A 144,179-nucleotide genomic window follows, 5' to 3' on the forward strand; every position below is an offset into this window, starting at 1 on the left:
GATCTATATTTTATTCAATATAATGAAACTTCAAAAGTTATCTAACCATTTTAAACGTCCGAGAACTCAGATTGCCTTCTCTTTAAGTGTTATAGATCACGGCCGACACTCGGCTAACCGAGAGATTGGTCGGTTAATCTATATTGAGTATGCGGCTATATGGGAGATTGGTCTGTTAATCGGGTTGGTTATACGTCTGTTAAGAGTAAAACGCACAATTTAATGTTAAACTGTATCAAATATACAGATTTTTGGCATATTATAAGAACCAAATCAAAAAAAGAAAAGTGTCTGACAAAATGATATCTATCATAGAACATTTTCCACTTGTAAAAACATTTCATAGTCTACGCAGTTTTCAGTAAAATTAAAAGGCGTCGCGCAAGTATGTAGTATGTATGCTTATACGCATAGGAATTTTTTAATAAAAGTCGAAACAAACAATTTTAGATATCATTTTAAGGACACAAAATAGTACTTTGGGTCTAAAAAATAAATTTGCATTGGTGAATATTTCATATTGTAATATAACGTGAATATTACCACGTTTTAGTGAAAATTATGGGAATAAAGTCTGTTAATGGGTTGGACAATTGAAATTGTGTCAGTTAAGAGTTATTTAGCCACAGTTATTTTTGCTACCTTTATATTTTCCCATAGAAAAAGTTAAGAATGAGATGTTCCTAAGTAATAAAAAAAAAATGATAATACGGTGCAACAGTATCCTACGGAAGCGAATTAGCGCCACACATTTTTTTTTATATTTTTCTTCCTATATTTGCGTTTAACGCAAACCTCAAATATCTTGATTGCAATTGTTCATTAAGTTTTGTAAAAAATGTCCGTCTGTCATTCATTTCGGTTGTGATTTACTAGTAAGAGCATTTTTATTTTGACTTTCTTTGCATTTTATTGAAGGGTGTCACTTCAATATAGCGTGATATAAATTGGCCGCTGGAATATGCATGAATTTATTATTAATGTTTTCAATCAGCCTCAATTTTTGTGTCTGTTCAAAGTAGCACGTTCTCAAATCCGACTGAAAGTGTCTTTCTAATACAACACAGGGTACCGGTAAAATAAATATAAACTGTACATCTGTCCAGTGCATATAACGTGTTGTCATTCTCATATGTACATGATATTTGTCACTGGACGAAAAACCCAAATTCGTTAGCATCCTCCAATTGGTTCTTTATTTCTATTACTTAATCATATGTTGTTTACAAAAAAAAGTAAAATCACAAAAATACTGAACTTAGAGGAAAATCAATTCGGAAAGTCCATAATCACATGACAAAATCAAATAACAAAACGTATCAAAAAACATATTCCTGACTTGGTACAGGCATTTTCAAATGTAGAAAATTGTGGATTAAACCTGGTTCTATAGCGCTAACCCTCTCACTTTAATGACAGTCTCATAAAATTCCGTTATATTTACATTGATGGCGTTAAATAAACAGACACAATAAATAAAATAGTCAAAATATGGGTACATCAGTCATCATCGTATAACAATTTTAAAAGGAACAATTTAACAGAACACAAAAACATCTACTATCTACGAACACATTCATTGATTTGAGTGTCTGACATCAGAAAATTTTATACGTCACATAAATTTGTCGTTCAATGTGCATACAAACGATTTTAAAATTTTACATCGGCAATGTTAGTCATTCTCAAGAAGTAAATGGAATGGAGCGAATTCAGCTACATTTGGCCATCTTATGTTTTAATACATTTTATTCCGTTTAGTTCCTTTCTTCATAAGTGTAGAGGAGAACGACAGTTGTCCGCATGTAAACTTCTAGCATTTGTCACCAATATGAGTACATCGCAATTCGTTACTGTTTCAACACCCAGGGGTGTTACATGTGTGTATTCTTAAACAATTGTTATTTTTTCTCTCTTTTTTAGCAATGCATCACTCTCTACTGTCCTTATCTATTATTCTATATTCTGCTACTCCATCCAGATAATCGTGTATACCATGAGGGTTCGGATTGGGGGTGTTGTTTATTTCTGTATTCTTTAAATTGTTATGTCACGTTTCTTCCGTGACGTTTTTTCCTTTTATCTTTTATTTGTCTTACTCATTATTCTTTCTCTATTCTTTATATGTTAGCATCCCAATATTTTTTACTTACTGATGTTTAGTTACATTACGACGTTTATCTCTGATTTATATACTGGTTACCAATGTAGATGACAAGTTGGTGTCATGCATGACAATTAAACAGAATCCACATGACATATGCGACCATTCTTGGATGAAATTAACATTACTTTAATATTACACTTTTTGAAACCGTTTTTATCAATTTTCTATTTCCATTGTTTAAATTGTTCATTGTTCACAGTGGCGGATCCAGCCATTTTAAAAAAGGGGGGGGGGGGGGTCCCAACCCAGAGTAAAAAGGGGGGTGTTTCCAACTATATGCTCCCATTTAAATGCATTGATCGGCAAAAAAAAGGGGGGTTCCAACCACCAGAACCCCCCCCCCCCCCCCCCCTCGCCCTGGATCCGCCACTGGTTCATGTGTTGTTTCCGTATATTTTAAGTTTCATTGCTCATGTGTTGTTTCCGTATATTTTAGCCGCTCGTCTTGAGCCTACCCATTTGATCCGATAACACCCCATATAGCAATAAAATTATACTTTTATTGCCATTCATAACTCTTAACAGACCAATTAACAGACCGGGTTTTATACATCCGACCCATTAACAGACCAGGTTTTGATTAAGATTGATTTATGTCACCAAAATACAGATTTTCGTGAAGATTTTTCACACAATGATTTCAGTATGGTTAACAAACATAATGCCTGTCTTTTTTCGATGTTTAAAATATTGCATGCACGTAAATTCAACCAACGTGTCATTTTGTGTACAGTTTGTGTGTGTAAAATGTGTATAAATTTATTGATGAGTAACCCGCCTTTTCATTTTATAGATCGTACATTGAAGCTAGAAAAATAATAATTACACCACTGGATTCAGTACATTGAATTGTTTTGTTAGACATGAATATTTTTTATGATAAACATATATTTAAAAAGTTATACAGTGAAACATGCTGAACTTTAAATGATTTTCTCGATAACACCTGATTAACAGACTTTAGCCAACCCGATTAACAGACCAACCGCCGATATAGCCGCATACTCAATATAGATTAACCGACCAAACTCTCGGTTAGCCGAGTGTCGGCCGTGTAGATGTAATACCTATAGATGAAGCTCAACCCTGACTTCAAAGGTTCTATGTGCATTGCAAAGGCTTTCACACTTATCTGATAATGACATGAACCAGTTGGTCATTGAGATGCAGATTGACAATCAGGACAATAGAAAACTGACAATTAAAACCTACTTTAAATAGCAATTAAACATGCTAAAAATCAGAACTTCCGTTTTCATCATAATTAAATTTTTAAATTTTATATAAAAACTAAAATCTTTAAAATGTACGCTAACTATTGTAAGCAAGTTTATTGAACATATAATTGTTTAAACATTGGACAAGTTAAAAATATGTATGCTCCAAAAAGTATGTTCCATGTCTTGTATGTTTTGTTATTTCACTAAATTCTTAAAAGTCTTTACTTATAAATACATATTTCATAAACGTCATAAATGAAATCATTATATAACTTTTGTAATTATCCATAAAATATATAAAATACATCTATGATCGAATAATTTAAAAGATTTTTATGACGGACTGTACTCTAGAAATGTTATACATAGAAAAACGATAAACTGTTGACCCGAGCAGTCAGGCGAGTAATATTCGTGTGAACGTTTAGACCAAGCCTTATACAAATGCTATTGGGAATGTCAAATGAAATAGCTTCTGTTAAACTTAATATTTTCATATTCCCATGGAAAATTAGATTTTATATTCCCATGAAAAACTAGACTTTATATTCATAAGATCTCATAAGGGCACTTTGTCAGTATACCGCAAACCATCAATAGCGGAGGATGGAGCTAAAACCACAAGTTGTTTAAGTTACATTAGATAACCACAAAATCTTGTTATACCATTGTCATCAGAGATATTAACAAGAATAGAAGTCCAGTAAATAATATCTATGTCATGTTATCATTTAAATATTTGGGTGGTATACTGACACAGTTTTCTGTGGTAAATTAAATTCAAATTTTCGTGAGACTATGAATCTATTACACATCCCCCCAAAAAAAGTAATAAAAAAATATTATTAAAATTCTAACGTTTATATAGTTAAAAATTTAATAAGAAAAATACTATTTTAATTAAATAAAAAAATCATAAAACATTTTTAACTTGTTTTGAACTGTCAAATTCGCAAAATTCAAAATTTAAAACACATTTGAAAGAAAAAGAGACGGTTAATTGAACATGGCTTGATTTTTTTTATATATGAAACAGTATAAACAACGTACAGTTTTGACGTTACAAAATTCCTTCCGTATGTCCATAAAATGATATCTTCAGAAAAAAACAGGTATACATTTCAATTTATGTTTACTGTCGCCGTTTACAAGTTATACATAACTCAATGCGTTTCTGTTAAAAAAGTTAAGAATTCGATACACGTACGTATATGTTTATGTACTGAAAAGTTCTCACATTCGACTTAAATACCTGATAAAGATCTCGATAGATTAAATTTCACTTTCCAAGTGGCTGGGAACTTGGAAAAAACTTGAAATAATTTAATGCTGTCCACTTGAAAAATGTTATTCACATTAAACTTTAAGTAGCACATAATATAAACAATACAAAATAAACAAAATAAGGCGATACGCTGAAAAAATGTCAATTTATTGGATGACACTTCAAGTTTGTTTTTGATCCAGGTAATGCTGATATAGCGAATTATTTTTTTCAAGGAAATAAATGGAAAAAATATTTTATGTTTTGCCGTGGTATAATGGCCCTTTCCGATTCTGACACATATCAAGTTTTATTCAAAACCTCAAACAAAATAACAAATAAGAGCGAACTATACATGCATTCATATCTTCGTAAATTCACGATCACCTAAGAAGATATTTGGGTTGTTAAAGTCGCCCTTCCCTTCAAAACAATGATTTTGCGCGAACAGTATATTAACGAGTTATCTCCCTCCGTCTGGACTGGTTCAAGACCTGCCTACATAACAATGACCTCCCGCGGACGGTGTATTAATTACGAGTTTTCTCCCTACTTCTTGGCTGGTTAAAATCCTTGCCGATATAACAATGATATCGCTCTGACGGTATATTAATTATGAGGTTTTCTCCCTCATTCCCGCTTGGTTTTCGTCCATGGCTACATAACAATAATCTCGCGTGGACGATATATAACGAGTTTTGTCCCTACTTCTGGGCTGGTTAAAGTCCTAAGCTAGATAGCAATGATCTGGCGCAGAGGATTATGTTTTAAGGATACGAATGCCCCCCTCATCATAAGTCAAACTAAAGTGCGGAAACAGAAATAGGGCGATCGGTGACGCAATAAGGGTAAGACGGGAAATTAAATATCACGCCCAGTAAAATGACCGGTGGTGAAGGGCGCCTGTTTGTATGAAATGCATAAATTCTTATAAAGCTTGGAATGAGGACTTTAGTTTCAAAGGTCTGTGGTGTGAATGTCACGCTTTTGAGGTATCCGAAGGACACTTTAACGAGACTAAATTTTGGATCCTACACAATTTACACCACATTTTCATAGGTAATTACAATAACAAGTTTCTTTATCCCGTATTTTTTTTAAAGATGTAAAGAATATATAAGATTGCCACTTCGTTCTTATGATATATATTATTCAAAGTAGCTATATCAGAGACATATTATTATATTTACTTATTTTGTATGTCACAAATTTAATGTTTAAAGTTTATATGGCAATAAATATTTGTGAATTTCAAAAAATATATTTATGTCTCTGGCAATATATAGTGTTCAGGTAAAACAAATGGGAAATGTGTCACAGATGATGCACCCGCTCCATATTAGATACATTTATAAAGGAAATAAAAGAGGGACGAAAGATACCAAAGGGACAGTCAAACTCATAAATCTAAAACAAACTGACAACGCCATGGCTAAAAATGAAAAAGACAAACAAACAACAGCACACGTGACACAACATAGAAAACTAAAGAATAAACAACACGAACCCCACCAAAAAACTATAGGGGTGATCTCAGGTGCTCCGGAAGGGTAAGCAGATCCTGCTCCACATGTGGTACCCGTCGTGTTGCTTATGTGATAACAAATCCGGTAAATAGTCTAATCCACATAGTCACCAAATTTTGAATTATTTAGTGAAAGAACATCATCTATATTGCGGAAAGTAGAGTTAAAGGATATTGCTAACTTCTTATCTTTCTTCCTAAGAAGTTCCTGCATACTGGCGAGCGGTAAAAGCGACTTAAACCTGTACTTGATCTGAGTTTTTTAGTACTATGTTCGGTGTAGAAGTTTCTTTAACATTTGGTTTTCGGCAAACTTAAGTTAGAGAACGGAAAGTCAAACGAAATTCAGCAAGTATTTCATTTGTAACTCTAAAACAGTAACCAGATGCTCCACAGGGCGTAGCTTTATACGACCGCAGAGGTTGAACCCTGAACGGTTGGGGCAAGTATGGACACAACATTCAAGCTGGATTCAGCTCTAAATTTGGATTGTGATTAAATAGTTGACACATCATAGGTTTCTGACACAGAATGAATGTGTTCTAATGAACTTAAAATTTTTGTTTTCTCTTAGAGCAATTCACTATGATGTTGAATATTAATCCTCTCAAAAAAATGTTTGAAGAAATTTTCTTTTTTATTTATGAAATTTCAAATGAGAAAAATTGAACCCAATTTTTTTAATCACATCCCCCTTTCCCATATTCCAAAACTAATCTCAATTAAAATTTCTAATGGAGTTTGCAACAATAACTACTCATTTAAATACATCATAAAATATTAAGATGTAAATCAAAGCGCTGTAAGCGCTGAAGGCAGTTAACCAAAAACCAGGCAAACGTAATTATGTGCAGTGGCGGATCCAGAAATTTTCATAAGTCGGGGCCCACTGCCTGCCTAACAGGGGACCTGCTCCAGTCATGCTTCAGTGATTCCCTATATAATCAACCAATTTTTTTCTCAAAAATGGAAAGGGGGGGGGGGGACACTGAAAAACCCTCTAAATCCGCCTCTGATGTGGCATTAAACATTCATATATTGTACATTTATGTTTATCTAATGAATTAATTATTAAGGCAAATAATTTATATGTTATCAAGGTTTCAATAGCAATGAATATATAAATGTATATTTTTTATGGTGAGTCTGCAGTGGTACAAGTTCGCAATGATTGTAGTTGTTCTAGTTGGTAGTTACATGTAACGTTGGTTTTAGTTGACTGTTAGTAGTACGTGTTGACTTAGTACGAACATGTAATAGTATGAATGGACTGGTTTCCCTGTAAAGAAAACTGAGTATGTGTTCTATAGTACAATAGTTATGCGACACAAATCAGACAAATGTTCACTACTGCAAGGATCAAAGGTGAGGTCTGACTGACCTGCCCATAGTAAATGTAAATGATTTGTTATATTGTCCCATACATGAATATATATATGGTTTAGGGGTGGGGATCTCGAGGGTTTTCAAGTTCTCAAACAGGAAGGGGTAGGGTGACCCCAGGGACTTCCCCTATATTTCATTTGATTTGTTATATTGTTCCATATATGAATATATATGGTTTAGGGGTGGGGATCTCGAGGGTTTTCAAGTTCTCAAACAGGAAAGGCTAGGATGAACCCAGGGACTTCCCCTATATTTCATTTGATTTGTTATATTGTCCCAAACATGAATATATATGGTTTAGGGGTGGGAATCTCATCGGTTTCCAAGTTCTTAAACAAGAGGGGGTAGGGGGACTCCCCCTATATTTCATTTAATTAGTTATATTTACCCATACATGAATATATATGGTTTAGGGGTGGGAATCTCATCGGTTTCCAAGTTCTTAAACAAGAGGGGGTAGGGGGACTCCCCCTATATTTCATTTAATTAGTTATATTGACCCATACATGAATATATATTGTTTAGGGGTGGGGATCTCGGCCGTTTCGTAAGTTCCCAAACAGGAGGGGGTAGGTCACCCCATAGACTCCCCTTATATTTCATTTGATTAGTTATATATATAGTCCCATACAGGAATGTATATGGTTGAGAGGTCTGGTGGGGATCTCATCCGTTTCAAAGTTATCAAACAGGAGGCGGTAGAGTGGCACAAAGGACGCCACTTATATATCATATGATTTGCCTACATTCAGGTAGTTATTTGTGAAAATAAAGTAAGAATCTTCCAGCTACTTTAACTGACCCTTCAAAATTGAGAAAAAAAATACCCCTTCAAAATTGCAGTAATATGTTTACCCTTTAAAAGCCTCTTACATGCATTATCAACATTTATCACTGATAAAGAAAATTTATACTGTGACCAGGAACATATACAATGTTAGATATACTGTTCCCAGCTGTCACATTGTATTGGATTTTGACATTAAAATTTGTCAAAAGTAATTTTGAGTTGCTGTTTAAAATATTTTCTGCCTTTTCTTTCTTTTACATATATCTTTTGGTTTTCAATTCTAGTGTTTATATTCATTTACCATGCATAGATGTATTTTGTCACCTGCCTGGATTCGCCAAAAACCCGGAATTACCCTTATCCGCTTCCGGAATCGGATCCGAAATTGTAATCTTTTCACGGCAGCCATTGCCATTGTGTTCCAATGTTGTATATGTCAGTCAGATACGATTTTACTCGTATCAACACATTTTTTGTCGGCGATTTTCTGTATATAGCTGGCGATTGAACAAAATTGACATCGCTGTCATGAATAATAATGATTAAAATAAGTTTTGAGATCGTTAATTTTATTATTTGGAGACTTTGGCTAAAAGGTTTGCAAAGCTATTTTTATTTTCTTTCAAGTGGAACTGAGACTACTATAACTGTGATATAGTTGTCTCAGAGTGGAAGGCCCGTCCGGCGTGGCTAGTAACCAAGTCGAAAGTGGAAGGTCGCGGATCTCGGACCACCGCTAATTTGAACCCCTGCCTCCAAATTGAAAAGATACGAATTTCGTCTTCTAATTTGAAATTGCCGCCAACAGCATGAACAGTTGAACTTATTATATAATAGACTACTGACGTAGTTGTACTACGTATTGACGACAAACAATATTCCTACGACTTTTGCCATTTGAGAAATCTAAACTACTTGTCCTAAAAGATTTTCGGCGATTAAATATTTCGTACAATTGTTTTTTGACATCTTAGCAAAAAGCACAGGCGATAATAAACTACATAAGAATTCCTAATGAGCACTACTTCATATGTGCAACTTCAAAAGTTTTGGGTGATTCGACGATCATTTAAGGTTTTTCTAGTCATATTTTTTGTAATCCAGAATTAAAAGTATTAAAAAAGTGTTCAATTAGTTATATATAACATAGTAGCCAGCTAGATAATAACAATGGCCAGTATTTTAGCATTTATTGGGTAGACCACAAATCTAGGGTGCTCGCATAATGCAGATTAACTGCATAAAAAACTGCTTGTTATCACTGAATGGTAAAGATTATTTTAATTTATCAGTTGGTAGTAAAAAGTGAATATACATTGTATATTGTATATAACAAAGATTTAAGTTGATTCTGGACAAAGAAAGATAACTCCAATTAAAAAAAAATCTTGCTATTGCACAATATTTTGCAATTAGATATTTCTTGCTTACTATTCTGGACAAAGAAAGATAACTCTAGTTAAAAAAAAATTTGCTATTTCACAATATTGTGCAATTAGATATTTCTTGCCATTGCGCAATACTGTGCAATTGAAAAGACTTGCTATTGCACAATACTTAATATAATAATTTTAGATCCTGATTTGGACCAACTTGAAAACTGGGCCCATAATAAAAAATCTAAGTACATTTTTGGATTCAGCATATCAAAGAACCCCAAGATTTCAATTTTTGTTAAAATCAGATTAAGTTTAATTTTGGACCCTTTGGACTTTAGTGTAGACCAATTTGAAAACAGGACCAAAAATGAAGAATCTACATACACAGTTAGATTTGGTATATCAAAGAACCCCATTTATTCAATTTTTGATGAAATCAAACAAAGTTTAATTTTGGACCCCGATTTAAACCAACTTGAAAACTGGGCCAATAATCAAGAATCTAAGTACATTTTTAGATTCAGCATATCAAAGAACCTAACTGATTCATTTTTTGTCAAAATCAAACTAAGTTTAATTTTTGACCCAATGGACCTTAATGTAGACCAATTTGAAAACGGGACCAAAAGTTAAGAATCTACATACACAGTCATGACAGTTAGATTCGGCATATCAAAGAACCCCAATTATTCAATTTTGATGAAATCAAACAAAGTTTAATTTTGGACCCTTTGGGCCCCTTATTCTGTTGGGACCAAAACTCCCAAAATCAATACCAACTTCCTTTTATGGTCATAAACCTTGTGTTTAAATTACATAGATTTCTATTTACTTATACTAACGTTATGGTGCGAAAACCAAGAAAAATGCTTATTTGGGTCCCTTTTTGGCCCCTAATTCCTAAACTGTTGGGACCTAAACTCCCAAAATCAATACCAACCTTCCTTTTGTAGTCATTAACATTGTGTTTAAATTTCATTGATTTCTATTTACTTAAACTAAAGTTATTGTGCGAAAACCAAGAATAATGCTTATTTGGGCCCTTTTTTGGCCCCTAATTCCTAAACTGCTGAAACCAAAACTCCCAAAATCAATCCCAACCGTTCTTTTGTGGTCATAAACCTTGTGTCAAAATTTCATAGATTTCTATTAACTTAAACTAAAGTTATAGTGCGAAAACCAAGAAAATGCTTATTTGGCCCCTAATTCCTAAAATGTTGGGACCAAAACTCCCAAAATCAATACCAACCTTCCTTTTGTGGTCATAAACCTTGTGTTAAATTTTCATAGATTTCCATTCACTTTTACTAAAGTTAGAGTGCGAAAACTAAAAGTATTCGGACGACGACGACGACGACGACGTGATAGCAATATACGACGAAATTTTTTTCAAATTTTGCGGTCGTATAAAAATGACACAACCAAAATTTAAACTTGATCTGTATTTTGTGGTGATAAGCATTGTGTACAAGTGTCATAATATATGGTTGAGGTAAACTTTAGTTGGAGAATGGGAATGATTTTTTCCATTTCACGGTAAACGGGGCAAAACTATGGAACTGTTATAATGACACTACCAAAATTAAAGTAAGATCTTCATTTTATAGCCATAAGCATCGTGTATAAGTCTCAATACATTTGGTTAAGGCAAACTAAAGTTAGAGAACGGAAACGAAAAATTCAGCTGTTTTGTCTTTTTTAAAGGGCATAAATATAAAACGATTAAAGTGACGCCGCTAAAATTCAAAATTGATCTGTGTTTTGCGCATTTAAGCATTGTGTATTAGTTCCATAACAATTGAACGAGGCACACCAAAGTTAGAGAACAGAAACCAACTTTTGGAAGTACGTAACGGTACGGACGGACAAACGGACAAGGGCAAAACTTAATGCCCCTTCTCTACGGATTTGCATAATATGTACAAAATATAGAAATAAGTATAATCGATGTTCACGCTTTTCCCTACCAACTAGGTAACAGATGGGTAACGTGTGCGCCAAAAAAACGATGTAGGTGGCCATGTAATTATTTTATATTGTTAAAACGGAAATCAACAACATATACTTTTTCAAGAAAAATCTATAGATTTGAAATTATATTTGATTATCCAAAGACAAAAAAGGAACGATTCTCACATGGTTTATGTGCCTTATAAACAAAATTTAATGTTCACCTTTTTGAAAGAATTCAATCAATTATATTTAAAAAATAAACAATAATGTGTCCAAAGTACACGGATGCCCCACTTGCACTATCCTTTTCCATGTTCCATGGACTGTAAAAATTGGGTAATAATCTAATTTGGCATTAAAATTAGAAAGATTATACTATAGGGAACATCTGTACTAAGTTTCAAGTTGATTGGACTTCAATTTCATAAAAAACTACCTTGACCAAAAACTTTAACCTGAAACTCCCACTTTCATTTTCTATGTTTAGTGAACTGTGAAATTGGGGTCAAAAGTCTAATTTGGCTTTAAAATTAGAAAGATCATATCATAAGCAACAAGTGTACTAAGTTTCAAGTTGATTGGACTTCAGCTTCATCAAAAACTACCTTGACCAAAAACTTTAACCTGAACGGACGAACGGACGGAGGCACATACCAGAAAACATAATGCCCCTCTACTATCGTAGGTGGGGCATAAAAAGAAGAAATAGATGCATAATTTTTTTTCCGAATTTTAGTTATAATAGTTCAAACTATCCAAAGTTGTATGCAAAAAATGTGTCCATTTGTTAATTGTATTTTGAAGAATTACTAGCATATATCCCCAAATGAACATTATTAACAATCAAAAGTGTATTCAATGAACCTTCAAAGTGGTATTGATGTCTTCTGCTATCTTGGATTCGAAAAAGACGGAACATTATAGGTCTAAAACTTTAATTGGGCCAGCAAATTTCCACGCAGGAGGAATGTAACTTATTATTTTCATCTGAATGATGAACAAATCATTGTAATCTTAAATAATCGTTCATATGTTTACAGAAGTAGAATTATTTTGCTTGGTTTGAATTTTTAAAATTTTGCTTAAGAAGGGAAGGGAACTCTATTCTAATAATGTTTTCGAAGGAAATAAAATGCTCCGCTGGGCACAGCTTGATACGACCACAGAAGTCTTACCATAAACATTTGGGGCAAGTATGGGCACTACATTCAAGCTTGATACAGCTCTTCATTTTGATCGTGATTAAACATTTAACAAAACATAGGTTTCATAAATATGGTCAAAGAACTGAAAAATTTGTAATTGGACTATTGCCTTTTATGGTCCAATATTCAAAATTTAAAAACACGCTTTCTAATTGTAAGCTTGATTTTACTTCTTTAAGTAGCTCTTACTTGACCAAGTAACAGGATGTTCTACCACAGAGAAGGTAACCTGTTTAAAAGTATAAATTCTGGAGTCAAAAGTCATATGAAAAAAGTCTATTTCATAAAGATAGACTTCTTCTCAAGTGTAAGTCTATAAACAAGAAAATTCTAGTTTTTTTGGCTTCTAATTCCTGAACAATTTGGACCATAACCCTTAAAATCAATCCCAACCTTCATTTTGTGATTGTAATGTATAATTGTTATCCTCTTGTAGCATCATACATGTGCCCAAGTTGTAATTAAATGTCTTGTCTTTTTTTTTTTGTATGGAACCTTTTTAAACAAATGCATACACTTATACACATGTTAATGTCCTGAAACAAGAAAAAATGCTTGTTTGTGATCCCTTTTTTGCAAGTAATTCCTAAACAGTTATGAAAACAAACCCCAAAATCCCATCCATTTATTTGTGATATGGAACTATGTGATACAGTTTCATAGAGATCCATACACTTTTAGGTCAAACCTCTGAATGTAAACAAGATGGGAAAAAATCCTGAAATTAGAGAGTGAGTGTCATTTTTTTTCATAAACAATAAAAAAATCATTTAGGACAAACCATGCTTATTTACTTTTCCCCCTCACTTTTACTGTACATGTAGGTAAGATAGTTTGATAGATTGCCAGATAATATTACAAGTGTGTTTTTGTTTTCTCACTCTTTATTGTTTTTTTAAGGAAGCCTGCAATATTGTTACAATATAGCACCAATTTAAAAGTCCCTGAAAATTTGATGGGTTTGATTTTTTAAGGTGGTACCTAACACTACAGGGAGATAACTCTTTAAAATCAGCTAAACGTTTTAATTACGTTGTGTTGTTAAGGGAATATTAAACTTCTCAATGATCAAAATAAGTGTTTGTCAAACTGCTATATAACCAGTGTAATTTTTCTGATAAAATGGTTGGTTCAAAGTTTTTGAAATTTTTATATTTTTGTCAAAGGGTCAAAGTAAATACATTTTTTGTACTTTGTCCATATTTTATGAAAATTAAACGAGCCAAATTAATTTTAGTGAAAGCTATTAAATTAGGCTGGGTAGAATTCTAACATGAAAATTATTGTTGACAACACAAACTTCATATTGTAGTATATTTTATAACCTATGTGCATACATGTGTCTCATAAAATAGAGACTTTATTCTTTAATTCATATAAAATATAGCTACAGGGATTGTTTTTATTTTTTTATAATCCAATTTTACTTCCCTTTTATTCTTTCATTATTTAAATTAACATATAAACATGATAATGTGATAATTTAAAATTAAACAAATATGGAGAAATAATCCCACAAGACATGTTCAGGGGAGATAACTCTCAAAATAAAATGAATATGAAACTTAAGGATCTATTATTACTCTGAAAACAAAAGTATCTCAAATTTCAGCTTAATACATGTAGATAGAATTAATGCTCGAAATAGGAGAGAAACTTATTTTCAATTTTTAAGTAGAAATAAAACATATTTTAGTTAAAATAGGTCAATTTAAATGACATTCATGAGTATACTCTAAATCATATATTATTATAACAAAATAACAGCTTTATTTGTACAGGGATTGTCATAAAGAAAATGCCATTTTGCCTATAAAATATATTATCTAACTGCTTTTTATGTTTGTTCTGTATAATAAGGGATGACATCAAAAGATCGATGTAGGAAAAAAAACTTAAATCAAATAGTTTGGGGGTGGGTGGGGGTGGGGGGGGGGGGGGAGTCAACATTGCTGCAAGTTTTGTTAATCTAAAATCAAATCGATTGTACATATATCCCTATTGGTCAATCAATTTGTCTCAAATTAAGTTAAGAGGGGGGGGGGGGGGGGGGTCAGTGAAAAAACTATGTGAATTAACTTTTTTATCCTTCCTTGAACTTTTGATGTCGTCCCTAAGTCATCTCAAGTGAGTTTAAAAAAATGATCATTGTCCACATAAACTATATTGACAAGCCTCAATACCCTTACAAATGATGTCTTAAACATCTAAACATGTGTTAAAAACAATAATTATAAAATTTACTTAATAAATCAATATAAATAATAAAAAAAAACAACATTTAATTGGTCCAATGAAAACTTCAAAATTCAATGAATTTTCAGTATTTTATTCATATTCAATTAAAATGTTCACAAAAAAATTATAATTTGTAAGTTGACATACAAAACAAAATAAAACAAAAAAATACTTTTTATGTCAATCAATCAATATAAATATTGCTGTCTTCATGTCTATGTCAATTAGTATAGCTCTGTTCATGCTAAAACATATACATATGAAAAAAAAATCTTTAAAAAAATGTACAATAAAGAAGTGTTTTCTAACATAACCATGATAACAAAATGATTAAATATAACTTACAACTGTTTATTATACTGGTGCCTGGTGGACATAACCAAAGTTCCTCTAACATACAATAGGGGTCATTGTTACTGAAAGGTGTTGATTTGTTTTTATTAATACATGTACATATTGAATTAAGGTTACTATCCTGTTTTTTTCTTTTTCAAAATTGAACAAAGAGAGACAACTGCTGTATAATTTCAATATCAAAATTAAATTGATCATCAAATTTAAAATAGAATAATTCAATTTTTGTAATAAAGGTATGATATTGAAGTCTATTAAAAATTTAATTTCTTTGTTTCTCTATCTACAGCATGGAATTAGTATCACATATATGTATTTGTTAAATGCCAGATAAGAATACACATTACATGTACATGTACAGCAGTTAAAGTATGTTATTTTCCCTTATATCTCCCCAAGTTATAATTCAGAACATTTAAGATCTCTGTTGTTCACACAAAAACATATAGAAATATATTAATCTGTGGCAGTGCTGCTATTGTTTTCATCCAACTATCCCCCTTTTTTGCACCATCAGCTAATTTTTTTCCTCCTGCTAAATGTCTCAAACTTATCTTCTAAGTCTGTTATTATATTTCTTGGTAGGTCTAATTCTTCTATGTTCTCCTGTTTGACTATCTGTGACAAATATTGCAGACATCTTTCCTTTAGAGGATACACTAAAAATAGAAAACAGTTAATATACAAATGTGATAAGACATAAAGAGATGTGGGGGTTAAATGTTCTATGAATCATAACGTCTAAAAGGATATCTGATGGTCTACATGCATTGACATACAGACTTCAATATCAATATAATGTGTCCATACAACATTTTAAGCACTAAACTGTCTGATATACATTTGTACATATAGTTTTAAATGAATGCAACAGATGATGTACTGCTATCAAAACCAAATTCTTAAATAGACATGATAAAAATATTAGACATTACATTTGCAGATGTTTTTGGGTTTTTTTTCTTTCGTTTTTTAAGGTTTTCATATTTTTTCAGGAGTTTTCAATGTAAACATGATATTAATTTAATTATCATAAATTGCTATTGATTTTCTGTGTGTGTTTTCTATTGTATTTATTTTTTATTTTTTTATTACATGTTACATACAAAAATGTACCTACAAAATGTATTGTCTATATACATGTATTGCATATGTTATTGTTTATAATAATATGGTTTGTATGCTATATGCCCTCCTGGGGCCCAAATTTGGTGAATAAAAAAGTTTGATTCTATTCTTTACTTACAAGGGATAGTAATGTTGTAAACTTTTCTTTGAGGTTGAACATTGTCTTCAGGTTTCCAACCTTCAGTTGGTTCAAAAACTTCTTTCATCTGAACGACCATACGATTTCCTGTGTCAGAGTCTATAAATATCCATGGATGTCCAACATAAGTGTTCACATCAACAAATTCATTAGATCTTAATGTTTTGTAACGCGCCCTATGACCTTCATAGTTTATCCAAACAATATCAACATTATACGAAGTTTTGTTTACAAATCGTAAAAATGAGCACACCATTGAAGATTTAGATTTGAGCCGTTTAGGTTGTTGGTCTGGTTCTGTTTCTTCCTCGGTCATATCACATACTCAGAACTAGTAAAAAGTGTTTTGGGTAAAGACACGTCTGAAAAAGAAAAGACAGTTCTTTGTTTAGTTTTTATATGTGACTTTTCTGTAATCTTCTTAATTTTGTAAAATCCTGTACATGTACAAGTATGTCTTTGCTGCCAGAATGAGACACATACTTTTAACTTTTAAGGAAGACTGCATCATGTCTGCAAAATAAGTGCACTGCAAAATGAATCATACTACTAGAATACATATTTGTTTAGGGGTCAGCTGAAGGATGCCTCTGGTTGCGGGAGTTTCTCCCTACATTGAAGACCCATTGGTGGCCTTCAGCTGTTGTCTGCTATATGGTCGGTTTGTTGTCGCTTTGACACATTCACCATTTCCTTTCTCAATTTTATTTACATTGTACATACATGTACATTGTACTTGTACATGTACATAAGCATCAGACTGTTTTCTCATTCAACATGTTCAATTTGTTTCACATTTTGTCAAAACTACATTAAATGTATGTTTCATTATGATACATAATTTAGATTGGCTAACAGCGATCTCACATAATTCTGAAATCAACCTTAACTTCAAATGAAATGTACATGTATGTAACTATCATGATGACACAAGCTTTCACAATAAAGTGCATAGTAGTTATTTTATATGGTTGTAAAAGCATTGACTGTGTGCACATTTTTAGAAAGAAGGGCTTCCACACTTGATACAAAATGTACATCAGTCAACTCTTTTACACCCTAATAAATTTACAAAAAGAAGTATTCAATAATTAATTTATAAATGAATGCCTTGGGAATGAGATACCTGATATGGATTGATCTGTTGGTATGATTTTTTTTTCTAGACAAGTGATCTACAGTTGTTAATATTCTTATATTTTTTTATGCAGGGATATGAATTAAAAAAAGATGTTTAATGAGCTCATTTCTCACACAATATATACCCCATTGATTAAAAGTCCAAAGTAATCAAGTTTTTAAAATCTGACAGTGGCGGATCCAGGTGGGGGTTCGACCCCCCTTTTTTGGACGATAAATGCATTTAATTGGGGACATGTAGTTGGAACCCCACCGCGTTTATAAAATGGCTTGATCCGCCCCTGATCTGACTTCATAATATAATTATAGATTCACTCACTCAGGAATAAATCAGATGTATGGTGAAATCACTGATATAACAGTTTTAAATTCTATTTCTTGTACACTACTCAGAAAAATAGACATGAATATAATTGTCACCGTAACAAATTATCAGCTGAATAAAGAAAGAGAAATACTATACTGATTTCGATTTACTATGATTTACTATCATTTACGCATTCATTCATTCATTCATTCATTCATTCATTGACAGACTATGACAATAGACTTTCACTATACTTTCTGCACGATAATTTAATGCATGTAATCCCGCCACAAATTGTCTGTACTATATATACTGTCTACCCGTAAAAATACGGGTATTCACACTTACTCAGCACATTAGAGCTGCGGGATCTATAACTTTTTCCCTATTTTCAGGTAAGCACATTTTCACTTTTAAAGGCCTTTTATTGCATGTTTTGCCTGTCAAATTCACGGTCCAAATTATAAGGAAACTTTTAATTACATAATTGTAATTCATTTATTAATGTATTTTCAGTGTGAATAAAATATTGGAAAGCTTATACTAGTCACTTATCAGCCCAAATAGAATAAAACCATGTGGCCAAATGACCCTGTGACAAAATGGAGGTTCCACCGAGATTAAAGCAATCCATTTTCACGTTGTACACCAAACCATTACAATAACAGTCCGTTGTCAGAAATTATAGAGAGCCATAAAGAAAACTGGTTATCTGGTTATAGCCTGTCAACGACAAATTTCCTCCAAATTCCTGTTAGCAGTTTTAGGCAGTTTATATACGAAAACTACGAAAACCGTTTGACGGAGAATTATTAATGCCGGCTTGAACATATATTTTATGGAGGGTAATATTTCAAACATGCTTCGTGTGACAAGGTACGCCAACGTCTAATTTCTTAAGTGTTTAGCGCATACCTTTAGAGAAAGATTTTGTGAATCGTTCAATTAGTTTGAAATGAATGTTAGTCTCATGTGAAAATGTTTAAATCTAGCAACACAAGTTTTGTGAATCGTTCAATTAGTTTGAAGTGAATGTTAGTTTCATGTGAAAATGTTTCAATCTAACAAAGCAAGTTTGTGAATACTACATATGATGTGCTTATTAGTATATCCGTTATTATGTATTGATTATGAAGTGAACTTCATTTATTAGTTCGTTTGTACTACGAATCTACTCAACCGTAGGATTGATTTCGACTACTTACTATACACCTTGATGAGGATCAACCCGAAATTGACATAGCACGTGATAAAGTTAAATGTAAACTGAAGTTAGAACTGTGTGTTTTCTTTGATACAGACAATTGAAATATATTTATTTATTTACATGAACAGTAAAGTAAATACATTGATTTGAAAATGAAAATATTTTAATTCATATATATGTGTTGAAATTGAATTGTGAACATGTTTCCTTATTGTTTAATTCCTCAAATATATTTTTTCAGAATATAACTACTATAGCACAGCACTCAGAAAATACCTGCACGATCGTAAAATTCTTTTGCACTTTGACCTTTGACATGTAAAGGGTGAGTAGTCATTTCATTATTCATGCTCATTTCATCATTATCATTATTCGTTGTTTTGTCCTTGTATTTGTGTATATGTTTGTATTGTCCCAGTACCGTTACATTTTTGTGGTATAGAACTGAGAGTTCTATTCAAATACAGCCAGTACAGTTTGAGTATAATATAGTTAACATCATGGCTAGTGAAAAAGACTTAGAAAAAGAGATCGAAGATGATTTATCTGAGAGTATGTCTAAAGCACAAATAGATAAGATGATTAAGTTCTTACATACACACACTGATTATAAAGTTATAAAGGGTCATGAACTTAGACATAGTACCCCTAAGGTTAAAATTGAGAGTGAACCACCCCCAAGGCCCCCTCCCCCTCCACCGATTAGAAAGTCTAGTTTTTTACATACTAGTGGTGTCCGGGGAAAGTCATTTTTTGGCGATGTGTCGACTAGTTATAGTGCTTTTCAGAGGCCCAAGTTTCCTATTTTTTCGGGAGAAGCTAAGAGTGAAGCGACATTTGATGTTTGGATGTTTGAGGTGAAATGCGTTTTACGAGAGGGAAATTTTTCTGACCCGGTCATATTACAGTCTGTTAGGGGTTCATTGAAGGGTAAAGCTCGGAGTTTGTTGTTGTCATTACCTGAGGATGCTTCTCCTCAGCAGATACTTGAAAAGTTAGAGGGTGTGTATGGTAATGTTTATACCAGTGAGGCTTTACTTGAGAAGTTTTATAAGGAGACTCAACAACCTTCTCAATCAGTAGCTGATTTTGGTATGACTTTAGAGTCAATAATTCAGCCTGCTGTTGAGAAAGGTGATATTAGTTTCGATACTAAGAATGAGATGCTCCGATCTAAGTTTTGGTCAGGAATAAGAGACCCACTTCTTAAAAATTCAAGTAGGTATAAATTTGATACAGTTAAGGATTTTGATCAGCTTAGGAAGGAAATCAGAGCTATAGAGCTTGAATTGGCAAATTCTGAAAAAGCTGTTAGCACTGTGCAACATCAGCCTATTTCTACCGACTCGGTCAAGCTTGACGATATATTGAAAAAAATTGACCGTATGGGTAAGAGATTAGAAACTTTAGAAAACAAAACACCAAAAGAGACAAATAAGGTAACAGATAATCATGGTCAGTCTAACCCGGGATATTCCACTGGTTCTGGACGTGGAAATTATTCGCGGAGTTATGGTCGAGGTCGAGGATATCAGAATCAGAGAGGTCGCGGTGGTAATAGGAATACTTACAATAATCAGTCTGGAAATTCACGACAAAATGCTAATGGCGATTTAAACGAATAGGAGTCTCCAATGAAGGACGAATTGGAGATTCTAAACTCGTTGCTGCCAAGCATAGTCCTACGTTAGTTAAATCTACAGATGATATTGTAAGTAAGCCTAAAACTACTTTGTTAGATAGAATGGTCGGTAAGGCAAATGAAACACATGTTTATGTGAACGGAAAAAAATGTAAGTCTTTGATAGATAGTGGATCTATGGTGTCTACTATTAGTGAACCTACATTAAGATCGTTCCACACAGTCCCCACGATAAAGACTTTAGATGAGTTTATTCTCTCAGTACGAGTAGCTGAGGGTTCACAGTTGCCATACCTTGGGTATGTTGAGGTAAATATAAAGGCACCATTTCATACTGAACCTATGATGGTCCCATTATTAGTTGTACCCGAGACAGATTATAATAGATCTGTTCCTATTATAATAGGTACAAACGTATTAAGGCCTATGAAGTCCACTTTAACAAGTGATTCTGAGGTAAATATACCACGTGAATGGGATACAGCATTTTCAGCTATGGACTCTAGTATTGTGAGTCTTGTAAAGTCCACAAATAAACGACCTATTAAGGTAAGCCCCATGTCCAGCATGACTGTTACAGGGTTGTGTAAGGCAAAGTCTAGTATACAGACGGCAGTTACCGAATGTGTTGATGATAATCAGAGTAGTTTAGGGGTATGTCCAAGAGTAGTTAACCTGAAGTCTACTGGTACAAACAGGATACCAGTTAAGATATTTAATATGTCAACCAAGGTAATATATGTGAGGCCTAAAAGTGTTCTTTGTGGATTGAATGAGGTAAAGATTGTACGTCATGCTGCTTTAGATAGTTCAGTTGAAGAAACAGGTGAAAAGGCGAGTGATGAATGTGATAAAGGTAAGATATTAAAGAATATAGGTGTTGAGTTGACAGAGGTGACACCAGAAACAAAAAGTAAGTTGGAAAATCTTATCTGTGATTGGAAGTCCGTATTTTCGACTGGTCCTACTGACTTAGGTTTTACCACCCTAGTTGAGCACGAGATACATCTCACAGATGAGAAGGCATTTAGAGAACCATATAGGAGGATACCACCTTCAATGTTTGAAGAGGTAAGAGAGCACATTAGAGAGATGTTAGAAGCAGGGGCTATACGAGAGTCATGTAGTCCATACTCTAGTAATGTGGTATTAGTACGTAAGCCTGATGGTTCACTTCGTTTTTGCATTGACTTTAGGAGGGTCAATAAAAAGACTATAAAAGACGAAAGAGGTTTGCCAAGGATAGATGACACGTTAGATTGCCTAGCAGGGGCAAGGTATTATTCTAAATTAGACCTTCGTTCAGCCTACTGGCAGTGCGGGGTTAAAGAATCAGACAAACAGAAAACAGCATTCAATTTAGGCCCGTTAGGGTTCTATGAATGCAACAGATTACCATTTGGTCTCACCAATGCATGTTCTACCTTCCAAAGGCTTATGGAACGATGTATGGGTGAGCTACATTTAAGAGAATGTCTGATTTATTTAGATGATATTATCATTTATTCGAAGACAGAAGAAGAGCATTTCAGGAGGTTAGAATCCGTTTTCTCTAAGCTGAAGGAGCACAACCTGAAGTTAAAAGGTAAGAAGTGTGAGTTTTTCAAGAGAGAGATCAAATATCTGGGTTTTATTGTATCCAATGAGGGTATCAAAACAGATCCAGAAAAGACCTCTGTCGTGAAAAACTGGCCCACTATTAGGAATGTGAAGGATCTGAGAAAGTTTCTCGGATTTACTTCATATTATAGACGTTTCATTCAGGATTATGCAAAGATCGTTAAACCTTTAAATGATCTATTGATTGGTCATTCGACACAGAAGAAGAAGGTAAGTACGGTAAGACGGAAAAAGGCACCAACCAGGTGGTTCTGGAACGAGGCTCAACAGGAAGCTATGGATAAGGTAATTGATAAGTTAACCTCACCTCCTATATTAGCTTACGCTGATTATAAACTTCCGTTTACTGTGCATATTGACGCCAGTAACGATGGTTTAGGAGCGGTTCTTTATCAGACACAGGAGGGCATTGACAGAGTAATTGCCTATGCCAGCCGTAGCCTACGTGGAGCAGAGAGACTTTACCCGACCCATAAAAGAGAATTTCTAGCTCTTAAATGGGCGGTGACCGATAAGTTCCACGAGTATCTGTATGGCAGTAAATTTGAAGTCAAAACGGATAATAATCCATTGACATACGTTTTTGATCGAGCTAAGTTAGACGCCGTCGGACATAGATGGGTCGCTTCTCTTTCAAATTACGATTTCAAATTAACATACAGAACGGGTAAGTCTAATGTAGACGCTGACGCCTTGTCTAGAATACAACCAGAGACTAAGCAGATGTTTAGTGATGCGATTAAAGCGGTATGTACTTCTTGTATTGTTTCTCCTGGTCCATTTATTGAGACCGTTTTATTGACTGAGAGTGTTGCCACTGAAGATTTACATGAGGTAAGTATTAGTAAGATTGACTGGCATGAGGAGCAGAACGCAGACCCGTCTATTCGGAGAATTATTGCTTTAGTTCAGGGTAAACATAAACCAACCAAAAGGAAGATATCATTAGAGACAGAGGAAGTTCGTAGGTATTTACGTGATTGGGATAAGTTTACATTAAAGGATGGGATATTGTACAGAAACAGTAGTCTGTATAATGAAAAGGTAACACAGTTAGTTTTGCCATCAGTACTCAGAGATATTGTACTACAGGGTTTACACGATGATGTAGGACATCAGGGTAGAGACCGGACATTATTCCTTGTGAAATCTAGGTTCTTTTGGCCAGGAGTGGACAGGGATGTAGAAACTAAGGTAATGTCTTGTGAGAATTGTATTCTGAGGAAGTCAAAGACGTGTAAAAAGTCGGCCGAAATGGTAAGTATACATACATCGTATCCTCTTGAGCTAGTTTGCATTGACTTTCTCACTTTAGAACAGTCAAAAGGTGGGTATGAGAATATATTGGTCATTACGGACCATTTCACTCGCTACGCTCAAGCAATACCTACACGTAACCAGACGGCTAAGACTACAGCTAAGTGTTTATGGGAGAACTTTATTCAGCATTACTCATTTCCGACTAGATTACACAGTGATCAAGGACGAAATTTTGAGTCGAGGATTATAAGCGAATTATGTAAGTTAGCTGATATTAAGAAGTCGAGGACGACCCCTTACCACCCCCAGGGAAATGGACAGTGTGAGCGGTTTAACCAGACACTGTTAAACATGTTAGGTACGTTAGACGAAGATAAGAAATCAGATTGGAAAACCTATGTAGCGCCTCTTGTCCACTCTTATAATGCTTCGAGACATGAAAGTACAGGATATAGTCCTCACTTTTTGATGTTCGGTTGGCATCCGAGACTGGCTATAGATGCGTTTTTAGGTATTTCATCTGGTTTACCTGCTAAAGATCACAAGACATATGTAAGTAATCTAGAAAAGAGGCTACAGTTCGCATATAAAACAGCAGCCAAGGTAGCGGATAAGGCAGGTAAACGTCATAAGACCAGGTATGATTTGAAAGTAAGACATTCTAATCTACAGAAAGGGGACAGAGTTTTGCTCAAGAAAGTAGGATTTAAAGGTAAGCACAAACTACAGAACAAATGGAATAGAGATCCATATATTGTCGAGTCTCAGCCAGATACTAGTATACCTGTATACGTACTTAAACCTGAACATGGTCGTTCAAGGAAGGTAACTGTACATAGAAATATGCTACTACCCATTTTTTCACTACCTACAGATGAGATAGTACGACAACAAATTCCGTCTAGTTGTAAAAAGGGTAAAACCTTTACTAGACCACAGAATTTGCAAAAAGACGATACTGTTGATAGTGATAAAAATGAGCTAATGCTCACAGAGGTACGTAGTAACTCTAGCGATGAGGATGATGATGATATATGTATAGTTGCTACTCGGTCTCCTAGGGTAATAGATCCTGACCGAAGTTCACAGTTGGTACTTAATCCTCAGGCCCCAGAGTTTTTACCGTCATCGTCTAGTAGTTCTTTACCAGTTTCAGATTTAAGTAGTTCTCGTTCAGATTTTAGTGGAGATTTGCTAAGTGATACGTCAGGTCAGTCTAGTGTACATTCTGGTGTTAATGATAGCTCTACATTAAGTGGTATGTCTGCTAGTGGTCATACGGAAAATAACTCCGTTGTCTTTGAGACTACAGACACACAACCTGTCTTACGTCGGACGACTAGACAGTGTAGAGCCCCACAGCGTTACCAGGATTTTATTTTGTATCGTTGATTATTTTATAAAATTTACAGTTAGTTTTCAGTAGGATTTTTTGTCATATCTTTGATTAAGTGTTATTTTAGATATGTTTATTTGGTGTAAATATGGTTTTAGTATATATTTTTGTTGTTTATAGATGGCATTATATCCTCATTCGTATCTGTTTGCATCCAGTAGAGGGAAGTGTTTCTCTGGTATGGCTTGCAAAGATATTATTATCAAATCCGGTGGTAAATTGCAAGATTTGTGCCGAATAGCTATTTCTAGACTTAAGGGTGATACGTGTGTTCATAGTATTGTATACTTTGTTATCGGAATTCCCGATATTTGTACTTTGACAAGGAAAAAAGATGGAGTTTCTTATTATGAAGAGTCATGGTTAAATCTCGACGTAGATCATGTGTCTAATATGAAAAATTTGATTTTGGATACTGAGAGTAAAATCAAGAAGCATGGAGGAAAAGTTGTGTTTTCAACTATTGCTGCATCTAGTTTCCGGGATTGGAATAATCATAGGCTTATGATTCATAAAACCAAATATTTGGTATATGAGGAAAATTATCCGGAAATGCAAGAAAAATTACATGAGATTTTACGGGAGACAAATAAGTTCATAACTGAGCTTAATTGTAGAAACCATATGATCACTCCGTTTTTACACACATATGTTCAGAAGAAGAAGGGTGATAAGATTAAGTATATGTTTTCTAAGTTAGTGGATGGTGTACACCCATCGAAGAATTTAAGTCGTACATGGTTTTTGTATATGGAAAGGATTATTTCGGAGAATGAGAAAAATTTGTCTAGTGTCACTTAGAAATGAGACTTGTTAGGTTGCTGTCATATATGTTTGTGTCATTCATGAATAAATTTTGTTTTGTTGTATAATTGTGTTTTATTTTTTGTATTAGGATTTGATATAATGATTAGGATTATGGTTCATTAGTTCATGTCATTTCCACTCTGCATTCTGGGTAGAGTGGCACTTGCTGCCTATTTAACTTTGTATGATGGATTTTTTACATGATTTTGTTGTTGTTGTCCTTTATCCTAGATTTTGAACTTGTATTTCACTTTTGTATATAACGTGTGTGTGTGTATAGAATTTGTCATTTCTATGTTATATTGCAAAAGACTATAATCTCGTTAAGTTTTTCTTGATGGACTTATTGTGATTTGGAGATAAAATTTCAGGGACGAAATTTTCTCCTTGGGCCGAGAATGTGTCACCGTAACAAATTATCAGCTGAATAAAGAAAGAGAAATACTATACTGATTTCGATTTACTATGATTTACTATCATTTACGCATTCATTCATTCATTCATTCATTCATTCATTGACAGACTATGACAATAGACTTTCACTATACTTTCTGCACGATAATTTAATGCATGTAATCCCGCCACAAATTGTCTGTACTATATATACTGTCTACCCGTAAAAATACGGGTATTCACACTTACTCAGCACATTAGAGCTGCGGGATCTATAACTTTTTCCCTATTTTCAGGTAAGCACATTTTCACTTTTAAAGGCCTTTTATTGCATGTTTTGCCTGTCAAATTCACGGTCCAAATTATAAGGAAACTTTTAATTACATAATTGTAATTCATTTATTAATGTATTTTCAGTGTGAATAAAATATTGGAAAGCTTATACTAGTCACTTATCAGCCCAAATAGAATAAAACCATGTGGCCAAATGACCCTGTGACATAATATTTGGTATGGACCAAATATTCTCTCAGCGACCCCCCTTTTTGTCGTGAAATTTGTAGCAAAACACTGTTAATTAACTGATTGAGGGAAATGGTTCTTATAATCTATCAATTGTATCATATGAATCAAATGTGCATACTGATTAGCTGGTTGTTCCGTTACATAGATGTCATGAGCTAGAAAGTATATATTTAAACAAAACATAAAACAATCGATCGCTTTCATTTCTGTTTACCAAATTCGCACGTAAACCAATCAAAATCAATGTAACAAATTTCACAACAAATTTACTTGTTTGACAAAAAACGGCGTACTTTGTATAATTACAGACCAGTTATATTCCTCCTATTTTCGGAGAAACACTAATTCATTATCATTCGATAAGAAACTGTCAATATGAAATGTTATTATAACGATTTAACCTTGTGCTTTTATTTTCAAAATTGAGAGAAAAAATACTCACACAAACAGGCGATAAAAGATGCATATACTGTATAACGTCACAGTAACCGTTGTAACATCAAGTTACATTTTGACAGTTGCTATTTTCCCAGCCCCCATTAAATATCTTAATTCAAGCCGGCGAAGTAGCAACTTTCTATAGAAATTGCTATTTTACCAGCACTGGCTAAATAGCCACTGTATGTTGACACTCTGACTGTTATGTATATATGTGGCTTACATTTGAATGATCTAATCCTGTAACTTCTAAATTGCATTTACTTTATCAGTATCCCGTTTGCAAGTTATTATGTCTTTCGAAACCAAAGAACTTTATGTTCTGGGAACAGTATATGTTCCTGTTATGATCATGGAAACGTTAATTAAGACCCCAGACATTGAATATAATAATTGTGCAACGGAACTGCTATCACATTGTGGGTAATAGTTGTTTCAAATACGTAATATAAACCCAAATTAAGATACAATGCTAATTTACACTTACTTGTACAACCTGAGTTTACTACTTCTAATAAAATGTTTTAAATCACTGTCAGAAATCCGTTACTATGAAAAGGGTTAGCTGTATACTAATATATCTGGGCGATCACAATTGTCCCTGCTATCCCCAAATTTCGTTTTCAATTATGGAATCATGGATAGAAATATTATAGTCAAACACTTAGCTGTTAATCAGTCAATGGAGATTTCAGTAAGTCTCCATGAGCTACTAATTAGTTTCCATGAGCTATTAATTAGTCTCATTGAGCTTTTTTAATTATAATCGTTAAAAATGAAGTGAGTCAACTTATATATATACATGTATGTTCCCGTTTGAATGGTTTTACACTAGTAATTTTGGGGCCCTTTATAGCTTGTTGTTCGGTGTGAGCTAAGGCTCCGTGTTGAAGGCCGTACTTTAACCTATAATGGTTTACTTTTTAAATTGTTATTTGTATGGAGAGTTGTCTCATTGGCACTCACACCACATCTTCCTATATCTATATGACAGTATCAGAATTCTTTATTGCCAATTATTACAATCTTCATTATCAACATTTTAAAATGACACCAAATTTTACGAAAGTATTATACATTAGAAGACTCGGCCAAAGCCACCAGATACAATGTAACTATTAAATTGTATCAAATATGTAGTTACTAAAAATGTGCTATCTTTTTTATTGATGACATATATATACTCCATTATTTAAATGCAGGTTGGAAAATAAGTATTGTCTGCTGTCTTTTTTCCCCATAAATTTTCGTTTACAATAGCATGTTTATGCTTCTTGCAAAATTATTCATTCATTCATTAATGTTTATCAAATAAAGTCATAATTGCTCCTCTTTTTAAATACAGCCAATGTTGTGTTGTTGACGAATTTTTCCTCGGATATTTACGGCCTCGACATGATAAATGGAGCTACGTTTTCCTGCATCTACAGAAACACATCTTTAAAAAAATACCCTTTTTGTTGGTACAAATGTCATCATAACAATTTCGGATTTCTTTAGTCTTCTCATTTGATTTATTTTAAAGTCAGGGAACTCTGCGTACTTTACTCTTGTCTATCTGTCATTGATTTCTCAAAAAGTTGTCACAACGGTTATTTAACAAACAGTGAGCAAGTCATTTACACTGTATACCAGAATTTTCAACCCGCGACAGATGTGAATATAAGAAGATTTGGTATGAGTGACAATGAGACAACTCTCCATCCAAGTCACAATTTGTAAAAGAAAAACTATTATAGGCCAAAGTACGGTCTTTTACATGAAGTCTTTGCTCACATCGAAGGTAAGCCATAAAGGGCCCCACAAATGACTATAGTGTAAAATCATTGTGCTAATTTATCGTGATACCCACGCTTTAACAAGGGTTTTATTGTCAGAGAACCGGAGATATCATAGCCAGGATGACCATGATTCTTTACCCAACTTAACTCTACAGGTATAAGTTGTTTAACTATAAGACTGTTTTTCACATTTCAATACTTACTGAAAATATTATATAGACATAAGAAGGTGTGGAATGAGTGCCAATAAGACAACTCTACCTCCAAGACACAATTTGTAAAAGTAAACCATTATAGGTCAAAGTACGGCCACCGACACGTTAACAAAGATATATATAGACACGCAGCATTGGCTCACACCGAACGCCAAGCTATAAAGGGCCCAGCCCCAAAATGATTAGTGTAAAACAATTCAAACAAGAAAACCAACGATATGATCAAGTGCTATTACTATTACCAGTTAAAAATATTGGCTTGATGACATTGCATGAAGGTTTTTAAATTAGGTTATCTCCGAAACATTTTCTAAAACGGGTTAACATTAGTTTTTACCAATTAAACTAGTTTACAAACCTGAGAGACGGATACATTTGTCTCAAATCTTATCTATTATAGGTATCGGACCAGTCAGTCTAACCCTAATGGTAGTATTCAAAGGCCAGGGAGCACTATCTGCATCATCTTCGCTAACCAAGGGTTACAATCCACTCCCATTCTCTCCATGGGAGCCGATCGTAACCCTTGGCTAGCGAAGATGTATCTGCTTTAACACAAGACGTGTGACGGCCACGAAGTAAATAAACGGCTTTATACGATACGACAAGGGACAAAAGAGATGAAAGACTTGCATGCACTCATTTTCCCATTAAGTCACAAAATTATCACAGTTTCGGATAATGACAAAAAGTGTTATAAACGTGACATGACAAAATGGACATGTTTTAAGCACGAAATGACACGGAGTTGCAAAATGAAATATTATACAGAGGTTTTCAATTTACCGACTTTATTCTCAAACTAATCAAATGTTAATTTAATCGCGCACTGAGCTAAATCGTCTGCTTCTGTTGATGGGTGTATGCAAGGGTTTAGTCATATGTGGGCGACGACTAGGGTTGTTTTTAACGACGTTGACTACCCATGAGGGTCTTGCACGATTGGAATTTATGTGGGTGGTAGCATATGTATACCGTTTAATTTATAGAATATAAATCAATGTATAATTGCAATCACCGAAAAACAACAGGGACAAATTTTCTACGTGTAGACAACAAAACTAACATTTTCGAGACTTCTCAATTCAAATTATGTAAACACTTAAATGCGAAGGTGACAAGAGAATGTCAAGATAAATCAGAAAAATGAAGAATACTACCGTAAAAGTTAGATCTTACCATAACTGACTATCTATGAAATTAACACATATACCACTCTTGAAGGGTGAAGAATAGGTAAATATTTTACTGTACGCATGGTTATACCATTGTCCGGAATATTTATTTACAGCCAATCAAGTAGCCCATTTATAATGTTTACATCAGCCGTACACGTGTTGAAATGTCAAAATACATTTAAATGATTACCTATTTGTCACTAACAGTGAATAATCTTATCATTTTTTCTTTTCTGACATTTTCATTCTGGTTGAATTATTTTCCGACCAAAACAGCTGAAGTATTGTATACACCTTATAATTTAGCTACTTCAGGATTTCCGGTCTCGCTGAAACTCTCAGATACTTGTTCTGTAAATACTGGCATGTCAACACCAAACACATACAATGACAAAACAGTGCATGCAGCTCATATTGAGGAAGTTCACAATGTACCATTAAATGTTATCATCCGGCCAATACCGTCCATCTTAGAAGAGGAGAAGGTTGACTCTCTTATGCATACGATACAGGTATATCAAAATGGGTGGTGGCTCACATGCAGGCACTTGTCTAAGAAAAAAATTCATGTATAATACCATTAAAATAATATAACACTTTAAAAGTTAAATAGGAAAAACAAATATGATTTAGACAAGTGCCTGTGTGTCACGTGGCACGAGTGTGGGAAAGAAATTTGAAGACCTATTTCAGTTTGTAATTTTCGGCTTTTTTCTTGTTTATAACTTGACTTTCGAATGGTATCTTTTGAATAATTACAAGAATGAGCACCATATAAAATTTTCTACTAAATCTCAACGAACAACATATCTGAGTACTACTACACTTTGATAAGAAAACGAAGAGGATAACGCCTTATCGCTATTTGGTCTTTTCCGGGAAAAAAATTATTCACAATTAGAAATTTCCTGTTTGGGTCAAGTGTCGCAAAAACAAAGGTCACGAGTGAGGAACTGAGGGTGGGAAAAGTTTAGTAAGTAAACAATTTGAAAGTTGTTTTATACATTTTAATAGCATTTCAAACATTTTCAAAATATATTTTAGGAGAATGAAGAGAAAGTTCCACCAATCGACGTTCTGTGGATAGAGGGAAGAAACGGAGGCAATTATTTTTATTCTTTTGGAGGGTGTCATAGATTTGAGGCATATAAGAGGCTTCAGAGAGAAACAGTTCCTTGTAAATTGTTCAGGTCAACTATAAATGACCTTCGGACGTATCTCGGAGGATCTACTCCTGATCTGTTATAGAGTAATTGGGACGTGTTTTGGATGACCCCTCCAAATCTCTTATCATGAGTATGAGTAACTTAATTAAATTACTATCTATTTGAGTTGGATGCATTTTTATCTGTGATATTCAATGTATTAAATAATATTTATGTATGCTTTTATAACATTTGTTTGTTATCTATGTTTGTCAGGGGCCCATACGTTCAAGGGGTCATCATTGTTATAGTAACAATTTATATTCACGAACATTTGAATGATTTGTAAATGCTACAATTTACAAAGACCGGCTCGAGTTAAGACAAGTCATGAATGAATTAATTTAACGGACAATATAGTGACAAGCCACCGATATCATTTACATAATAAACATAAGGATATAAACGCCACAATAATAGGCAGATTGTTTATTTACGTGGAGCAATCAATTTAAACATGTGACGATCATGTTGGCGCGTTTTCTTAATGTTCGCTAGCTTGATGCATCTTATTGCTCACTGGCTTATTGTTCGGTAGCTTTAGTCTGGTGATAGGGATTATGAATTTTAATACAGCACAGAATTTTAGCCTTTTATTTTCGAGATCACTTAACACTGGTGGTAAGCGGATGTCGTAACTTAAAGTCCGAAAATGGGAGACAACTCTAGGGATAAATTTGTCTTTTCCGATTTTCGTGCAGTCAAAGATTTATTTGAGCCAAACTGAGGAGCCAAACCGCTTGTCTCATACATACTAATCGTTAGTGCGTTGATATTGAAACAAAATTTGATACATAAAAACATTCTAATTTTCATAAAATAGTCATTTAATATTTCGAGCATGATGGTCGTAACTAAAACAACAAAAATGTTCAGGATGGTCGTAACTTAAAATTGTGATGGTCGTAAAATTGAAACGAATCGAGAAAAAAACCCAATACAAAATTAAATTACTAGTCACTGTTACTTAAATATAATGTATAAAATTAACCAAGAGGCAAATAGTTATAAGCGGTTAAATCCAATAACAATATAAATTTCTCAAAAGCGGAGACTTCATTTTAAAACAAGAAACACAGCTCTGGTTATGATCATTCTTAGTTACGAATTAAGAAAAGGCGTTTTTAACAAATTTGACATCACTTGAAATAACAGCATCCTGATTTATTTTCTTTATATATTTTGCATCTATTGAAAAGAAAAACTTTTTAAAAACTATTAGAATGAAATTCAAAACAGTGTGGCTGTGGCCATTGATTGACACATTAAATTCATCCATTGACTGGGACAATTTAGGTGAACGTTTGTATGTAACGACCAATGCTCACTATGTACTTTTTAAAGACACTTAAACTATGGGGTCACCAAAGGTTCTCAACACCTTAATAAAGTAATTCGAAAAATTAATCAGAAATAACACGATGTTTGATTCATACCAATTATATAAATCAAAACATAAAGGTTATTCCTGATTAATTTTTCGAATTATTTTATAATTAAAGGCGTTAAGAAACCTTTGGTGACCCCACAGTTTAAATGTCTATCGTAGGTACGTCGTTAACAGTGGTCGTTACAGACAAACGTTCACGTAAATTGTCCCAGTCAATGGATGAATTTAATGTGTAAATCAATGGCCACAGCCACACTGTTTTGAATTTGATTCTATGTACCTATTCGGTTGAATTTAAAAGAAAAATCTACAATTTAAATTTGATACTTTAAGTCGAAAGAGCATAAGTAAGGAATGAAAATAATGTTATTGGGGTCGTTATCAAGACTTGACCATACCCGCGAATTCGCAGGTCCGTACTAGAATTAAAGAACATACGCCTTATTCTTAGCCTGGATTTTGAGAAGTCGTATTGTCATTTTGTAGTCAAGCTGATTATAAAGTGCAATGTCGAAGTTCAGGTATAATTATTACCCGTGGATTTAGAATATTCTGAATACGCCTATTGGTATCATGCTATCCGCTATACATCTTTGTCTTTCTTATGGAAAATACCAGAAACCCTGCACCACAGGTTTTTATTCCCAATTCATAAAGGGAAAGAAGATTTATCCGATCTTAATAACTTTCGAGGAATTACAATAACTGATTCATTGGGGAAGCTTTTTAATAAGATACTTGATACACGTCTTTGTAAATTCTAAGATAAATACCATATCATTGATGATAGCGAAATTGGGTTTACAAAAAAACCCAAAAAAACACGATCATCTGACCATATGTTCATTCTGAAAACTATTATTATTCTAAGTTTTGTAATACAAAAGTAGGTAGAGTGTTTGCCTGCTTTGTTGATTTCCAGAAGGCTTTTGATACTGTCCTTCTCCCAGGAATAAAACTTAAGCTATTGGATATAGTTAAAAATTATGATAACAGATCTCTTTAGAACTAAAGTTGGAGTAACAGGGTTATAGTTAAAGAATACGGTAACAGATCTATTTGGAACTAAAGTTGGAGTAAAACAGGGAGACCATTTGTGTCCAAATTTGTTTAAAATTTTCATAAATGAACTTCCAGATTGTTTTAAAAGTTCCCCTGATCCAGCTGTTGTTAATTCACGACCAGTCCATTCTTTACTATATATGCTGATGATATTGTCATTTTTTAAACTTCAGCAAAAGGACTTCAGAGTAAATTTGATGGATGAAGTACTTATTGTAAAGTTTGGTGTTTGAAAATTAATCCCATTAAAACCAAGGTGCTTATATTTAACAAGACAGGAAAACATGTCAAACATGATTTTTATTTTAATAACAGACTTATTGATTGAGCTCAACATTGTAAATATTTAGCAATTTTTTTTAGTGAATCTGGAACTTTTTCCTTGGCTCAGAGAGAATTGTATAATAAGGCGTTAAAAGCCTACAATAAGCTACGCAAGGACTTTCTGATTGGCTAACTGCACATCATTGTTATTCCGTAAGCAATTGCATTGCTCAATAAAACTTTTCATTCATGATAACACGTGGTCCCACAATAAAGTGCACAGGTGAATTAACTAAAACAATAATAAAATTAGTGTTTTCATAATCTACATTGCTAAAAAATTATAAGTATTGAATGGTTCTTTTTGTAACTTCATAGAGTTGTAAATGCGTTGACCGTGCGCACATTTTTAGTATGAAGCAATGTACTTCGGTCAACGCTTTTACAACCCCGAATGAAGTTACAAAAAGAAGCATTCAATTCTTAAATAACATAAACATTATTTTCAACCTGCATATAAATGTGATAGTTGCCGCAGTACATTTGGTTCTACCTTGTAATATATCCTGGGTACACGCCTGCCGGCTACAAATTACTAATATTTGATCTTACTCTTAAATTCAACGCGTGTAGCATTGTAAAATATATATCAACAATATTCATACTTTCTAGGTTCATTGCGACAACATGGATTAAGTTTTTATTCCGTACATAGAACAAATATCAATGATGTACCGCAAGATCGTCATGCAATCTAAAAAAAAAAGACAACACGTTAAAAACTACGGAAGCGTATTAGCGCCACACATTTTTTTTAAATTTTTCTTCCTGGCCAAGTTCGGATGGATATCTGGAGTAGATGGAATTGACATGGTCATATATAACACCTGTTATGATTGGATATAGCTTTCCCGCCATTAACACTCGAGGAACCCTGGGTTGTGGCAGGGTTTTTAGAGATCGACTCGATATCCCGGATGTTATGAAGTGACATGTTCAAAATTGTACGTTCAATAATGTCATCTGCCGACGTGATTGCAGGTTATAAAGTCGTAAATAAAAAAAAATCTAAAAGATAATATGAGGGAATACACGTGTATTCAACAATTTGATGCCTTAACGTACAGTAAAACATATATATTAATACTCAACCCTAGCATACAATTTGGCTTAATGCGAGTTGATTGGTTTTCAATGTTACTCCTAAATGATGGTCGTTTGGAATATATCAAAATTGTATGTTTGATAATTCTTTAACTTAATTTCTGCATACCATTATCAGAGTAACAAATAAAATAATATTGTTTATAGTAAACTTTATATATCAATTGAGTTTATTAACACGGTCATCTTTCAAAGTTACGACCATCTTTTGTAAAGTATTATAAGTATTGAATGGTTCTTTTTGTAACTTCATAGAGTTGTAAATGCGTTGACCGTGCGCACATTTTTAGTATGAAGCAATGTACTTCGGTCAACGCTTTTACAACCCCGAATAAAGTTACAAAAAGAAGCATTCAATTCTTAAATAACATAAACATTATTTTCAACCTGCATATAAATGTGATAGTTGCCGCAGTACATTTGGTTCTACCTTGTAATATATCCTGGGTACACGCCTGCCGGCTACAAATTACTAATATTTTTGTCGGTTACGACCATCATCCAAACTACTATAGTTGACATTACGACCATCACAATTTAAAGTTACGACCATCATGCTCGAATTTTTGAATGGCTATTTTACGCGAAATTGAAATTATTTTATGTGTCAAATTTGATTTCAATAACCACACTCATGATAAGTATGTATGAGACAAGCGGTTTGGCTCAAATAAATCTTTTACTGGACGAAAATCGGAAAAGAAAAATTTATCCCTAGAGTTGTCTCCCATTTTCGGTAAAGTTACGAACATCCGCTTACCATCAGGGCTTAAGGCTGGCCATATAGCCAAAGACCAATGCATTTATTCTATTTGGATTTTTTTTAATATAAAACCAAGTAAGAAAGGAACCACACTGACAGATCATTCTTCTGTGAATTCATTATGTCCAAGATTCTCTCTATCTATTATTGTTTTCATGATAATAGTCAATAATGGAGAGAAAAAAATGATAAAAAAATGCCATTTATTTAAGGGCAACAAGTCCTATTCAAAGTCATCTCACAGTTTTGTCGTATTAAGATAACTGGTAGAGCTGATCATTAAAAAAAAAAATATTTCTCAAATTAAGATTTTCTCTATTTATAACGGTATTCAAAATAATAGACAAGACATTCATTTCACCCCATGTTCTATTGCTTCGAACGCCATTTCAGCTATCTTAATTTGCAGGCATGGTCACGTCTTGACACATTTTAAAACCCCAATGATGATAGAACTTGGTAAAGTTTTTGTTAAATTTAGTCTAGTAGTTCAAAGGAGAAGATTTTTGTAAAAGTTGGTGAACGACGACGACGGACGCCAATTGATAAGAAAAGCTCACTTGGCCCATTGTACCAGGTGAGCTAAAATAAAGTGGATCGTTCGAATAGAAGCCCGTTATCAATGTTTGATTATTTTATTCCAACGAAAAACTAAGTGAAATATGTACATAAAAGTTATCAAATGCTAACATAACTACTGATCCATGATCTGAATGACGTCAGTCTGGCATAAACACTTGGGAAATCCCCGGAGCACGTGCTTATACCCCACGAAGTAGCCCCAGCGAGGTAAGGGGTATTCTCTGAGTAGCATGTCATCGGTCCACCACTGTCACCCTGAAATAAAAAAAAAAATACCAACATATTCTCTAAAAAAATAACACCTAAATATGTCATTAATGTAGTCGTAATCAGTTATAACGTTAAAAACCTGTATAATATGATGAAACGCTGAAACAGACATTCTTTTTATAGGACCGCAAACAATTTTTTTGCGTCGTATAATGCTATCATGTCGTCGCCTGCGTCGTCTGAAGACACATTTTGTTTCCGGACAATAACTTTAGTTTCGGTGAATAGGTCTCTATAATTTTTTACCAGAATTTCAATACCACTAGAGGAAGGTTAGGATTGATTTTGGGTGTTATGGTCCTAATCGTTTAGGAATAAGGGGTCAAAAAAGGGGCCCAAAATAATCATTTTTTGTAGTTTTCAAACAATAACTTGTGTTTAAGTGTATGAATCTCTCTGAAATTAAATTCAAGTTTCCATACCATGAAGGGATGGTTAATATTGACTTTGGCTCAAAATGTTTTGGAATTAGGGGCGAAAAAGGGTGAAACTAGTTTTTTTTGGTCAAGGAACAATTAAGACAATTGAACAGCAGTGTAAGGGAGGTAATTCTAAAACATTTAACATACAATGTTGGGTATGTTCGGATTTATCTCCCTTACACTACTTGTAAATCATTTATAAAGAAATGACAGGTTTTGGATTAATTTCGAAAAAAAAGGTGGGGGTAGTAGTTTTCATTTTTTTCCCTCCAAATTTCTCAAATTCCAAATTTTTGAAAAGGTTGAAGAATAAATCTTTAATTGCACAATATCGCGCAATAGATTTGTAAGATCTTGACATTTGTTTTGTGTCAGAAACTCATATTATGTAAAAAATTTGATCGCAATCCAAATTCAGAGCTGTATCAAGCTTGAATGATGTGTCCATACATGCCCCAACTGTTCAGGGTTCGGCTTCTGCGGTCGTATAGAGCTACGCCTTGCGGAGCACTTGGTTTTTATTTGACATATGGGCTCTACATCCAAAGATAGGCAGGTTAGTAACCGTTAGTTTATTGTCTTTTCTACCAATAATTTTCAGCGGAGTTATTACTAAATAAACATTGGATGAGACGTATAGACAATTATGTGTTGTAATTTATAAGAGATATGAGGTCGGCAATACAAACTAGACTAATATACACCATAGACTAATTGACACCAAACGTACGCAGCTATATGGCTTTTACGGAATCTAACAATAATTTCTTATGTCTAATTTATCAAGAACTCATTGTAGACTTGCAGACGATTTAGAACAGACAATGTGTATAGACACGGGTATATTTTTGGAGCCTTCAGAGAGTTTTATGTTATATTTGTTAGGTTGCTATCTTATTGACCTATACCAAAATCTCATTTATGGTTTTTTTTCTCTCTAGGTCTATTTTCAAAAGTTAATTAGATTTGTGGTCAATATTCTTATTAAATAATACATATGAATGACTTACACTACAGGCTGATTTACCAGATTCTAATATACAAATGTGTCCGTCATTAATAGTAGCACCACTAACAGGTGCCCATCTTGTAGAACATTCGGAATTGCGGATGATCGTCATCTGAACATCTTTTAAATTGTCAGGACTGCTTCCACCTTACAAATGAAAGGTTTATTATTTCGTCGTTATTTATTTAAGAAGTGTATATTTATGATTATACGTCGAGGGGTAGAAGGCATGTGCATAAAACAAATATATACACAATGCAAAAAATATAAAATATAATCATATACAGGATGAACAGAAAGTCACTATACTATATCTATGCAGTTGTGGTGTCCACTCTTCTCAGTGCAAATAAACTCATAAAAGATACCAGGATTGAAATTTTATATTTGAACCAGACACTCGTTTCGTCTACGTACAAAAGACTCATCAGTGACGCTCGAATAAAAAGATGTTAGAAAGGCGATATAAAGTACGAAGTTGAAGAGCATTGCGGACCAAACATGCCTAAAAGTTTTGCTAAATACAGCTAAGAATCTTAATGACTGTTTAATGAATGAAAAAGTAAGCTGCATAATTAAATGATGATATTAGTTATATCAATCAACTTCTTTTTACAAGGGGTACAATCAAAATCACGTGATGGATATACACACACCGGAAGTAACAGTCGAGCAGACCGCTTGCAAGGTAAGTAGTCGTATTTACTTGTTTACATCAATAAAATTTAATAAATAAGGTAGTTCACCGAATGTCGGATACTATCTAGTTTTGAAATACACAATTATCCTTGCTGGAAAGCGTGCAGTTAATGCTAACACTTCGACACAGTTCCAAAATTTCACCAGATAACACACACACCTCATATGTTTTTATAACAAAATTTCTGAAAAGTCAATGTTATGGGAGTTTTTAGTGGAAAAAGAATGCATTTTTTAATTTATCATCTTTAATTTTGATTTAATCAATCAAATAATTACGATAAATGGTCGTTTGACAGGATAATAACCGATTTTCACAAATGATACCACACACATCCCATTTATTTAACGGATAACACACACACACACACAAACCGAAACTGAAGGTATGTACAAAGTTTCAAGCAAAGTCAAATGGCCCGAGACCACAATTATTTCGTAGTGCATTTCTTTTAGAACATAAATGAAAATTAAAAAAAAATCCCACCTGCGCTTTCTCAAAGAAACTTTTACAGTGTGTTGTACTACTTTTGGGACAAATCATATAAAAATTATAGAAAACTTCATCGCCTCTAACTCAAAATATGGACAATTTTATCTTTAGGGCGTCTTGAAATCTTTTGACAGCTTCCGAAGTACTATTTTTCAACCTTTTTCACCTGGACCAAATCACTACTTTCCTTTAAAATTCTGGACTCAAATTTTTTTACAGTGTAATTTCACCCCCTACTTGTAATTTGAGGCATTAAACATGGAGAAATAGATTTGGAAGGGTTATAAAAATTAATGGCAAGTAACCCACTGTCAACACTAGGGACTATATTTGTCAATCAAGGGACGACAATTGTGGTCTCGGACCAAATGATGTATTTTACTACATTATACTAAAAACATAAGAACAATTTAATATAAGCCTTAACCTATATAACATTTTAATTGAAAAGCAATCTCTCATCGCTTTAATTTTCTTATATGTCGCGTGGTGTATCTTACAAAACCTGGTAAGAGGTCTTAAAAATTTATACAAGTGAACTCGGAATGTTGTTCTGTTCGACAAATCATTTTGCAGCTTTCACGACCTTGATTGTTTATCGAATGTTAATCGAAGGGACTTAACGCATTTGTATAACGAAGGGCGAACAGGTTTGATTAACATACATAACATAACGAACTGCATGTCATGATGATTGTTTGTTTTAACGTTCTTTGCGATTAGCTTAAATAATGTGTGTGTGTTATCCGTTGTTTGTTTCAGTGTGTGTGGTATCATTTTTGAAAATTGGATTTTCGACAATAAACCAAGCGTTTATCGTAAAAATGTTTATTGTATAAATCAATAGTAGCGGTGTTGAATTGAGACATGCATTTATTTTGCCAAACAAATCATAAAGAAAACTATTTTATGAAATTTTGATTAAAAATATTCAAAGTGTGTGGTTATCCGTTGAAAAAATATTGAGTGTGTGTGTTATCCGTCGAAAATTTGGAACTGTGTCGAAGTGTTTGCAATAACTGCACGCTTTCTAGCAAAAACAATTGTTTATTTTAAAACTACATACTATCCGACATTCGGTGTGCCAACTTATTAATCAAAATTTAATTGATATAAACAAGAAAATGCAACTACTAACCTTTCAAGCGGCGAGTTCGACTGTAACTTCCGGTGTGTGTATATCCATCACGTGATTTTGATTGTAACCCTTGTTTTAGTATGATTACAAAATCATGGATGCATATTATTAATACCCTTTTCAAGCTGTTTACGTGAAGATTTATTCTCCGGCTTGTGGATGCGGTCTGCGATCTATGTTTTTTTGCATGCAGATACATTTCTCGTTTCACACTGCGCGAGAAAATGATTTTTCGTTAATTTGATTGGCTTATCCGGCATCGAGGGACGATATTACGACAATGGTTATTTGTAAGGTTGTTGCTGACTGGCAAAGATTAACATGATGCATATTTCTTTCATTGCAACGGGCGTGCAATTCCTGGAATAAAAAACACAGTCACACTGTTCACATAAAAATGTTTTTTTCTTTTTTTTTTTTAAATTTTATTATATTTGAAGCTTAGGAAGCAACTTTTTAATTTCAAAAAGGGGAGGGGTGGGGTTGTTATTGTTTAAGCAACTATTTTTTTTACAACAAAGGGGGTGTCGGACCCTTTGCACCCCAAATTCCTTTCTGTGAACATATAACTTACTTCCGGATAGTCTTCCCCATCCGGAAAGACTGCAGATGGATCCAGTAAAATCCTGAGTCGTTGGAACAGCGATCTTATTTATTTTTACACCATAAGTCAATGACTCTGACAATTCTAATAAAGCAATGTCGTTTGGGTATCCACCGCTACTTGAACTATAACTTGGGTGCTGCAACGAAAAAGAGAACGTTTATAAATAGAAATATCAGTATGTTCATAATTGAAGTCAAATTTTTATTTCGCATTAACAAAAGTAATTGAATTTTCAGCGTTGAAATGTTGTTTGTGAATCTGGAAATCATTCTTAAGTTGATTCAACAGGTTGAATCGTTATTATATAGAAAAAAGAAGATGTGTCTAATTGCATCTATTTGGAAAATGGTTCTTAACTTGAAATAATGTTATTGTCTCTCGACAAACAAACACCACTGCGTCTTTTAAAAATATAATAACTTAGCTTCGAATGTTTTGAAAATAAAAACAAAGCATTATTATGATTAAGTTACAAGATTATATGTCATGTAAAATAAAGTTTCAAACGAAACAAATTACCATGATAATTCTGGCGAGCGAGCGAACTGTTCTAGAAGTATCTGATAACTTTGTCATTCCAGCTGCAATCCGTAGAGTGTTGGCTCTACAAACAAAATATAAGATATAAAATACTACATGTACAGTAGACTTGTTTTCACTCAACCCGACCGTGCGAGGGCTGTATAGCCAGTCAAGGTCGTTTAAAACTTCCACAATCTTTTCACTCAACACTTGAAATGGTAATAAAAATGTCAGTGAAAAATATGTGTTCCCGCAAACTTTTAAACGATGCAATCATCAACAGAAATGTTCCATCATCGCAGATTTAGTCTCCTCTCATAGGTCCGGATGGGCTTTACAGGATAGAGAATAATGGGCAAAAAATAGAGACAAAGACGGTCGTAAAAAGGAGAAAAATAGAGACAAAGACGGTCGTAAAAAGGAGAAAAATAGAGACAAAGACGGTCGTAAAAAGGAGAAAAATAAGCAAACAAATAAAGAATAGAGAAATTCATAACTAGAATCTCTATTTCGTTGATCTCTTTCTATTGTTCATTTTGCCAAAAAAACACAAAAAAAGCGCGGTAACATCATTATTTAAGGGTAGTGACTCTTAAAAGTAGCGGACTAACAATTTTGGCCTTGTTGACCTATTTGTTGATTGAGTCTTACTAATCATTCTCACTGTTTACAGTTTTTTTTTCTAAATCCTGTAAAGTTTATGCCAAAAAACGCAAAACTAGGTAAAAAAAATAGTGACAATAATTCCTATAAGGTCAACTGACAATTATATTGACTTTTTGAAGATCTTGTCCTGCTGATTAATTTTGAATCTTTTCGACAAAGTTCTTTTTTGTTTAATTTTTCCTGCTGATAATAATTTCTGTTTCAGTATATCTCTATAGACTACTATAAGTGTTGCCAAAATTCCCCAAAAATAAGGGTAAAAATATTATTTAATATTATTCAAGGGCAATAACTTTCATAAAAAGCGAACTTTCAATTACGACTTTGTTGACCATTTTTTTGCTGTTAACAGTTTCTCTTTATCTTCTATTGCTTTTCTCAGCACACATGAATGATAAATAGTTATCAAAGGTACCAGGATTATAATTTAGTACGCCAGACGCGCGTTTCGTCTACATAAGACTCATCAGTGACGCTCATATCAAAATATTTATAAAGCCAAACAAGTACAAAATTGAAGAGCAAACATTTAAAGGGCCACTGAATTTGACGCGGGTTTAAGATATATTTCATTTTTAATGTCTGAAAGATCACTGAGTTAAAAATGAAAAAGATGACTTACGAACTTCCATCAACACAATGAGCAGCTGTTACAATCCATCGGTTGTCTATTATAGACCCGCCACAGATATGATACCAACTTCCGCCACTTCTCATCTGCAGTGATATTTGCCAGGGGTAGGTTTCGATTTCTGCGTTACTCCCTCCAACGATTTTACTACTTAAACCATCAACATCCGGTATCCCATTCTAAATATGAAAGCTTAAAACTAAATTTAACGAAGTATTCAGGGAGACTTTCCTAAAATGTTTATCAACATTCCATACATCCCTTTATTTTGTTTTAAAAGCGGTTTTGCTACCTCAATTTTCCAAAACGAGTTGGAAATACTTGATAAAATTGCATGCATATATTGGTGATTTTGAATCTGTTCAAAGTTTAGATTTTTCTACCCTTTATACCACTTTACCTCATATTCTAATTAAGAAAAAAATCATATCCCTTATTAACTGGGCATTTCAGAATGCGATTATATATGTTCAAACTCTTTTAGGTCTTTTTTAGTAGCAATAAACAAAAGAACTATGTCAATTGGACATGCTTTGATACTATATATGCGCTTGAATTTTTACTTGATAACATTTTTGTTCGCTTTGGAGATTCCGTATATCGTCAAGTTATTGGAACTCCAATGGGGACTAACTGTGCACCACTTATTGCGGACCTGTTATATATATTGTATTGTTATGAGTTACAATTTATGACTGAAATTAACAAAGACCCATCGAAACAACATTTGATACAAAAATTTAACAATACTTTTAGATATTTGGATGATATATTGGCTCTCAATAATGACGACTTCAGTATGTATACTAAAGAAATATATCCTGTTGAACTTACTTTAAATAAAGCTAATACTAACAATGACCACTGCCCTTTCCTCGATCTTGATATCTATATCATTAACGGGAAGCTTAATACAAAAAATTATGATAAAAGAGATGATTTTTCATTTCCTATCGTTAATTATCCATTTTTAGATGGTGACGTTCCCTTGTCACCATCTTATGGTGTTTATATATCTCAACTTGTACGATTCGCTCGTGTATGTAACAACGTATTAGATTTTAGCGAGAGAAATTTATGTATTACTGAAAAATTATTACACCAGGGTTTTCGATATCACAAACTGGTCAAAACATTTACTAAATTTTATCACCGGTATAAGGAAATAATTCGTAAATATAACTCAACATGCAGACATCTTATACGCTCAGGTATTTCGCATCCAATCTTTTATGGTAATATTCTTTACAAAGCACAAAAATGTCAGTATTCATCTCAAAAGCTTACAAAACCTTTAAACAGACTTATTAAGAAGGGATATAGTTACGATACTGTTGTCATTAAAGATTGCATATTTTGGCTTTAATATTGATTCACTTATAGGGTCTTTGCATCCGAACTAAACACATTTATTTAAAAAAAAACAGTTATTGGCATGACACGGGTTATGTTCTTCTCATATATCTTATGATAGTATGATACTAAACCCCTAACGGGAGGAATGGTGCCTGATATTCAAATGATGAAGACATAATCTTTCAATCAGTTTAATTGAGGTCTGGAGCTGGCATGTCAGTTAACTGCTAGTAGTCTGTTGTTATTTATGTATTATTGTCATTTTATTTATTTTCTTTTGTTACATCTTTTGACATCGGACTCGGACTTCTCTTGAACTTAATTTTAATGTGCGTATTGTTATGCGTTTACTTTTCTACATTGGCTAGAGGTACATTGTATAGGGGGAGAGTTGAGATCTCATAAACATTAACTCCGCCGCAATTTTGCGCCTGTCTCAAGTCAGGAGCCTCTGGCCTTTGTTCGTCTTGTATGATTTTCAATTTTAGTTTCTTGTGTAAAAGTTATAGTTATTGACCAAGCAAGTCGGTATATGCCATTTAATCTGCACAGCACCAGATGACCCAATAACCCGAACGACGTAGGAGTTCGGGTTATTGGGTCATCTCGTGCTGTGCAGATTAAATTACATATACCGATTTGATTGGCCAGTAACTGTTTTAACACATGACGCAATCAATTTACGTGAACGTTTTAGAAATGTGGACGTTATTCCGCAATCCACTGATCCTATTTAGACTCATTCTAAAATTGCGATTTAATGGTGTATTAATTTTTAACGTTTCCGTTAAATTTATTCCCAATTTTTATTTAATTGGTGACGATTAAGACTTTGACAATCTTAATCGTCACCAATTATATTACCTAAATTTTGAATGTTAAAAAAAACAGAAAATACATTTCTCTTTTAAAACATTTACCCCCCCCCCCCCCCCCCCCCCAACCAATTTCCTTTTTATTTACACAGGCAAATTTCACTCCCATCAATTTCACGTGAATTTAAATTCATGTGAATCTCACGTGAAATTCACATCAATTTCACCTCAAACGAGCTTATACGTGAAACTCACGTGAAAACAATTTTTGTGAGTTTCACATGATTCTCACGTGAAACTCATGTGAATTTCACATGAAAATCACAAATTATAATGAAAAATATCAAATTTTTTTGTTGTAAATTTCACGTGAAATTCATGTGAAAAATTTCACATCAGAATTATGTGAATCTCAATTCACGTGAAATTCACATGGAAATTTTCACGTGAGTTTCATGTATAAGTTCGATTGAGGTGAATCTCACGTGAATTTTTTCATGTGAATTTCACGTGAGATTGATGTGAAATTCATGTGAGCACATTTTGCCTGTGTACTGTATTACTTTTTAAGACACGTCCATCTAAATAAAGTCTGATTGATCTCCAGCTAACCAGCTAATCCCCGTTTTGAAACTAACTTAAATATGATCCTCATTAAATTCGATCCAAAAATAGTCCTTTTATAGGAATAGCTATCCAAATAGTCGTTATAATTCCATTGAGTCTGAAACTAATCCAAATCAGATTTCTTTTATTCGGATATTTTCTAAGATACATTTCTTTTTTGGCAGAAATTACCAAAAATTGTTTTAACTATCTTTCTAACTTTGAAACACTGATTTAGATTTACGTTGTACACAAAATATAATAAAATAGTTTATGTCCCAACTTAGATAAAAAAAAAAAGGAATGAGAAACCTTTCGTTATCCTATTTTGAAACTACGATGTTTGTACGAAGTTCAACTTTGTCGTAATTTCAAGGCAGATAGCGGATTCGGGGGTGGGGCGAACAGGTCTTTAACTCTTGGATTGGACAAAGTATCGTGTTTTAGCTTAAAATCGTCAATTTTTTGTCTTTAGTCTCGCTACACTCGGTGATATTTTTTTTAATTTGATAGAATAACGCCCCTTTTAAAATCCAGGAACCGCCCCTTAAGATAAAAATAGATTTAAACTGTGCAGTATATCTGAGGTAGTTAATGTACACCTTTGCTGTGCATTATCCAGATTATAACACAGTAAGAACAAATAGATTTAACTCTTGCCATGTGTTAATTCGGAGTTAATTATGACGTCCATTATCACTGTACTAGTATACATATTTTTAGGGGCCAGCTGAAGGACACCTACGGGTGCGGGAATTATCGCTACATTGAAGACCCATTGGTGGCCTTCGGCTGTTGTCTGCTCTATGGTCGGGTTGTTGTCGCTTTGACACATTCCCGATTTCCTTTCTCAATTTTATTCAGTCATTGGAATTACATTTCAACTTACCGAAAATGAAAATATTTCTTTAATTAGTTCTCGTCCTGGTTGTACTATTTTCTGTGTACACACTGAAAATAAATCAATGTAATTTAAAACAGGCATATAGTGTCTTGATTGTTGGTATTAAATATATAATAAATACATGGTAATTTCTATTTAGGAGCATATGAGCCAGAAATTGCAACATCCTTACCCTGAAAAGTGGAGAAAGATTTTTCTAACACGTTTGTCTCACAAAAGACGACGTTTGACCCATTCCCTTTTTCTTGCTTTTTAGTCTTGCTTTTTGAATTACTTTACAATAAATTGTAATTCAAGTTAAATATTGTAAATCAGACAGTTTAAACAAATTAATATTTTTTGCTGAACAAAAATCACTGTAAAGATTAAGTTTGGCTCCCCTACCCCCCCCCCCCCCCCCCCTTCCCCCCAAAAAAAAGTCAGTCTATTCCTACGTCACCTTTGAGTTACTGTACAATTATAAGTAAACTATAATTCATGAAAATATATTAAAAATCGGACAACTTGAAGAATTGTTTTGGAAATTTTCCAAAAAAAAGTCCACTCTAGTTTACGATATATTTAATAATCAATTTTCACCCCAAAAAAATGTAACTAACGTACATAACTATGTATATAAACGTTGTGCATAAAACATACCATAGGCGTCTTATTTACGACTGTATTACTAGATATTCCATTAGAAGAGATGCAACTTTAAATCACAGTAAACTTTATAACACACTTTAAATCATAATTCGTTTTGTGTGTTTTTTCAAACATTTTTTTAAAATACTAACCTGCAAAGCCAAATGTCAGAAAAAGAACAAAAGTCTTCATTACTGGCGTTTTTAGGTGGTAATACAACGGTATCCGACGTCGTCTACTACTAGTTGAACCTCAGTCCATTTTCAATTTATACCTTAGTCCATTACTGACCATATGTGTTATTCCAGCAATAAACGTGATAATTCAGAAACAAACGGTCACTGAAAAGTGCTTTAACAAGGTCAAAATTTGTCAAATTCGTGACCTTTACCCAAATTTACTATGTCAAGTACTGGTTCTGTTCACGTTATAAAACAAACGTATGTTTAGTTTTGGGAATAATTCAATTTACACTGCTAGTCAATTTTTATAGCATCTGATAAGTTCAGGAGATTATTCATTCGAAGGACTACGACCAGTTTATCGTGTGAATATAAAAGTGAAGCAAATCACTGTCGTTTACGATTTCGGTACAGTTTAAACACAAACGAACTCTTATTGGGTGTATATATGTTGTTTATACGCGCATTGGAACAGCTGTAGGAATTCTATTCAGATATTTGTGTAGAAATTAAATTAAAGCTGGGAGAGACAAATATTTATTCGAAGCAACAATTCCTTAAGCTGCTTCAACTTTTGCTACGTGACCGTGAAGCAGTTCAAATGCTCTCAATAACTGCATGATGGTTAGAGGTTTCTTTCATGTTAAGTCAAATGGAGTGTAACACTTCTAAATGTTAATATAAATGTAAAAAAGAAGAATTTCCGATGCCATAATTTACTCACATCCAGCTGTCAGTACCTTAGTGGTGACATGAAATGGTCATAATTATGAATTAACTGTTTACAACACTTTGATTGTTGTCGAAGTACAGCGGAATATTTCAGCTAAATGCTTTGTTAGGATAATTGTTTCGGACGTTTTAGATCTTAAATGCTCTTCAACTTCGTACTTTAATTGACCTGTTTTTGCTATTTTGATCCGAGCTTAATTGATGAGACTTTAGCAGACGAAACGCGCGTCTGACGTAAACGATTCTTTGATGAACTTATTAGTGTATTTATGTTGAAACACAATATAAACACAAAACAATTACAATGTGTTAATGCTGTATTTACATATTTAAAAAAAAACATAATTCAGTTGTATACATACTGTTGTATGTCACATCTAATAAATTGCAAGCACATATATGCATATGTGTGAACAGATCAAACATTTCTGCACCCAGACACAGACTGTTTACATGGATCAATTAAAGTTCACTGTATGCAATCCACACCGGTAAACACATGTGTGGTCAATCAAACATATCAAAACCCATGCAAGCATGCAGTATCGATCGAAACATACGTTTGCCTTTGTCGATTACATACACACTAGACTAGTAAACACAATTTGAATTTGATCTGAAATGTTCATTTTGATTTGAAAAAAAATTATATTACTTCAATCTATCTGTAAATGTTTCAGACTTATCCGTTTCCAATAGATTCAGTACTGTTCAGCAAATATGCTTGGAGTAATTTATTTTAAGATCTGTTCAGCTTACGAGATGAAATTTTAAGGGACTGAATTTTCGGTTGTCCCCTGACACCGTTTGCGAATATGGTCTTGAGGAAACGATGATAGTCTTGAGGAAGGGGACGATAAATGGCTGACCCGTGTTAAGAGAGAGCCATATCTCTTGCACGTTAAAGACACCCTTGTAGGTTTCGAAAAAGAGCAGGCTAATGTCGCTACAAGGCAGCACTCACACCCGCAAAGTGGAAAGAGATTAATATAAATTGCAAAAACTTGTTTCCCAATCCCTATAAATAAATGTGTTTAAACTAAACTACGGTGAACTCAATCTAGCTGTTTGATTATTTCGAAGAGATCATATAAAACCTTTTATTGCGTAAACCCTCAGGTTTACGCAGTATATATTGGACGAGTGATGTAGTCTTTCGGAACACCGGATGTTATTCGGTATTCGGAACGCTTCTGTTTCTTTCTATGACCACCTTTCAAATACATGCGCAATAGCTATGACCACCTTTTAAATGCATGCGCAATAGCTTACTAATCTGTTGAATATGCATTAGCATCTTAAGTTGCTATAGAGATATTTTACGTATGATCTGAAATTTATTATGATATAATATTTTGTTGCACACGACTACAAGCTGCTAATATTAACCTACATGCGTAGTATTTTAATCAAACGATGTAACCAGCTGTGTTAAGATATGAGATAAGATTTCATGTAAACAATGCGCTTTATATTCTGAACGAAAATAATTAAAAATAAAATGTTTAGAAAGAGTTTTAGTAGCATTTATTTTAGATTTTACGTTTAGTGAAGATGTACATGTTGTAAAAAGCAATTAAAGCTATTTATTTTTTTATACTGAAATTAAAGGGAAGTCTTTCTTGCATATGATTAAATAACAGTTATTTTTTTTTTGGTTAAATATTGCAACTTTAATTAAAAAAAATGGTTATTAAAAATAAAATTAAATAGATATTGAACATGAAAAAATAAAATATTTTGAACGAGAACAATTAAAACTAAAATCTTTAAAAAAAAGTATTAGCACTTTTTGAAATTTTACGTCTAGGATAGACCAAGGACATGGAAATATAATCATAAATACGTGCCTCAAATAGGTGTAAAAACGAGGATTTTTCAAAAAAGAGGATTTTTCAAAAAAAAAAAATCGTTTATAGTAAATAACGTTAAAATTAATTATGAAAGTTATGTCCGTATTTATTTTCATTAATATTGCAAATTTAAAGTTATTTTTTTGTTTAAATATTGCAACATTATTTACTTTTTTTTAAAACAAAGAGGTCACATAATAACCTCTGAATCCTTTTCGTCATTAAAATGCGACTGATAAGTATAGATATTCAATATGAAGGGGGAAAAAATAACCGTGACTGAAATCTAAATCTAAAATTTATTTAAAAAAAATACACATTTGACCATGCAGATGTAAGAAATGATACTTCAATGAAACAACGAATTAAATGTGCCACTTTAACTACGACTGATAACCTAAAAATGCATGCATGATTCATTTTTAGCAGACTTAACCAGGTCGGCGATAAGATATCGAATATAAAAAAGAAGATATGGGTTGGCGTCAATGAGACAACTATCTACAAGAAACCAAAATAACACTGATATACAAACTATGGGTCACCGAACGGCCTTCAACAACAAGCAAAGCACGTACCGCATAGTCGGCTATAAAAGGCCCCGAAATGACAATGTGAAACAATCAGTCAAAAAAGAAAATTAACAAAGTCCGTATCATCGTATGCGTAACTTAGTTGCTCACCAAAGGAACGCTACGCAAGCGTTTAAACCCGCGTTCCATAAGTTTGAAGTACGTCGAAATGCAAAGGTATACGCTTGGTGAACGCTTTTACTTCAGGAAAATTTTAATGGAACATAAAAACTTTCATTCAGCTCAAGCGTTTGTCAAGCGTATACCTGTAAACTGCACGCACATAATATACACGCTACACGAGCGTTGAAAACGCTACAGATAAGTTTGAGACACGTTAAGGGCACATTGCATATACAAATACTCGTCGCCTTAAAGCTTTCATTCAGGAGAAGAAGTCCGATACGGGTGAAACTTCATCAAACCTACAGAAGATATTACACCCTCTCCAACCATGCAACATGGGACTAGACATAGAAGTACATGAACTACTATTAGTTTGAGCTGTACAAGATCTACAAAAATATCCCGCCTGCCTCAAAGGTGCATAGGATCGACCTTGGTCCAGCACTAATGATACAAGTACCAACCAGAGTTACAATGACGTGGTAGTAAGTCTTTAAAGGCCACCGAGCGGCCTCCAAAAATGAAAAAAACACTATTTAGTCGGCTATTAAATGCCCCGACCATTAAGATTTAAAAACAAAAATCAAACAAAACTAAACAGCATTACTGATAACAAAATAATTTACGAAAAAAACTTGACCGACATGAATTATGAACAACAACCACTGTACTACATGTTCCTGGCTTTAGAATGGACATTGGCACATAAACAATGTGGTGGCCATAAACCCAACCCTCCCAAATGAACCAATTTGAAACCCTAAGGACAATATATCGCAAGAAAAAACTGTAAATTATCAGTTGCAATTCGCGTCCCTAAAAATATGGGTACGGTGCACAATAATCATTTACATAAAAACAATAGACACAAATCACTGAAATAATCTCACTTACCGAAAGCTATTTCAAAGCTAGTGAACATGCAGACGAACCAGTGGACATAGACGGACTGGTAAACATGTAAACAGACGGGCGAATGTGACAGACTTATTGACAAACATTCACATATAGACAGACCTGCAGTTGGGAATGTAGAAAGACTAGGAGAAACCCCTAGGTACGCTTTACGCACACACAATACACGCTTTAAGCTCGTGCACACGATACAGATATGATTGACAGGTCGAATGCATCAAAATTACTAGCGTATTGGTAGCGTGCATGATTTTTTTACCACGGCCGACGTACGTCGGATCTATACGTTGATGTGTGAAGCCGGTATTACATCAAGTAAACAGGCAATGTCAGTTTCTAATTATTATGCACAACAAAAGTAATATAAGACAATACATCTTTATTAAACAATTATCTAATATATATATACTAGTAATGCCAAACAAGCATTTGGGTTTACGATTGCATTTCTTTTTTTAAAGAAAGCAACTTGTTATATTAATTGGATTGTCTATTAAAATTGTCTTGCCAAGTGCCAACAAAGGCTAAGATTGTGGACCTGAAAATAATACAGGAGCGGATAAGGTGTGTGTGTGATTTCTTTCTGCCCCTTTGTTTTGAAGCCCATCTTTTAAAAACTCAAATGTCCCCCACTGTGATATATATAACAAAAACAAGTCTTAAGAACTATAAAAGAATTAAACAAAGACAGCCGGAAAAAGATAGAAAATTAATGGCTGCATAATAAACCTGTAAAAATATTTACCTTGATGTACCTTTTTCCCACGAAATCATCCAAAAATTGTATCCACGATAATGTTGAATCTTCAGTATCTCAATTATATTGACAACGATGTGCGAACAAAATAAACATACTTAATTAGTAAAAATGTCAAAAATAAGGGACAGTAGTCAAGATTGTGTTATAATACTGATCACTATAAAACAAGCTAATACGTAACAACGAAGCAGTAAAAAGGCATAGAGACAAAGCACAAAGCAAAAATGAAGGACAAGAATACAAAAAAAAAATACCATATCTGAATAACACAATGACGGAATGAACAGAGCCTTGTCATATGTATCAAAGGAACACAAAAAGGCAATCAAAAAAGAATATTATCAAAAATGAAGGACAAGAATACGAAAATTATCTTAGAACAATAGCACGAAAATTATCTTAGAACAATAGCACGATAACGGGATGTAGAAATACAGAGCCGCGTCAAATGGATATCACAAAAAAACAGACTAAACAGTCGAAGTAATATTCATAAAGACAAGTAAAAGAATGCTTCTATAACACGCTAGTAAGATGATAAATAACGTCAGTACCCAGAATCTATACTTCAAGATCTAAACCATCGTTTATTATTGGTTCCAAACCACAACTTTTGTTTTATCTTGATTTGACTTTTGAACTCGTCATCAGATTAAGGCAGTAAAGTTTTATTACCTTAATTCTACTTGAAGTAAAAATATGTATATGATGGTTACATGACAATGTATTATTTTTATAATTCAAATATTACGTAAAAATTAAATATTGATGCCATAGTTAGTTTTCGTCGCTAATTACATTCTTTCATGTATGTTTGGGGTGACATTTACTTCCACATAGTGTCATAGCTTTTTTGAATTTGCAAGTATTGGTTGTGCACGATCCTTTTCATTTTCACCTTTTTTTGTGAGTGAAACGCTAGCTTTTTTGTAGCTGCGTACAGTGATACCGATGTCTTGGGCCATTCTGATAATATGTCTACGGTGTTTTTAAGAAGCTCTGGATCTCAAATATCGTAACATGACTGCAATATACCATATTCACAAGACAACTTAAATAAACTATGATACTTTCTAATGACTTCTTGTGTAACAGTTCATTAAGAATTGTTTGGAATTTATTTTTTAAAGTCGACATATTGCCATTCCCTCGTAATAACAAATCGGTATGACCATCGGTAATGACCATCGGTATAAAATGTGTTTATTATACTTTTGACAAGTAAGTAAAATTAACTATGTGAAACTTCTTATTTTTATTTAGCTAATACTTTTATTATGTTAATAATAAAATTACCTATATGACGTCTTTTTAATGAACGGTCATACCATATGAAGAGTTTAGAAGTATCAAAAGTAAACTGTAACATAGTGTTAATTACCCGACCATATGAGTATATACCTATATGGTCATGACCATACGCGTATGGTTCAAATACTCATATGGTCCGGAACATATATACATATTGTCTCTGTTTTTCAAATGCAATTTATTTGTTAAATTCGTCCTTATGTGCTTAATTTTATCGAACCCTTTAAAGTTTGTAGTTTAGTTGCTCATACTACATTCTCCATAAATTATAGAAGTAGAAAATAGTATATTATGAAAGTAAAGCAGAAAAGATCGTGGAACAAATAGAAACATAATAAAATTTCATATAATATAACGAAAAATAAATTAACAAACATAACAAACTCCAAAGAGATTTCAATAAAGGCAACAGTAGTATACCGCTGTTCAAACTCATAAATCCATGGACAAAAAACAAAATCGGGGTAACAAACTAAAACTGAGGAAAACGCATAAATATAAGAGGAGAACAACGACACAACACTTCAGTGTAACACACACAGAAACGGACCAAGCATCAGACAAAATCCCACGAGAATAACAAATATAACATCTTAAACATATTTCAAAACGGAAAGCCTTAAAAAAAGTGGCACAATCAAAAGCTAAAACACATCTAACGAATGAAAAACAATTGCCATATTTTGACTTGGTACATGAATTTCCTTATGTAGAAAATTGGGAATGAAATCTGGTTTTATAGCTATCTAAACCTCTTCCTTGTTTGCCAGTCTAATAAAATTCCATTATATTGACAACAATATGCTAGCAAAACAAACAGACATAATAAGTAAACATGTCAGTCAAAGATAAGAACACACCATTATAGTGTACTGTCAATCACTATAACACACATAACTGTTTCAACAAAAAAAACAAAGTACATATAGAATGAAATTCAAAACAGTGTGGCTGTGGCCATTGATTGACACATTAAATTCATCCATTGACTGGGACAATTTACGTGAACGTTTGTCTGTAACGACCACTGTTCACGACGACCTACGATAGACATATAAACTGTGGGGTCACCAAAGGTTTCTTAACGCCTTTAATTATAAAATAATTCGAAAAAATAATCAGGAATAACCTTTATGTTTTGATTTATATAATTGATATAAATCAAAACATCGAGTTATTTCTGATTAATTTTTTCGAATTACTTTATTAAGGTGTTGAGAACCTTTGGTGACCCCATAGTTTAAGTGTCTTTAAAAAGTACATAGTGAGCAGTGATCGTTACATACAAACGTTCACCTAAATTGTCCCAGTCAATTGATGAATTTAATGTGTCAATCAATGGCCACAGCCACACTGTTTTGAATTTCATTCTATATATATTAAAGCAAAAATGAAAGAATAGAACTCAAAATTGACCATAAGGGCGGGAGGTAATATTACCAATCAGTAAAGGTAAAAATTAAACAAGTACAAAAATAGATTATAACACGTAATTATGATAGTAAACAACGTAAGTACCTAGAATACTTCAAGACCATTTTGCATTATTTGTGAACATGGTGAAGTTGATACGGAATAATTATCAATACAGTCTTGGTATCTTCAAAAGTATTTTGTAAGTAACAGGAGAAGACGTCTTTGACATCACATTGGCTCGTCAATTTTTTGTTCAAACAGGTCGGTAAACACAATTATAAGAGTTGAGACTTGAATGAAACATAAGAATAAATTATTTGCCGTAAAATCTTCGAACATCATTCACACTTCCAAAGTTAAATTCAGTAGCACGTGTTTCACTGTTACTAATAACATGGTGTATAAAATTGTGCCTTTTAAAATCTTTGTTGAGTTTAAACACATATCCACTCTCTTTAAAACACTATTCATTTATTATATATTATTTTAATCTTTTCCATATCCATTGCTGATACACAGATCCTACGCACTGCTGTAAATTGACTTTTGTTTCACTTATTATTGTTAAACAAAGCTTACTAATCCGGTGTCGAATTGTATTATCCTGAAAAATAAAAAAAACCGGGTTTTGACATTACTTCTAAAGTGCTTGTTACTGACTCATATTTTGAATTCTTTCTGTATCTAATTAAAAATTGAATCGTAATGTTTTTTAAAAGTTTTCGTTCCATTAAAAAAGTTTACTGCTAACGGAACTAACGGTAAAAATATGGTTCAATTCAAAAGAGAGTCGGATCCTTCTGCTTCATAATGTTTTGAACCTTCTTTTAATGTTTTTTTTTTACCTTATAAAAATAAAAGACAATTATATAACTTAAAAAGAAAGGCATTCTCCATTTTCCAAGTGCGAAGTCAGATTTTTCTGCTTCATAACGTTTTGAACCCTCTTTTCATGCCTTTTTACCTTATAAAAGACAGTTATATAACTTAAACAGAAGGGCATTTTTCATTTTCCAAGTGCAAAGACAGATCTTTCTGCCTCATAACGTTTTGAACCATCTTTTAATGTTGGTTTACCTTATAAAAGACAATTTTATATAACTTAAAAAGAAGGGCATTTTCCTTTATTTCTCAAATCAGAAGATACTGTTTTTTACTTCAGGGAAGCAGTGCGTTCTTAATTTGAATTAACGATATGGTACATTTGTTTTTGCACACATTGAATATTTAACTTGCATCACATATTTCGAAGAGATTGTTGAAGAATTTGCATGGTTTCTGACTTAGTCGTGATTGCACTCGTGTACAACTGTTAAAGTTACTTTCGGACATGTGCCAATAACTGTTTTCTAGTATTCTTAGTCGATTTATTCTGTTCCTGACCTAATAATTATTTCTATTTTATCAACGTGTGGTTCTTTTCTGTTCCTATTGGTCAAAAATCGATAATGACATTAAATTTTTTGACGTAATGAAAAAACCGCCTAATAGTTAGTACAAATCTTTTTGCAGATCAATCGAAATCGGTGAAAAAGTCTGTCTGCATATCTTCTAAAAATCATTAGAGAAACAAATACCCCACACAATCTCGTGCAATTCGGTATAACTACTTTCGACAGTAAAATTTACCTTCAAGCTCCCGTTTAAGATTTGAAAATTTAACTGTCTCAAGTGGTTGAATACCGTACCACACTCGATGCAGTGATAGACACAACTGGGGTTGATGTAACGTGTTTGAATATGAAACAGTTGCAAAGAGACGAATATATATAAAGAATTATTTACACTATGGTTAAACATTTTGTATTATAGTTTTGCAATATTTAAAAGATGCTTGATTGACAAGCCATATCGTATACGTACCGACATGTAATCCCATTTGCTGTGCTTTTCAAAGTCACATTCTTTTATTAATAAATGATTTGCACTGTCAACAGCAAGACAGAAAACCGCGTGACGGATTTCAAAATCAGCAGACAATTCCCAATACTGAAAAAAATCGTTTTGAGCATTTCTTAGTGTAATTGAAAAAAAAAACATCAAAATAAGGTGACCATTAACACAAGCTGGACAAACACTCTTGTGTCCTATTTCCACTTATTCTATGCGGACTGGATTATGATAATTTGAATAGCTGGCTTTTGTTTATGACTATATACCAGTATAAAAAAATTATGTATTATGTGGTAAATATCGGAAATTCACCGTTAAAAACTAGGGGGTTGGGGGTAATTTCAGGTTTCCGAATAAGTAGTTAGATCCTGCTCCACATAGTGTACATATCATTTAACTCATGTAAGAGCCACATGTGGAGCAGGATCTGCTTACCCTTCCGCAGCACCTGAGATCACCCCTAGTTTTTGGTGGGGTTCGTGTTGTTTATTCTTTAGTTTTCTATGTTGTGTCATGTGTACTATTGTTTGTCTGTTTGTCTTTTTCATTTTTAGCCATGGCGTTGTCAGTTTATTTTAGATTTATGAGTTTGACTGTCCCTTTGGTATTTTTCGTCCCTCTTTTCAAACTAGGCGAAGAATCTGATATAGTAGGACACATTAGGGGAAAAGTGAACGGTAATATGGTGACGACAATTTGAACATATCCGTCGTCATCTGTGAAACAGATAATACAGAGCAGTCAACAAACTCTTGATGGCGTCTGTAAAATTTTTGAAGGGATGATTTTCACTTCACCACTTAACACTCGGTTTAATAGTAAACCTCCAACAAGTAAATCATGATAGGTAATGCAAGGTCTTAAATATGGTATCACCTGGGAGATATATCCTCCATATGAAGGCGTTTCTGAAAGGTCGATACATAAAAATGAAAATTTCCAAATTGAATCATCTGTTTTGTCGCTAAGTTCGGTTATCAGACGAGCCTCATTGTCAATATTGAGATGTTAGATAAGGTATGAGATAGTCCTAACTGTTTTTACTGCAGCCGTTAATTCAAATTCGTCTGTATTGCGGAACATCTAGCATTGAATTCATATAACAAAGACTATTTGTTTTGTTTACATTTGTATCACAAGTTTAAAATTTTAGTTTTGTTATGGGAGTCTTGCCATGACAAAAGTCAGATATACAAAATATTTGCAAAACCTTCATGGGAATTGGTAATATATCTAGAACCAATTCCGTTAACATTTTGGATATAGTTTCTAAAACTGTTCGTAAAAAACGTTCTCACGGTCGTAGAACAAATCGCAATCAAAGAAAATTTCGCGCCAATCATACCAATATTTCGGACCTAATTTCTATTTCAAAAAACAACGGCAGACATTATCTGTTAACAAAACTCTGTTCGTTACCGGTTAATAAGTTAAATAAAATTTTGGAGGATTGCAACACAATTTCATATAGCAGTCCTAAGTATGAAATTGTTCAAATTATTATGGCATATTGTTATTCTAAATTATTTCCCAAAATTGATCGCCCTGAAGATCATAAAAAACATTTTATTAAAATTAAGTATGTCAATAAAGGCTTTGATTTTGTAAATATTGCCGGTATATTTAACGACCATTCTGTTAAAGAACAAATTCCTGGATATTTTGACAATACTGAGCTATCTCTTATTTGTTATATTTACAAGAAATCTACCAGGAAATTTGTGTTTAATTATAGTCAATTGTGTAAAGATGTTAATATCAGTGAAAATACACCTACTTCATGTAATTGCAGTAATTCCGAATATATTTATGGACCCATTTCCCATGTTATAACAGGAGATCTTAACATTGTTCAAGACCGAGAGTTAAAATCATTCCTCAGTAAAGAACCTAAATATCGTCCCCCGTCAATTATTAATTGGAATGAGTGTCGTAATATCATCCACGACTCACTCCATACTTACTGTATGAAATGGATAAAACGGGAAAAAGCTGACAAAAAATCTTTGGACTCTTTTTTTAATTCAGTAATTAAGATAGTTGATATACGTATTCAACATTTTAAAGAACATTTTACTATAAACAATAACCACAATAAACCTATTTCTCGTATCAAACATAAACTAAAAGAACTAGCCAAGGAATTTGTTTTTGTCCCGGCAGATAAAGCTGCTAATAATATTATTATTGTTTGACGTAAATTTTACATTGAGGTTCTGAAAAAGGAAATCACCAATTCACCAACATTTCAACTGACTCCATTTTCAGAAAACGAAATCTGTAACAAACATAAACTTTTAGCCACCGCTTTACAAGCAGAGCCAAATACAATGAAAGTCCCAACTATGTATTGGCTTCCGAAGCTACACAAAAACCCTTACAAATATAGATTTATTTCGTCTTCAAGCCATTGTTCAACTACTAAATTGTTTATTCTTCTTACCAGCACACTTGGTACAATTAAAAACCTGATAATAAATTGTTCAAATAAGGCCTTCGAAAATAGTGGAATAAATTACTTTTGGAGTGTCAAGAACTCGTTGGAAGTACTTGATAAATTGCATGCTTATATTGGTGATTTTGAATCTTTTCAAAGTTTTGATTTTTCTACCCTGTATACCACATTGCCTCACATTCTCATTAAGAAAAAATTCACACACCTAATTAAATGGGCATTCAAAAAATTAGAATGTGAATATATATGTTCAAACTCTTTAAGGTCATTTTTTAGTAGCAATAAACAAACAAGAGGCTCTCAAGAGCCTGAATCGCTCACCTGAATTTTTTTGGTTTAATCTCTCATCAATGATTATTTTGGCTTTTCAATTTATTTAAATGTTCTTTGAATCGTCCTATTTTCTTCAAAAGCAAAAAAAAATCATTTTCTCCTATGTTCTATTTTAGCCATAGGAGCTATGTTTCTTGACATACAAGGAAATGAAATATAAAATTTATACTAGATACTCTGAAACTCTGAAACTCATTTAGCCTAAGTTTGGCTGAAATTGATACAGCAGTTTCATAAGAGAAGATTTTTTAAAGTAAGTCAACATGATGAACAAATTGTGAAAAAAGTCTTTAAAGGGCAATAACTCCTAAAGAGGTCAATTGACAATTTTGGTCAAATTGACTTATTTGTAGATCTTACTTTGCTGATCATATTTGCTGTTTACAGTTTATCTTTATCTATAATAATATTCAAGATAATGACCAAAAACTGCAAAATTTCCTTAAAATTACCAATTAAGTGGCAGCAACCCAACAATTGGATGTTTGATTCATCTGAAAATTTCAGGGCTGATAGATATTGACCTAATGAACATTTTTACTTCATGTCAGATTTGCTCTTAATGCTTTCGTTTTTGAGATATAAGCCAAAAACTGCATTTGACCCCTATGTTCTATTTTAAGTAACGGCGGCCATGTTTTTTGACGGATCAAAAATCAAAGCACACACTTTGTGCAGGATAATCTAAGGAACAACCATGCTAAGTTTTAACCAAATCCATTCAGTAGTTTCAGAGGAGAAGATTTTTTAAAGTTAGCAAATATGATGAACAAATTGTGAAAAATTGTCATTAAAGGACAATAACCCCTTAAGGGGTCAATTGACAATTTTGGTCATATTAACTTATTTGTAGATCTTACTTTGCTGATCTTTTTTGCTGTTTACAGTTTATCTTTATCTATAATAATATTCAAGATAATGACCAAAAACTGCAAAATTTCCTTAAAATTACCAATTAAGTGGCAGCAACCCAACAATTGGATGTTTGATTCATCTGAAAATTTCAGGGCTGATAGATATTGACCTAATAAACATTTTTACTCCATGTCAGATTTGCTCTTAATGCTTTCGTTTTTGAGATATAAGCCAAAAACTGCATTTGACCCCTATGTTCTATTTTAAGTAACGGCGGCCATGTTTTTTGACGGATCAAAAATCAAAGCACACACTTTGTGCAAGATAATCTAAGGAACAACCATGCTAAGTTTTAACCAAATCCATTCAGTAGTTTCAGAGGAGAAGATTTTTTAAAGTTAGCAAATATGATGAACAAATTGTGAAAAATTGTCATTAAAGGACAATAACCCCTTAAGGGGTCAATTGACAATTTTGGTCATATTAACTTATTTGTAGATCTTACTTTGCTGATCTTTTTTGCTGTTTACAGTTTATCTTTATCTATAATAATATTCAAGATAATGACCAAAAACTGCAAAATTTCCTTAAAATTACCAATTAAGTGGCAGCAACCCAACAATGGTTTGTTTGATTCATCTGAAAATTTCAGGGCTGATAGATCTTGACCTAATGAACATTTTTACCCCATGTCAGATTTGCTCTAAATGCTTTCGTTTTTGAGATATAAGCCAAAAACTGCATTTGACCCCTATGTTCTATTTTAAGTAACGGCGGCCATGTTTTTTGACGGATCAAAAATCGAAGCGCACATTTTGTGCAGGATATACTAAGGAACAATCATGTTAAGTTTCATTCAAATCCATTCAGTAGTTTCAGAGGAGAAGATGTTTGAAAAATTGTTAACGACGACAGACGACGACGACGACGACGACGACGACGACGTCGACGACGACGGACGCCAAGTGATGAGAAAAGCTCACATGGCCTTTTAGGCCAGGTGAGCTAAAAAACTATGTTAATTGGACATGCTTTGATACAATATATGCCCTTGAATTTTTACTAGATAACATTTTTGTTCGCTTTGGAGATTCCGTATATCGTCAGATTATCGGAATTCCAATGGGGACTAACTGTGCACCACTTATTGCGGACCTGTTTTTATATTGTTATGAGTTACAATTTATGACAAAAATAAGCAAAGACCCATCGAAACAACATCTGATAAACAAATTTAATAATACTTTTAGATATTTGGATGACATTTTGGCTCTCAATAATGACGACTTCAGTATGTATATTAATGAAATTTATCCTGTTGAACTTACTTTAAAAAGCTAATACTAACAATGACCACTGCCCTTTTCTCGATCTTGATATCTATATCACTAATGGAAAGCTGAATACTAAAATTTATGATAAAAGGGATGATTTTTCATTTCCTATCGGTAATTATCCGTTTTTAGATGGTGACGTTCCCTTGTCACCATCTTACGGTGTTTATATATCTCAACTTGTACGATTCGCTCGTGTATGTAACAATGTTTTCGATTTTAACGAGAGAAATTTATGTATTACTGAAAAATTATTACACCAGGGTTTTCGATATCACAAACTAGTCAAAACATTTACTAAATTTTATCACCGGTATAAGGAAATAATTCGTAAATATAACTCAACATGCAAACATCTTATATGCACAGGTATTTCGCATCCAATCTTTTATGGTAATATTCTTTACAAAGCACAAACATGTCAGTATTCACCTCAAAAGCTTACAAAACCTCGCACGATACTGGTGTCACCTAACGTTACACACTCAAAGACGTAAGCCAAAATAAAAACGTTGCAATGCATGTTGTTCAGATGGCCTTTTACAATAAATTTTAAAGGATTGATTTTTTCCCCTGAGAAAGGATTATTTTTTTTTTCTTAGATAAAAGATGTTAAGCTTTAGTTTTATTAACAAATTAAAAATAAAAAGGTAACTTGAATTGAAACCATTTGTTTTATATACATTTTAATTATAAAGGCAATCGATTACTTTTTTTATGGATAAACTATGCACTGCAAATGCACCCATCTTTGCACTCCAGAATGTCAAGGCGAAAGGACTACGGCATATCTAGCATGTCGATCAGTTCTGCACAAATATATGCAAGGGAATTAATGGGAATAATTATTATTGCTGGTTTTTTTTCTTTTAATTTGTATTATAGCGGATCCGACTATTAAAGTTCGGAAAACACTTCAGTTCCGCGAGAAAATCTCTCCCAACCCCTTCTCTATGAATCGGTGGAACTTCAACATAAAACATTAATTTTAAAGTTTTCTTAATAAGCAAAAAAATAAAATAGCCGTATTCCAAATCGTCTGTGAAAACCGCAATAATGACAATTAGGCGGAACGTTAGAAGTATATTTGATTAAATAACGTCAAAATCGTATGTGGGGACATTGTATCGGACATTTTAGTTTTATCTGATATCTCGTATATTAGATCTAATTTATGGGAATTTAATATCAAAATACAGATAATTTTTTGTACTTTCATCCATTATAAAAAAAAATTATGTAGCAAATAGCACTGTATTAAATAAACATCATGAAAAAACAGAAAACGCAACCCTACATTTAATTTGGTTTGAAGGGGACAAAATGTCGGACATTGCTATTCAACTCGAATAATAAGAATTTTATTTTAAAAATTCATGATTATTGCATGAGGCGAAAGTGTGATCTTTGTACAAAATACTAGTATAAGAATTATTTACTTTCGACATGGGGATTGCTCTGGAATTTCCTTTTTTTGGACAATTTAACAAAAATTACGACAACCTTTCGTGCATGGGACACATAATTTGTATCATCTTGACCCATTTTTTTTATATTACCGTCTTTTCGAGAGAAAAAAATCGACATTACGTCATCGCCCAATTATGAATTGCTTGTTCTAGAAATTTTTTTTTATCGTTTGGTAATAAAATTTACATGTTTTTTACGGTATTCAGAATTACACAAAATTAAAAGTGTAACGCGGGACAAGGAAATCATATTGCAAAATAAAGGTTTTATTGAGTTTTAATTAATGAAAATGGTCTGTTACATATACAAAATTGCAATAATCTGAAAGAAGAGTTTAAAAGCTTTAAAATGATATACAACACTTTATAATATCAATTTTTATGTTTAAAAATTAATAAGATGAATGTGTCTTGTCCTTGATTTTACCAAAGTAACACCAGTAGCGTGCGACGTTTCTTACAAAACCTTTAAACAGACTTATTAAGAAGGGATATAGTTACGATACTGTTGTCAAGTCATTAAAGATTGCATATTTTGGCGTTAATATTGAGTCACTGATAAGGTCTTTGCATCGGAACTAAACACATTTATTCTAAAAACAGTTGTTGGCATGACACGGGTTATGTTCTTCTCATATATGTTATGATGGTATGATACTAAACCCCTAACGGGAAGGATTGTGCCTGATGTTCATATGATGAAATCATAATCTTTCAATCAGTTTAGTTGAAGTCTGGAGCTGGCATGTCAGTTAACTGTAGTCTGTTGTTATTTATGTATTATTGTCATTTTGTTAATTTTCTTTGGTTACATCTTCTGACATCAAACTCGGATTTCTCTTGAACTGAATTTTAATGTGCGTATTGTTATGCGTTTACTTTACTACATTGGTTAGAGGTATAGGGGGAGGGTTGAGATCTCACAAACATGTTTAACCCCGCCGCATTTTTGCTTCTGTCCCAAGTCAGGAGCCTCTGGTCTTTGTTAGTCTTGTATTATTTTAATTTTAGCATTGTGTACAATTTGGAAATTAGTATGGCGTTCATTATCACTGGACTAGTATATATTTGTTTAGGGGCCAGCTGAAGGACGCTTCCGGGTGCGGGAATTTCTCGCTACATTGAAGACCTGTTGGTGACCCTCTGCTGTTGTTTTTTATTTGGTCGGGTTGTTGTCTCTTTGACACATTCCCCATTTCCATTCTCAATTTTATGGTAATTTTCGATTGTTTTTCCTAAGGAGCACAATATTATGTGTGTCAATCAGACATCTCTCCATCAAAGTCACAATATGTAAAAGTAATCCAAAATAGGTCAAAGTACGGCCTTGAACACGGAGCCAATAAACCATGTTTAGGTTTACCCTTTTATAGAAAATTACTCATATAGAAAAAAAAAAGAAAAAAGAAAGGGGTTTAAGCTCAGAACTACTTTCACACTTGGATACGCTAATGATTGTTATTTGATTTCAAGTATAAGTCAACATGTCTAATATGAAAATCAGAATTGCAATTTTAAAGAAAACGAAATGTTGACAGGAATATTTATGTAGACAAAAGTTAATTAGATTTATATCGTTGAGCCCAAAACAGTTTAATAATGAAATAAGCACTTAATAATTGTTATCATCTTAAGCTCCTTCTGAATTTACCTTTACCAGGAACGCTCAAACCGGATGTCCGCCTTTCCCCCTCTTGTTTTTATATTTCAAAAGAATTTTACCGTATTCAACATTGATACATCGTTGCTGCCTTTTACTAACTTTTGTTATCGTTAATATTTAAACAAAAAGTTAAACACCCCAAAAATACTAGTAAAACTGAGAATGATAATAGAGAATATGTAAAAGAGACAAAAAAAAAAAAAAAAAAAACCCGACCAAAGAGCAGAAATCAGCACATGAAAACTAATGGATCATCAATACAGCGATAAACTCCCGAAGCCGGAGATTGGCCCCTAAAAAAAATGTGTACAAGTACAACGAATGTAATGTTACGTTATTTAGATGTCTGTATTACGATAAGTTAATTACCTGATTCCCACTTTGATAGTGACATGCAAGTAAAGTTACTGAAGATAAGCTGGAAGCATCCAAACAGAAGGAGGATGTGTTCTGTAAAGCCGGTTTGATCTAGAAAACAAGGACACTCATGATTGAAAATCCTACAGCAGTTATATGCTATGCTTTGAATATTTGTGTGCTATATTCTATGTTTTGATTACCTGTGTGCTATATTCTATACTTTGAGTATTTGTGTGCTATATTCTATGTTTTGAATATTTGTGTGCTATATTCTATGCTTTGATTATTTGTGTGCTATAAAAGAGGGACGAAAGAAACCAAAGGGACAGTCAAACTCATACATCTAAAACAAACTGACAACGCCATGGCTAAAAATGGAAAAAGACAAACAAACAACAGCACACATGACACAATATAGAAAACTAAAGAATAAACAACACGAACCCCACCAAAAAACTAGGGGTGATATCTATGCTTTGATTACCTGAGTGCTATATTTTATACTTTGATTATTTGTGTGCTATAGTCTATGCTTTGATTATTTGTGTATAGATTTATCCATTTGAATTCATCATACATTTTGTCAAGATGTTGAATTGGTAACAGTTTTGGTAAGCGTGGTTATTCGATGTATAACAGTTAAAGCCGAAATAAATATTTAAAACTTATGTAATCCAAATTATTTTTAAATACGTTCTAGAATACATTGTTACAAGTGAAATCATACATCTGTTATCCAAATATACAGGATGTGTTCAAATTTATTTAGATGGTTACAAGAGCTTTGGTAAATTTTTGTGCATAAAATCAAAGTTTGAAAAGAACGATTTGTCCCAAAGCAAGGTTATCTGTATCTAGATGTTTTGATATACTCTTTTTCCTACAAATCACGTAACCATACAATGAAATACTGTAAACCAACTTATTTTCGCGGATACTTAATTTCGCGTTTTACCCTTTCTAGTCCACTTCGTGGCTATTTAATATTGCGATTTTCTTATTTACTTGATGTAGCTTATTTGGCAAAACTTTTATGAACTTTAGGTCCTCAATTCTCTTGTACTTCATTTGGCATTTTAACATTTTTTTTATTCGAGCGTCACCGATGAGTCTTCTGTAGACGACACGCGCGTCTGGCGCAAATATTAAATTTCAATCCTGGTATCTATGACGAGTTTATCATCAAAAAGGAAAGATTCTAGTCGATACTATTTATATTCGCGTTATTTTCTACTCGCGAAAGTCGCGAAAATAAATCGGTTGCGAAAATAAGTTGGTTTACAGTAAATCAATCTTACGAAACTTGTCGAACGGTTTTTTGTAGTTGTGACCATATACAGAAATCTATATTAATGTCATTTAAGTATTTTAAACAGAGCTTGTCATCAGTAAATTATACAATGAAGCAAATCGACTAGGATACGACCTTCATATAAACATCAACAGTTTTTCTGCGACTAAATGACATTACCGTTCCACTAGCTTGTAAGTTGTCTGGAACATAGAAATGTATCAGCTCCTTGACAACCTCTAGATAATATGTAAAAGGTTTACATTTGTTCTTTTTTCTGATCTTTTTTCTTTCATCAACATCACCTGTTGTGTACTGTAAAAGAATGTTCATACTTATTTCAGAGAAAGAAAAACAACACCATGGCAAAAAATATAATACTACAGTTAACAAGATATATTATTAAAAACTAAATTATGAATTCATAGAATTAGTAATTGGAACGAGTTATAGATTTACGTTTTATTCCATTATTTTCCAAAATGAAGAACTTGAAGTCGTAACCCCCTCCCACAAATGAACCCGTGGTGCTGGTCTCAAATATTTAAAATTATTCAATGGGAAGTCTCATGTAATGGTATGTCGTGAAGAAAGAAGAAAAAATGAAATTTAGTTAAATGGAACATATGTCTGGTCTACCATGACGCTGATATTTGGCCAATTTTGTCTCGATAGTGATAGTAAAATATATAAAATAGATATAGGAATATGGGGTTTGAGTGCCAATGAGACGACTCTCAATCCAAATAACAATTTTTAAAAGTAAACCATTATAGGTCAATGTACGGCCTTCGAACACCATTTACTGCGACTAGTATATTAAATATCAAGGTGCTGGAGACATTTTGCTTTAATGATTGAGAGTACTTATGTTAAGTGACGGGAAGACCAGGCATTGGGGAAGTAGTCCGTTCTTTTACATCACATTTCATTATATAAAGCACTATACGATAAAAAAATAACAAAAGGAAAAGTAACAAAAATAAAACCTACAACTGTCATGCAATTGGGAGATTTAGCTAGCTATATAACCAGGTTAAACAACAATTTTCTTTGAAAGTGCCTGTACAAAGTTCGGAATATGGCGATTGTTTTTTTATCCGTTCCGTTGCTTGATAACTTTTGATTTTGTCAGTTGTAATATGCTTCCTCATTTATAAAATTATCTTGGAGTTAGGTATTTTTTGTTTTTTTGTTATACATTTCCACAACTGATGTTTTTTTGTGACGCCTTATTATCGAACGCTTTAATTTAATGTTAAGTTTAAAGCGGAATGCTGATCAATGTGAAAAAGTGTTGAATTCATCTTCACTATCACAGAAATTTCGCAGACAAAATATTTTCAGAACTAACATTGTTCCATTTTAATCGATACTAAGTTATTTGCATTTGCGTAAAACTTAAAACATGCCAATTTAGTATCTATTCGACTTTCATACAAGTCAGATGTTTAGGTAGCTATAAAACCAGGTTTAATCCACCCTTTTCTACTTAAGAAAATGATTGTACCAAGTCAGGACAGTTGTTGTCCATCTGTTTCATGTGTTTGAGCATTTGATTTTGCTATTGTTTGAGGGGTTTTCCGTTTTGTATTTTCCGCGGAGTTCAGTATTTTAGTGATTTTACATTTTTTTCAATATATATGTGTTCCGGACCATATGAGTATCTGGACCATACGCGTATGGTCATGACCATATAGGTATACTCATATGGTCGGACCATATGAGTATATACTCGTTTGGTTATAAACGGGCCGGACCATATGAGTATTTGGACCATATAGTATGAAATTCAAAACAGTGTAGCTGTGGCCATTGATTGACACATTAAAATCATTCATTGACTGGGACAATTTAGGTGAACGTTTGTATGTAACGACCAATGCTCACTATGTACTTTTTAAAGACACTTAAACTATGGGGTCACCAAAGGTTCTCAACACCTAAATAAAGTAATTCGAAAAATTAATCAGAAATAACACGATATTTTGATTTATATCAATTATATAAATCAAAACACAAAGGTTATTCCTGATTAATTTTTCGAATTATTTTATAATTAAAGGCGTTAAGAAACCTTTGTTGACCCCACAGTTTAAATGTCTATCGTAGGTACGTCATGAACAGTGGTTGTTACAGACAAACGTTCACGTAAATTGTCCCAGTCAATGGATGATTTTGATGGGTCAATCAATGGCCACAGCTACACTGTTTTGAATTTCATACTAGGTATTTTACAAATATGTACAAGAAACGTTGAAATTATACAATAAACTTTACCATAAAAAAACACAACCTTGGTAACATGAAAATAGATTAATTTTATAATTCAAAGGTTACATGATTATACATAAACACTACATATTGAAGCCACAGTTACACGAGTTAGTTATCATCACTTATTGTGTTCTTGCAAATAGTTTTAGGATGGCATTTGCTACCACACGGTACCATTGCTTTTCTGCATTTGCACGTTCTAGTGGTGCATGAACCTTTGCAATTACACCGTTTGCTAGCAAGGGAAAAGCTAGCCTTCTTAGCAGCTGCGTGCAGAGATATTGAGGTTGTGGACCACTCTGATGTGTCTACGGTGTTATGCAGAAGTTCTAGATCACCAATATCATAATAAGATTGCAATATACCATATTGACAGGACAACTTAAATAAAGTTTGGTCTTTGCCGGTGACGTCATCTACTTTGCATAATAAACGTGGAAAATCACCAGACGCCCTATCAACTACCGGTATACGCACAGTAACAAAACAGCCTTTTACGATATGGGCATTCGATTTTGTCATCTTCTTATTGTACTTACGCATGGTGTTTTGAACAGAGTGTTTATACTTTTTCTCCACTATTTGCCTTATTTTGTCATGTGTTGAGTCGACACTTGTCAACGACAATGTTTCTGATACTGTATCAGTTTCTTCTGTCAAAAGATCATGCAGGATTATGCAATCAATATCTGCCTCTATATCAAGCCGCCTACGTTTTGCAACAGAATCATGATCCGTCTGTGAGTCATTGTCCGTCTGTGAGTCTATGTCTGTATGTGCGTCATTATCCGTCTGTGAATCATTGTCTATCTGTGAGTCTATGTCTTTCTGTGCGTCAATGTCGTGCTGTGAATCATTGTCCGTCTGTAGGTCTATGTCGGTCTGTGAGTCATTGTCCGTCTGTAAGTCTATGTCGGTCTGTGAGTCAATGTCGGTCTGTGAATCATTGTCCGTCTGTGAGTCTATGTCGGTCTGTGAATCGTTGTCTGTCTGTGAGTCAATGTCGGTCTGTGAACCGTTGTCCGTCTGTGAGTCTATGTCTGTTGGTATATCCTCGCTTATAAACATTTCAATTGCTTCTTCGTTGATAAATTCGTCAGTTGCGTTAGTTCCTACAAATACCCCATCGTTTGCCTTTTGACCAAAGACCGCCTCATATGGGGTTACCTTTATACTTGAATGATGTTGCGTGTTCAAAGAGTACTGCACTTCGTACAAATGTTCAAGCCAGCCAGAACCAGGGTTTTCAGATCGTTTTGCGGCAAGTAATCCATAGAAATGAATTATGCACTTGCTCTACAAGACCTTGAGTACGAGGATGTCTAGGCCTACCAGTTATAATCTTGACATTTCCTCCGGGCCAAATCTTTATTGTTTCTCTTATAATAGCATTGCAGAATTCACGACCATTGTCATGTTGTAAAATGAACGGAAGGCCATTGACAGAAAATACGTGTACCTTTAGATTATGTGCAACTTCAATGGCGGATTTACGTTCTTGTGGCCAGAAAAAGTTAAATTTGGAAAAGTGATCTATGTAATGTCCAATCCAGCAAAATGGACCGTCAGGATCTGCAGGCTTATCAACTAAATCCAACTGACCCCTATGCATAAAATGTTTGGATGAAATCGGTTTTAACGGTGCTATGTTATTTTGAGGTTTCTTACACGCACATTTTACACATCCTTTAATAAATTCCTTACAAAGGCTTCTCGGGACGCCGTAAAAAGTATCCTCAACATCTTTGAATAGTTTGTGATAACCTGTATGAGACCGAGTTCCTTCGTGAACTAGCTTTAAAGTCTTGAACATATTTTCGACTGTCACTACACGACGCCAGTGTGCAAGAAGGCCAGAAAGAAAGGTATAAGAAATAAGCTAGTAAGAGTTACAGAATGAATAAAACGATCATTGTTGAAGGCCTAAAAATTGCTAACTTCAACGTCATGCGGTCTCTGGTGGAGAGCTGTGTCATTGACAGTCATACCACATGCATATTCTGATTTTTGGAATAACATTTTTAACTAAAAAACGTCTATTTATTTTACAACTATTAAAAACCATATAAGATGCGATGACAGCAATTAAAAACAAAAACACATATAGGAAAATTCTGAATATTGCGCTGCTAAAGAACTGCTAATGCTGATTTATGTAAAGATTAAAAATTAATCAAAGCCATAATATGTAGAATTCTAACCTCTTTTGTTGGAACACACAGCTCATTCTCTAAACCTAAAACGGCACAAGTTACAAGTTGGAATCCTTTGTCCTTTGACATATTGCCGAAATCTGGGTGTATCTGTTCTCTGTCCGTCTTTAGTGTCAATTATAAGACTCTTTATCCTTTCAACCTTTTCGTCAGTTAGTAAAACAGTTGACTTCTTTAGTAAAAGTTCATTCAGAAATATTTGAAAGTTATCTTCCGAAGACGACATATTGCCATTCACTTGTAACAATAAATCGGTAATGACCATAGGACTGGTATAAAATGTGTTTACTATAGTATTGACCAGTGAGTAAAATTTACTATATGAAACTGTTTATTTTTATTAAGAAAATTGTTTAATTAATTAATTAATCGATCTTTAATAGCGTCTTCTCAATGACGTGACAACTAGAAGGATCATACCTTATTAAAAGTAAAGTCTTAACAGTAAACGTGTTAATTACCCCGACCATACGCGTATGGTCGGACCATATGAGTATATACCCATATGGTCATGACCATACGCGTATGGTCCAAATACTCATATGGTCTGGAACATATGCACTTCAACTCACCGAGTAATTACCATACTGTTCGAATACAAATTGTTTGTAATCGTCGAGCCATACCTCGGCAACTCTGTATTCATTTGATATCCTTGTATTACCTGCATGCCAAGGAACAGGTCGATAAAGATGAGCAACATGCGAACAGGGAATCATATATATTCCATCTCCACATGTTATATACTACAATAAATTTTATACATGAATCTGCAATTGCATTATGGTATGGTTGATTCTATTCCAGAAATACTAAAAACAAAAAAAGCGGGAACACATGACTTTGTGTCTTTTTATCTACTTGTTTTCTTTATACAACGAAGTTAACACGTTTGTGATAGCCACTACATAGCCCATGTATGCTGACGCGGAACTAAATCATGCTGAATCGTTTGAATTTCGTTTTTCGTATCAATACTACAACTTTTTTAATATACGAGTATATATATTCAACACGTCTGATTCAATATGAATCTGTTCAGTTTGCTCATCTACCTTTTCAATGCTTGAATTCTTAAAGGTCCATTATCTCTTTACAATTAATCTAAAATTTCGTTTTCCATTTTAGTAGTTTAAACATGGTAGAAATATATTATTTCCCGACCATTTGAATGGGGATATATTCACTAAACTTGCTTATCAAGAAGTTATTCCAATTAGATACTACTAAGAAATAGTACATACAGTGAAACATTTTATTGAAATCTTTATAACATTCTTTTCTGTTTTTGAAATATGTAATATTTTATGTAATTACAGAATTTCTGACATCCAATATTGAAAATAAAAGTGAAAACTACCTTGATAGCCAGCTCTATTTGTTCACCACCCCATACATGCATTCCTGTATCCAAACCACCAAGTTCTTGAAAAATTGTCTTGTTTGCAACAATCATGTTACCCTGTATACTGGGAAGTCTAAATAATAGTATCTTTTAAATTAATCACTGATTAAAAATTTGGTGACTATGTTGAACGCATCTATCCAATCGAACTAGAGATAAAGGATACAACAGATACAGTTAAGTCGGCCTCATATCTTGACTTATATCCAGAAATTGACAATGAAGGTCGGTTGAAAACAAAACTTTACGACAAAAGAGATGATTTCAGCTTTCCAATTGTGAACTTTCCATTTTTTTGTATGTAGCAACATTCCAGCAGCACCTGCATACGGATTATATATCTCACAATTGATACGATATTCCCGTGCTTGTATTTCCTATTATGATTTTCTTGATAGAGGGTTGCTGCTTACGAGGAATCTATTAAACCAAGATTTCCAAATGGTGAAGTTGAAAAATCCCTTTGTAAATTTTACGGACGCCATCACGAGTTGGTTGACCGTTATGGAAATATAAAAGAGAAGATGTGGTATGATTGTCAATGACACAACTCTCCACAAGAGACCAAAATGACACAGAAATTAACAACTATAGGTCACCGTATGACCTTCTACAATGAGCAAAGCCTATATTGCATAGTCAGCTATAAAAGGCCCCGAAATGACAATGTAAAACAATTCAAACGAGAAAGTTAACGGCCTTATTTATTCTAAAAAAATGAAAAAAAAGAAAAAAATATGTAACACATAAACAAACGACAACCACTGAATTACAGGCTCCTGACTTGGGAAAACCCGTTTCACAGATGATATAAAATATGTTCCTCATGTCGTAACTACAATGAATGTGACCTACCGTTTAGACTATTCACCGGATTTTTTATAATATAAGCAACATGACGGGTGCCACATGCGGAGCAGGATCTACTACCTTCCGGAGCACATCAGATCACCCCCAGTTTTTAGTGGGGTTCGTATTGCTTATTCTTTAGTTTTATATGTTGTGTCATGTGTACTATTGTTTGTCTGTTTGTCTGTATGTCTTTTTCATTTTTAGTCATGGCGTTGACAGTTTATTTTCGATTTATGAGTTTGACTGTCCCTCTGGTATTTTTCGTCCCTTTTTTAGTAGATTTCTACGAGATAGTGGATATAACGATAAAGACTTATAATTTCAGTAAATGTTGTCTCCTATCTTTCTATCGGTTTTCGTAAAATGACTGTACCAAGGCAAAAATAACATTTATTTTATCCTCGTTCTTTAGGTTGATAACGTTAGAATTTTGTCACGCTTTATAATGGACTTCCCTTTTTATATTTTCCTCGTAGTTCGGTATTTGTTTTAATACTTTTTCTCCTATGTTTGTACTTAATCTATTGAAAAATTTTATGATTATTTGTAACCATTCCATTGCAAAGTGTAGATTTTCACAAATGAAAAACTGATGAATTATCATAAAATGTGCGAATTTTGACCAAACATTAACATTTCGGATAAAGGATACGGTTTCATTTAAAATGGGCAACAACCTTACCAAAATGTTATCTAATGGTATACTATCTTTTCAGGATAATTTTGTTTATCAATCAAAATGTTAAATGCGCGATCGAAATAAAAGAGAATTATCATAAAAAATAAAACATGAAGAAAGCAATTGTTTTAATGTATATTTGATATACGTATTACCAGTAATCAATTTTTATATATAATTGTTTTTTGCAGTTACCATGACAATCAAAAGTTTGTATTGAATTTGAAACTTGATACAATGATAGAACCGTAAGCGTTGTTGGAAAAAAATATTTATTGTTTGCCATAAACTGTTGTATTTAAAAAGTCATACTAAATGAGTAGACCCAGTATCCTCAATAAACGGACCTGTAACAGGTCAAGACCACTACCTTATATGGAAATGCATAAATTAGCATACTTATGTTCTCGCACATGTAATTGTTTATTTTCATGTGACGCAATTTATTTTCACCTAGGTTTTTGACCAATCCACATAATGAGTCACAATGCATGATGGACTACTACGTGTTTACAATCAACCAAGAACACGTGTTATTTACTGAAATACAACACATTTTTTTCGTGCAATGTGGGATTCACAATTTCGCTTAGTTTTGAATTTTGTGTATCCTCATTTATAGTTCGTGATATAAAGTATTACTTTCATGCTCAGATTAACGAAGAGTTGTTTCTATGCGAAGAAAAAAGGGTTTGTATTACCCGATATATAGCCATTAACATGTTTGATGATGGCATGGAGATTTCATGTATTCGTCCACCAGACAGCAACGAAACAACAGCGAAAAACACAATTACCAATAAAACAAACTTACTAGTGTAAAGTTAGCCGTCGATAACAGCCGGTGCTAATATTCACGAGTACAGCAATTTTCGTATAGATAATTAAAGGCAAATGTGTGATCCTTAAATTTTGTGTTCGTAAAAAAGGCAAAGAAATATTTACATACATCATGTACATGGCAGTGTAAACAAAATCTATAAGTATTTATTGTTGTCACATTTCAATATATTTGGGTCATTTATAGCTTACTTTTCAGCATTGAACCTATGACTGGTTACTTTACTAGATTATGTCTTTGTTGGAAAGATGTCTCACTTGGCACTCATACCTCATCTTCTTATTTCTATATACAAAGCACGTTTTAGAAAAATAGGTAATATGGCACCCACTATGATCCGAAGACTTTAAATAATGGAGATATATTTAGCTATATACCGTACCCGCTCAGTGGCGGATCCAGAGGGGGGTCCGGGGGATGGAACCCCCTTTTTTTGGACGATCAATGCATTTGGATGGGGTTATGTAGTTGCCCCCCCTTTTTGTCCAGGGTTAGGACCCCCCTTTTTTAAAAATGGCTGGATCCGCCCCTGCCGCTTTCATAACACTTATTTTTAGCATACTGAATATTATGATGTTCTTGCTTTTAGTTCAGGTCCTGATAAAAATTTTCCAGTACAGAAAGAAGTATTTCAATGAAAGTTTTCGTGTTTTTCTAGGCAGAAATGATTTTGGAATGACATACAGGTTTAAAAGAGCTCAACAAATTTCATAGTGGACAGTGGTCATTTCATCTGAAATTTCACTGTTTCAGGTCGTAAAATTATTGCACAGGTACAATGGAAAAAAACCTGTTCTACAACTTTAACAAGGCGAAAAAGAAAGTCGAATAGGGAAGCCCGTAAACAATACTTTTTTAATCTGAGCATGCAAATTGAAGATTATGTTATATATTTTATAATAATCACATTTGCAGAACAAAAACATATATTTTGAGAATCCCAGACACTATATTGGTTGACAGTTCTTCCATAATGATTAATTCCACGTGTTTTCAGTTTGTAGTAAACTCGTAGTAGCCCACAATGCATTGTAGCTCATTGAGTCGATTGGTCAGTTTTTAAAGGCCGTATTGGCCTTGTGTTTGGGAAATTACTATGCAAATATATTCTGACGTAAAGAAATCTAGAGTTCTCGACCTGTGTAAAGGTGTAATGTTTTAAAAATTCAATTTTTTGAGTTAATCGACTGTGTATGTAATGAGAACAGTATTACAAAAAAAGATGAGAACATTAATATTTCTGCTTCATATATAATGAATATAAAAATGTCAGCTTGAAATAGAAAAAGATTTCATTTTAGTCATTTTTTTTCTAGAATTCTTAATCTTTTCGACTTTATTTCATGATTTCACATGTGGCAACACCCCTCGCCCATTGAAAGTTTTATCAAATGATGCAAAAAATTAGGCATGATCACCAGCGTCTATTCCGTCAAATATATGTACACCAGTAATGAAGCAATTTGTGATTTTTAACTGAAATTTTTGGACATTGTAACAAAAGCTTATATAAAATTTCACATTATCATGACGTTAAAAAATTCAAAGAATATATAACAATACCTGATAGGAGAAGCTTCAAAATTTTCTCTACTTAGGAGGTATTCACTTTTAAATGGCATAACCGTTTGCATTAAACGCCAATCAAATGAAAATGTGAAAGGTTTTTTCTTTAGATCTAGATCAGTCTTCTTATACTGGAAAGTGTCCTTATCAATCCCATCTACTACTGGCACTACAAGAGCACGTGGTTTTTCCTTTAGCTGTTGCAACAATGGTTCTAGCCAAACTACAAAACTCAAAGGCAATTATAAGTGTTTCAACTTATCTAATGTTGAAAAAACTAATTGCGGAAATTCTTTAGCTTATATTTCCATTATCGTTCATTGATATTACTTTTCTTTTCAACATTTATAGCTGCAAACGGGTAACATCTTTAAACTGTTCGCAGTTTTTTTTTACAATAGCAGAATCGATGATGTAATATATTTAGAGATATAAAGTCATAGAATTTCCGTATTTCTAAAATGTTCGATGGTCAGGTTTGATCGTCTATGTCATGGCATTACATTAACTGGCTTTAATAGACATTGGTTAAACAATTATGTTCAATACTCCATTATAGAAAATGCGAGTGTATATTGAATCAAAAATAGTTTCAACTGCATGTCATTTAAAGGAAGTCAGATATCAAAAGTTAACACCTAGAATCCGATTCAATTAATAATTATGACTGCAATCAACTAAACTACACTGACAGACTTAACAGATTTCATTTGATATCTTCAAAAGTGACTTGCTGTCCTTGCTTAAAACAACCAAATACTAGAATATTCCTTTGCGGTCAGAAAGTTTGCCTCATTATTTTATGAGCCATTTAAATATATTGCAAAAAGCAAAACGAAACCAAGAAATATATACACGGATTTATTAGATTGGATAATCGGCAGACTCTTGTTGGCTCCTTATTCTCTCAAGGCTTTATTTTCAAAGTATCGAAATGTTTCGACAATAGTATATTCTTTGCTAGATTCAATAATTTAGTTTTTTTTAAACACAAATAAAAGTATTCTTAATTGTAAACGTAATAAGAATAAATCTGCCTTTTAAATATTTGAAAATTACTTAGCAAAAATATCTGATCATATCGCAGTTGTACACCTGACGTCTTGATGAACAGAAGTGAACAGAAATGAACAGAAATGAACAAAAATGAACAGAAATGAACAGAAATGAACAGAAATGTAAATACCCTCTGCTACTTCCTGGTGTGAATCCATGACAACGATAACATCTGCAATTGTTCGATCTATTCCCCGTTGCCTGGCAACCATGAGGCCTTTTGGTTCTTCGTTTCTGATAACACGTACATTGTAAAGATGAGATAAGTAAATATCAAGTTTGTTTTTTAATTCCCCTAAATCAAATAAAAAAAATAAACAATTTTAATATTTTTTTTTGAAGCATGATGCCATTGGAAATAAACTTATCATACATACAAGGATTAAAATTTTGTGGTTGCGCCAGACGCGCGTTTCGTGTACAGAAGACTCATCAGTGACGCTTGAAATTTAAAAAAAAAACAATGTCAAATAAAGAACGAAGTTGAAGAGCATTGCTAACCAAAGATTCCTAAAAGTTTAGCCATAAACAGCTGAGGTAATCTATTCATGAAATAGAAAAATCTTTATTTAAAAAAAACCCAAAGTTTTATTAAAGTAAATTTATAATAATGACCATTTTATATACGCCAAATGTGTTTTCCCCTGTATATTCGTAATTCAGATGCACGTTCAAAAACAAACGCTTTACATGCTAGAAACGCGATACAAATAACGAAGTGTTGTAACTCGTCCTCTTGTCTACTATACAGTTTGTGTTCACACATCGTTGTCAATAGAATGGTTTTTTATGCGACTGTTATCAATACGAATGAGAGGTTTAGCTTAAGTTACAATAAAACCAGGTTTAATGTACCATTTTGTACATAAAAAAAATGCCTGTATCAAATCAGGAATGTGACAGTTGTTATCCATTAATTTGATGTGTCTGAGCGTTTAAATTTGCCATTTGCTAAGGGATTTTTCGTATAGAATTCATACAGTTCAGTATTTGTGTGATTTACTTTCTATTACAACTAATTTTTTTTAATCAAATTTCAAATGTCAAATGTAACAGAAGACCTCATATGACTTTTTGATAATTCGAACAGTTTTAGTCGGTCTGTTCGTATTCGACTGCTCGAAGTTCGACTGTTAATAAGTTCGTAAACTGTATTACTATAAAGATAAAAGATAGAGATGAAAATAAGGCACACCCTTTTTTGAACCATCGTCTACCAGAATGATTTCTCTCAGTAGGTATGATGGTGTTCTATCTAGTATACTGTGTACGGTTCTTAGAAGAACGCTCCAACTTTCATCTCGAAACGGTATTATAACGCTGACAGGTGGCAGTTTAAAAATGTCATATGACTTTGTGCACCTAAAAATAAAAAAAAATCATGTAAATAATATCATGTATCATTTTTGCAAAATCAATATTCAAACTAATTCAGTTTAGATCTGGCTGCCATTCATTACAAATTCAGCTGAAAATTAATGAAAAACGGAATTTTCTACTTTAAAAGAATGTGATGATTGTGTTATCATTTTGGTTTTATGATGAGGGTTTATGGATGTCTGTATGTTTATTTGAAAATCTTTTTAATTTCAAAATTTAATTTTTGCAACTTTGATAATTAAAATGAGGTCGGCAAGATAGGGGTCAGTGGGCGTGGGATTCTTAGTACTAAATAAACTCATCATAGATACCAGGACTCAATTTTGTATATACGCTAACTTACCCATTGTAAACTGTATTATGTGGTAAACTTCTGTGAAAAGAGATCAGATCGCTGACGAAGACATTATATCCATGCTTGTTCTGGTCTTTCTCATATTGCCTTCTTTCTTCGTTTGAGAATAAACTCAAGTCTAAAAAAACAGCTTGACCAAGTTCACCTAGAAAAGATAACAAATGAAACAGTTGCACGTTACAAAAACTTTAAGAACCTGCAAACAGCCATTTCACTGTACAAATATAGATTTACAAATAATATCAATATTCTCTTAAATACTTTTTTTTATGTCTTCCATCTTTTTTTTTATTAGCGAAACTACTATTAAAGTCAACCGATAGGACACAGTAGGAAAGTTTGATGAGTCTTGCTTATTTTTGCCCTGCTTCTAAATATTTTTTTCGAAAAATAACTAAAAAATATTTGGCGTACACTTCGATGACAAAGTATATATTGTAGATTATTTTAAATGCCTGGATTGCTGGAAATCTTTTTGCGAAGGTTAATCTTAGTACGTTTCGTAGCATAACTTCAATACCGATGTAAAGAATTTATTGCATAAAATTTCTAATGACAAAAAAAAAAGGAAAAAAAGAAAAAAAGACTTAATAAAAGAAAATTCTATAAAGCGATGTTGACTTTATGACCTTAAATTAATTTTGAAATCCTTTTAATATTCATTTTGTCAAATTACTTCTTTCGTTTCTGCTGATGGATACATGGCTTTCATATATTTTGGTTTCAAAGTTCCAGGTATGTTCTTCGGACGCACGAAATTAATAATGTTTGTATTTTTTTCATTTACTAGCATTTGGTTGACACCACTGCTGGTGGACAGTTAGTTCCGGAGGATATCATCAGTTCAGTATTCAGTGCTTTGGTAATGGTATAATTTATAGCTTGCTATTTTTATATTTACCGTTGACATATTATTTGACTTACCAATTGATTTGAATCGAGCGACTAATGAGTCTTATGTAGATAAAACGCGTTTCTAGCGTTCCGATTAAAAGCCTGTTATCTTTGCTTTGTTTTAACAATCGTTAAACAAAACATAATATTCATACTTGTTTGCAATTTTGTTAATAAAAAAACACTCACAATTTTTTTAAAAGCTATGGTAAAGATATGTTTTCATTGTGTATAAGGCGATTACATATTATAACAAATCCTATTAACTATTATTACGTACATTCATTTGCTGATTCTTATTTTATAACGCAAACCTGGTTGATACTGGTTAAAACTGGTTTTTGCCAATAGTTACTGGATCATGTACACTCCAATATCGAAAGGATGGTATTTAACAAAACCCGAACACTGAGTCCCGAAATTTGTTATTTCCCAACTTAACCAATGAGTTTACTAGACAGGACTTACGCCCTTTCATATAAATTTGTATATACTAAATATTTGTTCAATAAAGTTATATTTAAAAAATGAGTTAAACGAACAGATCAAAGATCCAGACTGCAATATTTTGGAATCTAAATGTGTTTGCAAGAACATGAAGATACGTATATAGGCTTGCCAAATTACCCTTGAAAATGAATTTTTATTTTTATTAATTATTTTATTTTATAAATATTATATTTTTAAAGTATTCAATATCTCTACATCGATCATGTTCAGATGCGTGTAGCTTGGCATAAAATAGTAGTTTTAAAATGAAACGAAACCGGGTTCTGATATTGTAACAACAGAAAATCTACAAAAGATTTCAGACGCTTTTATCTTTCGAGATCCAAAAGAAGAGTCTGCGTTAAGTGTGCTTTGCTAATAAAGAGGATGTCAGGGAACTCTATTTTTAATAGATTATTTTCATTTGTCCTACACTTTTTCTATTCTGGGGAAGCATAACAACGGCAATTTATATGACGTTATCATTTAATTTTCTTGTTATCTGAATTTTGGTTACCATTATATCGATATATATACTTTACAATATATAAATCATGGAATCTGAAGATAGATAAAGGCAACAGTAGTATACCGCTGTTCAAAACTCATAAATCTATGGACAAAAAACAAAATCGGGGTAACAAACTAAAACTTAGGGAAACGCATTAAATATTAGAGGAGAACAACGACACAACATTAAAATGTAACACACACAGCAACGGACTAAGCATTAGACAAAATCCGATGAGAATAACCAATATAACATCAAAACCAAATACATGAATTTGGGATAGAAGAGTACCGTGACACGTCTTATAGTAATGTGAATTCACACTCAAAAACAGGAGAAAACAAACGACACAACGGAAACACAACGTAAAAATGTTACACACACAGAAACAAACTATGATATAACAATGGCGATTTTCCTGACTTGGTACAGGACATTTTTAAAGATAGACGATAAATCATTTGTTTGATTTTATACATTAAATGTTTGATTTTATACATTAACAGGATAAATGAATGCACTAAAACACTACTGAATTTAAAAAAAAGTGTACTCGCTTAAGTCGTTATCCTATTCCAAATTGTTTTCCAGCAGACTGACGGGACAGAGACTCAAATACATGCTTCAAGCAAATCACTTTCTTATCTTTACGGGGATTTATTTTCAATGAAATTTATTGATATGCTTCTTCAAGATCAAAACGTGTTTGCCCATCCAAAAGGTCGGTTGGTTTTTAACTCCTTTTTTCAAATAAAAAGGATTCATCATATTTTTAAGCTTTATAATGTAAATAAAAAGCATACACATATTATTGTATTGTATACATGCATTACAAGTTAAATGACCTTAGAAAAAAGTAAAATCACAATAAAAAATAAAAAAGGTCAGTTTCCAAACGGAAAGTCCCTAATAAGATAACAAAATCAAAAGCTCAACCAAATCAAACGAATGGATAACAACAAGAGAATGGTGGATTAAACCTGGTTTTATAGCTAGCTAAACCTCTTACTAATATGGCAGTCGCATAAAATTCCATTATATTGTCAACGATGAGTGAACAAAACAAACAAACACAATAGGTAAAAATACAACATCTTATTATATCTATATATACAAAGCACATAAACAAAAATTAAAAAGCTCAGAGGAAAGTTCCAAACGGAAAGTCCCTAATAAGATAACAAAATCAAAAGCTCAACCAAATCAAACGAATGGATAACAACAAGAAAATGGTGGAATAAACCTGGTTTTATAGCTAGCTAAACCTCTTACTAATATGACAGTCGCATAAAAATCCATTATATTGTCAACGATGAGTGAACAAAACAAACAAACACAATAGGTAAAAATACAACATCTTATTTTATCTATATAGACAAAGCACATATAAAGCAAAAATTTAAAGACAAGAGTACAAAAATGTATCATAGAACAATAACAGTATGACGGGATATACCGAGTCACGTCAAATAGATATCCCCAAAAGCAAAGTAAATAGTAAAAGTAATATCCAAGCAGACAAATACAATGTTGTTAAGAGAATTAACAACATCAGTGCCCAGAATGTATACTTCAAGACAATCGTGTAATATTTTTAAAGCTGATACAGCAAAAACTGTACAGAATGTTCAAAATGCCATCTTATTCATTTTTAACTTCTTAACGTTAGAGCTTTGGTCGGATTTATTTATTTCAATTATCCGCCTGCATGAATTAAAGCAATTCTGTATTGAAGACATTCGTGCATCATTCATGCTTTAACCGTTTCTGACCTGGTCCTTAAGTCTTATTATGTAATCTCTATTTCGTCTTACAACCATTTCTCTGTTAACGCTTAACTGGCACTACCACCATTTCAATGTTATGTTTCACCTGGTCTGGAAGTCCTATTATCTAACTCTTATATGGCTCTACTATATGTCTGTGTTTTCTCTTCCATGTCCCTATGATCATTCTATGTAATTTCAAGCCTGGTCATAAAGTCCTATTATATAATCGCTTACCTGGTCCTACTTTCATTCTTTGTAATCTCTGATTAGAATCGTTTCCAAATCTTCGATTTCCCACAATTTCTTTCCATGTAAAATAATTGTGAAGACAAGATAAAATTACAACTAAGAATACTATATAACAGTAATTCCAAATTAGTTTCATTTGAAAAAAAATCCAAGTTTAAGGTGAAAAGTAAATATTACTTTTATTGTATGATTGCATACTATTTTAAGACACAAACATATTGCTTTTTATTGAAACTTAAGAATATTGTTTGTGTTACTTAAATCTGTATGATAAAACGATTTGTCATAACACGCACATGTTACAATAATTTTATTTCCATGGAAAAAAATTATCGACAAGGACAAAATAAGTCCAGTAAACGAATGAACTGTCTTAATCTTAAAAATCGTATAAATCATATGCATAGCTACTGAGAAGACAATTAGACCATGATACCATCTTTTGAAATATAGCATGTTATAATAGACATGTTACGAAAAGGTATATTCTCGACGTTGAGGTTGACAAATTACACTTTAAATGTGGGGACTGTGTCAAAACATTGATTATCGAGTAAAACAGGTAAAATTCAATTTAAGTGATATTAACCAGTAAAATTGAGAATGGAAATGGGGAATGTGCCATAGAGACAACAACCCGACCACAGAGCAGAGCAGACAACAGCAGGTATCCTACGAACTTCTTGTTTATAAGAAATAATACAAAAATATAGAATAATCATTTTCTGATATCATTGCTTGTGGTTATATGACTGGAAAGGTGACCTTGTTAGCGGGCGATTTTTTAGTATGCATTTCTGAACAAAATCAAATACTAGTAATAAGCCAGTTTTTTACTATTTTAATTACACTTTCAATCTGCCAATCCACTTCTGATCCTCGTCCTGAAAAGTCATGAAATATTTGTCACTGGACGTAAGAACATCAACATTTAATTAATATCTGCATATCCGCACAAAGTTGGGGAAGTCTCTATACTAGGCTTTTGTGATTGTCCCAAGTCAGGAGCCTGTAATTCAGTGGTTATTGTTTGTTTATGTGTTACATATTTGATTTTCGTTCATTTCTTTAATATAAAAAAGGCCGTTAGTTTTCTCGTTTGAATTATTTTACAAATGTCATTCCACGGCCTTTTTATAGCTGACTATGCGGTATGGGCTTTTCTCCTTGTTGAAGCCCGTTTGGTTGCCTATAGTTGTTAATTACTGTGTCAATTTGGTCTCCTGTGGAGAGTTGTCTCATTGACAATCATACCACATCTTTCTTTTTTATAGTTACAGTGTTCCACGAACGAAAATTGCAAGAGTATTGCTTACATTACATTTGTTCTGCTCTTGTTCTATACACTTAGCTCCACGTTTATGGCATAAAAGAAGAATACTGGACGAGGAACGAAGCGCGGTATATTTATTTGACATAAAATGGAAAAATCCCGGGGAAATATAATGTCAAACCTGGCCGATTAAAAAAAACCATCAGTAAATTAATCTGTTGAGCATCATCATGCTGTGCTAGGAAACTGCTACGATTCATAGTGTCCACAGAATACTGCATACAAATGCAATGCCGGTATTTTGGGCAAAGTTGTGCCCGAGGCTCTTTGTCTTGTCTATAAACGACACGATAATTGCTGTTAATTACCGCTTACGCTTCTGGCATATTATGCCACTCCTCCATGTATTTGTCGAGGATGTGAAACAGGCAAAAAGCGGGTTACATTTGACATAGAGTCCCTATAAGTATTTAACAGATTTATATATTAAAGAATTGCCAACAATTACAAGGGCGAGTGGGGCGAGCGGATAGCCTCTTCTCCTGTTCGCCAGCACGCCCAGCCTTCCGCCAGTTGAATTTCGTAATATTGTTTTAGTCGGTTCTGCATTGAATACTACCCGTCCAAAAGTTCTGACCATGGGTAAACACACCTTTAATTACATGTCCGTCACTACTGAGTTCGAAACAATTTAAAAATAGTAAATTTCTTTGATTTCGAAGAATTGGCGCTGGAGTTTTTATCTCCCATCCATCACTCCTTTTTTCGGGGATTTTATACCCATTCTGCTATATTCTCTCATATGTCAGATTTCCAAAATATGAAAACGAAGAAATATTAGGGGGCAAACAATTAAATTCGAAAGGGGGGCTCGTCCTGAATATGCATGAAATATTTTCCATTTGACGTTAAGCATCCAAAAATCAATTAATTAATCAAAACAAAAGGGGGAGGGTTCCCGAGTCCGAAATTCTTTTTTGAGTTTTTCGACGCTTTCAATCAAGTTATTTTTTTTCTAAATTTAACACTATAAGGTGTATTTTTTCTCGATTTTTTTTTATTTAGAAAAACATACCCCCACTTACATTTGAAGTTTAATCGGTCGTTCCCTTATGAATTCTTCATTCTTCACGGAATAACATTATCAAATTCTTGTTCCATAAGGAGTATTTATAAAAAGACTATCTAAGATAAGTTTTTGAAAGGACGTTAAGAAATAAATATATTCGGACATGTGCATTTTAAACACGAGATATAATTGACACACAGGTGTTTTAAATTTTTTAATCACTTTTGTGTTTTGATACGATACCCAACATTTAAAGTCTAATTTGTAAACCTCAGCGTCGAGTATATACCTTTTCGTAACATGTCTGATGTAAAGTGCACAAAGTACGTACACGTGTAGTTTTTATTTTAACAAAGAGGATTAACTTTCATAGAAATATATTTAATAAATCTTCATATTTCTAGTTGAATACACTTTCTTGTTGAATATACTTGATTAACTTTATCATATTTACATTATAATTTTGTAGTAGCATGGTATTTTGTATGTTCCATTCAATAAAAAGTATAATGTTATTATATTGGAAAACCGATGTAGTCATCAAATGTAACACAATCTAACAGCTGTGAGTCTTTGTACCTAATTCCCGTCTTATCTGCCGAACGGTGATGGTCACATTTTGAATTACATAAGATGAATATAGTAAAATTAATAGACAGTTTTTATAATTAAAATTGTGGTATGTAATCTACTATGGATTCATTATTATTCGAGATATTCTTGAATAACTTAGGTACAGGTGAGCAATACATTTAAATGTCCGACATACTATAAATTTTGTGGGCTTGTATGCAGTATTTGGCAAATCAACGAAATCAAATATCCACCAAAGTGCAAGTTTTCGTCAATCCGTGAAAATTGGTACCTACGAAAAAAAAATGAATCCACAGTATCACACAACTATTTTAATGAATTGTTCATCTTTAAAGACCATTCTTGAATAAAATTATATTTAAGTCTTGGCTAAATATTTAATACAACTCAAAGTTTCTGAAATAGATTTGATCATGCAATATCTTTAACAGTTCAAACTTGATAGCTTACTAATACTCCCACTTGTATGACTTAAAGTTGAAGACACCAGGTTACAGTTTGCCGTTTCCGAATCTAATACATCATTGCCCTTATTTTCAAAAGTGTTCACCAAAATGTCCTGATTGGTTTAAAATGTCATACACAATGGAAATTTAAATAATGACGTGACGTTATTTTCATTTTAGGATACGAACAATGAAATTATCCATGATTCTTTAAATTCTGAAACGGCTAATTATGTACGTCAGAACCGCGTTTATTGTTCATATGATGCTCGACCCAAAACAATTAACATGTCAAATATAGAATGAGGTGAATCGAGTGCCCGACATTCCGAAAGGTATTGGAAAATGCAGTTAAAGTTATCTTTTCCCATAAAAGATAGAATATCGAACGTTGTTTATAAACAGATAATCTGTAGATATGGCATTATTAGTGATGATTCCTGTCAATACAGAAGTGCTGAATTCATTTCATCTGCTATGTAATATATATGTTACAGGCATTTTCTAAATCTAGTCAAGTTCAATAATGACGATTTTAACTTTTACCGTTCAGGAGTTATGGTTTATGAAAGATTGAAAAATGTGTTTCCAGTCATGTCGTTGCATTTAATCATGAACCATTCAACCAAAGCATTTTAAATTTTGATATGTTGTTACTCATGACCAAAAATGGAGGTTAAATTTGATATTGACGATTTTCATTTGCACCGTTTAGGAGTTATGATTTTTGTGATATTGAAAAATGCCAAAACACAAACAAATGTTAATAAATCCGGTTTGCTGTCACTCTGACAGCCTCTTGTTAGAGAATAAATTAATTCTACCGAACTGATGATGAACTGAAAGTTATTTTCTTTGCAGGCATTTGTGTTTATGTCCACGTTTGTCACATGCATCTCAGGGATATCCTTTTTGTACAAATTGCCTGAAACTGAACAGGCAATTTGTTGAATTTTGATTAAAAAGTTCAGTCATTTTTACTCATTTTGTATAATGCCCGTCCAAGTTAGGCATTCTATAAATTGCTTGAAATTTTAGTCATTTTACAAAATGCCTAAATTCAGAAAATGTCTGTAACATATATATATATATATATATATGTCGTGTACAAGTTGCGATTTTGTACATGTTATAACCTGTACAAAATATTGCTTAAACATGGGTTTAACTTGTACAAACTTGAAAAATAAAGATATGTTTCTATTATTGCAACCTCAAGAATATGTTCATCATTTTTTATTATTCATTCATATTAGTGTGTTTAGTCCTTTTTTGAAACAGTTAATGTCCAGGGGTCGGTATTGCGAAGCACTCCTAAGACATAAGATATATCTTAGGAGTTTTGACATGTTTTATGATCCTCGTCAACCTACAAATATTTAGCAGGAAACGAGAATTGATGATGTGATAATAAATGAGTGTAATTTATATGAATGAATTTATGACTATCATAAGACCATCATTAGACACCTCTCGTGTAGTCCTAACTTTATGACCAACTTTAAGACATGTTCTAATTTAGGAATACTTTGTGAAAACCACTTAGGAGTAAGATATGTCATAAGACCATCCTAAAAAGTAAAATCACAAAAATACAGAACTGAAAATTCAAAATGGAAAGTCTCTAATTAAATGGCAAAACAAAATGATAAAACACGTCAAACGAATGGACAACAACTGTCATATTCCTGACTTGGTACAGGCATTTTCAAAAATTTAGTCCTAAGACAGTTTTGTGAAACTAGCCAGAGATGCATAGTTTTTATGATTTCTTTGTACCTTTTAAAACACACATGCAGTCCACAAACACTATTCAGTATTCTTATCTGCTGAATTATAATTGTGAGTGTCCACTTTGAATGCAATTGTAAAATACTTTCATTCTAGTTGACACTAAAAGACGCGTAAGAAGATAGCCAGGATAGATTTCTCTACAAACAATACCCTGATTTCAAAGTCGAGGATATATATTTAATACACCAAAATGACATTTGCCTCATGAAATGATATGTATAAAAAAAATAAAAAAATTGAGGTATAAATTTACATAAGTCTTGCTGAAGGCCAAAAAAGTTGAAGAGTAGATTCAAAGATAGTTATAATGCAATGAAAACAATTTCAGCTCTCTCTTGCTTTTAAAGAGTAAGCATATCAGACATTGCTCTAGTTTTTGAATACTATAAAAAAAAAAGGGGAGGAGTATTACGCAAAATTTTAAGGCATTGTTCTTAAACATTTCAGATGAATTTAGTTACTAGTATTTAATAAAATTGAGAAAGGAAATAAGGAATGTGTCAAAGCGACAACAACCCGACCATAGAGCAGACAACAGCCTAAGGCCACCAATGGGTCTTCAATGTAGCAAGAAACTCCCGTAGCCGTAGGCGTCATTCAGCAGTATTGTCATTAAGGAAATGTATGCTTTTATTTAACAGTGTGACACTGATGTAAGCCATGATGGACTGCATAAAACATACAATTACATGAAAACACATTATAATCCAACATAAGTCACAAAGCCTAAATTTTTGAAACTCTGTGATCATTGTCCTCTAAAGAAAAAAAAATGTTCTGGCCTATTGATTGTTGTTCTTTATTATTAAACAAATTTGAATGTCTTTTCTGTTTCATTTAGGTTTTCTTAATTTTTGTACTAGTTAAAACCATTTTTAACCAATATTTCGTACATGTTTTAACATGTAAGAGATAACTTTGTACATGTTATAACTTGTATTTTTGCATTATACAAGTTATAACATGTACAATATTTTTGTACGTGTTATAACCTGTACAAAATCGCAACATGTACACGACATATAAATGATGGAAAAATCACACTATATCATTGCCAAAAATGTACAGAAAGTACGATCTATTATTTTTGTCATATAAATAAATCGAAAATTAAAAAAAAAATGTTTTCTTTAATATTTACGAGCATATTTAAATTAGAGCTCCTTTCTACAGAATATTCAAGTTGATATAAATCCAAAAGGAATAACAGTTACTTATATAATTTTTCGATATTCAAAATGCTTCCAAACTTCCATAAAAGTCCGTGAGATTTATAGGTTTCTAAATCAACGACCGAAAATTGGATATCGCTTGATACAAACTCGAGTATATCTAATTTAATGAAATAATTAACTAGCCTTTGGCAAGTTTATTATTCCTATTTAAATTAAATAACAAAAGATAAAAACAAGTTGTTAAACCTATTTCTCTTATGGACAACACTCCCATTGTGTTAAATTAAAAATTCTGCAAATCATTATCAAGTCTTTTGTACATTCTAGAATGACGTCATATGTCCTCTTTCAGAGTAATGTTTTTACATCAGACATAATTAGACCTTTTCTACGATTAAGAATGTAATCAAATTGGACACACGAAGATTTCCAGTTGAAAAGTGTTATTTTTTTTGTATATAATTGAAGAAATCACATAGGTCATTTACCAAGGACGAAATGTACATTGTCGTAACTTCTGGAGGTCAATAATGACATAACAAATAGCTAATGGAAATGCCGTAATATCGCTTTATGATGCTGGATAAGCCCATGAATTAACGCAGAATTTCATATCACATTTTCGTATCACACTACTTGCAGTGTGGTACTCGAAATATCAATGTATGCAAGAAATAGATAACAGGACAGAACCTTAAGAGAAGGGCAATTGACGTACCTGTAACCTTAACGTAATCAACCTTAATATTTCAAATGTTAATAATTATCTCCCCTTGCCCATTAAACTTGTAAATTAAACGAAAATAGTACAAACGACGTACGTAATACAGGCGGAAACCCAGTTGAAATTAAACAAAAGAAAAAGAAGTCTTTGTTAGAGAAGGTACAAAAAGCGAAGTTGGTAAGTTTGAATTGTTTACATCTGTTTCTATGGGCTTTAAACTATTATAAATGTACTAATTAAGATTTTATGATTGAAGTTCAGACGTGTTTGAGTTGACTATTCTAACTTGAAAACGTATTAAAAGAAAAATATTTGATACATCATTTCGATTCTGATTCTATTAATTTTATATATTTAGGCTGAAGGTTGATACAAAAACATTAAACATTTACAATACTAAAAGATGAAATATAACTGAAAGGTTAGGTGAAATACCTTTCTTATGTGTATCCAAGTAGCAAATTTATACTTAAAAGTACTTGACAACAAACTTATCTACTGGATCTTAAAAATGCATTATTTAAAAAAACTTCATTTTGTGTATGTGTTATCTAAAGAAATTAGTCTTCAATCTTTGAAAATTTTAAGTCTGCCCTTCCACGGAATATTTGATAAGAGTTATTAAAATATTTTCAAGATTTTTTTAACTTTAAAAAATTCCCTCTGACAACCGATCACACAATAGTTGTAAGTTGACCAAATGCATAAAAGTGCATTAAATGATGCTCAATAGCTTGTAGATACAATTGTTTTTTTTTAAATACAACTGGCGTATAAGGATCGTAGTGATACTATGTGGATAAATTTGTTTTCTAGAGCTAAATTGACCGGACGTAATCACTACAATGGCTTTTATTTTTACAATTATAAAAATTAGTTGGCGTAATTGGAAGATAATTTGGACGAATTAGAATCCTGACTGAATAGACTTAAGGGTGTACTTAGGTGATTTAAGGTAAAATTAAATAAATCAAGAATTCAAGATTGATATTTTTAGTTGGAAGAGTATTAGGTAAGGATCAAAATAAGCTAAAAAATATTGACAGGTCATGGAGCTCCTTTTCGAGATATATGATTTATAAAATATGGCGGGAAAAGAATGACTCGGACTTTTACAATATTTTTGCATTGGTACTATATGGGCCTCAAATCAAAAGAAAAAAATCATGAATCTGCTCTAACTTTGTAAAATGACTTTTTATGAGCCAATACGTCTTATGTTAAAAGATAAATAGGTGTTATGGGCCAAATATAGTTATAAAGGGTACCAGGATTATATATTTTACCTTGTATCATATGGAAAAACACCAAGTAGTCCGAAACATTTGACACTTATTCCAAAACCTCACCTAAGTACATCCTTAAACTTGATAATTGTAAAATAGTGGTTGCCTCTCTTTCTTCATTTAGTTCAAATCTCTTGTAATACAGCGTATTTCAATATATAGATAGTTTCCCCTTATATTTGAGCAAATGGAAAAGCCCACTTTGTTTATAGGTAGCCAGAGCTATGTTCTAAATGATAAACAGTTAACAATTTGATTTACTATACTCTCTCCGTAGAAAAAAGTAAAACCACAAAAATACTGAACTCCGAGGAAAATTCAAAACGAAAAGTCCCCAACTAAATGGCTGAATTAAAAGCTCAAACACATCAAAAGAATGGGTAACAACTATCATATTTCTGACTTTCACCAGGCATTTTCGCAAGTAGAATATGGTGGATTAAACCTGGTTTATAGCTAGCTAATGCTTTCACTTGTATGACAGTCGCAAAAATTCCATTATATTGACAACAATGTTTGAATTAAATAAACAAACATAATAGGTAAACATGTCAAAAATAGGACTACAGTAGTCAACTTTTGTTATCACTATAAAAACAAACAAATGTGTTAAAAAGAAGCACAAAAAGGAATAGGTACAAAGCAGTTAGCAAAAAAGAAGGATGACTTTCGAACAGCGGTATATTACTGCTGCCTTTATTCGTGAGAATACGGGAATATGCGTTTTATGAATATATTTGTTGTAAAAAGGGCAAAGTTCCTTAAAGTTAATTGACACAAGTTCAATAATTTAGGTAAATACATACCTATAGATTGTAATAATTTTCTAATATTTAGGCTTACAAAAATACCCAATTATCAGATCGTTTTGGGAGTGATTATTTCATTGCCATATTGGATTTTTGTTAGTATTTGGAAGATAACCAAACATGCTCTCTTTCGGAGTCTCATTGATGACTCAGTTATTCTTTGTTAAATTGAATTATATATGCATGTGAATGGCAATGGAAACTATCTATCGAGAAAAGCAGTTTGAAATTGTTGACCTTTGAAAACTCATTATGGCAGTTGAAAAAACAAAATCTCGCTGTGTAATAAATTTACAATGTTTAAAATCCTATTGAATGATGCAAATTTTACAGTGTCAAGAAGGTTATTACGGACGGACGGACAGAATCGTTCTGTTAATTATGTCAGTTCTTGTTCTTACATTCATAAAACAAACTATTATGATTAGTGAAAAAATTTAAATAATTTAAAGCTTTATTATAAATATTCATCATACTATGATAATTGTCGTTCTTTCAACTGTTGGTGGGATAATGATATTTTAAAATTTTCCAGTCTTCTATTGATCTTTGGAACAAAATGAACTTTTGTAAAAGATAATATTTTTGACACTTAGATAAAAGAAGTTGTGGTATGAGTGCCAAGGACACACCTATCCATTCATAATTATTTTATGTTATTTTACGGAACTGTACACTGTTTTAATACTTGTCGTCGAACAGTTAGTGTCGTCTGTCATATGTGCAGTTTTGACAATGGCAGTAGAATGAAGTAGACAGATAAAGCGTGACTTCAATCTAATAGTCCCCCTCCTCCCCCCAAAAAAAAGCCACACAACACGGTCATCTGAATTGACGTGCTTGATCATATCCTGTACACTATTTACGATGTTGGTTTAATTTTGGATGGCTTATTGACATACTTCTTTTGATGACAGAAACCAATCAAACGCTGTGTTCACAACATTGTGCTTCTAAAAAGAGTTCGATGTCGATATGCTTAATAAGCATACTTGATTTTCACTGCGTTAAAGAATGCAAAACCGAACAGCTTTGATCCTATCAAAATGTACTGATGAATAGTTGAATATGATAATAAATTTAAAACAAACCACAAAAACATGACTTTAAATTACAACTTTTATTTCTTTTTACCTATCTTGTTTTCTAAAATATAAAATATATACCGTTGGGAAGAATATAAAGACGAGAATAGATATTTATGCCAATGCACTTATTTCTTAAAATAAATATGAATATTCCATTCTCAATTCTATTCATATAAGAAAGCTGCTTTGAACCCGATTTTAGTTTTGAATTGTATGATGTCAAAATGAATGAATCAAATATTTCCAAATGAAAATGGAACAAACTTCTGCAATCCTGATTCAAACCTTAATATGTCATTAGAAAGATTAGATACTTAGGAGGATGATGAGCAACACGACAGGTGCCACATGTGGAGCAGGATCGGCTGACCCTTCTGGAGCACTTCAAATCACCCCCTTTTTGATGGGGATCATGCTGTTTAGTATTTAGTTTTCTATGTTGTGTTTTGTGTACTTTTATTTGTCTGTTTGTCTTTTTCTTTTTTAGACATGGCGTTGTCAGTTTATTTTCAATCTATGAGTTTGAATTTTCCTCTGGTATCTTTCATCCCCCATTTATATTTTAAATCCCGGTGGATAATAAAGATATCTAATACGTTATTGTGGTCGGATTTTTGTTTATGTATTTGATATTATAGGTGTTATTCTATCTTTGAAATAGTTAGTTTATGTTTGCCTAGATGTTGTTATGAAAAAATATGCTGTTGCTAATGATTGTATCCAAACCTTTATATAAGATATACATTTTTAAAACTTGTGACTATACACGTATCATTTGGGCAATTAGTCTTCAATGTGTCTGGAATCTATGATGAGTTTATTTATCATTATCACTTAACGAATAAAAACGCCATTGATAAAGAAAATCACCATAGAAACATCTATGTCTGTCTATACATTGACAATTTTCCTTCTTTGGAAATGAAAGAGTAGATAATTTATGTCATTGTCATTGTCATTAGTGAAACTTAATTGTTCATTCAGCTATTCTAAACATAACTCATTATATGATCTAAACAGACCATTTAGAGATAAATTATTAAAGACTGCTTGACAGGAACTGGCTGTTTGCTAGCAATGCAGTAATAAATAAAAAAGGTAATATTTCGTTGCCATACACAAATATTGATTTTAAAAGATAAAATCATTCATAATTCATTGAATACTTTTCCAAATTAAAACATTGAATTGCTTATCACTGTTTCAGAGGCGTGAATATTTTCAGAATAGTCTTTATTTTGTAAGTACTTAAAGCAAAAGAGAAAGCATATTATAGCGACAATCATGGCAGTAGTTTTATCTAAAATACATGTACATTATATTGGATTTACGTTACTTATACATTTGATAGGAACAATTTGTCAGGAATGTCGTCTTAGAAGCTTAAGAGTTTACCCTGATCATATCAATGCTCGTTTACACGGATATACATTTATTACGTTTGAAAACGTTGGAGCAAATGCATGTTTTGATAAATGCATTCGTCGGAGGAGATGTCTTTCTTTCAATTACAACGAAAAACAGCGCCACTGTGAGATAAACGAGAAAAACGGCGAAACAGACTTAGTTGAAGGAATTGGTTATGTGCATGTAGATATACAACAGTACAGAAATGTAAGTATCAATCAGAATATTAATAGTTGAAATGGATTGCTGTTTTTTTGGATTCCAAACATCACATGGCAGAATTTGAACTCGCACATAATTTCAGAAACATACTAGTATATATAGCCTATAGGAGCTACACAACATCAATAATTTGAAACTTTTATTTTTAAATCAGACACTATTTTCAACTTCTTAATATTGTATCTTACACCAATACAATGATTTTAAAAACTATATTGGATTCAGATAATTGTACTATTAATCAAATCCAGTATATTACATAGATATCCTATAAAATATTAGATCACTTTTCTACACTTACTGTTGATTGATCATCACTATGGAAACACAGTAAAAGCTAATGATATGGCTTGCAACCATCACCAACCAGTTTTTTTTCGATTAAATGTACTGCGCACAACTGAAACTGCGGTTTATGAAGATTAAACAGCTGAGGTTTATAATCACAGTATCTCTGATGCATCAAAACCGCTGAAAATACACTGAGTCGATGTCACTTCTGTACTGGACGTTTTAGCCCCTACAGCATACCAGTTCTTTATTCTCCTACTCAGAATTTGCAAAACATCATTAATGTCTGAGCAGAAAGTTGACGATACAGGGGTATGTCAAAGAACGTCTCGTCAGTTTTCTAAAAATGTTCATCGGAAGGTACCAAGACCTTGTTGATAAATATTCCGTATCAACTTCACAAATAATACATGATGGTCTTTATGTATAGATTATGCGTACTGATGTTGTTTGTCATCTTAACAACGTGTTATATTGTTCTTTCATTTGTCTTTGCTCTATTATTATTATAACTTCAATTTTGCTGGTGTGTTTTGTACATAAAATGTACATGCAATTTTTTATGTTTCTTTGGTTCTTATAACATGACTCTGTACTTTAAAAGATCCCGTCAGTATGTTATTGTTCTATAATATGACATTATGATATGTTTCTATTATGAATTAGAAAATACGTTGAATCACAAACGTCAAAATTATTCAATCGCAAAGTGAATGAACTATTTGTGGATTCTTATAAATTCTATAGAACTTTTGGACTATTTTAAATCTTGGTCTATTTCTGAAATTAATTCTTACATACTTTTGATTTTTTAACCCTGTATGCTAACTTTGCCCATGTGAAACTTTAAAATTGTTTGTATAAACATTGAACGACAAAAATATGTGACGTATACAATTTTCTGACGTCAGACATGCGAATCAATGAATGTGTTTGCAGATAGATGTTTTTGTGTTCTGTTAAATTGTTCCTTTGAAAATTGTTACACGATGATGAATGCTGTACCCATATTTTGACCATTTTATTTATTATGTCTGTTAAGTTCACGCATCATTGTAAATATAACGGAATTTGATGAGAGTGTCAACAAAGTGAGAAGTTTAGCGCTATAAAACCAGGTTTAATCCACCATTTTCTACATTTGAAATGCCTGTACGAAGTCAGGAATATGACAGTTCTTGTCCATTCGTTTTTGATGTGTTTTGTCTTTTGATTTTGCCATGTGATTATCGACGTTCCGATTAGATTTTCCTCTGAGTTCAGTATTTTTGAGATTTTACTTCTTTTTCAATATCATTTAGTGCTGCTAGTATATAAAACAATGCTAATTAAATTCTGAAATCATATGAAGGACTCATGTTGTATTCATCAACGCGCATATATAACAGACGGTTTAGTCACCATAATTTAAAAAAAAAAAGAAAGAAGAAAATTCAGATTATTGAGGTTATGTATTGTTGTTATGCATCCAAATTAATTATTTACCATCATTTTTTATTTTACAAAATGCAAGGTTCTAAGTAAATATTGATAGTATTTAGGTAGCAACCATTAAACTTAAGTGGGTATGGAAAATCATAAATTTCTATTATCATCAACCCTCCTTTTGGAGTTAAATGGTCGTTCCCTAATACTACCATTTCAAATACAAACATGTAGCTGTATTATCGTGAAGCTTAATTAATTAATTTACTTGCGAAATGAAATTAAATAAAAAAAATGTTGAACAGTTTTCCAGACATGACCCTTGCTCAAACATAGGAATTTGTCAAGTCGGTGAAAGCTGCCAAACCACGAGGGAGGGCGAAACATTCTGTGTTAAAGACATCAGTAAGTATAACTGTTATTTTGACCAGTGAAACAGTCCTGAGAATGACTGAATTGATTGGTTAATATATATCTAAATACCACATCTTCCTATATCTATACAAAGTTTGTATTAATAATGCGTAAATAAAACAAAAAACCCAATATGACTTGAGAGATTGCACTAATTAGTTTAATGATAAATCATGACAATTCTGGAGACATGGTCTTCAAAGATCCGAATAAATAGTAGGAAATATACAAATACAAAACGTTTCAATCAGAAAATTGAGAATTCTATTGAATAACATATTTTGAGAGCAAAATATACGTGTCGATCTGATCAGTGATTTTTTCTCAAAGAGAATGGTGCGAAATCGATATATATATATATATATAAAAACCGAACTGCGTATGTAAATATTTATAGGTCAAATTAAGAAATGAATATAAAGTGGAAGCGTGTGGTATTTGAGTGAACACCCCATTGTTCTTGTCATAGAATAGACTTAACATTGTATTCAAAACGTTTATGTTACTTTTATAACAAAATAGTATTCAAAACATTTATGTTACTTTTATAACATATTTAGATCAAATACAGCCAGTAACTGGCTGTAGTGGATTACACCCAGATCTTCCAAGTGGTACCTATGAAATACGACCGAACCATTTTCATGTCATAAAAGTATATTGTGATCAAAGCACTTCCGGTGGTGGGTGGACGGTAAGTAGACTGGTTCCCGATCGCAATATTCAGATGTTATTCGGCAATCCTCGGTAGAATCCGGTAATCTCCTTCTATGAGATGAGGGTACGGAATCGGCCGAGTTGTGAAGAATGATTCAGATATTACACATATATATCGGAGACGAATATCACTATATATTTATTTGCCCGGCTTTACAAGTTGAAAGAAGAAGATTTATTCCAAATGAACTAATACCCAGACATAACATTATCAAATTCAACAAACTGTTTAATTAAAAAAAACCAAAGACACTAAGAAACCTCTGCAATTTTATAAGATGTATTAATAGTAAGCTCACTCCTCCTTAACAACCATAATTGTCGCTATAATATGCTTTCTCTTTTGCTTTAAGTACTTACAAAATAAAGACTATTCTGAAAATATTCACGCCTCTGCAACAGTGATGATAATATCAGTTTAAAGATGTCTGATTTGGGATGATAAAAAATGTGACTCTAATAGGCTTTCGTAAGAAATACTTAACTACATCAAAAATTTAAATTAACCTATTGACATAATGTCAAGATAATCATGTTCCCGTGTAAATTTAGGCAACCGTAGTTAAACTTATTCAAAACGTTAATCTATTTTGAAGATAGTGGTGTAAAAGCACAGTATAAGAACAAACAGTACACCTCAGTTGAAAAATGCTTAACTCGAAAAAAACATAATCCACTAGGAAGTATGCGATATAAACACTCATTGAAATGAGAGTTATTGAGCGACAGAACTATAGGATTGAACTGTCCAGAGCAGTTCCGCGTTAAAATTGTATAAATTGTTTTACTGATTTATTCTTTATATTTTACGTTAAAACTTTTCGAAACTGTTCCAAGTTTGTTTGCAATTATTTATATTAGAACACACAATGTTGACATCCCTTCTTAATGTGACAGAGCAACTTTCTAGCGGGTGTACTATGAAACAGTTTTCCTGGCAGTGCTTGTCAGATTTTGATATAAGTTAGAATTGTTCAAAATTTTCAACTTCACATATATTGCATTTAATAACACATGTCGTATTGTAACGAGTAATATGTTTATTTTTATTTTTTTTTATATTATAAATCTAAATAAGGTGTTTCAAAGAAGAAAAGATGGATCTACTGATTTTTATCGTGGCTGGACTGATTACGAAAATGGTTTTGGTGATCTTGAGAATGAATTCTGGTTAGGTAATTATGTTTACATTACAATGATTTTGATTTTTTACTTTTAAGCACCATATTTAGGCTATTTCGTTAAGTTTTTATTGGTGGAGGAAGCCGGAGTGCCCGGAGAAAATCACCGACCTTCGATAAGAAAACTGACAATCCTAGTCAATTAAGATTGAAGTTTAGTGCACCCGCACGATCGGGGTTAGAACTAACAACCTCAGTGTCGACCAGCTAGTGATTACAGTAGTAACTACTAAGACCACTCGGCCACCGAGTCCCCCTGTATTACAATGACCACAATAGAGATATTAGAGAAAAACATCAAGTATTATATTCTTTCATTTAGCATATCAAATAAGCAACGAGCTATATAGTCAACTAAATACAGTAGAATGATTAAACTTTAAAAAGGAAGTCTATTCGATAATGTGTTACTCTGACAATACTTGCTCCATACAAGAGTCTCTCATTTGTAAATGCGGAAATCGTCTATGTAAAAATAAGGCGATGTGGTATGACTGCAAATAGGAAAAATATCGATAAAAGTTTAACTAAAGCGGATTTTAGCCACTATAAGGTCTTCATCAATAAAATAAAAAAAAATTAAAAGAACATACCATGAAATCGAATGTATATGCCTTGACATGAAAAAATTAAGACAATTTAAACGAATAAACTAACAGCATAATTTATACCAAAAATACGTAAGAAAAAAATTGACAGATATGATACAACGACAGACTCTGATCTACAGGCTCTTGGTTAAGAATAGACACACGCAGAGTATGCCAATTGATCGTTAAGCATATTTATATATCCCACTTAGCCAAACGTTCAACTTCCTTAGTAAGGATATACTGTTATATCGAAGATATTCAGGGAGGACTATGTTTTTCCATATTCCACACTGGCCATTATGTTTATCAATTAAAAAGGTTAACCAAACAGGTAAATTTTGTTTTTTCATTTGTTCGGGCGTTTAGGTTATTTGAACGAAATTATCTTTACTAATAACACTTTAAATAACTGAAAAATCCAACGGGTTGAGTTCTTAAGGCATAAACTCACAATTAATGAAAAACTTAATCTCAAATATATATATCAAGCGATAAGTATATCTAAAAGAATGATAATCCCTTTCTTCATGATCTTTCTCTTGCAAACTTAGAATATTGTAAAGTGTTCAATGCGCAAGGATCTCTTGATTGGTTGTACATAAGAATTTGTTTCATTGTTGGTGTAAATTAAATATTTATAATTGATGCATGACTTCATTTTGCAGTATTTCATATATGGCCTAGTTTTAGTGATGTGAGGACTTTCTTTTAATTTGGAAATTATTAAAATAATGCGTTATAGACCAGATGTAAAGTTACACAGCAGTACAAAATATATGTTTCTTGACTGTGAATATGAATGTAAATGTTTGAGCGAGGAATTATCTTTTTTTAAGGGGAGTTGTAACTCATTTATAAAAAACTCTTCGTTTTGAATTGTAAGTAGGTCTGCACAATAGGACAATCCCTTACTAAGAACATGATTTACATTCATTCTTCACAAGTGAGAGACACCAAATTCTACAATTTAAATGGTAGAGAACATTTTGATATAGTCTAAGTGAATTAATCGATCAATCTGTCTTTAGGAAACAAGAATATTCATGCTATAACTTCCCAAAGGCAATATCAGTTACGATTTGACCTTGAAGATTTCGAAGAAGAAACCAGATACGCTGTTTACAGTACATTCAACATTGGGAACGCCTCATCTGAATATCAATTGACAATTCAGGGCTACACAGGAGATGCTGGTATGTATTAAGCCTCCTGCATTTAGAGGTCAATGCATTTTCTGTAAGTCAATCGTGCAAAGTACTTACAAGTATAATTTTTAAATGTTCAAATCGTAATGAAATGCAAGTTATGAAGTAATAATAGTTTCTTTTATTCAAATATGAGTGCATTTTATTCATTGGATCGTATCAAAACACTAATAAGTTAGCTATATGTATCAGCTCAACTGTATTTAAACTGTTTAATTGGTGTATACCCCCCTTTTTTGTTAATTTACTTATTGTTTTACATGTCTTTCATATGTTTTTAGAAAATAATGTTCTCCTAAACCTCTTTGATCGTTTCAACCACGACACGACACGATACATACATATGTCATATGAAGTTATTTCATCTCACCCGTTCAACGTGCTCGTGTTGGCGTTAACACAAATATACATAGTTATCTTATATTTCGAACATCTTAAAATATGTGATAACCTCATTGATGGAAAAAATGTGCAGATTATCAAATAAAGGAAACAGTTATTTACTGCTGTTCAATAGTCATTATTCGATAAAGTATTACAAAATAGGGGTAAAAAACTAAAACTCAGGGAAACACAGTAACTATAAGGTAATATAAACTTAACAACAACAACAAAAAAAAAAACAAAAAAAAAAAACACTGAACTACAACAAAAGCAAACACCAACATGCATAGAAACGAAATGTAAGTAATAATTGCATATTCCTGATTTGGTACAGGACACCAAATTAGATACAAAAAAAACCAACAACTCTGAAATACAGTATATGAACAAATAAAACGTCCTAGGTTAATGGATGTGAGGAATTTTCCTCCATTAATCAGAAGCGATTGTAGAAATTAATAACATAGCACAGTCAACAGTGTATTATTTTCATTTTTGGAATGCTTGATTCGGGCTTCAGATAACATCTCACAGTCAACAGTGTATTATTTTTATTTTTGGGATGCTTTATTCAGACTTCAGATAACATCTCACAATTAAGTGTATTATTTTCATTTTTGGTATGCTTGATTCGGGCTTCAGATAACATCTCACAGTCAACAGTGTATTATTTTCATTTTTGGTATGCTTTATTCGGGCTTTAGATAACATCTCACAGTCAACAGTGTATTATTTTTATTTTTAGTATGCTTTATTCGGGCTTCAGATAACATCTCACAGTCAACAGTGTATTATTTTTATTTTTGGTATGCTTTATTCGGGCTTCAGATAACATCTCCCAGTCAACAGTGTATTATTTTTATTTTTGGTATGCTTTATTCGGGCTTTAGATAACATCTCACAGTCAACAGTGTATTATTTTTATTTTTAGTATGCTTTATTCGGGCTTCAGATAACATCTCACAGTCAACAGTGTATTTTTTTTAAAAATTTTGGTATGCTTTATTTGGGCGTAAGGTAACATCTCATAGTCAACAGTGTATTACTTTTATTTTTAGTATGCTTTATTCAGACTTTAGATAACATCTCAGTCAACATTGTATTATTTTATTTTTGGTATGCTTGATTCGGATCTTAGATAACATCTCACAGTCGACAGTGTATTATTTTTATTTTTGGTATGCTTTATTCAGACTTCAGATAATATCTCACAGTCACCAGTGTATTATTTTTATTTTTGGTATGCTTTATTCGGGCTTCAGATAACATCTCACAGTCAACAGTGTATTTTTTTTAATTTTTGGTATGCTTTATTCGGGCGTCAGATAACATTTCACAGTCAACATTGTATTATTCTTATTTTTGGTATGCTAATCAATAATTTACAAATGTTTAAATTTTCCTCCGAGTTTTCTAGCGATAACTAAGAGATAATGAATATACGAATCTATTTAAATCTTGAATAGCTTTTAGGATTTTACTTTGATCAGGAGCGCTAAAATTTAAGCATATAAAAGCAAGATATATGCTAAGATGTAGAATCAATAGGAGGTTTAAATCAATCCTTTTCAATTAGACTGATGGAGATGAAACAGTAGTTTCTAAAGAATTTTTCGTATTTATTAACGTGGGTTTATAAAAACAAAAAGTATTAGCAAAAATATTGAACTCTAATGTAATCTTAAAAGAGAGAAGTCCATACAATTTGACCAATACACGACACGAATCAAGTAGCGAAACAAATGGAAAAGAACTGTTATATTCCTGACTTGACACAGACATTTTTCAAAGAAAATAGCGCAGTAAACTTCCCACCAGCATGACAGTTATTTATAATTAATTCAGCTAAACGCAATTGTTAGTAGACGGACATTAATCTGAAAATCAGTTTTTATTAGTTTTGTTTTCATTGAATTCTGTCAATAGGGTAGGCAATATTGGTTTATATTTACTAAGAAGTTTATGCTTTTCCATCAAATGCTCTTCAAATTTATATATTTGACATATAATAATGTGTCGCAGGCGGTATTGTTAAATATTATCAAAGCACAAGTAATTCTACCTTTTAGTCTATTTGCACTGTAATATTAATTATTAGCTTATTTCAATATAACCTGAACATAAAATCTGTTATACCACTGTCCCAGGTTAGGGGGAGGGTTGGGATCCCGCTAACATGTTTAACCCCGCCACATTATTTATGTAGGTGCCTGTCCCAAGTCAGGAGCCTGTAATTTAGTGGTTGTCGTTTGTTTATGTGTTATATATTTGTTTTTCGTTCTTTTTTTATATATAAATAAGGCCGTTAGTTTTCTCGTTTGAATTGTTTTACATTGTCTTAGCGGGCCTTTTGTAGCTAACTATGCGGTATGGGCTTTGCTCATTGTTGAAGGCCGTACGATGACCTATAGTTCTTAATGTCTGTGTCATTTTGGTCTTTTATGGATAGTTGTCTCATTGGCAATCATACCACATCTTCTTTTTTATATAAAAAGAATTTTTTGCCAATTTTAAATCATATATATTTTAAAGGCAATGCCATGACGGATTATGAAAGGAGTTTGAACGGAAGAAAGTTTTCAACGAAAGACAGGGACAACGATTTATATTCCGATAACTGTGCAGTAACACGCCATGGTGCTTGGTGGTTTAGACATTGTACCCGTTCTCATATGAATGGTCTGTATAGAACGGACGGAACAGCAGATCCAACTACAATTCACTGGTATACTTGGCATAATGGCAGACCATTAAAAAGAACAGAAATGAAAGTGAAGCCCGTCTTGTAAAAATACGTTATATGTAAAAATACGTTACAACGTATTTTCAATTACATTTTTTTCGTAGATTACGTTTTAAGTAATCAAATGATGAATTCAAAAAAAGATAAAATACTCTCTTTAAGAATATGAATAATGCATTTCAAAATCAGTTTAATATGAGAAGTTGATATGTGACGAAAAAAATAACAAAAGAGATCATTCTTATTGCGCTTGGTAGCTTTATGAATGATCGAATTTAAATAATTACTGTTTTGATCCTACACGGGGGAAAATCAAAGTACCGAAGTACTGAACATCGGATGACCGCAGGTTCTTGTGGATGGTCAAAAGCACATGTCACATAAACAGATCACATCTCTATAACTGAGGTTAATTTAATCAATCAAGTTCGTGCTTGGATGATGAATTAATGACAGGAAATTCAAACTAACCATAATAACTATTATATTGTAGTGATACAAATCAGTATACCTTGAACTATTATACTAATATAATAATGTCCCAGAGAATACACTAGTTTATTGTTATATATTATATCAATATTACAGTTGGATGTATATATAATTTTCATCTATTTGTATATCATTCTATTTTACTATTATTATATTTCAGTACAAGTGCATGGTGAACACTCTTTTGTAAAAAAGTCAAAGCCTTAAAAGGCTGTAAAATAAAAGCAATTGTTGCCATGCTAATGATTTGGGGACTTTTATTTTTCATCCACATATATAAGAATTAAACCTGACAAAACAGGAGTGTTGACTATTAAAATAACGAGATAACTAGAATTCTGTTGCGATCCCGAAAGGGGGGTTCATAACAGACAAACATGACATTAAATTGTCATTATACGAACAAGAACAAACGGTAATAAGTCAAACTTGGTACGTCAAATTCGGTGAAAAGTGGGCGGAAATTACGACATTTTGAACATATCCGCTATCTTGAAAATTCTGAAATTAGTACGTGCATTTATAATTGCGATTTTATCATTTAGTCTGAAAAGCGATTTCAGTTTTTGCGATATTGAGAAACATCCTGTCCAATTCATATGAAAAATAAATAAAATGCGAGTTCAAATTATTACGATAATAATCCTGTCGCAATTGTCGCAATACTAAAAACATCGCAAAAATTGACATTAATCTATTAATGGGGTTTTAGCATAAGTAGGCTTCTGTTGCCGTAGCATATGTATAAAACTGTAAAGAACAAACTTGAAGATTGAAGGCTTTAGAAATCGGGACAATTTCCATATTTTGGGGTTCTATGTTCTTTTTTTGGCATATATGTGTTTACTCTTTTTTTATATTTACATATATTGTATATTTATGTTAATACTAGGTTATATCTGTGGAACATTTTTATGGCCCCGCAACGGGTGCCATATTGTTTTACCCTGGTCCGAAATTCCGTAATTCCGTCATTCCGTCATTCCGTAACAAACCATTATATGGAGTTTTTTTCTAAACGCCTTCAGATATTGGGCTGATTTTTGATACAAATGTATGTGAGTTAACCATGATGAGTTGCAGATCAAGTTTAAGTTTCGTTCCGCTCCGCTAATTTTTACCGAAGTTACAGGCTTTGGACTTTGATAAATTGTTGAAATTCTCAGTTATACGGAGTTTTATTCTAAAGTCTTTCAGATGTTGGGCTGATTTTAGGTATGTGAGTTAACCATGATGAGTTACAGATCAAGTTAAAGTTTCGTTCCGCTCCGCTAATTTTTACCGAAGTTGCAGGCTTTGGACTTCGGTGCATTACGTTTGCGCGCATTACCATTACATTTGCGCGCAAAAATCATTACGTTTGCGCGCAGTTTTTGATTACAATTGCGCGCATTTTTTTGACAGGTAAACTCAGGTAAAATACTATACTACTTATTTATTTATAATTTGTTCAATTATTTACAAGTATAAGTACTCATTCCGTTAGTCCCCTTAGTCCCCTGCTCACCAACGATGAGTTGGAAGTGGGATTTCGAGCAAGGTGAGTCCGTTTTGTTATGCACAAGCACTAAATCGTAGAAATATATACAGATAAAAATGTTAAAATTCTAAAACATAGCTAATCTTAAAAGTAAAAGTATTGATAAATTCATAACTTTACATTTCGAAGTTACAGGCTTTGGACTTTGATAAATTGTTGAAATTCTCAGTTATAAGGAGTTTTATTTTAAACTCTTTCAGATGTTGGGCTGATTTTAGGTATGTGAATTAACCATGATGAGTAACAGATCAAAGTTAGGTTTCGTACCGCTCCGCTAATTTTTACCGAAATTACAGGCTTTGGACTTTGATAAATGGTTGAAAATCACAGTTATACGGACTTTTATTCTAAACTCTTTCAGATGTTGGGCTGATTTTAGGTATGTGAATTAACCATGATAAGTAACAGATTAAAGTTAAGTTTCGTTCCGCTCCGCTAATTTTTACTGAAACTACAGGCTTTGAGAAATTGTTGAAAATCACAGTTATACGGACTTTTTTTAAACTCTTTTAGATGTTGGGCTGATTTTTAGTATGTGAGTTAACCAGGGCTGATTTTGGATATGTGAGACTACCATCATGTTTGTGTCCACATGTGTTACTGAAATTGCAGATTTTGCAATTTTTTGAGACGGGGCCATTCGTGTTGATATGACACATCTAGTTACATTTAAAAGTACAAACATGAAAATTGCTGGCGTAAGAAAATTGATTGAGACAATTCCATATTTTTTGTTTCTATGTTCTGTTTTGACATATATGTGTTGACTCTTTTTTTATATTTACATATATTGTTATATTGTACATTTATGTTAAATACTAGTTTATATCTGTGGAACATTTTTACATTTAAAAGTACAAACTTGAAGATTGCTGGCGTTAGAAAATTGAGGCAATTCCATATGTTCTGGTGTGACATATATGACTATTTTATATTTACATATTGTATATTTACGTTCAATGCTGTTTTATGTCTGTGGAACATTTTTACATTCGAAGGTATAAACTTGAAGATTGCTGGCGTAAGAAATCGGGACATTAACATATATTTTGTTTTTGTTTTTATGGTCTGTTATGGCATATATGTGTTGATATTTTGTATATTTATATTTTGTATATTTTCGTTAAATACGTCTAGATAATTTTTACATTTAAAAATACAGACATGAAGATTGCACGCCTTAGAAAGCGGGAAAGTTCTGTATTTTTGTTTTTATTCTGTTTTGGCATTTATGTCTATTTACAGATTAATGTATATTTTGTTTAGATACTATTTTCTGTCTGAGGAATATTGTAATGCCGTCAAACCCCCCTTTTTGAATATGCTGTGTTATTAAGTACAAATAATAATACGGAGATGTCTGTGAGATGATATGCTTTGCATATGAGTGTATTCGATACGCTGATTACACTAAAATTGATTTAATTCTATTGTGTTTCAAGTGATGTTATGAGTGGAATTCACTCGCGATGACCAAGTTTGTTCCCGGAGTGCCGGTACCTTTAGTTCTGTTGTTTATTTAAGATATTAACCTTTTTCATGTGTTCCTAAGTTATCCTGTTGGTGTAATAACCTTCATGATGAATACATATGTTAGTTCTTAATGATTTTAAGCTGGAAAACATCTTTATTTACATAAAATGTCCAGTGTTTACATTTTGAATTGCCATTTCGGGAATTTCCCTAATTAGAGAGATGGTTGCTGATTGGTCCGACTTATGTAAGAGAGTCTGTGATTGGCTGACATTCTTATAAAAATAAAATGATCAACTACGGAAAGCAGTAATTGTTGTGGTTTGGAATTGAATGTTATGAAACACCAAACTTGAAATCTCGGAGAATTTAGGAGGAAATTAGGAGACGAATTGGGGAGACTTTAGGAGGAAATTAAGGAGATACATTAGGGAGATTGTGGGAGTAAATTAAGGAGACTAATTTGGGAGACTTTAGGAGGAAATTAAGGAGACTAATTTGGGAGACTTTAGGAGGAAATTAAGGAGACAATTAGGGAGACTTTTGGTGCAAACTTTAGGTGCCAAATCGGGAGAAAATCCTTGGTGCAAATATTTATTGGTGCAAACTTTAGGTGCCAAATCGGGAGCAAATCCTTGGTGCAAATATTTATTCGTGCAAACTTTAGGTGCCAAATCGGGAGCAAATCCTTGGTGCAAATATTTATTGGTGCAAACTTTAGGTGCCAAATGGGAGCAAATCCTTGGTGCAAATATTTATTGGTGCAATTGATGGTTTAGGTGTAATTCCTGGGTGTAAATATATTGCTTGGAGCAAATAATGTTTTAGGTGAAAATCCTTGGTGTAAATATTGCTTGGTGCAAATAAATATATAGTTTTGTGCAACTTGTTTTGTTAGGTGAAATTCCTAGGTGACAAACTTTAAGAAAGTCAAGTATTTAATATTTATTACGGAAGCTTTATGGTAGGAACGATTTTGTGATTACCTTTAAAGAATTGTTGATTGTTGATTGTATTTATTATGTCTTAAGGAATTGAGACTTATTATAAACTGTGGATTAGTGAATCTGGTTGATTTACTTTAATGGGATCGAGTTTAGCGCTACACATTGGTAGTTTAATAATATTTAGATAGTGACAGAGTAAAGTCTCTGTTTAGGTTAGTTTGCGTCAAAGTCCATTTGACCTTTAGTCAACTTGGATGTTGTTGAATTAAGGCTACATAATTTTATAGGTGTTCTTTTATTGAGACCCTTTGTAAGCCTGAATGAGCTATATGCTAATGATAGTTTTTAAACTAGTCGACTGAATCTACAGAGTGGTTATACTCTGGATTGTTATATATATGTGTGTATATATATATATTTAATTAGTTAGACCAACCATACCAGGAACCCAACCAAACAAGAAACAGCTAGAGCCTTCACAGCCATTCTCTCTGCCATTTTAAGATTGTTAAATAAATGATCACAACTTTTATATACTTTGTCTTTTATTTATAAATAATAATTATATTGATAGACCTCTAGAGTCTACTAGGTTAACGAAGCTGTAAAGTGTGTTGGTTCGACGGTATTCCAATTAGACGTCGGGCCATACATCTTATAGTAATATAACCCATACCAGTTAAAGAAATCCCTTTTATTTGTAACCTGTTATCTCTGGTGTCCGACTCTAACACCAGGGAGGCAGCGTTATATTTGGTGGCAGCGGTGGGATACATTTATAGAGTCTGTTATTGTTTTTACAATTGCATAATTTTATTATAAAACCAAGAATTATAATAAAAATGGATGATTCAAACGTTGTTACGTTTGGCCCACATCTCAATGAGGTTGGTGATGAAGCAGAGGCAACTATGCATGAAAATTTATTAGAACAACAAAGTTCTGAAATTTTTAAAAGAACAAAGAGAATGATGGCAGAGGCACGGGCAGAAATGAAACTCCGGATGGACAAATGTTTTTCCGATTTTTCAAATGATATGAACCAGATGTTTGCAAAATTTGAAGGGCAAGCTATGAAAAGTAGGTCCACCCCAATTTTAGGACGAGGAATTGAAAGTACAGCAAATAGTCTGGAACACATAGTCAGGCACGATAAGACTGATAAAAATAACAGTCATATTTCAGATATCAGACAGTCAAAACCTGATATCTCATGCAAAATAAAACCACAAATCTATGACGGTTCGGATGATTTGGAGGAGTATTTGACACAATTTGATTTATTGGCAGAAATAAATGATTGGGACCCTAAGACTAAGGCCTTACTTTTGGCTAGTAGTTTATCTGGAAGTGCTCGGGCTATATTAAATGAAATCACTGATCGGAAACGGCACGATTTTGAGTGTTTGGTTAATGCTCTGAAAAATCGGTTTGGTTCGATGAATAGGTCAGAAATTTTTAGGGCTGAGTTGCAAACAAGGGTAAGAATGAAAAATGAAACACTGCCAGAACTGGCACAAGCTATAAAGAAACTTACACGTAGGGCTTACCCGGATACTACTGCTCTTGTTATGGACACATTGTCCCTCGATTATTTTATCGATGCAATTCCTGAGACTGATATACGCATCCGATTGAGAGAGGTTGGACCAACTTCAATAAATGAAGCAGAGAATATTGCTGTTAGACTTGAAGCTTTACGTATAGCTGATAGACAGAAAGGTCGGAATGTTCGTACAGTCGAGACTGAAACACTGTAGATCATTGTATATAAAACAAAACAAAAATCATAAAGTTAATCAATGTATTAGATTTTTGTTAAACTCTTCAGAATTAATAAGTAAAAGCAAATTTAGAAATAAAGTTAAATACTCATGTATTTTAAACATGATCTTTTTTTATTGGACGGAAATAAAAGATGTCGCCATTTGTGGAATAGGTTTTATGTATAAATATTATGTTGATATCCTTTCACTAAGGATGGCTTACTAGTTATAAAGATGAGGTTATACCCTGTTTTAAAATGAGAGATGATGTCTCATGTAAAATTTCCGAAGCGGAAATTGTAGAAGTTAATGCTACAGAGATAAACTATTACTCACGACACAGTCTATGGTCGCGCTAACTAAAATTCTGTTGGGATTTGTTTTAAACTAACGAACATTTTGGGTGAAAATACTGCACTATATTGGTAATTTTAGTTTCAGAAATTTTAATATTAAAACATAGAAAGTCATTTGACAGTTTGGTTAAAACTCTGGTTATGTGGTACTGTGCGATTGTTCAACACACAGATAGGATGATTTTTAAATGATTGCAATCTTAATGAGAGGCCCTATGAAAAGAATGGTTATCTATACTCATAATAAAGAAAATTAAAATAAAATATGTTGCTAGAAAGACTTGTCTCAGTTAAGTACTGAAATGTAGATGTTTTGGCCTGGCCAGTCAAAATATGAAACCTGAAGGTATGTTTCTTGGGAGAGTTGATCAGAAAAGATAGAGTACATGTTGGTCCGTAAATAACGAGAGGTACACCACGAAGCACCTTCCTAAGAAGGCTGCGTGCACCTAAAATATTTCACAGATCGTATAGTACTGGAGGTGGTGTTTGATTGCTCAAAAGAGATAGACACACGAGTGACCTTATTACTGGTCAGTGTCTATAGAGCAAGGCTTGGCAAGAACGGGTCTGCAAGAGAAACGTTGTACAATGTTTGCAAGCCCGGTTCAAAGTATTAAGAGAGCAACAAGTATATTTAACACCAAAAAGGGTTAAAAAAAAAACAACATTAACAGACAGGAACGACATTAGTGCTCAAAAGAGATAGACTCACGAGTGACCTAATCACTGGTCAATGTTTATGGAGCATTGAATGATAAAATGGTTTTGTTGGAAAAGCATTTCATTATGCTTACAAACCAGAATATGAGAATGAAGGAAAAGAACCTCAAACCAGAGTGAAACGAAGTAAACAAAAACAGCCCGATAGTAAAATACATGTATTATTGGTCAAGAATAAGCTCCTTTATGTGTTTTAGTTACAGAAAATTATATCTATATTTAGTTGTGTTGTATTTATATACTCTGTTTATCTGATATAGTAAAATATCAGCCAAATTGGAATAAGATTTTTGTTTTGAAAAATCAAAGTCATAAAGTACTGTAAATATACTGACTATGTGCCTGATAAATGTTATTTAAATGTTTGTTGAATATTATCAAATATTACCCAATTTTAGTTCCTATTGCTGGGAACCAAATCAAGTCAACCTATTTGGGGACCAAATTCTGAAGGATGGGGGCAATGTAATGCCGTCAAACCCCCCTTTTTGAATATGCTGTGTTATTAAGTACAAATAATAATACGGAGATGTCTGTGAGATGATATGCTTTGCATATGAGTGTATTCGATACGCTGATTACACTAAAATTGATTTAATTCTATTGTGTTTCAAGTGATGTTATGAGTGGAATTCACTCGCGATGACCAAGTTTGTTCCCGGAGTGCCGGTACCTTTAGTTCTGTTGTTTATTTAAGATATTAACCTTTTTCATGTGTTCCTAAGTTATCCTGTTGGTGTAATAACCTTCATGATGAATACATATGTTAGTTCTTAATGATTTTAAGCTGGAAAACATCTTTATTTACATAAAATGTCCAGTGTTTACATTTTGAATTGCCATTTCGGGAATTTCCCTAATTAGAGAGATGGTTGCTGATTGGTCCGACTTATGTAAGAGAGTCTGTGATTGGCTGACATTCTTATAAAAATAAAATGATCAACTACGGAAAGCAGTAATTGTTGTGGTTTGGAATTGAATGTTATGAAACACCAAACTTGAAATCTCGGAGAATTTAGGAGGAAATTAGGAGACGAATTGGGGAGACTTTAGGAGGAAATTAAGGAGATACATTAGGGAGATTGTGGGAGTAAATTAAGGAGACTAATTTGGGAGACTTTAGGAGGAAATTAAGGAGACTAATTTGGGAGACTTTAGGAGGAAATTAAGGAGACAATTAGGGAGACTTTTGGTGCAAACTTTAGGTGCCAAATCGGGAGAAAATCCTTGGTGCAAATATTTATTGGTGCAAACTTTAGGTGCCAAATCGGGAGCAAATCCTTGGTGCAAATATTTATTCGTGCAAACTTTAGGTGCCAAATCGGGAGCAAATCCTTGGTGCAAATATTTATTGGTGCAAACTTTAGGTGCCAAATGGGAGCAAATCCTTGGTGCAAATATTTATTGGTGCAATTGATGGTTTAGGTGTAATTCCTGGGTGTAAATATATTGCTTGGAGCAAATAATGTTTTAGGTGAAAATCCTTGGTGTAAATATTGCTTGGTGCAAATAAATATATAGTTTTGTGCAACTTGTTTTGTTAGGTGAAATTCCTAGGTGACAAACTTTAAGAAAGTCAAGTATTTAATATTTATTACGGAAGCTTTATGGTAGGAACGATTTTGTGATTACCTTTAAAGAATTGTTGATTGTTGATTGTATTTATTATGTCTTAAGGAATTGAGACTTATTATAAACTGTGGATTAGTGAATCTGGTTGATTTACTTTAATGGGATCGAGTTTAGCGCTACACATTGGTAGTTTAATAATATTTAGATAGTGACAGAGTAAAGTCTCTGTTTAGGTTAGTTTGCGTCAAAGTCCATTTGACCTTTAGTCAACTTGGATGTTGTTGAATTAAGGCTACATAATTTTATAGGTGTTCTTTTATTGAGACCCTTTGTAAGCCTGAATGAGCTATATGCTAATGATAGTTTTTAAACTAGTCGACTGAATCTACAGAGTGGTTATACTCTGGATTGTTATATATATGTGTGTATATATATATATTTAATTAGTTAGACCAACCATACCAGGAACCCAACCAAACCAGAAACAGCTAGAGCCTTCACAGCCATTCTCTCTGCCATTTTAAGATTGTTAAATAAATGATCACAACTTTTATATACTTTGTCTTTTATTTATAAATAATAATTATATTGATAGACCTCTAGAGTCTACTAGGTTAACGAAGCTGTAAAGTGTGTTGGTTCGACGGTATTCCAATTAGACGTCGGGCCATACATCTTATAGTAATATAACCCATACCAGTTAAAGAAATCCCTTTTATTTGTAACCTGTTATCTCTGGTGTCCGACTCTAACACCAGGGAGGCAGCGTTATAATATTGATATATATTGAAAAACTTGTGTCTAATCTATGCATGTATTCTTTTGAACAATAACATAAAATTATGTTTAAACTATTCATATATTTTAAAACTCGGATATGCCATATTTCTGTGGCGAAAATACAAAAACAATTTTTCTATATTTACTAATGGATGGTTTACAGATTTAAGTCTTGGGTTAAGGGAGAGATTTGATGCTTAGGATGTTATAGCTCACATAGCGTAAATTCGCAATTTGTAATGATCTGTCTCTATCTTATACACATAAATCATACTTAACCAAAACAACCTCCATTGAAAATCAAAGCAATTTTTTTATTCATGATTTTTATCATTTGGGATGTGATAGAGGCTTTATATATATTTTTTTCGAAATGATTTTTTTAAATATCGATTTCATGATGGTCATGATTTTCAAGCAAAAATCCAAATGTTCATATATTTTTTTTTCACTCACCAACTCAATATGATTTAGATGACAAATGTAAATTGAATGTAGCAGTTTTAAAGATTTTTATCATTTTAATTCCATGAAGAAATTATGTTAGTAAACTATGGAACGCCAACATACATGTATCTTCTTATAACCATTTTCATTATATGATCTGCATTTATCTAATATATGATATGCACTTGTTATTATATGATTTGCAAGCATCCTTATGCGATGTGCAGATATACTTATATGGTGTGCAATTATACTTATTTTTTGTGCATAAATTCTTATTTGTTGTGCATAAATTCTTATTTGTTGTGCAGAAATTCTTATAAGATGTGCAAATATACTTATATGATGTGTAAATATCCTTATATGATATGCAAATGTACTTATATGATGATATATGTTTTGTGCATATATTCTTATATGAGGTGTAAATATAAAGATGAAAAATTCACATCTTAATAATTGTTGGAAAATTGTCAAATTATAAATTGCAAGGCTAATACCGCAGTCCCACTAGGCCACGTTCGCACTACGATCTGTTAAAAAAATGCAAATTTTGATGATCGTAGTACGACCGTGTAGATCGCAGTAAGGTCGTATCACGGTCGTGGTGACGTCTTTAAGATCGCAATGAGCGTGACCAACTTTGAACATGTTCAAAACAATCGTGGTGCGGTCGTGGCGAAATCAGGTCGTAGTAGAAGCGTAGTAAGAGCACACTAAGGTCGTGGTAAGATCGCAAAGGTCGCTGTACCATCGTAGCGAGAGCGTAGCGAAAGCGTGATTCTATTCGGAGAGACTGCACTACGATCTCACTGCAATCACGTTCTTACCGCGACCCAACTACGCTTCCACTACGAATATACCACGTTTACACCACGTTGTTCAAGACCATAGTACGATTCTAGCACGCCCTTACCGTCCTTATCACGCTCTTCCTACGATCTGACTACGTTCATACTACGACCATCATTCTCATTGTCATTTTCACATAAAATATATTATATATCTCCAGATTATGTTTGTCTGCATGTAGTTCTTGTCTATTTTCTGTAAACGTCGTTTGCCCAACCATGATTCTCGTTTATATAGATTAGACCGTTGGTCTTCCTGTTTGAATGGTTTTACACTAGTAATTTTTTGGGCCCTTTATAGCTTGCTGCTCTGTGTGAGCCAAGGCTCCGTGTTGAAGACCTTACATTGGCGTATTATGGTTTACTTTTATAAATAGTTATTTGGATGGAGAGTTGTCTCATTGGCACTCATACCACGTCGATCTTCCTATATCTATCGACACATCTGTGTCATTTCTGCTATCGTTCACTAAAATATCGTCATTTGAGCTTTATGGACCAGCAAAAGGTTGTAATTTAGGTTGGATTGGTCGGTCCGAAATCTCTGCTTGGTCAAGATTCCTTACAATCAGAACTCCCTCTGCCTCTACATCAACCCCTACCACTTTGCCCACGTGTTCTAGAATATTTTGGTGGTATGACTGTATTGTTTCCGAAAAAAATCTGTGTATTAATCAGAAATAGAACGAATGCTATTGTATTGATATGCAACACGATGTTGACGTTATTATACTGATAACGTAGTAAGATCGCGATATGAACGTAGTATAATCGTGGTAAGAACGTACTATAATCGCAGTAAAGGCGTGGTAAGATCGTGTTCGGATAACTCGTGGTATGGTCGTAGTGAGAACGTGATGAACGTCGAAAGGTCTTGATAAGCGTAGTGAGGTCGCAGAATAAGCGCGGTGAGAACGTGGTATAACCGTATCGGGATCGTTGTAGAAGCGTAATGAGGACGTAGTAGCATCGTGAAAGCATTTTCATGCCGCTCATACCGCGACCTCACCACGATCTGAATTAATTTTAGATCGTGGTGAGCGTAGTGCGATCGTGGTTTAGTAGGACTAGGGCTTTACATAGAATCAAATTAAAATTTCTTGGACAATAACTTTTCTAGCATTGATGAAAGCCATTTTGATGATTTGCACCTATTTTAAAGATACTAAGGTGTAATCGATTTGTCTACAATAATATTATTGTTATATGTTTCCCTCAGTTTGAATGGAAACAAACTGTATTTTCGCTTTCCTTGTAAATGTTATAAAGATTTACTCGAAGAAATTTAGAATCAAACATTTAAATAAAATATGCTCCACCCAAAAATAAAGATAAATGGTCGGTACTTTACCGATGATTACAGTTCGAATCCTTGAGTCTTGAGGTGTATATATAAGATGTTTCCTATGGGCAATTTAATATTGCAAGTTACTGTCTAGTTGAAGCACCGTCTCGGTGGTTTCGTGGAAAAGTGGTCGCATTGAGTGCGGGAGGTCGTGGGTTTGAACTCAGGCCGGGTTAAATCAAAGACTTTAAAATTAGTTTTTGTTATGCACTCGGCATAAAGAAATAAGACCAAAGACTAATTTGTTAGGAATTAGAATAATGTGTCCGGGTAAGATGACATGTCTTCCTTGTTAACTAGCACGGTAAAAATCCGACTTAGCGTGTCGGTCTAGTATCAAGCAGGGAAATGATTTATATTGCATAAACATCATATAAGTAAATCTGAACAGCATATACGTCGTTTGCTCATATTATTATTAATCAAATTATGTTGTCGGACACCGAAGCTTAGTTTTGCTGATCTATCGTGTCCTGACAGCACAGAAGGTCAAGATAAAGGAATACTGCTTCATTGTTTTTGGGTTAAAATTGTGCACATTCTTCCAAAACTGTATCTACGTTTTCAATGATAATAGAAATCAGAAATAGAACGAATGCAATTGTATTGATATGCAACACGATGTTGACGTTATTATACTGATAACGTAGTAAGATCTGATTTTTGACATCAGGAAAAAGTAAAATAACAAAAATACTGAACTCCAAGGAAAATTCATAACAGAAAGTTCCTCAACAATGTCAAAATCAAAAGTTCAAACTTATCCAACTTATTACAGGTGTTTGCTTATGAAGAAAAGGGTACATTAAACCTAGTTGTATAGTTCCATCATATTGGAAGCAATGTTAGAGCAAAACTAACAGACATAAAATAAAAGCGGCATACAGCAGTGCAATAATATAAGTCGCTTTAAAAAAGTTTACAAATTGATGTGTTTGGTTTCTCTGAAATTAAGACTATGAGCAATCACTTTTTGCAGAAGTTCATTTTAAATTATGTTTAGATCCTTAATGACATGGCCAGAGGGCTGTGAACATAAGACGAGTAGAAACAGTCACATGAAAGCCAGTCTTGCAATGCTTACTTATATTTGAATACTTTTTGGTGCAATGATTTCCGTCATAACTGTTGAATACAAAAGGAACAGACTGTATAGAAAAAAGTAGAATTTTAGATGTTACCTTTTTAGACGAACGACATTGCTGGTGTTGATAGCATCGATTCCTTTATAAGAAATCTGAACTGGAAGGAATTACTTTATTCATCATGTAATGGGGGTCCCTTTTTAAAAACTGTTCTTCCCAAGTTAGGAATATGGCAGTTGTTATCAAATACCGTATTCCGTTTTTGTCTCTCCTTGACTGAGTCAAAAAGCTAGAAGTAAAACGTATGTTGTTTCTGGCGACGGTGGCGGTGACGGCGTCAAAATTGTATTAGTTTTTATTAGGTCTAGTTATTGGTGAACCAAAGTGGTCGGTCAAATAGGTCTCCCTTGTCATGGTCTGTTGACTTTGAAACTTTTGTTTTGTTTACATGCCTTATTTTGTGATTAGGTAAGTTTATGAGGAACCACTAGTGGTAGGTCAGTGATATTTGGTATGCAGTTGTATGAGCATTGGCATATCTCATTTCCATGGAGATTATTTAGCTCTGTCCCCTAATTCATGATCTATAGACTTTGACAATTTTGTTTAATTTTCATTTATAAGTTTATGATTAGGTCAGTTCAGGAGGAACCATTAATGGTAGGTCAATGCTAATTGGTTTTCAGTTGTGCAACTGCAAGTATTGTTCCCATGGAGATTATATAGCCCTTCTCTCTCATCATGCTTCATTGACTTTGAAACATTTACAGAGTTTACACGTAATGTGTGTGATAGGTTTGCTTGAAGGTAACAACTTATAATAATTAAGTCAATGGTATTTGGTATGCAGTTATATTAGCGATGGGACATATCATTTTAATGAAGATTTTTTAGCCATGTACCTTCAGTCTGCTTGAAGGTAACAACTTATAATAATTAAGTCAATGGTATTTGGTATGCAGTTGTATTAGCGATGGGACATATCATTTTAATGAAGATTTTTTAGCCATGTACCTTCAGTCTGCTTGAAGGTAACAACTTACAATAATTAAGTCAATGGTATTTGGTATGCAGTTGTATTAGCGATGGGACATATCATTTTAATGAAGATTTTTTTAGCCATGTACCTTCAGTCTGCTTGAAGGTAACAACTTATAATAATTAAGTCAATGGTATTTGGTATGCAGTTGTATTAGCGATGGGACATATCATTTTAATGAAGATTTTTTAGCCATGTACCTTCAGTCTGCTTGAAGGTAACAACTTATAATAATTAAGTCAATGGTATTTGGTATGCAGTTGTATTAGCGATGGGACATATCATTTTAATGAAGATTTTTTAGCCATGTACCTTCAGTTATCATGGTTTATCGACTTTAAATATTTTGATGTCTTACATGTCTAAGTATTGCTTTTTTAATTTCAACATTTTTATGATCAAAATTGAAAAAAGGCCAACATATCTCTGCGAAAACAGTTTATTTGTGTATGTTGGCGTTTGATTCTGTTGTAGTTTAGTGTTTCCTTTGTTAAATAGTTTTCCTCAGACCTTATCGTTGGTGTGTTTCTTGCGAGTTTGGTTTATAATCCACTTGGGCAGGTTTGTTTTCGCTTATTCGATTGATGACTATTGCACAGCGATATACTACTGTTGCCTTTATTTTCCAATCTTTCTGGTTTAAAATGACGAAAAGGAGCTACATCACAAGTTATACTGACCATTTAAAAAAAAAGAAAATGTGGTATGATTGTCAATGAGACAACTCTGCAACAGGGAATAAAATGACATACAAATTAACAACAGTGAGTGACTACAGGTCACCGTACGGCCTTCAAGAATGATCATTCAAAGCACATACCGCATAGTTAGTCTGTATGGTGTGACCATGAGTGTACCGTATTAATTGATAATGCATATGTCACAAGATATAACAGAGGATATGATGTTTGTTACTGTTGAGAAATGAGAATTTAAGAAATGGGGATTTGGTATCATCACGTTTATCATAATTATATTTTAGTTTGAAGCCGTGCATTTTTGTCACATTTAGGCAACCATTTAAACTGTCGGTTGTTGTTTTATGTTTATGTCTTCATGATCTTAATGGAATTTGGTATTGATTTCAAATGTCTCTGTTGAATGCCATCTGAGTCAACCGGACCGAGGGTTGATGATTTCGATTGCCATTTGAATATAAATATGATTGAGTCCTGGTCATTCAATTTTGAAAAATTATTAGTTAAGACATGTTCAAGCATTTTAAAAGTCCTAAAAGGTATGCTGAAAATAAACAGAAATGTTTTACATTCTGAATAGTCAATGGATTTGGTATCGCCTTGGATTTTAATAGTGGGTAGGAAAATTTCAGAGATTGATTTCTTGACCATAGTTTACCCATATTTTTCATTGTTGGCAGTTGTCTCGATGGTATTTGTATTGAACACTTCAACTATTTGTGATATTATTTTAAATGATGAATTCATTACTAGTATATAAAGTAACTTTCAACTTTTAAAACCAAACGATATTACAAATATGTAATTGTCCGAAGCAGTATAAACACTTTTATTGAGATGTTTCTTTGGCTTTACGAACATTCAATACTGGATAGCGGCTACAAGAATCCAAAAGAGAAATTTGATTTTATTCTATGTGGTCTCGTTTCGTTCTTATGCATATTTTTTTATGGATACCTTTAGTATTGTATGACGAGAATTATATTTCACATGTCGGAAACATCGGTTTTATTTGACAGGGAAATTAAGGCGTTCAGGGCAAACAATGAATTAAAATATTCAACATTTTCGTTTAGATTTGATATCAACATTTATGAAGGCACAAATGAAAACTTTTCACAACTAGTATTTTAGCTCGTCGTTGAGCCTGTATAACATGCGAGCCATAATGATGTTATTACTCAGCAAACAGGTATTAAGAATTTATCTTACTTCCTATACATTTCTAGGAATATCATGATTGGTTAAAACGACCGTATGGAGACCGTGTATATTCCATATTAGGTTAGTAGGGAGGCGGGGCTTATTCCCATACACGGTAAGTAGTGTAGTTACGACTATGACACTATTTGATTATTTAAATGTATTGAAAGTTCTGTTAAATATTGTTATATCAAGGTTGTTGATATTAAATTGTTATTGTTAACTTTAGTTTTTTGTGCGGACCAATGGATGAAATATTTCCCCAACTAGTATTTTAGCTCATCGTTGAACCTGTATAACGTGCGAGCCATATTGATTTTATTACTCATCATACAGGTACTAAAAATATATCATTTTTCATTCCGATATCTATTTATCCATCCAATAGGCGGTTATTCGAATGTCACAAAAATAGTCCATGCACTCCGGATTCGTTTCGAGTGTTTCAATTCATTCAACTGTTTATCCGTGGTGTTTTGGCAAATCCCATTATAACACCACTTATGACAAACAATATTGCAGCTACTATACTCAGTGCAAATGACCAGGAGAGTGAATGTGTATATCTAGCACTAACGACTTGGTATGGGACTGGCGCTTTTCCTTGGCTAACAGAAACTCCATACAGGACTGCACCAATAATGACTAAAGAACCTGCAAAATACATAGGAAAATATGAATACCCAATGTCTATACAGATAAGTTTTAAAACAATGTTGGCTTCTGTACCACTATTTTTGACATTTATACTTTTTATGTTGTTATTTTGTTCACACATTGTTGTCAACATAATGGAATATGATGCGACTGTCATACAAGTAAGAGGTTTAGCTAGCTATAAAACCAGGTTTAATCCACCTTTTTCTATATAAGAAAATGTCTGTACCAAGTCAGGAGTATGACAGTTGTTATCCATTCGTTTGATAAATTTGAGCTTTTGATATTGTCATTTGAATATTGAATTTTCGTTTAAAATCTTCCTCGGAGTTCAGTATTTTTGTGATTTTACTTTTTGATAGATCGAATCATTATCGTTGACAAACTGACGGAAATGTGTTGAACGTATTGATTTAATTTTGTACAATAATTACTGGAATGATTCATGTCATCTTGTTATTAGTTACATATATGTAAATGTTAACCTTTGTATACTTATGATCTCGTTAAAATCCTCATTTTCAATTATAACCAGTTTTTGGTATTAATGTATGGTAATAATGAGACGACTGGATATGTAATGAATAAATATATTGATGCTCAATGTCAAGCCACAAAGTTCGTGTACATATCCAATGTGTTTAAATGTTTATGAATATACACGGATCTTTAAAGATAACTAAAAGCTTAACCGGATTCAAAATGGAATAACTTGTCAGCCTATCTGGGGTTATCATTATGATTCTTATCTAAATGCCGAATACATGCAAAAGAAGCATCAGATACAAATAAAGTAGTCATTGGAGTGACCAGCCCGTTGACTGGACCCGCGACCTCATGTACTGGAGGAAAACACAAAACCATTTGAATGCAAAGTTTTTTCGACAAAATATAATATTGGGCTTCTTATACTGTAGCAAAACATTTCTGAAAATTAAAAAAATCCTGAAAATATTGTTTTTAAATAAACTTAATCTTGACCCAAACATTGAGTATACTGGTGAACGTATGTAGAAATAGCAGTTACCCACCTGCAAGTAAAGCACTAATTAGTGCTGAACTTCTGATAATTTTATTCCATTTCTCTGAATAAAGAAAGGTAAATAATCCCATGAATACCAGAGCACAACTCGCAAAGATCATACCAATCACATTCAATGCCCTCACTGCAACCATCCATCCTGGAAATATAAAGTTAAATATTGTTACTAAATACAGCCAAATATACAGGCAGCGGAGAGGAGATGGGACAAATATACAGGCAGCGGAGAGGAGAGAAGAATATGTATATGATTTGCATTAAAAAAAGGTGTGTATCGAATAATTTACATAAACTTGTTATCATCAACTTTTTTTTTCAACTTTTATTAACACTCTAGACAGTTTACACTGTAACAAGAGGCAGACAAATAATACAAGTAATAATTTAAATTACAATGGTGAACAAGATAGAAAGAAATATACATTACATAGTTCATTATACCTTATTCTCTGTACACAAGTATACACATACATAACACGTGATAATTATTCAAAGCTATAATAATGGGATCTGAGATAGCCAGTCGATTACATGTAAGTGATAATATATTAAAATTATAGATATTTCATAAGTTTTTTGATAAAAATAGACAAGTTATTTAAGACTTTTACATTACATAAAGACATCAAACCTTTCATTTTATATTCTGAGGGGTTAACAATATAGTAATTTGGGATATATGCACGTCTTAATTTTTTAACCTCGTCATTTTGACATACACATAAGTAATGAAACTGATTTCCAATACAATTATTTTTGCACAAAGTACATAGTCTTTCCTCTTTTGGAATATTATGCCATCGACCAGTTTCTAGTGGAATTTTGATATTTGAGCATCTAAGTTTGGTAATATATATTCTATTTTCTTTTTTTAATCTTACCAAATAATTTTCTAAACAAAAAGCGTGTTTAAACAGTAAATAATATCCACCTCTAGAAGAGTTTTCAGCATCACTAAACCACTTTTGAATAAACTGATCTTGTAAAATTTGCTTAACATATATTTTGATTTCAACATTTCTTAAAATACATTGATTGTTCCATACATAGCTTAAACCTGTGTTGTCTAATGTAGATCTAATACAATTAATCCACGTAGAAACAATATTTCCAGAATTATGCATCTTATACAAAAATTGGTATAATAATCCTGATAATTTCGTGCTGTTTAACAATAATTTTGACCAGAATGATAAAATTCGTAATCGTACTTTAATTTCCAAGGGATACGTGCCAGTTTCACCGTACACCATATAATTAGGAGTACTGCTTCTTAATGAAAGAATTCTTTTCAAAATTTTTTAATGAACTCTTTCTAAAGCATCTATGTTTTCGAAACCCCATATTTCACAAGAGTAAATCAGTATGGGTTCAACCAAAGAATCAAACAATTTTAGTTGCAAATCAATAGGAATATTTAAATTCCTTATTTTTCTGTAGAGAGCATAGAGTGCCTTTTCTGCTTGTTCTATCAATTTTTTTCTGGCATTTGTAAATCTACCGTTACAATTAAACAGCAAGCCTAGATAAGGATAAAAATCTACTATTTCAATATCAGAACCATATAATTTAAAATCATGTAAGTGGTTTCTTTTGCTTTTTCTTTTTGAAAATATCATAATCTTTGTCTTATCTGTGTTCACAGAAAGTTTCCATTGAGTACAATATAATTCAAACATATCTAATGTATTTTGCATATCACTTGCTGTTTCAGCAAGTATGATAGTGTCATCTGCATAAAATAAAATAAAAATTTGTAAATATAGTCCAATATGTTCTTGACAATGCGTTGATACTGTTTCAAGTCCATTTATGTTATTTTCACACAAAAATTCTTCTAGATCCGAAAGAAAAATAGAAAACAAAAAAGGGGATAAATTTTCTCCTTGGCGTACTCCGAGATCACTCGAAAAGAAGCCCGAAATATCATTTCCCTTTTTGACACAAGATTTAATGTTATCATACATATTAAAAATCACTCTTAAAATTTTTCCTGTAACTTGATTTTTTACCAACTTTTGCCATAACCCCAATCTCCAAACAGTATCAAACGCTTTCTTAAAGTCGATAAACGTACAATAAAGTTTTATCAGACTTAACACTTAAAGGACACACACGTTTAGATTGTAAGCACTTTCATGTACATGTTTAGATATTAAACATCTATAGCCCCTAAACATGTAACCAATTCGTCAACATGAAATGTGCTTAGAAAAGTGTTTAGGTCATAAACACAATTTTTACAGTACAGTGATCAAACTTTCATTTGAGATTTGCATTTATGGCTACCCGTTACAATAGATCAAACGTTTTTCATTGTAGATTGTGTTTCATATGAGACATCTTCAAGAAGAGAGCGGGAGTGGATCGTAACCCTTGGCTAGCGAAGACGCATATGAGATGGCAGCAGTCGTTAACAGCACATTTGACATTGGTGTTTTATTTGTAATAAACATGATAAAATAAAAGGGTTTGTGCTGTTGTGGCAAACTGAAAATCATGTAACGATGTTGAGTGTAGTTTATTTATTATCTATGTTCGCATGAAGTATAGCAAATGAATGTAAGACAAATTGCAGTCTCCATTCAGCATAGGTTCTACATAATTAATTACCAAATTTCAAGACGTTAGTTACAGTTTTCGTTGTATCATTATATCGTCCTGAACATGCATGAAATATTAGCAACTGGACTTTAAGCAACATACAATCAGATCGTTATGATTGCCGCAGGGACTCCAAAATCAAATTAAACCAGAAATAGTCTCTTTTTGACAACTGGGGTATGGATGCATCATTTCTAAGTTTAAGAAGATGGTTAGTACGCTGTTAATAGTTGTTGCAAGATTGTATACTAAGATACTTCCATTAGCACAGCTATCGTTTGTGGTGTAATATTTTCAGACATTTTGTTGTTTATTACAAAATGCAAGAAAAATAGTTAACTGATTGAACTCATATGTTTGGTTGGAATTTTAGAAACAGTTCTTAATTTTAAGACATTTCACATAAAGTTTTAAAAAAAGGGTCAGTTACACACTTATAAACTAACTTTCTTTTTAATATTTTTTCAGACAATTCGTTTTAATACCTTTTATTTATTTTTGTCCATGAAGTGACACCTTTGTGAATCATTCCAATATAATTTCTACTTATAATATTGTATTACATGTGTTACATTCCAAATATAGAACAGATATATGTCCCCAATTTGGTCTTCTAACGACGAAATTCGAGTACTGAATAGGTGACATGCGTACAGTGCTCTTTCTGCATTACCATATTAGCATAGCCCAGCTATTTTTAAAAAAACCAACTTAACATATATATATAATATGCAAGATAAAACCACTGGGTTGTCGATGTAATAACATGATCTATAAAATGTATTTATTAGGTCCAATGACACAGTTATCGCCCTTTGGTTTTCGTTGGAATATAGTCCCTACTGTGAACAGTGTAATAACAGTATAACTTGCATTTTTTAATTGATACACTTTCCCAATTTATTTCTTGATATTTAATGCATGAAATATTAAGTAAGGGATGTAATTTCATGATATAAAAATTTAGGTGCTGAATCTTTATGTAAAGTAGTGATTTGGTCAGGTTAAAAAAGGTCAAATTTTATTACGTCGAAAGCTGTCAAACTGAATTTTAGACCCCCTTAACACAGAATTGTCAATATTTTGAGTAAGAGCTGGTAGAAGTTTCTATAAATTTGACATTATTTGTCCCACTAGTAGTACGTTACACTGTACAACTCTTTTTGAGAAAGAGCAGGTGCGATTTTTGCATGAACCCCCTGAGGGGTTCATGTTTATATATTGGTGAGTTTTGAATGTGTCTATGGGCCACTCGATATCTCTCGGCCGGAAGTCAGAATAAAAATCTCGGAACGTCTCTAAAATTTTCGGTCATATATACAGGTCTTAACAGGTTGTTATCTACGTCTATGGTATGGTCCCTTGATGGCCCTTGACGACGCAATTATATTTGTTTTAAAACGACCACTGTGTACTGTGTGTATCTGGGTCAATTATAACGTGGCATTGTCTGTTGTCTCGATAACATGTAAACTAATCATGTTTGAAGATTTAACCACGGGATACTGTGTATTTCATCATACTAGACTTACGGGAGATAAAATTCTGGTTAAAATATTAATATAAGATCGGAAAACAGAAAGATAAATAATATTAGATCGGAAAACAGAAAGATAATATTCTTATCAAAAGTATTTAATTCAATCGGAAACAAACAAATATATACAAAATAAATACTGTATTTATGTTTCTGGAGAAACTAACAATGATTGCAATCAGAATATTTTTAGAGTTGCAATTAAAGTATTTTATATGACGATACTCTGCTTTGGTATTTTTTAATATTCATTTGTAAAGGAAACATAAAAATTAAATCTAAATAAATTCTTGCTTCCTACAAAAAAATGTGTATGAACAATAATCATTATATTTCTACATTAATTATTTCATACCATTTTAGTTTTTATGTTTTATGAGTAATTATTATTTATTTTTTTGTATTGCAATATATCCATAAAACGGAAAGTAAGATCAATTTATTAAATATTTAAATTTTAAACGGTCGTGAATAAAAATACTTGTGTGTTTTCAATTCATAAAGCATGATTTTAAATCCTTGCAGCTCACAACAACCGTACACATAATTTACAATAATTACAACAAAATTTAATTACAACCCCAATGTTGATTATTTTATACTGTTAGTATGGATTTAGAAGTCTTTGTATAGTAATATATTCACATAGTGGAATGTTAGAATTTAAAAATAGATTCATTCGATAAATAAAAAGTCCATCCGTAAATACTTGACGTTCGTGTTTATTGATATTATCAGGCGCGTAGCTCCCTATACGCTGACACGCAGTTGCGTGCACATCAATTCGGCATGCAATATGGCAAAATAAAAATTTATAAATTGAATGTTAAAGGAAACACCTATGTTGTCACTTTTTTGTATCAAAGCCAGTATTGGTATCGACAACGTTCTCATACAGATACAGATGAAATATCATTAAATGACGGCATTTGGTTTCAAAATAAAAGTTTTATTGGAGATTATGACAAAATCGAACAGTAACTTGTATCTTTTACAAGATTTGAATTTGTAATACTCAGTCTATAATTAAGACATGTAGTTTTGGAGCATATTTTACAGTGTACGGTTTATTAGTTTGGAATGAGATGTTCCAATCGGCATTATAATTATCAAAACCCTTCGATATCGTTGAAAATATGCCGAGGCGATGTGGTCGACAGACTACCGGAGCCAATCACCCTGCAAACACACCAAAAACAGTATTGGAAAGTCTCATTATTTTTTTGCGTTCATATGATAAATTAAGGGAACTGGAGAGTGGAGTCGCGTCTAGTATTATCAGAAAATCGCTTCTTTGCGCGGTATCTGCTTCATAGTGTTGTAGGAAATATAAGAAACGAACAAATCTCAACATTGTCTGAGACATACGAAACTGACTTGGCATGTTATTTTGACGAATTCAATTGGGAGGTCGCTCGATGCAGAACACGTACGCTGGTTTATAGCATCTCGTGGAGGTCTATTGGTGTACTACTTAACTATGTTGAAAACAATGAACAACGACAGTTACTAGCATTACTGCGTATTCATGGGGTTTTCAGTGTGAATATTGAATAAGTAATAGAGAAGTTTGTTTCTGCCTAGACCCGAAGAGCAGATTTTGGACAATTTTGAGTATATTCTGTAACACAAATATGTGTTGTTTATGTATTACTCCATTCAGAAGATTTATTAATAGTTTTACATTTATAATTTTTTTATAAGTCCTATCTTCTTATAGCTCCTCTTTTAACCGTCCTTTGACCGAAAACCGAAAAAAAAAATATTTTTCTGCATAAATGGGTCCCAAAATTTTTCGCCTCGATCCGCTCGGCGGTAGTTGCTTGCACATCGTTTCATTCTAGATACGCCCCTGATTATATATATTCAAAAGAATTTGAAAAAAATAACTAATAGGAACGTTATAGTTTATTATAAAATTTTAATTCAATTTTTGTTTGTTTGTTTTAATAATTTAACCTTCTAGCATCTAAACTTTATTTGTACTATGGTACGGTTTTGAAAATTGTATTAATTGTGTTGACCAACTATCCTACACGTCTTGATTCATTCACATTATAGATAACATTTCAAAAGCACACTATATATATCGGTTTGCGTTCTCAAAAATTTCGGATAAAATGTCAATGCATCCGGAGTCAGAACATTTAATGTAAGCCGTTTGACATTCGATTTCAACTATTAGATTAATATTTGTGATGACGCAAATGCGTATTCTTTTCCTGAGTATCAGTGAGATGCTTTCTATTTACTATTTCGTGCGCTAAAATACTACTTGCATGCAAAACTATTAAATTCAGTCGTGGAAGCTTATTTTCGTTTTTGTTATCTAAATTCAGGACACGGCAGAAAGAGCTTTACATGTGACTTTCAAGCACGGTCATCATTACTAACGGTATTCTGACCTCGAGTTGTTTCTCTTTTGTTTCTTTTTTGAGACACTGTCCTATTATAAACTTTGGCCTTTTCAAAAAGCTGAGGATTGTCTACCCAAGGAATAGATTCCTTAACTTTGTAATGTATTTAGCCTTTTAAATTTTTTCATTCGAGCGTTACTGATGCTTTTTTTGTAGACTTAACTCGTGTCTGGCGTTTTTTTTATATCTACATACCTTTTTACATAAATTGGTTATTTTGAAAGTGTGTACAGGTATTCATAAACTTCTGAATTAGGAAATTCTTTGGCAAAACTAAGTTTCTCTGTATAATGTTTGAATTGATTTAAGTAAAATCAGGAAATCCTTAAAATTTGATATGTTTCATGAGACCAAAATAAGTCTCTTCATAAGAGGTCCCAATCAATTGCATGCCACAGGTTTAACCGCATACAACATCTATACCATGAGTAAAGACAGCTTCAAATACGAGTTGAGAATATAAAGGTATTCATTTAGGAAACAAAATATAAAGATGTGATAGATAAAATAAATGCATTCAGAATTCCAGATTATAAAGCAATCTGAATGCATAAATTTATATTGCGATAGGTTTGTGCAATTTGCATAAGTCATCCGGTTAGTAGAAATTAGGATTTGCCAATGGGTTATAATCGGAAAAAATAAGTACATTCCCAAGTAATATATAGTCGAGCTTTAAAATAACTATTCAAGTAGAAGCTGTAAATAAATACGTTCAACTGGCTTCTTCTATTCACAATCAATTATTTCAATTCAAAAGTAAACACAAATTCAGCAACAATCTTTTGGTGACCCGGCAGTCAGCGGTCTTAGGTTCATGTATTGCTTTTCTTTTTTTAAAGAAAGCAACTTGTTTTAATTTGAATGTATTGTCTAAAAGAAATGCACTACGAAATAACTGTGTTCTCGGGCCCGATTTAATTGGATATCCGTGTTACATTGTACATCTTAAGATGTACATATTTATCATTCCCGACTTTTGTAAATGTACAAAATATATAATACAAAGATGACTCTTATTAAACGCATCTAATTACATTGTATTATCATATTCGACCATCTTTATGTATAGAAATTCAATTTTGACTAGACCGTGAGTGTGTAATTTAGTATCCCCTGTAGCTATAGGTTTACAAGTTCAAATATGTGGAATGCTACCAGACGACAATTTTTATGCTTAAGTGGTCAAACAGATGTCACATTGAATTATAAGAAATTATTTTGTTTTTATTTCTAATGTGGGCATGTTTTTGTAAAGACATTTAGTAGATGATCTTAATGAAAATTTAAATATAATTTAAGATAAACACAGGTTTAAACTAAATAGTTAAACTTATCAATGGAAGGTAGTGTATAGACATTTCGACATCATTAATTATCATACATGTACTCCTCTGTCACATGTTAGGAATGAAATTTACAACATGTTTACATTTTCAGCAATAACAATTGATTATATTTCTTAGAACAGAAAAACAAACTTGATTAGAACTATCATGAACCATTCTTAAAGTCAACGTAAACATTTGTTAACAACAAAACTATGATGTAAACTTTTGAAAGAAAAGCCGAAATCGTTTAAGGTCATCGTTGCCCGAGGGAGTTAATTTGGTTTCGTAAAATTACATATTTTAAAGATGCAGAAAAATTTTACAATTTAAAATCTAACATTCAAAAACAAATCAGTACCAGAGCACTAAATTGTAGCTAGCAGACACGGTAAGGACATTGGTGGTCTCGCCTGGTACACTATTATTATCTGTTATTAAAACATTTTTTGGTTTTATTAAATTATGGGGAAACTGTTAGGAATTCCAAATTTCATGTTGTATACATTTTGCATATTCACTTTACGTACCTGCAATTGCATCTGCATAACTAGAACAACTAACAGTTGTCACCACTGTAGCTTGTGTTCGTCTACAATTTAACCATAGTCCAGAATGTCCAATATTTCCTAACGTGTGCGTACTAGATAATGTCCAATATGGTGTAGCTAATGCCACTATTTCTACAATACCACCAATAATAATAACAACAATCGCAACAAACGAAAACCGTGAGAATTTATCAAAAAACTTCATTGTTCAACAAATATTACTGACACTTTTAAAAGACACAAATTTGATCTTTTGTTGTCATAAATATATCCAGCAATATTTCTAATATATCCAGCAATATTTCTATCGTTGCCGGAAGCATGCGGTCAAAATTGAACGAATTATTGTCACTCCCAACTAAATGGTTATCAATAATTTGTTCTTTCACATCTTTTTGATTTATTTAGCTGGGAGACAATGTTTATCAAAAGAATAGACATCAAGGTCTTTCATATATTCACTACACCATACAGGTAAACACATACATAAGAAATGTCGCGGTAAACTTTACTTGCATGTGTATTTGAACGTAGAGCGACGAAAGCGTTATTCGCATTGTATGTAACGCTTAATCCTTTTTCTATTATACGTGTGTTTATTAGTCTCCGTAATCCCTATTTCACGACCCGCTACATTTTAGGTGTTAAAAGTAGTGCATGTTTTATATTCATTACTTGTTTAATTCAAATTTGAGAGATATGACTATAAATGATGCAATAATAATCATTTGACATTCTCTAGAAGGTTGTGTAATAACCATGGAGACGGAATTTGTTATTATTGTTCTTGTACATGTTACTTGGTTCTACTTAAACGAAAAAAATCACATGATCAAGGCACAAACAACCTCTAACTGGTGTATTTGGTTGTTTTGATTTGTTTTGCTCATATTTAGAATAGGTATAAAAAAAGATATGGTATGATTGGCAATGAGATAACTCTCCACAAGAGATTAAATGACACAGAAATTAAAACAAATGTAGGTCACCGTATGGCCTTCAACAATGAGCAAAGCCCATACAGCAAAGTCAGCTATAAAAGGCCCTCAAATGACAATGTAAAACAAATCAAACGAAAAGACTATAAATGCCTAGAACAAAAGCACATTTTATTTCTTAATGGATACTAATTAGTGGGCAGCATTTTGCCGCAAAAACTTGTAAAATTTGAACTGATATATCTTCCTTTATTTTGTGATAAATTCAAAGCGATTTAAAAAAATCTCCAGCTCAAGTTTTTTTTTAAATTATAAATGCCATTTATAAAACAGCACAAGGTATAACTCATGTATTCAGAATACACATAAAAAATTATGCCTTCTTTTTACAGCACAAGGTATGCCTCATGTATTCAGAATACACATAAAAAATTCTGCATTCTATATATGTCTGGTACCATAGTAAGATATAACAAGCCTCGAAAGATGAAATTCAAACAAGAAAACAAGCGGCATGAATAATGTACATTTTTTTTTACCAATAACGATAAACACATAGGATATAAAGCAAAAAAACGACAACCGCTGAATTACAGGCTCCTGACGCGGGACATGCAAATACAGAATTTAGCCGGCGTACCTTATTTGCTGGCGCCAAACCTAGCTCATGAACTGGGACAGTAGTGTAACAGTACAAAATTGGAACACACTATAAAAGCATGACATTTCCGATCAGATCGATACAAAACACACACACATACACACAAAACTAATTATAAACAAACACAAAGTACAGATTTGAGCTTTTCACAGTTACTGAAAGCTAACTCAAAGTCAATAAGAGCATAAGAGCTCATACAAACTTATGTGCCTAAGATTGAAAAAATAATCAGTATACATGCAATATATAATGCATTTAGTAAAAGACGTCATTCAAAGTGAAAATGAAATGTTCAATGCCAAAATATGAATTTTTCAATGATCTGATTACAACGATTTTTTTTTTAATCTTTTAGAATAAGTTAATTTAACGGATAGTATCAAAATTTACGGGCTCGGGAAACAACATCATAGTAAATAAATGCAACAGTAGTATACCGCTCTTCAAAACTCATAAATCCATGGACAAACAACAAAATCGGGGTATCAAACTAAAACCGAGGGAAACGCATTAAATATAAGAGGAGAACAACGACATAACACTTAAATGTAAAATATAATATTTTCTATCATGTTTGTAATAAGTCTTAGATACGTACAGGTAAAGCCAAACTTTTAATAATGCATTTCAAAAAATATCTTTCAACTATTTCTTACTTCATAATTTTTACCTACATTAGGTCACAATATAGAATCAAATTCAAAACAGTGTGGCTGTGGCCATTGATTGACACATTAAATTCATCCATTGACTGGGACAATTTACGTGAACGTTTGTCTGTAACGACCACTGTTAACGACGTACCTACGATAGACATTTAAACTGTGGGGTCACCAAAGGTTTCTTAACGCCTTTAATTATAAAATAATTCGAAAAATTAATCAGGAATAACCTTTATGTTTTGATTTATATAATTGGTATGAATCAAACATCGTGTTATTTCTGATTAATTTTTCGAATTACTTTATTAAGGTGTTGAGAACCTTTGGTGACCCCATAGTTTAAGTGTCTTTAAAAAGTACATAGTGAGCAGTGGTCGTTACATACAAACGTTCACCTAAATTGTCCCAGTCAATGGATGAATTTAATGTGTCAATCAATGGCCACAGCCACACTGTTTTGAATTTCATTCTAAAATCCTGCCAGTTTGCTGTATATTTATCAAATTGAATATCTGGTAGCTGTGCATTTGTGAATACAAATAATGGTCCGAATAAGATCAAAATCTTTTGAACTTTATAATAATTCTATAATGCCAATTTCAGAATAATTAGTGTAATTAGAATAATGATAAAATTGAGAATGGAAATGGGGAATGTGTCTAAGCGACAACAACTCGACCACAGAGCAGACAACACCATAAGGCAACCATGGGTCTTCAATGTAGCGAGAAGCTCCCGCACCCGGAGGCGTCCTTCAGCTGGCCCCTAAACAATAAAATTGAGAATGGAAATGGGGAATGTTTCAAAGAGACAACAACCCGACCAAATAAAAAACAACAGCAGAGGGTCACCAACAGGTCTTCAATGCAGCGAGAAATTCCCGCACACGGAGGCGTCCTTCAGCTGGCCCTAAACAAATATGTAATAGTCCAGTGATAATGAACGCCATACTAATTTCCAAATTGTACACAAGAAACTAAAATTAAAATAATACAAGACTAACAAAGGCCAGAGGCTCCTGACTTGGGACAGGCGCAAAAATGCGGCGGGGTTAAACATGTTTGTGAGATCTCAACCCTCCCCCTATACCTCTAACCAATATAGAAAAGTAAACGCATAACAATACGCACATTAAAATTCAGTTCAAGAGAAGTCCGAGTCTGATGTCAGAAGATGTAACCAAAGAAAATAAACAAAATGACAATAATACATAAATAACAACAGACTACTAGCAGTTAACTGACATGCCAGCTCCAGACTTCAAATAAACTGACTGAAAGATTATGATTTCATCATATGAACATCAGGCACAATCCTTCCCGTTAGGGGTTTAGTATCATACCATCAAAACATATATGAGAAGAACATAACCCGTGTCGTGCCAACAACTGTTTTTAGAATAAATGTGTTTAGTTCCGATGCAAAGACCTTATCAGTGACTCAATATTAACGCCAAAATATGCAATCTTTAATGACTTGACAACAGTATCGTAATTATATCCTTCTTAATCAGTCCATTCAAAGGTTTTGTAAGTTTCTGAGGTGAATACTGACACCTTTGTGCTTTATAAAGAATATTTCCATAAAAAATTGGATGTGAAATATGTATACTAGTTCAGTGATAATGGACGTCATACTAAACTCCGTAGTATACACAAGAAACTAAAATTAAAAATCATACAAGACTAACAAAGGCCAGAGGCTCCTGACTTGGGCAAGGAGCAAAATTGGGACGGGGTTAAACATGTTTTTTGAGATCTCAACCCTCCCCCTATACATCTAGCCACTGAAAAAACATGCTCTGCTTACTGACAGAAATACAAAACTTACCATGTCAGACCCTCATTTCAAGTTAAGGAATTCTGCCACTTATTAACCCAGAAATAACAGATAACTTGATATAGAATACATATTGATTTAGTACACGTACCATCAAAAATAAATATATTTGGTGTTTGTTGTACCAATAGATTTCTAAAATTTACTATTTATACTGTACTGACGTTTTTTCATGTGTTTAGAATTCCAATTGTTTCATTTTCTGCAACTAATACAACATCAAAGGCATATGATAAAGTTTTTAATTTTCCACTGTCAATATCAATAGAGGTCGGTCATTTAAAAACGTACCACCGTATCATATACGTTGACGTATACGCATCTGCAGATATACCAAAAAATATTATGTGATCCCGAGCTTAAGACTATTATACGTTTTCCCTCTGACCCTCTGGTATCTTTCGCCCCTCTTTTACTACAATTAATACAGCAAAACAATTAGATGCTTGCATTAGAAATTAATCAGTTGACCGTTTGCATTATTGAAAGTATATACAATTAAAGCTTGGGATCACATAATAAATAGAGATTAATACATGGCCTTTTCCATATCAGGCTGGGTATCATCCCGAGACCCCCATATCAGCTCGAGACGGAGTCGAGGTGCTGATATGGGTCGAGGGATGATACACAGGCTGATATGGAAAAGGCCATGTATTAATCGCTTTATCATATACTTCCGACAATAGTTTTATGTAAGGCAAATAAACAAATGCAATAACTAAAACAGTCAAAAACTTTATACAGAAGGTAATAGTGATCAAAGGTACCAGGATTATAATTTAGTACGCCAGACGCGCGTTTCGTCTACATAAGACTCATCAGTGACGCTCATATCAAAATATTTGTAAAGCCAAACAAGTACAAAGTTGAAGAGCAATGAAGATCCAAAAAGTTGTGCCAAATACGGCTAAGGCAATCTATGCTTATTTAAATTATGAATCAAATATACTATAATTGTCCAACAACAGCATCACTACTTCCATATATATGTATGGTAACATTTCCTATAGATGCATTTTGAAACATTGAAAATTTGGAAGAGTTTTATGATCATTATTGCTCCATGTTTGTTGTACTATAGAATTATTCATAATTGTCAATGGCATTTGTTAGCAAGTACTAAACTTTCCCACAAAAGTTCCCGTAAATTTTGTCGTCGTCATAAAATATATCTGACGTCACAATGGAAAAGTAAACAACCGATACCGGAAACACCGGAAGTAACTTGCACGAGAGGCACTATTATGGGTTTTGTGCACGAGATGCAGCTGATATGGGTTATCAGCCCGGGTGGGAAATTATGGCTTGTGTACTTCCGCTCATTACACATATGCAAAAGCTATCATATCAGTGCTAAGTATATGCTAATTATTGGTAAATCTGCAGATGCATATATACGTCAACGTTTATAATACGGTTGATACGTCTTTAAGGTAGCACAATACAAAGATTTTGTCACTCCCAATCAGACAACTTTAAACTGATGTAATTCATTTCATCCTTCTTTATATTTTATAAATGAGATACCAAAAGAAAGAAGAAAGATTAATCTTTCAAATTGTAATAATTTCATTATGACATAATTATTACATAATTAATTATTATGTAATTAGTTGCTATATTGTGATGTCCACACTTGAATGAATTTAGCTTCTTTGTTCTTCATAGCATCCAAAAATATTTTATTTATTCTTGTACAACACAGCTTGACCTCCAAAACTGTCTCAGATTTCCAAAAACATCAATAGAACAAATTTCATACCCAATTGAATTTAGTGGACTCTTATGAATTGATTTTGCAAACTTCATTGAAGATTTATGAGAGAATGAAATACAATAGGAAAAATCTGAGACACAGTTTTGGAGGTCAAACTGTGTTGTGCAAGAATCTATAAAATATTTTGGGATGCTATCAATAACAAAGAAGCTAAATTCATTCAAGTATAGACATCACAATATGGCAACTAATTACATAACAATTAATGATGTAATAATTATGTCATAATGAAATTATCACAATTTGAAAGATTAATCCTTCTTCTTTCTTTTGGTACCTCATTTATAAAATTTAAAGAAAGATAAGTGGAATTACATCAGTTTAAAAATGTCTGATTGGGGATGAAAAATCTTTGTATTGTGCTACCTTAAATGACCGACCTCTAGTACCATGCATTATATGATGCTTTGATATTTGCAACTAAGCTACTTATACAAAAATATTGAATACTTTTTGAGTTGAAGTACAGCCTTGTTTTAGACCCCAAATTGTGCTCAATCATTCATTTATATTACCATTCCACTCAATTGCTCTTACAACATCAGCAAATAAGTTTAAATGGCACACGGGAAAGGTTTACCAATGCTATTTAGATTTTTAATTAAAAACAATAGGATCCTATTAAACGGGACAGTTTTTTTTAAATCTACATAAAAAATATATAAATATATACATTCCGTAATTGTTTAGTTAATAAGTGTTAGCGTACTCAAATGATCAATATTAATAGCAGTACAACAAAACCATTTTGCTCATCTTGCATTACGTGTTTAGATCATAACCAAGATACAAGCTAAAATAAAATAATTAAAGATATATAAATAAAAACTAAAAAAGATGAAAATGTGAATATCGGTAGAGTTTTGAATAGAAATGGTATAAGGGGGTGTATCATGACTTATAGAAATACAACATATCGTGCATTCGAAAGGTCTTGTTATGACAATGCAGGCTTTTCGTTGCCTTGGAGTTTTTGGAGGACTTTTATGTAAGATATTTATCACTGCATATGATTGGAAGGGAAGGATGTGAACACCATGAACGAAATATATGGTGTATTCAATTCTTAATTGTGAGAATTGCGGATTTTTAAAAAAATTAACTGTTTCAAATAAAATTGTGACAAACCTAACAAAATGCATAATGGTAATATATGGTTGATATGCCGGTTAAGAATATAATTTATATGGTTGATGGGTTGAGATCTGATCCGTTTTTCAGACACTTGACTACTTATACAAAATACTTCAAACGAGAAAACCAGCTGCCTGATTCATGACAAAACAATCAGCAAAAAAAATATACGACATATGTACGCAACTTATGATAAATAGTGAGTTATAAAGCCCTGACGTAGAAAGTTAACATGGGACTATGTTGTCACGACGACAGAAAAGAAAAACAAACTGGAAAAACCAGTCGAAAAGTTTACATAATGATTATTGGTAAATCTGCAAATGCATATATACGTCAACGTTTATAATACGGTTGATACGTCTTTAAATGACCGACCTCTAGTACCATGCATTATATGATGCTTTGATATCTGCAACTAAGCTACTACTACACAAATATTAAATACTTTTTGCGTTGAAGTACAGCCTTGTTTTAGACCCCAAATTGTGCTCAATCATTCATTTATATTACCATTCCACTCCATTGCTCTTACAACATCAGCAAACAAGTTTAAATGGCACACGGGAAAGGTTTACCAATGATATTTAGATTTTTAAACAATTGGATCCTATTTAACGGAATAGTTTTTTTTTTAAATCTACATAAAAAATAAATAAATATATACATTCCGTAATTGTTTTGTTCCATTAATCAGTGTTAGCGTACTCACATGATCAATATTAATAGCAGTACAACAAAACCATTTTGCCCATCATGCATTACGTGTTTAGATCATAATAGTTATAAAAAGTACCAGGATTATAATTTTATACGCCAGACGCGCGTTTCGTCTACATAAGACTCATCAGTGACGCTCAGATCAACATAAAAAAAAGCCAAATAAATACAAAGTTGAAGAGCATTGGCCAAGATACAAGCTAAAATAAAATAATTAAAGATATATAAATAAAAACTAAAAAAGATGAAAATGTGGATATCGGTAGAGTTTTGAATAGAAATGGTATAAGGGGGTGTATCATGACTTATAGAAATACAACATATCGTGCATTCGAAAGGTCTTGTTATGACAATACAGGCTTTTCGTTGCCTTGGAGTTTTTGGAGGACTTTTATGTAAGATATTTATCACTGTATATGATTGGTAGGGAAGGATGTAAACGACATGAACGAAATTATGAGAATTGCGGATTTTCTAAAAAATTTAACTGTTTCAAATAAAATTGTGACAAACCTAACAAAATGCATAATGGTAATAAATGGTTGATATGCCGGTTAAGAATATAATTTATATGGTTGATGGGTTGAGATCTGATCCGTTTTTCAGACATTTGACTACTTATGCAAAATACTTCAAACGAGAAAACAAGCTGCTTGATTCATGACAAAACAATCAGCAAAAAAAAATAATATACGACATATAGCAACTAATGATAAACAGTGAGTTATAAAGCCCTGGCGTAGAAAGTTAACATGGGACTATGATGTCACGACGACAGATAAGAAAAAAAACCCTGGAAAAACCAGTCGAAAAGTTTAGAGTCATCATATCAACCCGATTTATGAAAAGAGATAAAGGCACCCAGTACCAATGAAAGAATACTACCAGTTACTGAAAGCTCTAGTTCAAAGTCCATAACTTTATATACATGTATGTATACAAACCATTCTATCCCATACGAACACGTGGTGATTTATGGTTGTGACGATAACTAATCTACAACTATGGTGAATAGAATAGAGAATGGAAACTGGGAAAATAAGAGACACCAACCAGATAAAAGTGCAGACAACATCCCATTGCAACCAATTAACAAAGCGAGAAAACCGCACACGGAGTCGGGCTACAGATAGCCTGCAATAATAATGCATACTTGTATATTTGTTGAAAGTTATACATTTGCCTACCACGGCTAACATCCATTTCTTTCGAACTCTAGTTGTCTCATTGAAAATCATATCACATCTACACATGTTCTTATGTCCATATAGTTCAGCGAAATGGACGCCACACTGAACTCAGAAACATGAAAATTAATCAAGCTAATAAAAAAAAAACCCAAAAAAAACCTCAATAAAGTCTAATGGTTCCGGACTTTCAACAGACACAACGATTGGACAGGGTGAAACATGTGTTGTCAGATTTCAAACGTCCCTATTACCTCTAGGCAATGTGTAATAACCAAACACACAGAGATACGCATAATAAAAAAACTCTATTAAAAGAAGGCCAAGCCGGATGTTAGAATACATAACATAGAAACTAAACAAAATGGCAATGATCAACACAAATTATCAAAAGATAACTAGCAGATAATGACATGCCAGCTCAAGACCTCAATTAAACTGATCGAAAGATTAGGTCTCCATCATCTGAAAATCAACCAAAATCCCTTATGTTAGAGATTTAATAGCATACCATCATGAAGATCATTAGAAGAACGGTCAACATAACCCGTATCATGCCAACAATGATTTTATGATACATTTGTTTGTTTCCGATGCAAAGACTATATGAGTGAATCCATATCATTTCTTAAAAATACCATCCTTAATGACGCGACAGCAGTTTAATAACTTAATCATTTGTTTGTAAATAAGTCTGTTTTAAGGTTTGGTTAGCGTTTGATGTGAATGATGTCATTTTTGTGCTTTGTACTGAATATTACCAAAACCAGATGGAATGTGATATAACCGAATGCGTGAGATCATGGGTGAACGTTTATTCATATTCACGAATGATTCATGATGTCCTTGTACAAAATATAAAGTTTAGTAAAAGTTAAACAATTTTGTGATATTGAAAATCTGAGTTAATAATTTTTTCATTAATAATTGTTAAAATCAAATTATTTGTTTCATATACGAGCAAATCGAAAATGTTGAGATATAGAATGAAATTCAAAACAGTGTGGCTGTGGCCATTGATTGACACATTAAATTCATCCATTGACTGGGACAATTTACGTGAACGTTTGTCTATAACAACCACTGTTCACGACGTACCTACGATAGACATTTAAACTGTGGGGTCACCAAAGGTTTCTTAACGCCTTTAATTATAAAATAATTCGAAAAAATATATAATTGACATAAATCAAAAACATCGTGTTATCTCTGATTACTTTTTTGAATTACTTTATTAAGCTTAAGGTGTTGAGAACCTTTGGTGACCCCATAGTTTAAGTGTCTTTAAAAAGTACATAGTGAGCAGTGGTCGTTACATACAAACGTTCACCTAAATTGTCCCAGTCAATGGATGAATTTAATGTGTCAATCAATGGCCACAGTCACCCTGTTTTGAATTTCATTCTATAAACATTATACGAAGATGCAAAGGTAACGTTACAAAACGGTCAACTAAAAATATCACCCCTTTTGTCGCAAATTTTAGTATTAAGATTCATGTTAGAAATAAAGATGTAAGGATCCAATAGATTGCAGTGTTCTTTGTTAGTATCAGCTTTTTGAATGTAAATTCAACTAAAAAGTCTCTTTAGGATACACACTGAAAACTCCATTATTGAGAACGTAAATATCATCAGCCTAATGTCTAAATCAGACGTGTTTATATTTTTATTGATTTAAGTCAATGATTGTTTTCATATAAAATACAACAAAATTTACTTATTGTATTGTTTCTCTGTTTTAAGGGCATACAATACAGTTTCGATATTGAAATTTTGATGATTTTTTTTGCAAAAAGACCATTTTTTACCTGATTAAATCAAATATCTAATAAAAAATATACCTTCATGTGCTACTTTTTTAGTAAAATGAGGTCGAAATTTCAGATATTTTCTCAAAATTCGAATTTGTGGACGTATTTTTCTTTTCGATAGAAATGCATAACTTTTATATTTTAAAAGATAAACACAAGCTGTTTTTTGTTAAATTATTTGTAATTTCGGTTTTGTATAAGTTTTCCATAAATTTATGAAATTTTTTGTTTAGAAATAACTCAAATTTATCAAATGTTCATGAATGTAGAAAAAACGTCATTATTTGCTGTATATTTATCAATTTTAAAAAAACTCATTTCTGACTTTTTCATGAAAATTAGTACAGATAATCTTCATACGTAATCAAACCGAATGTCATTTTAAAATAGAGGGGTCCATGAACTCGTTTTCAAGGTAAATCAGTTTGAATGATGGAAATCAGTCGAAAAATGCATCTTTTCCCGATATGTCACCGTTTGACGTCGCGAAAATAACATTCTAATGCAATTCGTTTGTAACGATAATTTTCATTAGACGTTGACAAGTATGTTGAAGGGATAAATTCCACGTACTACCAGTCCGTAACAAAGAAAGGCACCATTTTGAATTCCGATTTTTTTTGGTGTGTAATTTCTCAAAAAATAAACACGAAAGTCACATTTTGAGCCTCTAAATGTTCTTTCTGTCAAATTTGCTACGCATCGCTTGGTAAACTCAGTTTGCGACAGTAAAATCTACGTTTTACGAAGGGCAAGCTTAATATACAATACAGTTATCTCCTAATTTTACGTTAGCAACGTCATTAGCTCCCCTGTAACTGTATCGTATGCCCTTAACATAAGGTTTTGATTGCTTGTTTTGTTTCCACTTGTCCTTGGGATGCATTAGTGTTTGATTAACTTATAGAGAATGATCAATACCGCCGTTTTACGTTTCCGCAATTTGGCACTACGTTTCCGCATAAGAATTTCTACGTTTCCGCATAAGAATTTCTACGTTTCCGCATAAGAATTTTTACGTTTCCGCATTTTTGTAGTACTCTTTTCCGCATTGTTTTTACATTGATTTTGTTAAAGGTTTTTTACGTTTCCGCATTTTCAATTTTAATGTATGCCTCGTCCGTTTGTGCTTGTAAACCTGGGGCGTGTTTGTTGTTCTTCGATGGTGTTTAGTGTTAAACGCTACTTAAACGCCTATTCTGTTATTCTGGCATAATTATTCGTCTTAATATGTCGCTAATGCCTATTTTTCGTTTTCAATTGTAAATTGATTGTTTGTTTGTTTGTTCCTATTTTTAACGCCCAGTGACAAATATTTCACCGGAGTTCAAATCAGTGTGAAGTGGATGTAAGCAATCACAGGCAACCTTCAGGCCTTAAACGGTGGCGGATCGAGCCATTTTAAAAAGGGGGGGGGGTCCCAACCCAGAGTAAAAGGGGGGGGGGGAGTTCCAACTATATGCTCCCATTCAAATGCATTGATCGGCCCAAAAAAGGGGGGGGTTCCAACCCCCGGAACCCCCTCCCTGGATCCGCCACTGCCTTAAACAATGACAAACCTGATACTGTAAAGTTTTCTAGAAAGGCCCGACATGAAAAGTGTGAAACAATTCAAAATACTAAACTAAATGTCAAATTATGCATAACAAAACATTTCACAAAATATCAAATATAAGTAGAGACAAAGATTTGGGAGGATGTCAATGAGACAACTCTCCACAAGAGACCAAATCACACAGACATTTACAGCTATATGTCACCGTTCGGCCTTCAGTCATAAGCAAAGCCCATACCACATAGTCGGCTAAGAAAGGCACCAAACTTCTTAAATACCACAAGTTCAAATACCAAATGTCCAAAAAATAAATCAAAAATATGCAAAAGAATATAAAAGATATAACCAAATACGGAATTTAATGCATTTGGGGTGACTTTCCACATGGTGAATTTTGAAAAGTACTCACAATGTTAAATATGAATATAATATATATATGTTGAAGGAATATAATCATAATAAAATTCAAACCAAGAAAAAGACTATAATAAAATAAAGTCTTATATATCATTATTAGTATTTTTTACAGGTAAAAATGCGGAAATGTAGTATCTAATTTTTTGGAAAAGTAATGCACAAAAATGCGGAAACGTAATACTGGACTTTTGCTAAAATTGCGGAAACGTAATACGCCCATCAATACGATACTCTCTGACAGCCTTGACGATGCTTTTTTTTTTTATATTTAC

General features: G+C 32.8%; 7 protein-coding genes across 7 annotated transcripts; 3 read left to right on the top strand and 4 right to left on the bottom strand.

Moving 5' to 3' along the window:
* Positions 1-15,202: 15,202 nt before the first annotated feature.
* LOC139511952 (von Hippel-Lindau disease tumor suppressor-like) lies at positions 15,203-27,292 on the bottom strand. Its single transcript, XM_071299164.1, has 3 exons — positions 27,164-27,292; positions 16,728-17,110; positions 15,203-16,140 (listed from the first exon to the last, which is right to left on the bottom strand). The coding sequence occupies exons 2-3, from the start codon at positions 17,062-17,064 to the stop codon at positions 15,995-15,997; spliced, it is 483 nt and encodes a 160-aa protein (XP_071155265.1). The 5' UTR covers positions 17,065-17,110; positions 27,164-27,292; the 3' UTR covers positions 15,203-15,994.
* On the top strand, positions 19,903-21,027 carry LOC139510806 (paraneoplastic antigen-like protein 5). The gene has a single exon (XM_071297337.1). It carries the CDS (start codon positions 19,903-19,905, stop codon positions 21,025-21,027), a length of 1,125 nt encoding a protein of 374 aa, XP_071153438.1.
* A 3,488-nt stretch (positions 27,293-30,780) lies between the features above and the next one.
* Positions 30,781-32,051, top strand: LOC139511953 (sulfiredoxin-1-like). Its single transcript, XM_071299165.1, has 2 exons — positions 30,781-31,169; positions 31,702-32,051. The coding sequence occupies exons 1-2, from the start codon at positions 30,840-30,842 to the stop codon at positions 31,903-31,905; spliced, it is 534 nt and encodes a 177-aa protein (XP_071155266.1). The 5' UTR covers positions 30,781-30,839; the 3' UTR covers positions 31,906-32,051.
* A 5,070-nt stretch (positions 32,052-37,121) lies between these two features.
* LOC139511934 (chymotrypsin-like serine proteinase) lies at positions 37,122-53,085 on the bottom strand. Its single transcript, XM_071299128.1, has 8 exons — positions 52,978-53,085; positions 48,005-48,270; positions 47,211-47,272; positions 43,536-43,723; positions 42,245-42,329; positions 41,693-41,861; positions 38,790-38,935; positions 37,122-37,342 (listed from the first exon to the last, which is right to left on the bottom strand). The coding sequence occupies exons 2-8, from the start codon at positions 48,042-48,044 to the stop codon at positions 37,184-37,186; spliced, it is 849 nt and encodes a 282-aa protein (XP_071155229.1). The 5' UTR covers positions 48,045-48,270; positions 52,978-53,085; the 3' UTR covers positions 37,122-37,183.
* Positions 53,086-55,827: 2,742 nt separating this feature from the next.
* On the bottom strand, positions 55,828-84,154 carry LOC139511935 (polypeptide N-acetylgalactosaminyltransferase 5-like). The gene is made up of 11 exons (XM_071299129.1): positions 83,894-84,154; positions 79,985-80,141; positions 79,457-79,623; positions 78,392-78,556; positions 77,203-77,428; positions 73,223-73,340; positions 72,435-72,608; positions 67,553-67,687; positions 66,091-66,189; positions 57,583-57,708; positions 55,828-56,323 (listed from the first exon to the last, which is right to left on the bottom strand). Exons 1-11 carry the CDS (start codon positions 84,042-84,044, stop codon positions 56,201-56,203), a joined length of 1,641 nt encoding a protein of 546 aa, XP_071155230.1. The 5' UTR covers positions 84,045-84,154; the 3' UTR covers positions 55,828-56,200.
* Positions 84,155-95,387: 11,233 nt separating this feature from the next.
* Positions 95,388-106,455, top strand: LOC139511936 (fibrinogen-like protein A). The gene is made up of 6 exons (XM_071299130.1): positions 95,388-95,780; positions 97,817-97,916; positions 98,486-98,619; positions 99,721-99,817; positions 101,445-101,609; positions 104,538-106,455. The coding sequence occupies exons 1-6, from the start codon at positions 95,451-95,453 to the stop codon at positions 104,792-104,794; spliced, it is 1,083 nt and encodes a 360-aa protein (XP_071155231.1). The 5' UTR covers positions 95,388-95,450; the 3' UTR covers positions 104,795-106,455.
* A 14,906-nt stretch (positions 106,456-121,361) lies between these two features.
* Positions 121,362-131,695, bottom strand: LOC139511938 (voltage-dependent calcium channel gamma-1 subunit-like). The gene is made up of 3 exons (XM_071299135.1): positions 131,181-131,695; positions 122,754-122,903; positions 121,362-121,719 (listed from the first exon to the last, which is right to left on the bottom strand). Exons 1-3 carry the CDS (start codon positions 131,404-131,406, stop codon positions 121,520-121,522), a joined length of 576 nt encoding a protein of 191 aa, XP_071155236.1. The 5' UTR covers positions 131,407-131,695; the 3' UTR covers positions 121,362-121,519.
* Between the last annotated feature and the right edge of the window lie 12,484 nt (positions 131,696-144,179).

Source organism: Mytilus edulis, chromosome 2, assembly GCF_963676685.1.
Source record: "Mytilus edulis chromosome 2, xbMytEdul2.2, whole genome shotgun sequence".
Classification (NCBI taxonomy): domain Eukaryota; kingdom Metazoa; phylum Mollusca; class Bivalvia; order Mytilida; family Mytilidae; genus Mytilus; species Mytilus edulis.

Coding starts and splice junctions, on each gene's coding strand:
- LOC139511936 (XM_071299130.1), top strand. CDS start 95,451: ATGGCAGTAGTTTTATCTAAAATACATGTACATTATATTGGATTTACG. Junction 97,917..98,485: donor ATTCTGTGTTAAAGACATCA/GTAAGTATAACT, acceptor TAACATATTTAG/ATCAAATACAGCCAGTAACT. Junction 101,610..104,537: donor GGGCTACACAGGAGATGCTG/GTATGTATTAAG, acceptor TATATTTTAAAG/GCAATGCCATGACGGATTAT.
- LOC139511952 (XM_071299164.1), bottom strand. CDS start 17,064: ATGACCGAGGAAGAAACAGAACCAGACCAACAACCTAAACGGCTCAAA. Junction 16,141..16,727: donor TTACAACATTACTATCCCTT/GTAAGTAAAGAA, acceptor TTCTATTTTTAG/TGTATCCTCTAAAGGAAAGA.
- LOC139511934 (XM_071299128.1), bottom strand. CDS start 48,044: ATGAAGACTTTTGTTCTTTTTCTGACATTTGGCTTTGCAG. Junction 43,724..47,210: donor AAGAAATATTTTCATTTTCG/GTAAGTTGAAAT, acceptor TTTCATATTTAG/AATGGGATACCGGATGTTGA. Junction 38,936..41,692: donor ATGGGGAAGACTATCCGGAA/GTAAGTTATATG, acceptor TTCATTTGTAAG/GTGGAAGCAGTCCTGACAAT.
- LOC139511953 (XM_071299165.1), top strand. CDS start 30,840: ATGATTACCTATTTGTCACTAACAGTGAATAATCTTATCATTTTTTCT. Junction 31,170..31,701: donor CTCTTATGCATACGATACAG/GTATATCAAAAT, acceptor AATATATTTTAG/GAGAATGAAGAGAAAGTTCC.
- LOC139511938 (XM_071299135.1), bottom strand. CDS start 131,406: ATGAAGTTTTTTGATAAATTCTCACGGTTTTCGTTTGTTGCGATTGTT. Junction 122,904..131,180: donor TTATGCAGATGCAATTGCAG/GTACGTAAAGTG, acceptor TTATATTTCCAG/GATGGATGGTTGCAGTGAGG. Junction 121,720..122,753: donor AATTAGTGCTTTACTTGCAG/GTGGGTAACTGC, acceptor TGTATTTTGCAG/GTTCTTTAGTCATTATTGGT.
- LOC139511935 (XM_071299129.1), bottom strand. CDS start 84,044: ATGAAACTAATTTGGAATTACTGTTATATAGTATTCTTAGTTGTAATT. Junction 77,429..78,391: donor ACACCAGGAAGTAGCAGAGG/GTATTTACATTT, acceptor TGAGTTTTGTAG/TTTGGCTAGAACCATTGTTG. Junction 56,324..57,582: donor GCAAATGGGATTACATGTCG/GTACGTATACGA, acceptor TTTATTTTTCAG/GATAATACAATTCGACACCG.
- LOC139510806 (XM_071297337.1), top strand. CDS start 19,903: ATGGCTAGTGAAAAAGACTTAGAAAAAGAGATCGAAGATGATTTATCT.